Source organism: Ctenocephalides felis, unplaced genomic scaffold (genome assembly GCF_003426905.1).
Source record: "Ctenocephalides felis isolate EL2017-DRISC unplaced genomic scaffold, ASM342690v1 CF-g0.4_SCAFFOLD_03572, whole genome shotgun sequence".
NCBI classification, from domain to species: domain Eukaryota; kingdom Metazoa; phylum Arthropoda; class Insecta; order Siphonaptera; family Pulicidae; genus Ctenocephalides; species Ctenocephalides felis.
The window spans coordinates 1,536,128-1,658,045 of record NW_020539726.1 but is presented as its reverse complement, the minus strand read 5'-3'; the positions used below and the strand labels follow the sequence as shown (position 1 = coordinate 1,658,045).

At 30.0% G+C, this 121,918-nt stretch overlaps 2 protein-coding genes across 3 annotated transcripts; one reads left to right on the top strand and one right to left on the bottom strand.

Moving 5' to 3' along the window:
* Positions 1–24,760: 24,760 nt before the first annotated feature.
* LOC113387829 (3-phosphoinositide-dependent protein kinase 1-like) lies at positions 24,761–106,878 on the top strand. Of its 2 annotated transcripts, XM_026625206.1 has the most exons (6): positions 24,761–25,007; positions 44,901–45,349; positions 104,061–104,301; positions 104,592–105,521; positions 105,755–106,029; positions 106,617–106,878. In XM_026625206.1, exons 2-6 carry the CDS (start codon positions 45,167–45,169, stop codon positions 106,722–106,724), a joined length of 1,737 nt encoding a protein of 578 aa, XP_026480991.1. In that variant the 5' UTR covers positions 24,761–25,007; positions 44,901–45,166; the 3' UTR covers positions 106,725–106,878. The 2 variants fall into 2 exon arrangements, with proteins under 2 accessions (XP_026480991.1, XP_026480992.1); XM_026625207.1 differs by lacking the exons at positions 24,761–25,007; positions 44,901–45,349 and adding an exon at positions 101,594–102,239 and having other exon boundaries at positions 106,617–106,750.
* Positions 106,879–108,396: 1,518 nt separating this feature from the next.
* Positions 108,397–110,453, bottom strand: LOC113387888 (protein ARV1-like). The gene is made up of 5 exons (XM_026625278.1): positions 110,289–110,453; positions 110,089–110,208; positions 108,911–109,043; positions 108,591–108,839; positions 108,397–108,524 (listed from the first exon to the last, which is right to left on the bottom strand). Exons 1-5 carry the CDS (start codon positions 110,376–110,378, stop codon positions 108,397–108,399), a joined length of 720 nt encoding a protein of 239 aa, XP_026481063.1. The 5' UTR covers positions 110,379–110,453.
* Between the last annotated feature and the right edge of the window lie 11,465 nt (positions 110,454–121,918).

Sequence of the window (121,918 nt, the reverse complement as noted above, 5' to 3'; positions counted from 1 at the left end):
CCTCTGACGCACACTTCCACGGCTGGGCGGGAGCATTGTTTGCTGTTTTAGGCGAAAATTCACGGCGCGTTACCTAAATATCAATGGAAGTAATTCAAGAATATTTATGCATTTACATTTGTGTGGTATGCAAAGATAAAAATCGTACTTGATTGTTATCCGTAAAATGGTAGAATATTATTAGATCTTTTAACCAATTTTAGTAGGTGCCACCAAATGAACGAAAATGTCTATCTCTTAGCACCAGACACTAAGTCGTCCCTTAGTGCCGGACAGTAAACATATTGATTTTCCTTGTGAGAATTTAGGTAATTTATTCCAATTATTTAATTTTGTTCTGTATGAGTGGTAACGGTCACTACATACCCCCATTTTTCGTATTTCCTAGTCAAAGAATGAAAAGCTTATGGTTAATGCACCAGCTGAGAGCATCGGTGTCCAGCCAAAAGGGTGGATAATTAGTTAAGTTTTTTTTGCAATATTCATCAAAGACACATATGCAGACATTCGAGAGTGTGGAGATGGCTACATATATGATCAATGCAGGTTATTTTGAAATGTTCGGCACTAGGTGCCACTGTTTAAAATAATATTTTTTGATATCAAAGTTCAAATAATATTATGAAAACAGGGTGGAATTTATAATTAAGAAAGCCACATTGTTATTTGTAATAATTTTTAATATGTATATATATATATATATATTGATTGTTTCTTTTCCGAACAGTAAATCCAATAATAACTAGCTGTAAGTGGAATTCTGTCTTAAGGCAATTAGGGCATCGTGCCTTAAGGCAAATTGCTGGAACTTCCCGTACCAAAAATTATTATTTTTTTAAAAACGATTAATATTTAAAAAAAAAATTACTTTGAAAAAATAAGATTTTTGAGAAACTATAAATTGGACAAAAAATTAGTTTTTTTTGAAAAAATTTTTTTTAAAAAATTAAAAAAAAAAAAAATTATTTCTTTATTTTGACATATTGTGGAAGATCTGAACTTTTTTTTCAAAGCAATCGTACTGCTTTAACTGCATAAGGACAAAATATAAAGCGCGTAAGCGCCGCGTCGCTGTCTAACGCATAAGCATTGGTACGAAACCCATAGGAATGTTAACAAAATGTATACTTATTGTTAAAATCTCTATAAAATATCTGATAATATGATGTGCATATGTCTAATGATCATTTTTGACCGCCAAATGGCTCATTTTTTTACTTTTTCCTCTATATCTCCAAAACCGCTAGACCTACCTTCATGAAAATTGTTTTGATTCTTCATCTTCAATCGTCAATACAAATAAAATGTTTTTTGAATTATTCAAATCGGACGCTCCGTTCTCTTAAAAACGGAGGTACCGTTTTTGGCACTTTTTGCCCCGTATCTTCGGAACGGCTAGACCTGCCTTCGCCAAAAACTAATCAGCACGTCTCCTTATCAATACAAATCGAATTTTTTTTGAATTATTGAAATCGGTTGATCCGTGTTCCCGAAATCGTCGACGAAAATTTGTATCCGCACATACATACACACACGCACATACATACATACATACACACACACACACACACACACATACATCCATTTTTTCTAAGGTACGCCAAAATGTTCAGAAACCTTTGAAACGTAAAGATATATAAAAATTTTCATTTTCGATTTTTTTGCGATTACTATAACTTGCCCTACGGGAAGTTAAAAAACAATTTGTTTTTTGAAGATGTTTAATACGACGTTTCGGAACTAGGTACGTTCCATCATCAGGTTTATTCTGTCAAATACAATGTTTTTTAAAAATATTGATTAACATTAATTAATGATGGTCAATACAGATTAATTAGAAAAAAATTTTTTATAAAGGAATGGATTATGTACCGGGGTAAAGAGTAATAAGAATTAACTAAAAAAGGTTTTATATAAAATTGAGAAGCAAAAATTATTTACCTGTAATAATTTATATATCCATATCACTAATATTTTTTTGTTAAAAACACTCGATTTTTTTGGAAGATATTTGTAGATGTTACGACTACACAAGACTTAAACACACTTATATGGAGTTCTGTCTGCCAGATGTAAAAGACAACGTACGGAATTCCTGGCAAAAATGATTTTTTATGGCTCTTGTATTGGTAATTTACGAAAAAAGAGGAAATATTGCTTTAGTAAATGTTGAGAAATATTATGTATATATATACATGCACATGCATATGCACACCTACATACTCATACATACATATGCACATATCTATATATTAATGTATCCACAATTATATACATGAACATATATGCAAGTGCATGTATATAGTGTACACACAAAAACATACATATAAGCACATATATGGATGTACATTAATTATAACATATATACATGTATATACGTATATACATATTCAAAAATTATTATGATTAATTGTTTTTAATCAGGTTTAAAAAATTTAGATATTTGTTATGAATGATATTGTGATCTGATCTTTTATTAACACTATTTGACGAATTCAAAAAGATTAAACTGCTTTCAGAAAAAAGTCTTTTAAAAGTACAATCCTCTCTATATAAAATATTGGGTTCAAAGGTGAAATTGTGTGAGTTTTCGATGGAATGCTGGACAAGAGTACTTTGGAAATTTCGGCTTTTATGATGAGTGACGCTTAATTTCGGCTTTATGATGAGTGACTCATTCTCTTATGAATGTATTGTGATGTTTGACCAATGTATTGTTTTTGACAATTTTTGCAAGGGATGGAATAAACTATGTTAGTATTAAATTTAGGAGGGGTGATGGATTTAATTTTTGAAAACACATCTTTAAAAGAATATAGAGCTGTTCCTGAAATGAAAATATTTTCTTCTTTGAGTAATTTGGCAAAATAATCAAATAAGCCTTCAATGTAAGGCATGCTGTGAAAAGTTGGTTTAATATTGCTGTCTTGGAATAACTTGGAGATGGATTGATAATTGTTACTTTTATGATAGGAATGTCTTTTATTGGTAATGGAGTTGATGAGGGTGATGGGATATCCGTTTTCTAATAAAGTTTTAGTTACTAATGTTGTGTTTTGGGTATGAAAAGAAGAGTGAGACAACATGATTGCGTGGTCTATCAAAGAAATGATTGTATTGACATTATAATTTTTGGGACAATATGACGCGTAATGAAGTTATCTTCCTGACCATGTAGTTTTTCTGTGCCAATTTGTGCAAATAATGTTGTCAATTTTGTGTACAGTCACGTCTAAAAAGTTTAATTTGTTGTCGATTTGTGTTTCATGTGTGAACTGAATGCTCTTATTGTAATTGTTAAAGGTATCGAGTATCATATATGATTGTTCTTTGTCTATTATAAAAAAAGTGTCATCTACATATCTAACATAAAAATATATTTGGAAATTTAATGTGGAGAAAACGGAAATTTCAAGGGTTTGTAAAACTAGGTCTATAATGCCAGGGGATAATGGGCAACCCATAGCAGTACCTTTGATTTGTAGATAAAAATTATTGAAACAATTAAAATAAGAGCAATTCAGGACAGTGTTAATGATGTGTTTGAAAGTAGTTATGGGAAAGTCGGTGTAGTTACAAATAGTGGGCCAGCGTTTTTAAATTGAATCAAGTATTAAATCATGGGGACACTATTTGTAACTACACCGACTTTCCCATAACTACTTCCCTGAATTGCTCTTATTTTAAGCCATAAAAAATCATTTTTGCCAGGAATTCCGTACGTTGTCCTTTACATCTGGCAGACAGAACTCCATATCAGCGTGTTTAAGTCTTGTGTAGTCGTAACATCTACAAATATCTTCCAAAAAAATCGAGTGTTTTTAACAAAAAAATATTAGTGATATGGATATATAAATTATTACTGGTAAATAATTTTTGCTTCTCAATTTTATATAAAACCTTTTTTAGTTAAGTCTTATTACTATCTATCCGGTACATAATCCATTCCTTTATAAAAAATTTTTTCTAATTAATCTGTATTGACCATCATTAATTAATGTTAATCAATATTTTTAAAAAACATTGTATTTGACAGAATAAACCTGATGATGGAACGTACCTAGTTCCGAAACGTCGTATTAAACATCTTCAAAAAACAAATTGTTTTTTATTATTGGATTTACTGTTCGGAAAAGAAACAATCAATATATTGAAAAAATCCAGGACTTATCTATTGAATATATATATATATATATATATATATATATATATATACACCTAAGTCTGTTTTTACACGGTCTTTTTGTACACGGTTTGAAAATTGAATATTTTTAATTTTTTTTACACGATTTTATTCCATTTAGCACGATTTGAAATTTTATGTACTTAATTTTTTTTGTCAAATTTAATTTTTGCGATGTATGTTCATATCACAAAAAAGTATTCATGAAAGAAAAAAGTCTGAAACCATCGATAGTATCGATAGTTTGCGAACACTAGCATAAAGATTTAAGTGAATTCCCCTTCCCCGTACAAACAATTTTTACTGGTCAAAGCAAATGTGAATAGCACTAATTTAGGGGAATTATTATTAAAATAAACATGAATTCTTGTTCTTGAAAATTCTTGTTTTTCACTAATTTTAATAGGTTTTAGAGAGTAGGACAAATCACCCATTTTTGTATAAGATCAATGTCTTTTTTTACACGTTTTTTTTTACACGGCTTCTTCTGGAACCAATCTCCGTGTAAAAACAGACTTAGGTATATATATATATATATATATATATATATATATAAATAAAATATAATATATAGTGGCGAGCATAGCTCTTTGGTAGCGTGTTCGATTCACACGACAGGGATCTTCGGATCAAATTTTGTCAATGACTTAGAATTTATGAAAAAAATATATGTAGTTAATTTGAAATCAAATAAAAATTGTATTTGTTAAATAGAATTTGAATAAAAAAAAATAAGAAAAATAGGAATAACAGAATTCTAATAGTTGAGTTGAATTAGGAGTAAGAAGAGGAATATTGGAACTTGAAAGAAGAATGAAGAAAAAAATGGAATGAAGCTGAAAGTTAAATAGAATTAGAAATTTGAAAAAATGCAAGAATTGAAGAAAATAAGAAGAAGAAAAATTAAGAAGAATATAGAATAGCATACATTAATAGATTGAAAATGATCTAAAAATTAGAATGTAAATAAATAAAAATGTTGTAGGTGGCTAAATGCTTAGGGTAAGGCGAGGCCAAATAAAAAATTAAGAAAAAAAGAAAATATAATATATAATATTTTATAATATATTACATATATACATAGCTGGGCATTAACTCGTTAATCCGTTAATCGTTAATTAACGAAGTTAACATTTTGATTAACGGATTAACTTTTAAGTTAACTTTTGAAAATGTTAACGGACACGTTAACTTCCGTTAAAATGCCAGAAGTCCGTTAATCGTTAATCCAATGCCCAGGACCGTGCCTGGCCAGCGTGCAGTGCGTGCACCGCGCGCAGGCGGCCGCCTTTTGAGACGGCCGAGGGGCGGCCGAGGGGCGGCCAAATAAAAAAAAGGACAAATTCAAAGCCGGCCATAACAAAAAATGGTCGAAATAAATAGCTGTTGCATTAAAAGTCTACTGAATTAAAAGGCGGCCAAATTAAAAGACTGTTGGATTAAGAGGCGGTCAAGCTCAAAGTCCGCTGAACTCATTCGCTGCCGTAAAGTCCGCTGTATATATCTAAAAGACCAAAATTACCGTAGTAAAAATCAGCCAAAGGCGGCCCTATTGAATGCGACTCTGTTTCTAAATAATTTATAAGTTATAAACTTGGTGTAAGTGGCAACTTTGCCTAAATCAAGTTGCGTGAAGTATCCAACATGTGTTAATAATCGACTTAACAATGAAAATATATTAATTCATGAGTACATTGCAATGTGAAAAACTATCGCAGATTATTCAATTTTGTACAAATTTTCTAAAAATATTAGTTATGTTTTATAAATAGTTTAAAAATTACATATTACGTAAAAAAGCGCCGCTCATTTTTGCAATCTTTGATAGTACAGATTTTAAAAATTAAAATGACTTAATGTGGGTCGAAATATGTAGTTATCTTAGAGACCATGATCACTATCGCCAAAAAAGTTTTATAAATATCATCGTAAAGCAATATTCACCAATTAAACACGAAGAAACGAACCGACCGATCTCTTACAAGTAATCAGCACGATTCCTAAATGATATCTTTCAAACAGTTCCTGAATTTTTGGCTAAAACGTGTACAATAAATTTCATATTTTTCTGTTGATTAGAAACAGCTTGGCCGATCGTCGCATAAAACTGACAGGCGCTAGTCATTATCTAGTTACATCAAATGACTTTTAAACTTTTGAATTGGATTTAACCGTTTTTAAGAAAACGTTGCCGAAAATTCAAAAATCGGCTTTCAAACGATTCAGAATGACTTAAAATGTCGAGAAAACTTGAAAATTACAAGACGATTTTTTTCGTGAGAACATATTGGATATTTTCCTACTATGCTATTTTTAAGGGCGGCCATTTATATGCTCGCACGCAGGCGGCCACATACCCAGGCACGGCCCTGCCAATTATTACTATTCACCGCACGGCACAGCTTTAGCCAATGCCTTATTAAATGACATAGAGAAAAGATTTGGACCACTCGTGAATGATGAACAGTGCCAACATGTTCAAAAGACTTGTTCAACGATGCTGCATTCCTCGGGGAACAGATATTCATAAATCAATTTATTAAATACAATACTGCTATACCCTCAAGCGCTGCAGTTGAACGTTTGTTTTCCACGGGTAAAGACATTTTGACACCAAAACGAGCCTCGCTTTCAGACGAGAACTTCAACATGTTAATGTTCATGAAGGGGAATATGCACCTTATGCCCGACGCTTAACCCGTCGCGCGTTTCCTATTTTTCGCAAAAAAACTCTTTCCCTTTATTTAGAAAAAAATTCTTGTAAAAACAATATACAATCATAAAAACAGAAAGTTGACCAATAGCGTTATTATCACGGTGTGTGCATAAAGCGCGTCGCGCCATTAAGGGGTTGAATTACACATTTGAATTATACAAGTATTTTGTTTTATTCATAACCTGTTAACTTCCAGAACCTAAACCAATAAGTTTTTTAAGTTCACTAACGCAACAATATAAAAATGTAATTTTATACATATTAACGGATTAACGATTAACGTTAACTTGCGTTAATTATTCCGAAATGTAACGCTTTAACGTTTAACGAAGCTAACTTTTTTTGTAGCGGATTAACGATTAACGAAGTTAACTTTTTGATTAACGGTGCCCAGCTATGCATATATATATATATATATATATATATATATATATATACAGAATTATCACTTTTTTACTATGATTTCCAATATTTTATTCTCCAAGCTTTCAAGGTTCTATCTAGTAAGACTTTGATAAAGTTAGCTTCGTACATGTCATTTTCGTATATGTTTTTATTTATTATCATATAACAATATTCTTATATCGTATCATGTGGAAGTAGATTGTCTATTATATTTATATCCTGTCGAACGCAACATGCATTACAGTAGTTTAGTCATATAAATATGAATTATTCAGTATTCAAGTGGAACATCTTCGTGCAGCGATATCTTTGTTGTGAATATATGCGCTCGAATATTTCAATAATGCCAAACTTCACACAAAAGTTCAACCAACATATTTTGCGAATCTATTGAAAAGACTTTATAAAAATGTTGATCTCACAGAAAAACGAGATAATTTTTTTATTATAAATGTAAAGAATATGCCGAATATTATTATTTTTATTTGTTCAATATTTATGTTTGATTTCAGATATTAAATATATATTTTTTTATACTTTATTATCAATTGTAGTAAAATCTAGTAACGTTTTCCAGTCTTTTTTCATATAAGTACGTAAAATCTTCTTAGACAAAAGTTCAACTAGAATGAATAAAGAAACTGAAGTTTTCTGAACTGAGTTCTATAAATGAGCAAAAAATTGTACCTAGTGAATGTACATTTTAAACAATAATTACCTACTAGTTTGAAAATATTTTAAAAATTATCTAAATACAAAAGACCTAACTTTAATTGCTCGTCTTGATCTGAAGAGTGTTAAGTACTGAAAGTAAGTTATAAGATAACAGGAATAATTGTAAAATCTTTTTTTCTATATTAATTTATTTAAAGATTACCAAGATGAATTCCAACTTTCATTCAAATCAACTTTGTATTCTGAGCAACGGATGTGACATCGCTTAAATGGGTACATTTAATTATATAGAACAATTTTTACAAATAAAATGTATTATTAATATGTAGATGATGAACAAGCAAATATGAAACTATAGCATGTCATTGCAATAATTTTCAAAAATAGTAATAGTTTTATTAAAATTTTATTAAAATTATAAAAATAATTTCATTAAAATAATTGTAATCTATAACATTCTAATAAATGTAGAAATTATTCACTAATATGCAAAACTAACTATGACAAAAGATTATACATGCTTGAGAGTCCATGTACGCCTGTGAATTGCATTAAGAATTTTTTTCTTTCGATAAATGAGAAATCTCAATTTCTGATTTTGAGGATATGAAATTAAGAACTAAAACAAATATTTTAAGCCTTTACTAAATAAAACCTAAGCGGGCCAATATTTAATAGCGTTTCACTCTACTGGAAATAAAAATATTTCAGAAAACTATTTAGCACATCTCCCTATCAATATGAATCGAATGTTTTTTGAACCATTCAAATTGTTTGATCCGTGCGCCCAAAAACGTGAACGAAAAAATGCGGACACAAAAACACACACACACATACATTTTTTCTGAGGTATGCCAAAATGTTCAGAAACCTTCAAAACGTAGAGAAATGCAAAAGTTTTCATTTACGATTTTTGGCCCATTACTATACCCTACGGGAAGTTAATTATTATATATAAAAATAACTATATATTTATAGTTATCAAATCCACAGATTTGAAAACCTTTTCGACCAGCATATTTTGATTATCAAAATAAACTACCTCCAATTCGCTTATTTGCATATTAAATTGTATAATTTAAATTTTAGCTCCGATTGTTTATTTAATTTAATTCCAAAATGTAATGAGAGTTATTCATCAATTCATAAAGTATCATTTGAATTTTTAATAATGCTGATGGATTTTTTATATGCACCAACTATGTGTTTTAAACAAGTAAAGCTTTAATTATGCAAAAGTGTTTCACAATGGCAGTAAATTCATTACAATATTGATTTACGTGATCGTTATACAACTAATTTAACTGTATTAACACATGTATTTTCATCGATCATATTAATAATAATATTAGTTTAATTTTTCTGATTTGTTTATCAAACTAACTCATTAATTTTCTAATCCTTATTTATAAGGGAGGTAATACAATATGTGAACCTTTATCTTTTTAATGAAGATATTAATTACTAAATATGTATTAATAATATAACTAACAAATAATAAATATATATCAAATATATATCAAATATATATCAATAATATAATAAATTTATATTCATAATATGATAATTGAATATTCAGGGTGTCCCAGAACTCAATGTCAAGCTGAAACGGGAAATTATGCCATTGCAGTTTGGAAATTGAAAGCTTTTAAGTATAAACTAGAGATTTGGTTAAACTATGACAATTTTTCGATTACAGTGGTAAATTTTTTTCATTTTTGTTGGTTTAAACTTCGTAAATGTAAGTAACATTTCAAGTAATGTCACTTCAGGTTTATTTAAAACTAATGACTATAGCAGTACTTTAAAGAAAACGTAGCAAAGTGCCTTGACAAGTTCCATATAAGTTTGCGCATTTAATCAAAATTGCAAAATAGTACAATATCTGTGAGTTTCATACTAAAAAAACGAGTAAAAAAATAAAAACTAAAAAATAATCTCGTGTTTGCTACCGCGTAAACTCAAATGGTTTATTTGGAAGTTGTTCTAACTTGGTTAACATAAGATAGGGCGGGGCACCAGGCTTCAGTTTGACTTTAAGCAATTAAATGTGAAAACGAAACCAATTATTTCACAACAAATAACACATATCAAACAAACAACTATTTGACTATGTTCAGTAAAACTTCCAGCTATTTCATCATTGTATAAATGTGTTTTTTCGCTGCTTTTCAAAATTTGTCATATGGTCCTTTTTACCTCATAGGCGGGGTAAAATGGGACGGCCAAGTCGCAAACAGGTCCAATGCCTTATTTTTCATTTTAAAGAGATTTTACGAAGTAATAACTACATTATTCTGCCAATGCAAAATATACATTTTATGGGTACCTTTTTTTACAGAGACTGTATATAACCTTGATCTAGTATTTTGTCAAAAATATTCATCAGCAGAGTTAGGATAAATATTTATTCAATTTATCTCTTGTCAGATTCATTGTTCGGACGTTGAAGCGAACGCATCGTCAGCAGTAGAATTAAATTGTAAGTGTTACATAATCTCATAATATTATCTTGATAAAACGGAGTGCATTCAAATTATACGTGTATTGTTGACATTCTAAATGTGCGCATTCCCCTTGCGGGATATGCTCGGATAATAAACAAACTACGTCTATCAAAAGTGTTAAATTCATTTTATATATATATATATATATATATATATATATATTAAATATAATAATATTAATATAGTGCGAAATATTAATCAGTGTTTTAGTGTATGTGTTCTTTATCAAATATGAATACGAACGACCCTTCGGAGTGTCCATCAACATCATCGTTGCCAATAATGGAAGTCAACAAGGTTTTGCAAGACAATACCCGTAATAATACCGAATTAGTTATTCAGCAAATTTTTTTTTTTTTTTTTATTCATTTATTATTTTACAGCAATCAGAACAGTACTTATATTCTATGAGCTGCATTGCTTATATATATATAAACTAAAAAGAATAAACTAAATAAGAATAAATAAAAATAATAACATAAAAATAGTAACTAATAATAATAGTAATATATAATAATAGTAAATAATAAAATAATATAATAATACTACAAAAAAAAAATTAAATTAACTTAACTAACATATTTTGATGATTACTCTAAAAAATATAGAAATTGTTCCATTAAACAATTTGCTAGATTAGGATATTATCCATTGGTGATTTACGCTTGAGCCTCCTGGAATGTGGCATCTCAAGCAGTTGTGCAACTATTTTATTTGGATGGGCTTCTAGTTTTTGAAAGTGGTGGACACTGAAGTTTCTTATTACTTCCTCGATATATAAAATATTCAGATCGTCATGTATGGTCTTGTTGCTGACGAACCACGGGGCATCAACTATCTGTCTGAGTATTTTTGATTGGGCACGCTGCATTAATGCTATATGAGACTTGCTGGCACATCCCCATAATTCAATACCGTAAGTCCATATAGGTTTTATCACTGTTTTATAAATTAATAATTTATTTTCAAGGGATAATTTTGACTTGCGTCCTAATAGCCAATATATTTCTGCAGTTCTAATTTTTATCGCTTTTACTTTTGAGCAAATGTGATCTCTCCAGGTCAGTCAACGATCAAGATGCATACCCAAGTATTTGACACAATTATTACTTGGTATTTTTCGTCCATAAAAGTAAACACTTGGGCATGTTGACTTGTTGAGAGTAAACGAAATATGACTCGATTTACTTTCGTTAATTTTTATTCGCCATTTCCTTGTCCATTCCTCAATAATATTAAGATGGCTTTGCAGATTGCTTGATGCAACAGATGCATCGATGTGTGTTGAAAGTACTGCAATATCATCAGCGAAAGTTGCTGTTATGGTCGATTGTAATGTTGGAAAGTCACTTGTAAATAGAATATACAGTAAAGGGCCCAAAACACTTCCCTGTGGAACACCTGCTTCGATTTGATGAGATGCTGAAGTATTTGAGTTAACGCGGACTCTAAATTTCCTACCATCAAGGTAGGATTCTAGAATATTGTAATACCTACTTGGAAGTAGAGAGCCAATCTTGAATAAAAGGCCTTTATGCCACACCTTGTCGAAAGCTTGGCTCACATCTAGAAAAATCGCGGAGCAGAATTTCTTAGCCTCAAAGGTATTATTGATAACGCTTACAATTCTATGGCACTGTTGAACTGTAGAATGTTGGTTCCGAAAGCCGAATTGATGGTCTGGAAAAATATTTGTATTAGCTAAGATGTTTTGGAGTAGCAGTTTTTCAAGCACTTTCGAGACAATAGGCAAAAGGCTGATCGGTCTATATGAAGAAACCATGTTTGGATCTTTCCCACTTTTATGTATCATTTTTACTATGGATGTTTTATAGAAGGTTGGCCAGTAGTTTAATCTTATTATCGAATTGTATATATATAAGTTAATAGGATAAATCCCTTCTTTGGCATTTCTTTAAGCATTCTTGAAGTCACCAAGTCAAATCCAGGAGATTTCCTATTCTTCAGTTTAGCAATTTCTTTAACTATCATTTTTAAAGAGAAGAAGTTTATACTGTTTTCAGAGTTCACTAAGGTAAATGAAGTCAAACTGGTGTCCGCTGTATTTGAGAGATCTGGATTAGGTTGAAAAACTGAACTCAGATATTCAGCAAATAGATCAGCTTTTTCTGCGTCACTTCTTGCCCAGTGTAGGTGATTGCGCTCATCCCATCGAATAGGTGGATTTCTAATTTGAGGTTTTTGTTTGTGTTTAATAGGATTCCAGATTGAATTATCAAATCTATTAAGATTTGATACATACTTGTTAAAGTTCTGGTTGGAAATCTCTCTGAGCCTCAATTTAAGCCTGTTGCTTAAATTATTAAAAATATTTCTATCCGAAGGTAAATGACTTGATTGCCATTTGCGTCTTGCTCTCCTTTTATCTGCTAATAAATTTTTAATTTCCAAGGACAGCGATTGCTCCTGCTTGACGGTTGTTTTTGGAGTAGCTATTACAGCTGCTGCATGAAGAATTTCGTTAAACTTGTCAACAGCGTGGTCAATCTCTGCTGGATTTTTTAGACTAATTTTGAGATTTATCTTCTCTTCTATTTTACAACGGTATAGCTCCCAGTTAGTTTTTGTTGAATGAAGTCTAACAGGATTACAGACGTTCATAATAGAAGAAGAAATAGTGGCAATAATCGGGGAGTGATCTGATGAAAGATCATAGCTTGGATTAACATCAGTATACTTGGAATTTAAACCTTTTATTATAAAAAAATCCAGTAAATCCGGCTTCTTTCTTATGTCAGTAGGCCAGTAGGTTGGAGTTCCTGTGGAAAGAGTAGAATAGCATTGTTGATCAAGAACTTCATAAAGTGTTCTTCCCTTTGGATTGATCAGTCTTGATCCCCAAAACGTGTGCTTGCTATTAAAGTCTCCGCCGACAATAAATTTACTTCCAAGCGACCCAAAAAAATCAGAGAATTGTGAAGCGCTAATCTTATGCCGGGGAGGGCAATATACTGCAGAAATAGTTAATGGAAAAGAAGAAAGTTGAACTTGGATTGTTGTTGCTTGAAGGAATTCTTTGTCATACTTTTGGAGTTCATAATGAGAAATGTTGGACTTGATCAATACGGCTGAGCCACCGTGTGCTGTACCATCTGGATGACATGTATGATAAATATAGTACTGAGGAATAAATAAGTTGGAGTATTTAGTGAAGTGGGTTTCACTTACTAGTAATATATCAATTTTATTTTCATTAAGGAACACTATCAATTCATTTTTATGCTGTAAAAGCCCATTTGCATTCCATAATCCTAATCTTAGAAATTTGAACATTATTTAGGTTTATTTATAAGCGTGGATAACATGTTTATCATCATTGTGTTTTGCTGCATGAGCTGATTGAACATACTTTTGAACTCATTCAAAAAATGGAAGAGACTTGAATTAATACTTTCTGAAATTTCTGATTTACTAGATTTGATTGCTTGAGCATATGACATATGTTCTGAATTAAAAAGATTTTCATTACGATGATTAAAAGTAGAATGCTTTGCATAATTTGGATGATTATTCGAATAATTTTGATTAGTCGCACTATTGCTATTGGTGTTTATTTTAGGTTTACTGTTCAAGAGGTTTTTATAAGTTAGGCAACCCCTATAATTTGCAGTATGGGACTCTTCACAATTAGTGCAAAATGCAGGTAATTCTTTTGATTTTGTACATTTTTTACTCTCATGTTGATCACCACATTTTACACACCTAAATGGCCGGTTGCAGTAAGATTTTGTATGACCATACATTTGGCATCTACTGCACTGTGCTATTTCTGATGATCTCATTGGAGGTTCAAAATGCACAATTTGATTTAGGATTTTATTTAATTTGAAGATATCGGAGTTATTGCTGCTTGGCTCTAAATCAACATAAAACATGTTGAGTGGTAATTTACTTCTAAAGTGAATAACATTTGTTATATTCCTAACTTTATGCCCAAAAGTTTCAATTGCTGTTTTTAGTTCTGTAATATCGGTTGAGTAATGCATATATTTCATGACCACTCTGTATGCTCTTTCGCTGCTAATCTGATAGGTATGAAAAACTGCTTTACGACCTTGGAGATATTTAACGAGGTTTTTATAATCATCAACAGAAGAAACATCAAATTTGATTATATCATTAGGAAATGTTTTAGTGGTAAAATTTTTGATATTTAGAATAGTTTTGATTTCATCAACCATACCTCGGAAATCAACCACACCGTAAATAAAAACTGGTGGTGGCAAATTTTTTTTTTGATATTTCTGAAACAGCAATAGGCTCTTTGTTTGTTAACACGTTGAATCTATTTGTTAGTTGAATTGGTTGATCTACTTGTCGGTTTGGACGTTTCCTTTTAGGACTATCAACAACTTGCCAAGGAATGGAATTATAATAAGTTGAGGGCTCGTTGCAGGATTCCATTTGTTCTTCATTCATGTTGTTATTGCTTATTGTAGGATTTACGAAATTACTTGCTGGCTGTGACTCATGTAAAAGATGTTCACTTTCGGGACTGCAGTTAAGCACTTTATCAACTTCAACTAACGGAATTGGTGGATTATATGGTTCATTTTGCATAATTATTAATTATGCCTTAATTAACAGTTTTTTAAATTATATATTCAATGAACAAAAATAAATGTACCCTTACGGGTACATTTATTTGATTATTATATAACACTTCACTATTAAATTCAATTTATATTTCACTTTGGATGATAACAATGTTTGTTTACACTAACGTGAGGCACAATATACCTGGCCGAAGGTTCAAAGCGAACTGAGGTCAACTGATAAGAAATAAATATTGAATATTTATTGATCCGATGCTACCTGTACGGCAGTTGGTTTCGAACTGATTCAGCAAATGAGAGAATTTCATGAATATTTGGAACGAACCAAAAAAGTAAACAACGACAGCAATGCAATTGTAAATACATCTGAAATGGACACAAGCGATATCATTCAACAAGACACCAGTGCCGATCAAGTCGGGGATGTACAACTTGCGTCATCCAATCAAGAACAGGGCTGGACAACAGTTATGCATAAAAAAAGGCATCAATTTGATAATATCAATGATACCAATATAGCTAAATTAGCTAAAAAATCAACTAGGAATGCAAAATTGAATGAAAACGATACAAATAATTCCACAAGTTCCGTCTATTGGCTCAACCCAACCCCTACTAAAAATTCTTTTGAGATTTTAAGTAGGGAAGAAACTGCGAACATACAAAATACTACTAATGTAATAAGACCACCACCAATTTTTATCCATGAAGTTTGCGATATCAAGCCCCTTACGCAACTGCTTGATACTGAAGCCAAAAATTTACATAAAATTAAAATAATAAATGCGACACAAGTGAAATTAACTTTAGAAAATGCAGAAACTTATAGCAAGATCTTAAAACTACTAAAAATCAGAAATACCCAAATGCATTCTTTCCAAAACCGAACTAAAAGGCCACTGAAAGTCGTTGTTAAAAACTTGCACCATAGCACAGATACGGAAATGTTAAAAACTGAAATTGAGAAACTAGGACATACGGTAATAAATATCTCAAATATAAAAAGTAGGTACACAAAATACCCGCTTAATATGTTTTCAATAGATTTAGAGCAGAAGCCAAACAATACAGACTTTTACAAAATTAATTTCCTCTACAATACCAGTGTTGAGATTGAGCCAAGACACTTTGCCCGTGAAATACTACAGTGTTCAAACTGTCAACGTCTAGGACATTCCAAAAACTATTGTTTTAGATTGCCTAGATGTGTAAAGTGTGCAGGAAATCATCTAACCAAAGATTGTTCCTGGGAAGATAAAATTAATAAAAATGTTAAATATGTTTTATGCACAGACGGAAATCATCCAGCCAATTACAAAGGATGCAGAGTCTACCAAGAGCAACTTGAAAGGAAATTTCCAATTCTTCGTCACAAAATTTCACAAAGGCAAGAAAATAATTTAGTGCAACCAGGAAAGAGCTTCGCTTACGCAACTCGCCAAGATACGAATACAAATCAAACTTCAACGGATAACGCCAATGTAACGAACAACAATACCAACAACAACAACAATAACAACGACATTTCAGAACTAAAACAAATGATCAAAACATTAACAGAACAAATAAGTATAATCCTCAATCTATTAACAACCATCCTTTCAAAAAATAAGTAATGGCTACATCACTGAAAATTTGTTTATGGAACGCCAATGGCTTGTATCAACACATACAAGAACTTAAATATTTTCTGTCACACAATTCAATCGATATGCTACTAATATCAGAAACTCATTTAAAAGAAAAATGTCATTTAAGAATACCTAACTTTACTATCTATAGCTCTGAACACCCAGATGGAACAGCACACGGTGGATCGGCAATAATAATAAGATCTAATATTCGTCATTATGAGCTAGAACCAATCTGTGAAAATTATTTGCAAGCAACATGTGTTAGTATTGACTTATCATTGTGCGCGGTCACTGTTTCAGCTCTCTACTGTCCTCCGAAGCATATTATTTCAAAAAATCAATTTTCAGACTTTTTCAGTAAATTGGGTAATAAATTTATAGCAAGAGGTGATTACAATGCCAAACACACTTCTTGGGGCTCGAGGTTAATTACGCCACGTGGTCGTGAACTTCTTAAATCAATCGACTCAAATAACTATAATTCTATTTCAACTGGGGAACCGACATATTGGCCAAGTGACTTGAGTAAACTACCAGACCTTCTAGACATTTTTGTAGTTAAACATATTAATGAAGATTTACTGAGAATTGAATCATGTCTGGATTTAACTTCTGATCACTCCCCAGTAATATTGAATTATTCAACAGTTTTAAAGTCTGGCTTAAGTGATCACCATCTAACAAATTATTTGACAAACTGGATTGCTTTTAGAAATATAATTGAAAGCAAAGTGAACTGTAACATTCCCCTCAAACATGAACATGATATCAACAATGCAATAAACAATTTAACAAATATATTTCAAGATGCGGCTAAAAATTCCACTCCCAAGTTCGCAGGCAATCAAAAATCATTGTGTCCTATAAATATTAAACAAAACATTGCAATTAAAAGAAAATTGCGTAAAGTTTGGCAATTAACCCGCTCACCGAAAGATAAAAAAAGGTATAATAAAGCTTGCAAAGACCTAAAGGCACTAATTTTTCAGCACAAAAATGAATCATTCCATAATTACTTGAACAATCTTACTCCAAATCAGGATACCAACTACTCATTATGGAAAGCTACTAGAAAAATCAAAAATCCAATAAGACAAATTCCACCTATAAGGAAATCAGATCAATCCTGGGCTAGAAACCCAATAGAGAAATCACAAATCTTTGCGGATCATCTATTTAATTCTTTTCATCCAGCTCCTCAAAATTGTACAGACGATGCTGAATATTTTATCCACAAGTATCTACAGAATGAACCTCGATACGAAGATTCAATTATAAAAATTTCATTATCAGAAGTAAAACATCAAATCAACAAAGCGAAAACTGGTAAATCTCCTGGCCATGACAAAGTATCAATGAAAATGCTAAAAGAATCGCCCGCCATTGTATTCAGATTCATTACCATCATCTTTAATGCAATACTGAGGATTCGCAAGTTTCCTACAGCATGGAAAATTGCAAAAATCGTACTAATACCGAAGCCTGGAAAAGACCAACACCTAGCACCATCATATCGACCTATCAGTTTATTGCCGATTATATCAAAAATTTTCGAAAAATTGCTTCTGAGTCGAATAAATGATCATATAATTTCCAATGATATAATTCCAAATTATCAATTTGGTTTTCGGGCAAAGCATTCGACCTTACAGCAAGTCCATCGAGTTGTTAACATCATCAACGCTGCCTTACACTGTAAGGAGTACTGTTCTGCAGTATTTCTTGACGTGTCTGAGACGTTTGACAAAGTCTGGCACAAAGGTCTCTTGTATAAAATTAAAATAAATCTACCTTATTCAACTTACTCACTACTACAATCATATCTTTGCGAACGAAAGTTTTATGTTGATATAAGTGGTACGCAGTCAGAATTAAGAGAAGTGAACGCGGGAGTCCCACAAGGAAGTGTCTTAGGCCCTATGCTGTTTTTACTATACACTGCTGATTTTCCTCAATTTACCAATACTAATCTGGCTTTATTCGCGGACGACACATGCATTATAACCCGAAATCAAAATCCTGTTACGGTTTCAACACAGCTGCAGTCACACCTTTATATAATTGAAAAATGGTTTACTTTATGGAGATTCACAATTAATAATTCAAAATCTGTTCACATTACGTTTACTCTTAGGAAAGATACATGCCCACCTGTCGCAATTTATAATGAACAAATTCCAAGCCAAGATCACGTAAGGTATTTGGGTATGTATCTGGACAAGAAATTGAACTGGAAAATCCACATTCAAAAAAAGCGTGAACATCTAGAACACCTTCGACGGTCGATGTATTGGCTCCTCAGTAGTAGATCAAAACTGTCGATGTACAATAAAATTTTATTATGCAAAGTTATTCTGAAACCAGGTTGGGTGTATGGCATCCATCTATGGGGTGCTGCTAAAGTCAGTAACTTACAAATAATGCAGCGTTTTCAAAACAAAATACTCAGACAAGCAATATCCGCGCCAAGGTATGTACCGACGTGGCTAATTCACCAAGACACGGATACACTGACAATTAGTGAAGAAATTAGAAAGAGTGCCCATAATTTCAAGACCAAAGTTGACCACCATCCAAACGAACTGATTGCAAGTCTCTACAATACCACACACAATATAAGATTAAAAAGAACACAATTAATAAATCTAACATATTAATCAGTAATAAGTTGTTCTACAATATTATTTAAAATAGGTGTGTGTTTTGTTTTGTTTTTTACTTTGTTTATAATTGTATGTTTATTTGAGTTTCTTTTTTTTTCTTTATTATACCAAAATTATAATATAATTTAGTACACTAATAAAAGGTGAACCACTGGGTTTTCCTTTTATAATTTAATGTTATTTGTCAAAATAATTACTCAATGTCTTTTTATTTAGACAGATTGTAATTTATAAGAAAATAAAAAAAAAATAAATAAAAAAAAAAATTTATCTCTTGTAAAATTGCCTTTTTAACTTGCTTTAATTTTTTATTTACTGCTTATTTTTAACTTCCCGTAGGGTAAGTTATAGTAATCGCAAAAAAATCGAAAATGAAAATTTTTATATATCTTTACGTTTCAGAGGTTTCTGAACATTTTGGCATACCTTAGAAAAAATGGATGTATGTGTGTGTGTGTGTGTATGTGTGTGTGTATGTGTGTGTGTATGTGTGTGTGTATGTGTGTGTGTATGTATGTACGTGTGTGTATGTATGTACGTGTGTGTATGTATGTGCGGATACAAATTTTCGTCGACGATTTCGGGAACACGGATAAACCGATTTGAATAATTCAAAAAACATTCGATTCGTATTGATAAGGAGACGTGCTGATTAGTTTTTGGCGAAGGCAGGTCTAGCCGTTCCAAAGATACGGGGCAAAAAGTGCCGAAAACGGTAACTCAGTTTTTAAGAGAACGGAGCGTCCGATTTGAATAATTCAAAAAACATTTTACTTGTATTGACAAGATGAAGAATTGATTAAATTTTCATGAAGGCAGGTCTAACGGTTTCGGAGATCAAATGAAAAAAGTAAAAAAAAATGCCATTTGGCGGCCAAAAATGATCATTAGACATATGCACATCAAATTATCAGATATTTTATAGAGATTTTAACAATAAGTATGAATTTGGTTTACAGTCCTATGGGTTCCGTACCAGTGTTTACGCGTTAGGCGGCGACGTGGCGCTTTACGCTCTTTGATAATTCGTCTTTATGCAGTTAAAGCAGTACGATTGCTTTGAAAAAAAGTTTAGATCTTTCAAAATATGTCACAATAAGGAAAATATTTTTTTTTTCAAAAAAAAAAAAAATAAAAAAAAATTTTTTTTCGAAAAAAAAATTTTTTTTCAAAAAAAAAGTAATTTTTTGTCCAATTTATAGTTTTTCAAAAATCTTATTTTTTCGAAGTAAAATTTTTTCAAAATTGTTAATCGTTTTTTAAAAAAAAAATAATTTTTGGTACGGGAAGTTCCAGCAATTTGCCTTAAGGCACGATGCCTTAATTGCCTTAAGACAGAATTCCACTTACAGCTAGTTTATTGTTTACACCTTTGTCAGGGTAAAGTTTTAGTTGATCTTTTTTACTACACGTACGTATAAGATATTATAGAGGTTATATGAAAATAAGTGTTGAAACTAACTTAAAAACAACAATACATCTTATAAAACAATTGAACATAATGTAACTAAACAACAGTGCCCACAAGCAAAAAATAACGAAAGAAAATTGTTTTGTTATAGGTTTTCTATTAAATACATGATAAAATTGAGATTGTAGTGCCGAAAAGGTAATGGAAATATAGTTTAGGAGCTTTGAAACGTAGAATATAAAAATAAGTCGGGTTTTCCTTCCTGACGATATGACTCCAGAACGCACGAACCGATTTCGACAATTTTGCGAAAGTCTCGGGCTCCGGAAGGTTTATAGCTAAGAAACTTAGTGGTACATAGCATCGTGCCTTAATGCAAATTTCTGGAACTTCACGCACCTTAAATAAAAATTCGAGTAATAAAAATAATCAACAATTGTTTTAAATAATTTCAAATAGGTTATCTACATATATATAAAAATAAGTCGGGTTTTCTTTCCTGACGATATAACTCCAGAACGCACAAACCGATTTCGACAATTTTGCATTCGTTCTAAAGGTCTCGGACTCCAAAGGTTTATAGCTAAGAAAATTAGTGGTACATAGCATCGTGCCTTAATGCAAATTGCTGGAATTTCACGTACCGTAATTACAAATTCGTGTAATGACATTAGTGAGAATTATCAGAATTAGGCTTGGTTAAGTCAACGAGCAATTCTTGGCGCAAAGAATAATGATGTACACGCACTGAATCAAAAATTGCTGGCGATTTGGTGACATACCAATGATTCCGACTGGTCTTCCGTTTGTCTTCAAACAATTGCAATTTCCAGTTCGCCTTGCGTTCGCAATAACAAGTCGCAAGGCCAATCGCTTAGTGTTTGCGGGATAAATTTCAAATAGATTATTCAGAAAATCATTGTTTTTCACATGGGCAGTTTTACGTTGCCTGTTCACGAATTGGAAAACCATCCGCTTTGTTTGTGTTAACGTCAGACCAAAAAACAAAAAATGTGGTTTACCAAAGAACACTTCAATGAAACGGATAATTTGCGGATTCACTTTCATTTACTTATTTTTAGGGAAGTTTAACTAAAAAACACTTCATTCTTGTAATCGAAATAAATTCATTACTGTTGTGTAATAAAATAAATTTTTCCTTTTCAAATATAAAACAAACAAAAAATTTCTTCATCTTTCTTACGAAACCACCTGGTGGCGAAACGAAATTCGTCGGGTTTGCTGGTAAAATAATAAAAATATTTATACCGATTGCGACAAATGAAGAACGAAATCTATTTCCATCGCATGCAATTTATATTGTAAACAAAAATCGATCATATCGCATAGGCCTATTTATACTAGTTAGGCTGCAGTATCTGAGATCGTCGCGGCGCACTCGCTGCATCCGTCACGGAGCGGTGCCTCGCGGCTTCGTTCGCATTCCGTGAATGTTTTGAAGCCTCTGGTCTCTGCGCAGTACAGGAACGTCTGTACCGTACGCGTCTCGCTGTTGAATCTATTCTGTTTTCTTCAGATACTACAAGTAGTGATGGGAAATTTAAACCGATCATAATAAATTCGACTTAAAATACTGCCTTTGAATAGATGAAAATTGTTTGGTGTAAAATTTTAGCACTTTAGCACTTGGCTTGCTTTGTCAAATTTACTTTGAGGTATTCAAAGGATTGAAAATTTTTGGAAACTTAGATATTTAATTTTGAATTAATGATTTCGCAGTATTTATAAATCTAAAGTTTGAAATATTTTTCAAATTTTTATTAGATTTAAATCTTTTTAAAATATTTAGATATACGATAATGTTTTTCGGCAAATATATTTTTATATATAATTATTTATTCGTATAACAAATTTTTAATGCATTACGCATGATAAAAAAATCTACTTATGCATTTTGTGTATATTAGTGTGAAGCAGTAACAGTTGGAAACAAATTGAATTTTTTGAAATTCTGAAAAATATTTCATAGCATTTCATATAAATCCAGAGAAAATCGTAAAAGTAAATTTTTGAGGTCCTTGTATGCTGTTGCAAAATTTAGAAAATAGAATGTAAAAAGATATACGTTTTGGTATGAAATCACACCACGTAATTTATAGCAAGAACTAAAACATAAAGTAAAAATAAACGCATATGAATGATATGCCTATATAACTTATTTATGAATTACCCGCCGAAACTTATTAATGACCATACTTCCATATCGGTACATGGATTGGTAAACCCAAATTAGTAAAATCTCTATAAAAAATCTAGATGTTTCGATATGCATTTACTAATTTAACACTTTGAAATGGCTGTTTATCCCTCATAGGCCTGCGAAGCAGTTTCTATTAAAATGCACTGGTCTGCGCATTAAAAATACTAATTGAATATTTCGAACTTTCCAAATTGGTACAGCCTATTTATTAACACATTCATCGCCAGGATATATTAAATATGAATTTTTTATGCTATAATTTCTAGAATGACACATTTTTTATGTCATACATATATGACTGACATTGCCATGTACAGAAATTTTTGTTTATAATAGGCCAAAATTTCAAAACATGGTGCAAATGTATCGTTTGCTAGCAAATTTTGAAAATTCAATCATTTTTATAATTGAACCAGTTTCCGTAGTACTTTAATGGTTTAGTTATGTTCATTAAGACCAAGAACTCTATCGTTATACCAAGTAAATTGTCTAATTTTAATTTTAACAAACGTCAAAAAAAATTACTCATTTTGTAAAACCTTGATAAATTTTCAAAATTAAACTACTTGTCGTAAGGCCGTAATATTTCAGTAAGTTCTATAAGACCATGATATACATGTATATCGCAAAAAAAAGTTCCATAAAAATTGGCTTAAATTTTTTTTCAACAGTTAATTATAAGAAAACGGCACCTAAAACTAATCAGTATCATTTTCAACTAATATCTTTCGAACAGCTTTTGATTTTTCAAAATCGATTCGGTAGTATGAGCTTAAATGTGGACGAAACGTTTACCACTTTTTTCCAAATGACAAAGAAACGGCTTGGCAGATCGTCGCACAAAACTGACAAACGATAGTTCTCATCGAGATACATCAAATGGCTTTTAAATTTCTGAAATCGGTTCAGGCGTTTCTGACAAAACGTCGATGAAAGTTCTAATTTTGACAAATGCCAAAAAAGCGATACCAATTTTTGCAAATTTTAAACGAGTTGTCGTAGGGCCATAATATTTTAGTACGATCTAGAAGACTATGGTATCTATCGTCAAAAAAATAATAATAAAAATCGTCGAAAAATAATCCACCAAGAACTCATCAGCACGATTCCCAACCAATATCTTTCGAACTTACCTTAGTCTAAGGTAACATTAGGAAATAATTTAAAAATGATTAGAACACCTTTCTGAGTGATGGTCCAGTTTGAATACGCAACGAGCTAAGTCCTGCAATTTCTTAAACTTTTGAATCGAATCTGTGAAACAAGTGGCTTCGTAATTTCATATACAATATTTTGCATCAGAACAAGTATCATCGACTTCATAGTTTTGACATCACTAAAGCCGCCCGTACTAGAGACCATCGGGCCTAGTACGAAACGAAGCCCTTTTCCCGCGCATAGTGGTACATCATCAAATACTACCGACGCACACAGGTATTCAAACATGCATCTGCGTATGTATACAAAATATTATATAAAGCACACATCAAAAAATAGTATGTATGTCGGGGGCCGACGCTCCCATAAAATGAGTATGCCCGCACTACTTGCGTCTCGCCCAGAAGGCAAACCAATGTTATCCATCCATCTCTTTCGCAGACATCGTTCTGTCTCGGTCTGAGCCCGACGACTCGTCGGGTATCGTGCCGTTTCTTCGCACTCGCTGCGCTTGCGCTTCTACCTACTCTGCTCATACAAAGCTGCGGTCTCATACCATTGCATTTCCCGCGGTTTGTTTGGCTTCGGTTCACTCAGTATACGCGTAAACTTTGTGCAGAGAGCTTGTTGCACATGTTTTTCTTTGCTCATTTTTATGTAAAAAACATATTTTTCATTAAACAGTGCACGTCGATGATTGAATGTCTGATTTTATAAACTTATGAATACAATCATTTAAGTGTCATTTGTTGCTGTGAGATAAAAGACTGTGTTTTGTATAAACTAAAGTGCATCTGAGTGTATTTGTGAACTGTTATGTTTATACGAGGCGTTTATACCATTGTTTGAGTTAAATTGTAAGTACAAACATACATCATGTTTATTAAGGTTTTACTTTTTGCTGTACCGAAATTTGATTCATGTGCTATTTATTAAATATGTTTCAAACACAATCATGTAAATCACAGTAACAATTTTATATTACTCGTACAACAAGCGACGACCAATAAAGTAATTTCATTATCTAGAACATTTTTACTACCCATTGTATTTTACAATCGTAGTACTCTCGGTTTGTTTACGTTCGTATGCGGGAGTACTACGAAAAGCAATCGATTGCGACCCTCTCTCATGAATGAGGAAACGTGCGAAGGTTTTGATAGTATAGAAGTTAAATTAAAATAAGAACAATCATTAATCGAGATATGAATGAACACAATATCATTTTATAGTCGTATATTTTATTATACTTTAATTCTGTAATTTTCCTGAATTTAAACTGGTATAGTTGAAAGTGGCATTTTGCCATAAACTTTCCGATGGATGTAATAATTGACTTAATGAACTGAAATTGAGATTTAGATATTTAGATAAAATTTTCAACTGTTTATTTCAAAAATAAATTTCGCCTACACTTAAATAAAAATATTGCGATTTCCAATTGATCTACAATGATATATATATATTAATTTAGTGCACAGTATGACTTAAAATTTTAGCTTGTTATTGCAAATTTTAATTAATTTATAAAACTCAGCCGATTTTCGTAGGACTGTTTATCGCCATGTTAAATTCCATTTTGACACTTTTGATTGTCATTTTTTTCAATTTTTTTTTTAAGATTTATCGCCAAAAAAGTTTCATAACTAGAGGGGTGGATGGAATCGTGCCTTAAGGCAAATTGCTGGAACTTCCCGTACCGTAACGAAATGTTCGAGGAATATTAAATGCTTTCGAATAGATTATTATAAATAAATACTGTAACATAGTTTAACATTTATAAGAATTATATAAACTGAATTGCAAAGTTGAAATTATTTGTTCAAAGTATATTAGAACTTTAGTCAGAATTAAAAATAAAATCTAAATTATTTTCGATATACAAAAAATTTAAAAAAAAATTTGAATTTTTTTTTTTTTCAAAATCAATTATTTTGTTAAAACAAGCAGAAAGTTATTTGAATCATCTGAATCGGACGCTTAGTTCTCTCAAAAACTGTCATTTTTGCACATTTTGCTCTGTATCTCCTAAACCGCTGGACCTGCCTTTGCCAAAAACTAATCACCCCTTCTGCCCGTCAATACGAATTGAATGTTTTTTGGATCATTCAAATCGGATGCTCCGATTTCTCAAAAACTCAATTTCTATTTTCTGCACTCTTTGCTCCATATCTCCGAAACTGGTGGACCTGCATTTGCCAAAAACTAATCAGCACATCTCCCTATCAATAGGAATCGAATGTTTTTTGAACCATTCAAATCGGTTGATCCGTGCGCCCGAAAACGTGGACGAAAAATTGTATCCATACATACATACACACTCACACACACACATCCATTTTTTCTGAGGTATGCCAAAATGTCCAGAAACCTTCAGAACGTCGAGAAATGTAAAAATTTTCAATTCCGATTTTCGGCCCATTACAATAACTTACCCTACGGGAAGTTAAAAATTGACAATTTTTTTTTAACATTTAATTACTAAGAAACAGATTGGCCGATCTTTACCAAATATTAATCAGTATCATTTCCAACCATGTTTTGAACGATTTTTGAAGTTTTTAAAATCAATTCTGAAACGCGGGCTAAAACGTGGACAAAAAATTTACACTTTTCTGATATTTACAAAGAAACGGCTTGCAAGATCGTCGTGCAAAACTACGAAACGATGTCCTTATTGGAGCAGCCCTTCCATTGACGAAATCTGTAACAAATCGACTCACATACACACACATACTTTTTTCAAATTTGGCCTCGTTCGATTCAGAATGACTTGAAACATCTAGAAAACATAAAATTAACAAATCGATTTTTTTAGAGAAAACAAATCTCTCCTTCGAGAAGTTAAAAAAGAACAATCATTAATCGAGCTTGCTTGATATGAATGAACAGAATAAATTCCAATTTATTTTTAGTATTATTAGATCACTGCAAATGTTATTTTTAAATGTTTGTTTACTATTTCTAAAAATAGACTTATATTTTTCCTGAACATAAATTAGTAAAAATCTTCTCGACGTGTTATTATTGTAAATAAATAACAGCATAAATATGATCTGGTAATTCCGATGGCCTTAACAAAAATTGGAAAACGTTTGGGACTTTTTTCATAACCATAAAAAAATAATAATTTATTGTGTGCAACATAGTTATGCATTGTTTTTTGAAATGTATTATGTAAACACATTTAAATATTTGTTTACTTCCACTGTCAATACTAATAGATAGTGAATGATAAGATAATTACCACACATTTTATAAACAATGATATTACAGTATGTGCGTGTATTTATCAATGATAGAAAAACCAAACACAATTTATGCTTATTATTATTTATTGTTATTTGTGTCATTCATGCATTAGAGAACTTTGTACCAGTCAAGGAAACAGTACTACGCCTTCCTATCTGTGAACCACTTGTGATAAGGGCATCCATATAAGGTTTATTCATATTCACATAAAAACAAATTGATATTATCTTTATCTATTACTGCGTAACACGCACAATATTGCGTGACAAAAGTAATTCGGAGTTTTATGTTGCGGGTTAATAGAAGCATTTTATATGTCGGTTGTTTATAATCATATAACAAAAATTAGTTCAAATTATACAAGGGCCGTCTTGAGTATTTTATAGGCATTTAAGAAAAATTAATTCAATTTATGCAAGGGTCGTCTTGAGTATCCACGATGGGCGTTTCAGTTCAGACTAAAAGTTTTTCTACTTGTTAGCACACATATATTTTGTACAATTTGAGAAATCACTTCACCTAGTTCACTTCAGTTTTAACTAGTGGTTCATGATATTGTGTCAATGTGGCATTCGAGGAATGAAAATAATGGAAAATCAACAGAAATTGATCATTGTTATAGTTATAGTAATGGGTCGAAAATCGAAAATATTTTTTTTTGAATTTCTCGACGTTTTGAAGGTTTCTGAACATTTTGGCATACCTCAGCAAAAATGGATGTGTGTGTGTGTTTTGTGTGTCCGCATTTTTTCATAAAATGCACGTTTTTGGCCGCACGAATCAACCGATTTGAATGGTTCAAAAAACATTCGATTCCTATCGATAGGGAGAAGAGCTGATTAATTTTTGGCAAAGGCAGGTCCAGCCGTTTCGGGGATACGGAGCAAAGAGTGCAGAAAATAGAAATCGAGTTTTTGAGAGAACGGAGCATCCGATTTGAATGATCTAAAAAACATTCAATTAGTAATGATGGGGAGAAGTGTTTATTAGTTTTTGGCAAAGGCAGGCCCAGCTATTTCGAAGATACAGAGCTAAATATACAAAAAATGGCAGTTTTTGAGAGAAATAAGCATCCGATTTGAATAAAAAAACTTTGTGCTTGTGTTAACAGAACAAAATATTTGGCTTTTGGAAAAAAATATTATTTAATTTTTTTTTGTATATCGAACATAATTCAGATTTCAATTTAAATTCTGGCTAAAGCTTTAAAACTCACTCATATACTTTAAATAAATATTTTTGACTTCGTGATTCAGTTTATATAATTCTTATAAATAATAGACAATATTACAGTATTTATTTATAATAATCTATTTGAAAACATTTAATATTCCTCGAACATTTTGTTACGGTACGGGAAGTTTCAGCCTTAAGGCACGATGCTATACACTACTAGTTTTTAAATAGATTAATATAAATACTGTAAATTTTGTAAATCAAAATTACATGTAATTTTGCTACAATTTACAACCTATATATATCATAAAATATAACACCAACAAATAAAATAAGAACTAAAGAAAAAAGATGTTAGTTGTCTTTATTTGTGCAGAAATGATTATTTTTTATGTCACAATAAATAACCGTGTTACATGACATGATAAAATGGAATATACTTTTAACTCATGGCTAAACATATGTTTTTGCTTTTCATCTAATAATGCATGAATTAACTAGATTCGAAGAAGTACTAGTTAATTTTTTTTTAAGATTAATTATTTTAATCGTTTACAGCGCTAATTGCTCTAGATTATTCTTAAATGTATTAAGATATTTTTAGTCGTTGAAGTATATTTTTCATTTTTGAATCAAAATTTCAGTGCCTACCGCATATGAGTAGTAACTCCCGGACTGACGACGATTTGTGTTTTGTACTATACTCGTGTGTTGTTTCTCATTATATTTGTTTTGACCTCTTAATACTCATGTGTATACCGCATGCAATTCATAGATATTATGCGCAGTACGCAATGTACATGAACATTTCAAGGTACTGACACAGATTTCCTATTTTAGATCAGAATTTACTCAAAAAAATATGTCATATTGTCTTATCAGGCTAAGCGAGTTTTTATAACCATCTTAATTTTGCAGCTCCAAACTGTTTTTGACGCTCACTTTTCTATCGTTCTGTCTTTCCTCAACCTTCCTTTTTCCTATAAACTAAGAGGTGATTATTTTTGAAACCTTGACTTGTATAACATAAGCCAAAGATACTATATTTAAAGGTCTGCCAAAGACTGAGCTAGATCAGAGCTTTTCTAAAATTTAAGGAAACTTGATTTCCAAAAATCAGTGCCTTGAGTTACTTATTCAAGTACACCTTTTCTAACTATATTATATCTATATTTTTAAAATTTACTACTTAAAACTGTTCCAATTTAACATGACCTATGACTTTGTGTGCTTTCAAAATCCATATAATTATTTTTGCATAAACTTCTGTTTTTAAAAACGATAAATTTGTTTTATAATTTTCGCATAATTTTTTTTTTTCTTCATGAAAACATGTACAAACTATCTTGAAGATATAAATACATAAACTCACAATGAATTTTTAATTGGTAAAAATAAAATAAATAATTAATGTAATAGTATTTCAATAGTAATAGTATATAACAAACAAACGTCTATCTTCTACATATATCAAAATAAGTCGGATTTTCCTTACTGACGATATAACTCCAGAACGCACGAACCGATATCGACAATTTTGCATTCGTTGGAAAGGTCTCGGGCTCCGCAAGGTTTATAGCTAAGAAAGTTGTGCATGGCATCGTGCCTTAATGCAAGCTGCTGGAACTTCACGCAACGTAATTAAAAATTCGAGTAATTACATTAGTGAGAATTATCAGAATTATCTTTGTTTGTGTTAACGTCAGACCAAAAAACAAAAAATGTGGTTTACCAAAGAGCACTTCAATGAAACGGATAATTTGTGGATTCACTTTCATTTACTTAGAGAAGTTCAACTAAAAAATACTTCATTTTTGTAATCGAAATAAATTCATTACTCTTGTATAATAAAATCAAATTTTTCCTTTTCAAATATAAAACAAACAAAAAATTTCTTCATCTTTCTCACGAAACCATCTGGTGGCGAAACGGAGTTCGTCGGTTTTGCTAGTTTTTATATAAATTATCATTTCCCATGAATGCATTTTTAGCAGAAATTGATTTAACACTTTAGCGAAGAAGCTATATGTATATGTATATGTAAGTGTATATTCAATGGATTTCGGGAATCCCGATTTGGAAAGATTATGTCCCTTGTGGAAAAACACAAAGATAACAAACCATTACGCATTGTTATTCACTTCGATGTCATCACATCCAGGAATGGTCTATTAGAGCTATTAGAATTATTAGAACGATTTATCTTTTAACCATAGATAAAAAATGTATAAGATTTTTTTTGCCAATCAAAACTTAATTAAAGTATATAAGAATATGAATAGTAAAATTCGAAAATATGCTAGTCATATCTTTTTGCTATTAATTTGTAATTTAAATGACACAACTTCAAAATTTAAATTCAGGCTAATGATAGGCTATTTGAATATTAAACAAGTTCTGAGTAACTGGATCCTCAAAATTCAATTCCTACCTTTATTTTAGTTAAGCTAAGTTCAATTTAAACAAGTGCCAACATACATAACAATGCATATATAATTAACACTAAAGGATTTTTACAAAAGTACAAACAATTGATTTTTTTCTATTGCTATTAATATTCTGAATTTATTTAGCCGATTCAGGGTTAAATGCTATATAATAAAATGTTTCTCTAATTTGTACTATTATTTATTATTGATACAGAATTTACTTCTTTATGCACTATTATTTTTGAACTTGATATTATAAGTTTCAACCTAAAATTTCTAACGAATATTCCACTTGCGCAATTCTAAAATCTCTTATATGTCCGTTCTTGAAATAAAAAAATCGTCTCTATTGATGCGTTTTTTTCTTGAATATGTCAATGTTTTCTCAATTTATGTTTTGCTCTAACGAGCACCTGGTCATTAACAATTAAAGCATTATGTGCTACGCACATATACTAGTCTTCTGCCTACGATCTGATCAAATGAATAATCATGGATTGCACATGCTCCTAATTTTATCTTTGCACCTAAATAATTCATAAGGTATTTATAATTTGTTGTTTTAACTTGTTTTTATATAGTCACACTCACAACAGTTTATAAAAGTCTTTTTAAATAATCAATTACTCTTTATTAACATAAATTGTATTTAATTTCGAAATTATATTAGTGACATTATTATCGGAACATAGAACTGAATTTAATTAGTACAAACCGAAGTCTATAATAATAAGGCGACCATACGTCCCGGTTTGGCCGGGACAGTCCCGGATATGCACCTTGTGTCCCGGGTTTTTCTATAAGAATTATTTGTCACGGATTGTCCCGGGTTTTCGAAAAGTACAGTCTTAAATTAAATCTTCACTCTTGTTTGATAATAAAATTATAACTACCTATCAAATATCTGAAAATGGCGGGTTAAAATAGCTTCTTAATTTAATAATTTCGACAAAAATTATAAAAACTTTTTAACTGTTTTCTGCTATAAGTGCTATTTTATTGCATTCTCAATAGAACTTGTTAAAAGTTTTATGGTCACCTTAATATTAAGTACTTTTTGAATGTTTAACTTCCCTTAAAGAAGTTTATGTTTTCATCAAAAAATCCGATTCGCTAATTTTATGTTTTTTCGACGTTTTAAGCCATTCTGAATCGAATGAGACAAATTTGGAAAAAGTATGTGTGTGTGTGTGTGCGTGTGCACCAACAGATTTTTTGGTGGTTTCCAACAAACGGCTGGACCGATTTCAAAAATTTAAAAGCCATTCGATGTATCTCGATGAGGACTATTGTTTGTCAGTTTTGTGCGACTATCGGCCAAGCCGTTTCTTTGTAAATAGCAGAGAAGTGAAAAGTTTTTCGTCCACGTTTTAGCCCGCAATTCTGAATCGATTTTGAAAATTCAAAAATCGTTCGAAAGATATTGGTTGGGAATCGACCTGATTAGTTTTTGGTAGAGAGATCGGCCGGGTAAGGTACTGATTAGTTTTAGGTGAAAATCTACCGAGCCGTTTGCTTGTAATTATCTATTGAAAAAAAATTTAAGCCGATTTTTATGGATTTTTTTTAGTGATATATACCATGGTCTTATAGAACTTACTGAAATATTACGGCCTTACGACAAATAGTTTGATTTTAAAAATTTATCAAAATTTGAGAAAATGAGTAGTTCTTTTGACATTTGTTGAAATTAAAATTAGACTATTTACTTGGTATAATGATAGAGTACTTGGTCTTGAACATAATAAACCATTAAAGTCCTGGAAACTGGTTCAATTATAAAAATTATTGATTTTTGAAAATTTGCTTTTTGAAAATACTCCGAGTCGGAATACTTTTAATCACTCATAACTTAATTTATTTTTTATTGATTAAGTCGATTATTTAAACATATCGAGAAGTTCATGTAACTTGCCTTAAGGCTAAATACCAAACCAACTAGTTATTAATATCATTAAAATTTTGTTGCTTTTGTAAAAAATTCTCAATCCGTCTTTTTTGACCATTACAATGTAATCGTGGTAAGTTTAATACACTCTTGTGGTACGTTTTCAGTTTAAAGCCAACATGAATCCATTGGTCAAAGTTTGACGGAAATATGCGCTGTATAAACGTGAAGTAACAACCGATCATTGTATTCTAATGCACTACCAGTATTTGCGTCAGAATAGTATTGTATATCAACGTCAGTATTCGACAGTGCCATTGCAATCCATCTTTTGTCAATATTCGCACATTAAAAAAACCAACCATCGTTGTAGCGACCGATTCTATTGTCTGCATGTATTGCATATTTCAAATTCCATATGTCATTTATGACGCGCGCGAATACTACAAGTACGGGTTCAAACGGGATACTTCTATGAATACTAAATTACAAACATAGGGTTTAACGTTAATATAGGATTATGGTTTCATATATAGATAAATTTTATGCAAATAAGTAAAATTAAAAAAATCTTAATGAAGATACATAGTTTGGTGTATCAACAAATTTATATTAAAAACTTATCGTAAATTTTTTTATTTAAATAAATTTCAGGCATGGCATCGTACCTTAAGGCAAATTGCCGGAAATTCCGATACCGTATTTTTTTTTTGAAAATTTTGAAAAACTATTTTTTGGAGAAATTCTTGCAAAAAAAACTTCAATGAAAATTTTGAATTTTTGAACATTACAAGATTTTTTTTAAATATTTGAAACACATTCGGTTGATCTTACTATCGAAAATGTCTTGGACATTTGTTTGTACTATATCAATGAATTTTAAACATTTTAAATTTTTGGTACCAAACTCATAGAATTGGAAACAAATATTGTACTTTATTATTATTTATATATCTATAAAATATAAAACAATTTGATGAGCATATGACTAATGATTATTTTTAACAGCCAAATGGATTTGTGCAATGAAAATTGATTTCGTGACATAATTGCTTCGTTCGTCGACGAAAAAGTGTATTCACACATACATACATACATGCACACACGCACAAACATCCATTTTTTCTAAACTATGAAAAAATGTTTGCCAAATCTAAAAAAAAACTTTGATACGCAAAGAAACATAAAAAATATAACTTACCCTACGGGAAGGTAAAAATAGTAATGAATACAAATTTAATATTTTATTTGTTTTATTTAAATTGAAAATAAATGTAGCGTTCTCTCAAATCATGTATAGGGTAGGACGGTGCTCAAAGATCAAATTTTAATTTGAGCAATTATATTGCGAAAACCAAACCAGTTATATCACAAAAATAACATATATCAAACGAAAAACTATCTGGCTATATGTTCTCAAAACTCCCAGCTACGTCATCATTGTAGAAATGTGTTTTCCGCTGTTTTTCCAAAACTTGTAAGCTGGTCATTTTTATCCCATAGTCTGCGTAAATTGGGACGGCCAAGGGGGGCAAAAGGTGTCTTGTCTTATTTTCATTTTAAAGGGATTTTATAAAATAATATGTACATTATTAAATCAATGCAAAATTATGGATGCATTTTACTGAGATAACACTGTAAATAACCCTGATCTGATATTTTGTCTGAAATATTCATCAGCAGAATTGGAATAACTATTTATTTAATTTATCTCTTATAAAATTGCCGTATTTAACTGAATTTATTTTTATTTGCTATATTTATATTTTTTACACCTTTGCCAGGGTAAAGGCTAAGTTGGTCCTTTTTTGTCCCACCGAGGTGTAAGTTTTTATATAAGTTATTTTAAAAAAAAACTGTAGAAATCTAACTTAAAATTAACGATCTTATAAAACAATTAAATAACGTATAATTGAATATTATATTGAATATTAATATATATCGTAAACTAAGCAACAGTGCTCAGAACCAAAAAACTAACAACGAAAGAAAATACTTTTGTTATAGATTTTCAAACATGGCCATTTATTTTCTAATAGCGATGTCGTAAGAATCAAGGTTTTAAATATTGTTCTTTAAAAGTTCTTAACTTTACTGATTATAGGTGTTGATATTTTAAAAAAATTTGATGATTTTAACGTAGTTTGTATTTCCTTTTGTTATCGAGAGGTATTGAACTTCAACTTGTAAGCTAACGCTTTAAGAGATTCTGCAAGCTTTAGTAATCAATTCAATTAGTAAACCTTTTGCACATCCCATAAGACAATATTTTTGTCAACAAATCTATAAAACCAGTTTATAAATTCTTCATCGAAAATTGGAATTTGGAATTTTTATAGTTAAATTTCTAACATTTTTATATTTGTTTCTGTTACTAGTTGAATTGTCTGCATGATGCATAAGTTTAATAATAAGATTTTGATAAATATGATCAACCTTATCATTTTCAGATTTCTTTCTTCACTGTTTCCAATTATTAGTTATTTTCTGAAACTTCTTAACTTTTAGCCCACTATACCCCATATTATTTTATGGGCTATATTCATATTTTAATTTTATTAACATTTGATTAATACAGATCACATGATTATCACTGATTTTATAATAAGTCGTAAATCCTATGTTACTCTTTCCAGAATTAAACAACATAATCGTGGTCACATAAAACCATTTGCAATTAAGTACATATGTTGTTTTCATCAATCATTTAGTTTCGAAATATCGCCCATATAAGACCTTTTGAAACCACGCTAATTCCAATTCCTAATTAACCATTCACCGGAAGGTGCAATGTAATTGATCCGCGATGACTTTTACCGCGAAAGAGAACGCCGTTGACAGCTAGCGAAGGCGATGGCAGGAAATACCTAGGCGGTTTCCGGTTCGTGTTCTTTTCGATTTGCGAGAACAACGGACCCACGCAAAGAAACATCTCTGACGGCTTGGAGCGAGGGCCCACGGTTCGAACCTACGCCGCGCCGCGCTGCGCCGTTACACCATCGTATGAGGCTTGTTATTTTGCTTCTACATACCGTTGCGTTATTCGTACGATTGATTGTTACTAATTTGTTTCCATTATAACATTTGCAATAAAGTATGCCAGATATACATTTAATTAACTGCGTTTTAAGTAGGTAAATAAACACATTACTAATATTTTGGGATTGTTTTGATAAAAAAAATATCAATAAAACTATACTTATTGTTATATCATTAAAACTATATTGTATTTCTAACGTGTAGTGAAAATACTATTATTAACTTCCCGTAGGGTAAGTTATTGTAATGGGCCGAAAATCGAAATTGAAAATTTTTACATTTCTCGACGTTTTGAAGGTTTCTCAACATTTTGGCATACTCAGAAAAAATGGATGTGTGTGTGTGTATGTATGTGTGGATACAAATTTCCAGTCACGTTTCCGGGCGCACGGATCAACCGATTTGAATGGTTAAAAAAACATTCGATTCCTATTGATAGGGATAAGAGCTGATTAGTTTTTGGCAGGTCCAGCCGTTTCGGAGATACGGAGCAAAGAGTGCAGAAAACAGAAATCGAGTTTTTGAGAGAACGGAGCATCCGATTTGAATGATCTAAAAAACATTCAATTAGTAATGATTGGGAGAAGGGGTGATTAGTTTTTGGCAAGGGCAGGTCTAGCGGTTTCGGAGATACAGAGCTAAAAATGTGCAAAAAATGGCAGTTTTTGAGTGAACTAAGCGTCCGATTTGAATGATTCCAAAAACTTTCTGCTTGTTTTAACAAAATAATTGATTTTGGAAAAAAAAATTTTTGCTTCAAATTTTTTTTTTTTAATTTTTTTTTTCAATTTTTTTTTTGTATGGGGCCGTTCAAGTATTACGTAAGCAGATTTTTACAATTATTTACCCCCCCCCACCCCCCTTGTCATCAAAAGTAAGCAAAGCTCTTACCCCCTCCCCCCATGCTTACGTAAACATTTTGCAATTAATGTATACAAATTTTCGTCGATGATTTCGGGAACACGGATGAAGCGATTTGAATAATTCAAAGAACATTCGATTCGTATTGATAAGGAGATGTGCTGATTAGATTTTGGTGAAGGCAGGTCTAGCCGTTCCGAAGATATGGGGCAAAAAGTGCCAAAAATGGTAACTCAGTTTTTAAGAGAACGGAGGGTCCGATTTTAATAATTCAAAAAACATTTTACTTGAATTGACAACATGAAGAACTGATTATATTTTTGAGAAGGCAGGTCTAGCAGATATGGATTCTCAATAAACATAAGTTAAAAAAGTGTCATTTGGCGATCAAAAATGTTTATTAGACATATTTACATCAAATTATCAGATATTTTATAGAGATTTTAATATTGTGTACACATTTTGTAAAATTTTTTTTGGGTTCCGTACCAAGATTTTTAATTTTGAAGTTTTTTATATGGTTTAGACAAATGTTCTCGATATTTTCGACAGTATGGTTTCGACAGTTATTCGGTTTGTACTCGATAGCGAGGCGTTTTTGCAAAAGGCAATTTTGCTGTTTCGGAGTGTAAAAACGGTTACACAGTTTTTTTTTAAAAAAAAAAAAACCATGACGTAATCATCATCTAGACCCCCCTGCCCCCATGTCACCCAAAATAAGCAAATCAATAACCCCCCCGCCCCCCTAAAGTGCTTACGTAATACTTGAACGGCCCCTATATCGAAAATAATTCAGATTTTTAATTTAATTCTGTTCTAATATACTTTAAACAAATAATTTCAACTGTCCAATTTAGTTTATATAATTCTTATAAATATTCGACAATGTTACAATATTTATCCCCTTAATCTGAATATATGCGGTTGTGCGTAATGATAAATAACTTTTAAGCAATAATATTGAACGGTTTTGTTTGATAAGCGCTGTATATAATTAAAAATAAGACTGCAGTAATCAGTAAAAATGAATGCGCACATTCTATATTTTTGAAATAGTTGTTATTATATACCATGATTACATTACATTCAGACATGTGAAACAACAATAACGACAAGACAACGACGTCATGTCGATAACATTCTGAATTGTAAATAAAATTGTAAAGTTGATTCATGGTATATGGGTGATGCAGTCGCGACAAAAAGTCAACATTTACTTTTAGTGCAAATAACACAGAAATACATTATCGTCGAATTCATAGAACGCTGGTGTTAGGTAAGGAATGTCGAAATTCAAGTAAAGATTAGGTTTAGCAATAAAATCATTTGTTCATTGCCAAGAATCAAACTTCTACTAGTAAAACAAGGATTTGCCGACGCACTATGCGTCTAATAGCAATAACAACATGCTGACATTGCTGACGCATTCTTTGGGTGCATTATAAAAGGGTATTGGATCGATAAATAAGCAATTAACGGGACGATTCATTGTAGTCCGGTGAGCGATGGCAGTCAATTTAAAATTCTAATGCATTCCTGCATAATACTGCCACAACGAATATCCGTCCTGAGCCATTTTGAAATGGAAATTGTCAATATTGAACTGGGTTGTGCAAATATTTTCTTAGCATTTAGAGTTAAATGCAAATGATTAGACGCTTGGAAAAATGATTATTCAAATAGCTGCTGACACATTTCACTGATTATTAGAGCTTTTACTGTTTTCATGTTATAAATAAGACAGCTGTTCAAAGAGTAATGATTATATAAGCTATATTTATTCATTAAAATCTTCGAAATTCTCAAATTTTTATGTATATATTTTTTGTTATAATTTTTATTTATTTTGCTAAATATCACAGTAGTTATTAAATAAATGATCAGCTAAAGTTTCTTTTAAATTAAATTATTTTCTTACGACTATTTTCACTATACTTCATATGAACCATTTCAATTACTATCTCTACATAAGCACTTTATTCAAAGTGTATAAGCAAAGGGTTCTAACAGCAAATAAACAAACGCAAATATTAGGTATGTACGGCGTTTGTTTCAGAATTGTTGTGAAGCAGAAAACATTGACCTAAATTATTGAACTTGCTCTTTAATTTTAATATTTATTAAATATATATTGGTGTTTTAGCTATTCAACTGAGATAATTATTTAACCCCCCTAGTCGTATTTTTCTTGGCAGAATCTTTTTTACCTGTTTATATCATCGCGTGCGAGAAAAGTAAAAAAGTAAGAAGTGCGTCTTTGTTCGTGTTGCGCTATATTCCTTAAAGCAACAAAATCCTACGTAGGAACAACAATAAAATAAATAACAATAGGAAACAGCTGCACAACGAAATGTCTATAAAAAAAAGTTACGGGATCTGACGTACCATTTGCGCGTATACTAATAAAGACAGATATTTATATCTATTTTCTCGTAATTTTTCGAAATTTTAGTTTGAATGTATTGTAGACATTGATTGCACTATTACCAAATATCGAAGCTCATATAATTTACATAAACAAAAACCATATATAAGGAATAATATATAAATTAACATTATTTTTGTATTTCCAATGGAATTGAAGAGTTTACCATTTGCCTCTGAATTGAATATTATTTACCATAATTTCATATCATGAAATGGCACACTAATAAAATTCTTTATAATAAAATGAGTCAATGTGCATAAGCTGATATTGTTTTCGCAGTAGAACTTCTTTGATTATTAGACAGGAAACTCAAACGAATGCAACTGCATTGGTCTTTCGATTGCGTACTTCCTTCTCTCGTTGAAAAGGACAATGCACAACTATTCAGAACGTTCTGGATTATGTTTTAACAAGTAAAATTAAGTTATACATAATTATAAGCTTTAATTTTAATTATTTGTACCCCTTATATTTAAATTATATTTCATTATAATAATACAACTTCACATATTTTGTTTTTTGTGACTCATAAATCAGACTTTAATATATTTCTATTTAAGTCGAGATAGTTATGACTAATAGTTTCAACAAATTTATAAAGATAATATATTGAAATTTCAAATATCTCAATTCATTAAATATGTTTTTTGTTATTCAAGTTTTCTATGTACAGCAAGAATACTATACAAATTGATATATTCATCGAATTCTCAACTTGTGATGGCCTGAAAATTACCAATTATACACTAAATTAATATGAAATTAGTTTTAATAAGTACAAACTTTAACATTAATGTGACAGGAGTCTATATGCCAAGCTCGGCCATACTAATATATGCAGACAATGCAAAGCTGCATTTGACGGGTACTTTTCACTCGAAGTAGAAATTAACGTTTTAATCCAATGCAAATCTGATTGCAATGTTCAGCCATGTTAGTGCATGTGACATTGTATCCATACGGGTTGCGATATTAGAATGTTGATGGTTATTGTTCATGTAACATATTTAATACTGCGTTTATTATAAGTGTCTGTCTTTATTATCTGTTTTATTCTTCTTACTAAATCAGAATTGATCACTTAGTAATTTCGAGGATAACATGTAAATTAAATGTCGAAATATTTCTTAGGTGCAAATCTTTTCTCTAATGACAATTTAAAATAAATTGTGTAGTTGTATGAAATTAAACTAAAATAATAAATTATAAATAAAATAAGTTAGGTTGTGTGAAGTAATGCTGTCAATTATCATTGTGTAGGCGCTTTTTTTTAGGTGTTTATTTTCATGAATTTTCAATTTTCTGGTCACAGGGTCGGTATGGTTTTCTACGCAAGTTTGTATTTTAGGCTGAATATATTTCAAACTATTAAATTTGATTAGTTTCCATTTATTTCATACAAAATGTTGAAAATGTGATCATTTATATTAAAATCAGATAGTTTGCGATTCAGTTCCGGGAATTGTACAACTCGCTTCGGGTGCAAAATTGCTCAGAAACCGGTATGATACCCAGTGACAGCAACAATAGTAAAAGTGAAATTTATATGTGTCGCTTCACAATATTCCTTGATGCGTAACATGTCATTAGTCGGGCGAAATCAAAATATATTTTAAACACGAATTAGTATAACTGTATTAGTATTAGAATAATCTCATAGAGTAATTAAACTTACATTATTATCAAACGTGTAATGTGTCCTTAATTGAGTGTAATTTCGTCCCTAATTTTGAAAGTCAATCAATATAAATATAAATTTATATTAATGGTAGTAATCATTTAGTAAACACCTGTTGTTTTCAATAATGAATTCAAACATATTTTTAGATTTCAGATACGTTTAATAATAAAAGAATAATGTTTCATTAATGTAATAATGTTTCGAATTGCTTGAAATCATTAACTTTCTCAGTTTTCGCAATCACCATAAATTTCTTTACAATACGCTTCAGAAAAAGACAACTCCTAATATCTAGCAGGATTGTATTTTACAATGTTGTACCAGGAAATGTTTAAAGAAAAATCTACTTAGCCTGGGTGGGTCGACAACCCACGCAATGCAATGCAAATAGAGAAATGTGCGCTCATAAAGCTCTCTATAAATAAGGTTTCAGGTTTGTGTATTATTACATATATTTAAGATTTAACGGTAAGTTTAACGATGAACTCGATTATTTAAATAAATTACTTTCAAATTATTAATTTTGTTTTTCATCTCTCTAAATTTTATTAGAATTTTTTTTCAAGATTCTACATTTTTTCGAAGAGAATCGAAACATTTGCAGTCACGTGAAACGTTCGAAGCTGGACTAGTTTGAAAATTATGAATTTCCTGGAATTTATATCATTGGTTATGAAAAGAGTTTTGAATTGGGCGCATTATTTTTGGTAATTCATCTGCATTCTAGAAAGTTTTAATTTTCTTAAAAATATATATTTGAATTTGTCGAAATTAGTGTACCACACATTAAATTGGCCAGTTCCAGTATTGGCCAGCATCTCGTGTTTATTATATATCAGAACATCAAAATTTGTTTAATTGATTCGGGGCCAATTTTCCATTAAAATAGGTCCTTTCAAATTGGTAACACAAACTAACAAAATGCTATGTATTTGCGATGTCATAATAACACATAGGTGAAGTTAGTTTATATAGCATTTTGACAGTTTTCACTTTTTTTTTAATTCATATGAAGAAAGGAGAATTGGCCCCTTATATCCAATGTTAAGATAGATATATTATTTATAATATTATCACTGTATTATTAAATTTTATGTAACTTAAAAATTGTCCATTAATCACGTGAGTTTTTAGAAATTTTTGGATCCCCCCTCCCCTTTGGTGATACATGGTGATATTCAAAATTACCCCCCCTCCCTCACCAAACATCACGTGTGTTTTTAGTTACGAGAAAAATTTGTATAATTTTTAATTTTTTTAAATGTTTGAACTTTTTTTTAAAAAAATAGTTAAAAAATAAATACACGTGATATCTTACTATACCCTCCCACCCCTACGTGATATTTTGTGATTTTTGTCAAACCCCTCTCCCTCTGAAAACTTCAAGTGATTAATGGTCGCCCCCTTTGGATTTGTGTGTGTTTTGTGAACCTTTTACTGCTTACGTTCTACGAGATAAGTTCAAATATACGTGAGTAAGTGCGGAATTGTACGGAAGAAATAGCAGTAAACACTTGACGTTCATAGGTATAGTAAGTGTACCTTAAACAAAGTAAATACATGATGTTCTTTATTTCTGATATTCCGATTACTTGATTGATGTACGATGAGTCACAGGTAGAATCATTTTTATGGGTTTTTAGAACGAAAGCAGATGTTGCATTTCGTACGTAAACAACAAATCATTATATAGTCTGTGCACAGTAAGTTTAGTCATGCTCTTGCTACGAAACGGTGTTTGGGTAAAATACAAATAACGGGGTTTCACTCGCGCTTTACCTGTTTGTTTGGCTTTGTCTACGTCTACATGTGTTTCATTTTGTAAATATAAAAAGTGAAATATATGAACATTAGGCATCATTTATAGTCATTTGAACGATAGGTCGCGAGCAATGTCGATTGTTACTTGTAGAGTTTTCAAATGTTATGGCTATTTCTTAAGAAGCGTACAAAATCTCCGATTTATTTTTACTTTAATGAAAAGCTATAATACACTGATATTCGTTAAATTTATCATTTTAAATCTATATGGGTCTTAGGTTTAACCCTCCGTCGGGCGCAGCCGATCTGGCAGATACAGGGATAACATTTTAGTTTGTTTTTTCATGATGTGATGAAGTCATAGAGATCATTTTTACATATTTTGTTTTTATTTACACATAAAAAAAATATTCAGCATTGTAAAAACTCTAATTAAATAGAAGTATATAAAACTATGAGCCTCCTGTGAATAATCTTAAAATCTGTATATGTTAGATACACTGCGCCCGATTCTGTACATATTCGGACTGCGCCCGACGGAGGGTTAAATTATATTACCTTAATCAAAGATTAATATAATATAATTTAGCAATATTTTATCATCAATGAAATTTTTTCTATATTTATTCAAATCGATTATTCTGACCTATCACAGCTCAAATAAATTTATCACAAATAAAAACTTAAACTAAAGTTGATATATATTTATATTAATATTATCAGATCTTTGTCTTTACTTACACTTTGCTTTTTGATCGAGTTCTCATTAAGTACCAAAAATCTTCATCTTAAAATGCTTTGGTTTGCCTTTGTTCACCTTTTCTTCCTAAAACGCAATCAATGATTTATGGTAAACCACATTTTATTTATAACGCTATTCAATGCAGATTGCGTCAAATAATACCATAAATAATTAATTTTTCGCACTTTATACCTACTGAAATTGTAACAATTTTCCGTTTGAAATTCAATAGCTCAAAATTTGTTTATATTTATACCTAGCATATTTTTTAAATATCTAATTAAACATACGCTTAATTTGGGTAATCACTTTGGGTTAATTTGGATATTTAATCATTTCAAGCGCTCGCTTTACATAATTAGTTAGTTAGTTAGTTAGCTGTGGCTGCCAAAGCTACATTTATGTTTGTATACCATATCATATTCTTTTCAGCTGTGATTAAATACAAAACATGTGGGTTATTTGTGACCACTCATATAAATTTAAATGATTTTCAGTCAATTTAATTTTGATAACTGTTTACAGTCTATTAATAGAATCACACCAAAATATTGTACATTGTAAACAGACCGAGATCCAATACATTCGTTTAATAAGAACTTTTCTTTTCCGTCCATGGCAAAGGTGCACGAACGAATGTTTTTCTAGAAACACATTAAATAGAGATCAGTTGAAATTGGACTTAAAGATAATTTTGATACTGAATCATAAAAAAGTATTATCTTGTTTCAATAAATCGATTTAAAATCATTAATTTTTTATTTTAATGATTAAAAGTATTACTCATTACAAATGTAAGTGCCTTATTGTCTTCAAAAATGTGTAAAATGTACATTCCACCAATTTATCTAATTTGATATATGTTTTGGTATTTGGCAAGTTTCGGATAAATATTGCCGTCATAGAATTGGTTAGGTATATAGAAAATGTTTTTAAATTTAATTGAAATTTTACATAAATTCTATAACATTGTTTCTAGTAAAATTATTTCATCAATTTTAAAACGAATTGGCATATAAAGACACATAAACAATTTACTAATAATTTCACTAACTCGCACTCTCATTATTGCTCTAAATAACTATTTTTTCATTCTAAATAATTATTTTATGCCGCTCTTTTAATACATTGTATCTGTTCCTAAATTAGAATCTTCTTAACAAAATGATGAACTATACAATTTTTTTCATACGATTCTATTTTATTTTATCATTAATATATTACTGCACATATTTTCAACCTATTTTTTCTCTATTATTACTGTCACTATTCAATAACTTATATAATATATAATTGCATTCACAAAAGTTGGCAAAGCAAGATACAATACTCAACTAATACTGTCAACACAAAAAATAATAAATGATAAGTCATATCACAGGAGTGGATGTTATTTCATTACATACAATTATATCCCCTCTCGTTTATTGAACATTATCTATGTATAAGTGTGTGAATATATATAGTAACGCATTCGTTTACAATACTTTCAGTTGATCAACAAACGGTAAGCCACGCCGTGCGCGCGGATTTCAATTAAACCCAAGGTGCAGTGTCCCCAAGAAGTTAAGTCATCGCGAGCGCCAAGAAGTGGTTCGATTTGGGCAGTATCGAAAAGTGATGGAGCTAAACAAGCAGTCAGTTAATTTATGCCGGTCTGTTAATTGACGAACAATTACAGGACAGAGTTTTGGGTCGTTGTTATTGTGTATAGTTGATAGTTTTGCCACTGTGATCTTGTGACTTCGGATATACTGAGATGAGCGCTATCGTTGCGAATCCAGTCCAGACACAAACGGGCGGCACTTCGACGGTTGTGGAACGCAAGCGGAGGAGGTCGCGCGCCGCTGTCACTCTGCTGGCTACGGCAAATGCCATTCTCAGAGTTTTGGGGGTGAATAACAGCAAATCCACGGCTAACGCAGTGTTAAAACTTCACCAGGTTTGCATTTTTTTACATTTTCTCTACTTTTATATTCTATATATGCTATTTTAAAATTACATTATTATTTGACCATTTTATTCACAAATTGATTAGCAATATTTTTATGGCGTCCCTTGACATGTAGCCAAAAGTGACCATAGTAAACAGGATCATCTTTTGTTATATTTTGTCATTAAAAATATTGTTCTGATCATAAAAAGTTTAATGTTCATATTTTCTCATCGGATTAAATATTGATCAAAATCAAATCGTCTTTTTAATTATTTATATAGTAGATATATAGTTCCAACAAACTATATTTTAAATTAAAATGACGTACTGTCTTTAATATATTAACTTATAATTAGAAATACTAAATACTTATCCATTTGGAATATTTTAGATTAGCCACTTACTTGTAAAAGTAATCAAATCTATAGATTTTTATGTTATTTGTTAAATAACGGCAATAAAAGTTCATAGTTAGCCCCTTAACCTACAATGATGAGCATAGTACGTGTAATATTTGATATGCAATTGTTTACAATTTTGGCCCAATATCTTCGAATCTAAATCGTTGGTTAAGGGGTTAATTTATAGAAAACCTATTTAAATAAGCGACAGAAATATTTACGCATTATTCAAATAAAATACAATACATCAAAGATGCTAATTACATTTGAATCTCCTTTTCAACAAATACAAGTTTTTCGGCATAAATATCTATTGCAAACATAAATCATTTTATATATTTATTGATTCGGTTTGCTATATTTGAATAATTTGCTTGGCCAAATGCTTGATTATAATACTACTTTGTATGGCATTGTTTTGTAAATATATAAATTTATTCAATACTGAATTCGGAATTGTTGCTTTCGTAAGTTAAATAGTATAAAGTTTATTTTGCAAGCAATGAATTATACATAAACATTCTAATGATACCCTAGGAATGACAGAGCTGTTGTAAACGATTGAGATTTCTTAGTTGAATTATTGATTGTGAATACGAAATCACTAATGTTATATGTAGATATATATATATATATATATATATATATATATATATATATATTATTTATTCTTGAATGTTATATTTGCAGTCAATCGTCGATATAAAAGAACAATAAATAAAGATCTATTTATTTATACGTTTCGACACAGTATATGTGTCATCATTCAGTAATTTTTTTGATATTCATACAGCATCTACAAGAATTTTTACAATGTTAAAAAAATGATTAAATTTGAAATATATTATAGATTAAAATAAAATAAACAAGTAAAAAATTGATACATACCACACCAGGAAAAGCAATAACAAACATTTAAAATGACATAATTGAAATAAAACATAATAAATAAAGTAAAAAAATGTTTTAAGGTTAAATTAAAGATTTATGTAGTGTATACGTTGCGAACAAAGAACCGACCGCACCCGATGAAGACCTAGGGTTTACGAAAGATAATGCAGGAGTGGGTTTTCAAGGATAGTTAGTAACTATCTTTGAAAACCCACCCTTCCAAACCATGGAAGATGATGCAGGAATGGGTTTTCAAGGATATATATATACATATATATATATATATATATATATATATATATATATACATATATTTATACTAGCATACCCGGCCACGCGTTGCTGCGGCTTTTGTTAAAATTCATCTGATTTGAATCCGTTTAATAACCAACATTTCAATCCTTTTGTTATAAAAAATTATAAAAATCTAAAAATAAATAAAATTCGGATTGAAATTTGAAACCGATGATTCAATACTATTGATTAAAATGTTTTTTAAAACTTGTATTAATGAAAAAAAATTTAAAGTTTTTAATAAAAGAGCACATTACAATACAATATTTCATTTTTATATTCTATACTATTTTTATTTATACATATTCTGTACTTGCTTATTTACAACTAAATTCTTCATTCTTCTTTTTTCCTTCTAAATCTTAAATGCAAATAAAAATAAAAACTAATAATTTCTTTACATCATCAGCACAAGCAAATCTTTTTTGTAATCATTTTAATCGAATGATCCGTTCCCTCAATAACTGCTCTTATTGCACTTTTTGCTCACGATCAGTATCTACGAAACGGCTGAATTTGCCTTACCAAAACCAAATCAGCACATCTCCCCGTCTATACGAATCGAATACTTTTTGACTCATTTTAATCTTAAAGAATATATCTAAACATTCATAATTTTTTTAAGGTTCTATTTCTAATTTTTATTCTAATTTAAATTAAATGATAATTCTCGAGTCCAGCCGAGTGGGTATCCCTGGCGTGTGAGTCGGTTATGCTACTGACTGACCTATTCCCGCTACGATAAGATATTTCTTTCAAATAAAAATCATTATTTTTAGTCTTATACTTCGTAAATAATATTATGCATAAGTTTAATATTTTGAATGATATAAAATTTCATATATTTTTCGTGTTGATTTTCCGTTCCATGTTTACAGTTTTGGAATTTGCAAATTCTCTATTTTTTGTGAAGCAGTAGAGATTTTTAAGATGGTACCAACAAATATGTTGTTAATGTGAATGTGCGGCGGCAAGCCGACTGGCGATCTCTCACGTAAAACAGCTCTAGAGAAGTAGCCTTTCACGACGCACTCGGGAAGTCCACTTGCTTGTCGCTCGTTGTTTTATAACAGTTTACTTTGTTTTGCTCTCACTGACGCAGACGCTCCGCGTCTGGAGAAATTCTTGGATGGAAACCTATACTAGGGCTGTGATGAGAAGTTTTTAATTTATTTATTTATTTATTTATTCATAAGCAAGCCGTAATCAATAATAATAGATATTATTTCAGGCTCTTGTCAAGCTTATTCATAGTTAATATTAAAAGGATAGTAATTTTATAATAATCATAGTAGCTGCACGAATTTCGCTTCTGAAAAAAAAGAGCTGAAAAAAGCATTAGAACATTAAATACAATGTTCATCATCAAGTTCATTATATTAAAGTCTATTTGACCACCAGTCAAGCTCAACATTCTTGCACAAGGTTGAAAGTTATACTCATTTAAAACCGTAAAAATGTTAAATTAATAAAATAGCAATAAAAAAAATTAAAAACTAGCTGTAAGTGGAATTCTGTCTTAAGGCAATTAGGGCATCGCGCCTTAAGGCAAATTGCTGGAACTTCCCGTACCAAAAATTATTATTTTTAAACGATTAACATTTTTGAAAAAATTTTACTTCAAAAAAATAGATTTTTGAGAAACTATAAATTTGACAAAAAATTACTTTTTTTTGAAAAAAAAATTATTTTCTTCATTTTGACATAGTTTGGAAATTCTGAACTTTTTTCCAAAGCAGTCGCACTGGTTGAACTGCATAGAGACGAAATGTCGAAGCTCGCAAGTGCCGCGTCGCCGTCTAACGCATAAGCATTGGTACGGAACCCATAGAAATGTAAAAAAAATTATACTTATTGTTAAAATCTCTATAAAATATCTGATAATTTGATGTGCATATGTCTAATGATCATTTTTAACCGCCGAATGGCATTTTTTTTTACTTTTTTCATTAGATCTCCGAAACCGCTAGACCTGCCTTCATAAAAATTTGATCAATTCTACATCTTGTCAATACAAGTAAAATGTTTTTTGAATTATTCAAATCGGACGCTCCGTTCTCTTAAAAACAAAGGTACCGTTTTTGGCACTTTTTGCCCCGTATCTTCGGAACGGCTAGACCTGCCTTCGCCAAAAACTAATCAGCACGCCTCCTTATCAATACGAATCGAATGCTTTTTGAATTATTCAAATCTGTTGATCCGTGTTCCCGAAATCGTCGACGAAAATTTGTATCCGCACATACATACACACACATACATACATACATACATACACACACACATACACACACACACACGCACACACATACATCCATTTTTTCTAAGGTATGCCAAAATGTTCAGAAACCTCTGAAACGTAAAGATATATAAAAATTTTCATTTTCGATTTTTTTGCGATTACTATAACTTACCCTACGGGAAGTTAAAAAAATATGGTTGTACAGGGGATCAAATGGTCAGACTACATAGATAAAGGATAAGGATTATGCAAGAAAATAGTTATTGAAATCAAATTGAGAAAATTCAGTAATGTCATATAAAGCTAATTCTTTAAAAAGTTTAACTAGGGAAGCATGAAATTTTTTGCTGTCTAAGTTTCGGATGTTGAGTGGAAGTTTATTCATAAGCTGAATACTTAGACCGTCGATCGTATTGAAAGAGCTGCTAATTTATATGTGCGCGCCTTAATATAAAGAACTATAATACACGATGTTTCATTTTTTTTTTTTTTTTTTTTTTTTTTTTTTAATTACAATCTGTCACACATTAGGACATTGAGTAATTATATTGACTTATTCTCATTATATGAATCTTGAATGAACGGCAACCTAGTAGTTGTCCAGTCCAGTTATGACTAATTATTATACTCGAAGTATGTACTGACATATTATATGTGCAATTATACCCACGGGAGGCGATTTTCACTTGAGGTTATATTTGAAATCTATGACCTCAAGTGGAAATTTGACATCAAAGTTGCCTGATGTCAGGCTTGGCGGTAGCGGGAATCGATCCGGCGAACCTGGAACTAGTTGTTGCTAGACCACGCTCTAACCGATATCGCCACCGCCGGCCCTAAGTGAACAAAATAATAAAAAAAAAGCTGCTGCAAGGTTTGCTGATACCAAACACCGCTTTGTGAGTACTTAATATAAAAAAGGGCCAGGTTGGCCATTATAATTCTAATATGATACATCTTTTAAACACAGAACTTTGTGCATATATGCTTATGCTCAGCCCTTAACATATTCATATGAAGAGAACTGTAAGCCTAACATTGCGCAATGTTCAAAGAGTATCGCGGTTCTTTGTGCACGGCGCTTATATAAAGTTTTCCGTTTTATTGCCAAACTCATAAAAGGTCTACTATATAGTCTCAGTAATGCAATGGTGATAATAACAACACAAAAGCCTTAGCGCTTTGTTGTTTTCTTCCCACACAAATGGTTTTGATATCGTGACATTTTCAAAATAAGTGAAACAGATTTGACTACGTTTGTTTACACCTTCATACGTTAATATATTATTAATACAATAAGTACTATAACCTCACTTTAATATTACCAATTTATTCATAAGTTAATGAAATATTTTTCAGAATAGCAATCTCTAATTTAAGCAAAAACGTACTATCAGTATTAGAAAAATATACACGTATTTCATTATTATGCAAGACAACGTAAAACATTGTCAAATATGCACACATGAACATCAATATTATTTCCGTTCCAAACTATAAGCAGAATGTTTTTATCGCAATTATTTCAAAATTGTATTTACGCATTCTTATGTGGTTGATAATGCACGTTTTGTGTACAATTTTACTTTATATGTGTGCGTTATACATTATATTTTACATTGTATATATATATATATATATATATATATATATATATGTATATATATATGGATGTGGTCGCGCGATGTCTAGTTGCAATTGAAAACATAGATCAAATATGTTTCCAATTGAAAATTAGCCCATTTCCAAACAAGCTGTGTAGATTTCGTGTAGATGACAATATCTCAGAGTTATAAATGTGCGAGAAAATAAATGATTTCATGAAAAGTATTCTGTTAAATTCAATATGATAATAATAAACTTGTTTGATATTCAATATAACATATAACGAAATTGGTTGATGAAGAAAAAAGCTAATCGAGCCCCAACATTTATTTGGTGGCAGCAGTGGGATCGATTTTTTTTGCGAAAAAAATTAGTATCGCCACCAACATATTAATTTGGTTGAAACTGGTTAAAACACTATTTTTATTTCCTTGAGCCTGTCGATTTTTGGTTTTCAAAAAATGCATCCCCTAAATGATCGGCTAAACTTTTTCCAATGCATAATTGAAATTTGTAGTTAAAATAAAACCTCCATATTGTTATAATATGTCACTATTTCAATGATGACAATAATTATCCAAATTTTCTTACATATAGCTTCACATAATTCTAATTGAAATTTGAATTCATATTATAAATTAAGCATTATGCAATTTTTTTAGCTGTTACCAAACAACATAAAGTGAAATAAACTTGAAAGTCGAAAAAGCACATAAAATGAATAATTGTTAAAATTGTAATAGCACATAGTTATTTATTCAGGCTCTATAAACTCTGGAATTCAAGTAACAAGTCGAACGAGAAGAAAAACAATTACCGAGCGCAAAATCGAACCAATTTATACGTTCGGCGTGAGCAAATGCGTGAGAATGTGATCATTCCTATGTGATGATACATGCACTCATGTCTTCAACACAATGCCATCATCAGCCAGTGCCTAGCAACTTTATGCTTTATAGCATTATAGAATGTACTGAGGGAGCAGCGAGTGATAAACTTGTCTTTTTAGTAATCCGAATTACGTGTTCTATAAGTTGTTTTCGTTGTATATTCCTAAAGTTTTCGATAAAGCAACCCAGTGGTTAATCTTTTTTCTCCTTCGGGATAACATTATATATATACTTTTAAATTATAACATAATGAATGTAAGTTTAAAGCAGGCCAAAATGATAGCGTCATGTATCATAATACGTCTGGTCGTGCACAATATTGAAACAAAATTTCTATACCTAAATCATAACTGCAATAGGAATTTGCTTGTAAGAAAGTTAAAATTGTTTGATTTGAAGTCTAATTCTTTAGATATTTTCCTTATTAGAATTATGTAAATGTAAATAGCTAAGTTTGTAAATCAAGGAGGCCAATAAAACAAAGTCTAATTCACCGATGATGGGCCTTCGCGGTGTTGATATTTAACAGCGCTTGCTTGCACCGTGCGAACAAACTTCTACCTGTGCAAGAGCCATCACAGCATGATGGAGTGCCCATTTGGTAAAATGACAATAACAACAACAACAACAAGAATTAACGAGAAGATCGCTGCGCTGCTGATTTTGGAAGGGAGAGAGTCATGAGAGAGATCACTGTACTTACTCTACGTGTGCGATGTTTCCCGTGCTCCACTTTTTTCTCTTCTAACGGCATTTCAAACTGATTAACCAAAAGCAGCGAAGGCAAGATTTAAAATTTGTTTAACACATTCCTGATTCAAAAATTCTTAACACAGTATATAACTTAAAAATTGTAATTAAACTCAAAATTATATTTGCTTTATTGTAATGACTTCAATGGACATATTGTTCATGCTTATGCCGAACCTCGTATTAGTACCAGACTACAACAATAAATTTAAAATTTTACTAAACAATTGATTTTATGTAAAATTACGTTTCCATCGAAACTAATTATCATTATAACTTATATCCTAATGCTGAAACAAGTATAATATGTGTAATTATATAGTGATGTTTATTGACCGAATATTAGCCATCACTGCTACTTTTTGCACATGAATCGGCAATGAGTGTGTATATTTTCTGTGAGAAATTCCACGTCCCGGATATCCTCGTGCGAAGAACGCAACACACTAACGTGCGATTCTCTCCTATGAATCTAATTCTCCTATACAAAACAGAATCATAAGAACACAACCTCTGTTTTAAAGCAAGTATATTATTCACACGATATTGTTGTTTGCACACGAGCTGAATAATTTTACAGCAGAAAACTTGCATACGGTTTGAATTTCACAAAAATGACAAGGAAAAAATATTTCTCATAATGCTAGTTATGCAATTAATAATGTCTTCAATTATTTTCCCCAATGCGGTCTTTGTGATGAATTATGTATTTGAAAATTTTCTTATTTGATGATTTGATCATTTGTGTTTGAAAGATGTCGGATACTTCTCTAGTTATTAGTTATCTAGTTAACATTATGCCGTCCAGCGACACCACAGTGGTGTCGTGCGCGAACTAGCGCTCAACAGCCGGCGACACCACAGTAGTGGTGTCATGAGCACAGTATATTTCTTTGGCAAGTGGCAGAAATCTTTTCATCCTTGTTGGTGTTTTATTTAGGTAACAAAAAGTTAGACCCGTCAACATTAGTAAGACCTAAAAATTTATAATTTTTCGATAATATTCAGAACGGGCGCGCACAAGCAACGTGATAACGAATTAGTACTATAGGCGCCAAGCGAAGAAATTTTTACGAGACGTGCGGACGGCAAAGTGTAAAGTAACTTTTTTTTAAATTGGGTTTAAAAATTGTAAATATATATAGATTACTTGCATGACTAGTGTTATATTCCATATTTAGATAGATGTTGTATTGCTAAATATTATTATTTCTCAATTTTACATTTGACTGATTATTGGTAATTTAAATTGTTCTGTGGAATTCGATTGCGAAGAATTCTATTGTTAATTTTGCAGTACAAAAAGCAAAGCTACACGCTTCAAACGTCGCGGTTTGTTTTGTGACCCAATATCCCACATTGCAGTAGCGCAAGCTTACTGCGAAAGGTGTTCTGATAAATTCTTTATTGTTATTACATCGGTGACGGCTTTAGTGAAAACGAAACATTGCATACACATTCTTTAGAACATTGAAAAAGGACACATGATATTATTATGCGGTCTGTTGGCGATTTGGAAATAATTTTTTCTTGAGGTTAACAGAAAGTGACCTAGATAATTACGTAATTTGTTTTTGTCTTACCTTCCGCCAATACTGTTATTATTAAATCATTTGAACGTGGTACTCATTGTTTGTGAGATAATGTATTTTTATAATTTGTGCGCATTACTAAAGAATATTCTGTCTAACTTTTGTGGTTAAATGCCATTCAATAGGTAAAAAATAATTTCAATTTATTTGCGTTTTCAATAACTTACTCTACAGGAAGTAATAAATATGCTTCATTTAATTCTTCACTTACAAAAAGTTCATTAATAAGTTCAAAGCGATAGCATAGGATCGATAATTGGTTATCCCTATCGGAAAATTTTCACAATAATCTTCTTTTCGAAAGTTCGAAACGATATTTTTTTATAAGTGTGACGCTATACCAAAACATTTTTGAGCTTTCAATCATGGGTACCTATTACATAAGGTTTAGGTAGATTCATACATGTTCAGTAATGCCTTTGTGGATTAGATCTAGGAGCAAGAGAATTCGAAGGATCAGATATTGGTTCCATGTGCTTTTTGTGCATGGTGCAAGTAGATGTAGGGCAGTGTACCAGGTCACTACTTTGGTTATTTAACTAACTTAAATGTTTATCTGATGCTAGGTATATCGAAAATTAAAAACTAAATTTTTTCGCATTCTTGCATTTACTTCTGATTGACTGAGAGACCGTATGCTATTTCGTTTCTGTTTTTACTCTGCATTTATAATTTATTATTCTTATTTAAACTTTGGATCAATATTTATGAGTAATAGGGGTATCCACGTATTTTGGTTTCAATTTATTTTGGTTTCGCAATAAAGCTAAGCTTAGGCATGCTTTATTTTACCCAAGTTACCATATTAATCAGATTATTATAGTAAATTGTATTTATTATCGTAACGTCCTTAATATTATCTCGAACAGCTGTAATTCATAAGCAAATTGATTGCCGACAAAAGCCTGCTGCGACGAAGTAACTGCGTATGGAGTTCGTAACTAGGCCATTTAGTTCGTGCTTGGTTATTCGTTTTGAATTTGATTGTTCGTTTGTTCATAATAATTTGAGTGTTAATATTTTTTATTGAATTGAACTTTTTTTTGTTTCCACAAATAAATGATTTGAATATAAAACGTTAAAGAAAACAAACAGTTAATAATAATGCAGTGCACGAGCGCAGTATAACAATTATCAACTGCCACGTAAGTTTTGCATATACACCTAAGCGTTTCTTTACCTTGACCATATTTACCACATTCGTATATACTTGCTGTTGCACACTACACAGCTGCTACGCGGTGAAAACAAAAAATACTATCCGTGCAATTAGAAATCCGTCCTTGGGATTTCGCTCGTTTGAGGCTTGTGCAAATATTTAGTTCGGATTATTTGTATTTTGCCATCATCAAATGACTCTACACAAACATTTCTGGCTTTCAAAAGTCATGAACTCGTCATACTATTATCGTGGTCTATACGTCACTTTTACTTAACCTCATTTGATGTTTTTTCTCATTTCTTTACTTCTATTGAATAGAATTTTATATCTTCTTGCTACTTTGAAGGTTTATTATGTAGAGAATTATATAAAGCCAACAAGCAAATTAATCTGTTTAATAGTATTTATTTTTGAACAACTTTCTCTTCTACACTTCAACTGTTTTGCTTATTCAATTGAATAAACAAAATTGTCCAGTGAAGTACAGGTTGGGCTTATTGTGGGTATCAATTTCAAATTGATATTTGTACTTTTTGTTTGAATTTTTTATCTGTACTATCATATTTCGTTGCTCATATAATTATTTATATTAGTAGAATAAGAAATCATAGAATTTTGTTTTAGAGTCAAATTTATATTTTTTCCCAAATTTTCAGAGTAAGAAACAATAATCAAATTATAAAAAGCTCTATGTAGTTTTGCACATAGAATATATTTTTTAATTCATCTTTATATCGCGAACTAAATGCTTCATAAATGTTGTATTTTTTTTGGTATCTCGGCCATAGAAATTATCAACAGAAAATATCCTAACTTAATTGAAAATTAAATTTTGCATGATAATATATTACTTCTAGGCACCTTAACCCTAATACTTATTAACTAATATGGCGCCTTAAATTATAGTCGTTTGATATCTTTCCATTTCTTTGAATTCGCAAATTGGAAAATGTTTATTGTTCTCGATATTGATTTTAGCAGTTTCTATTTGAAGAATTTTTACTAAGAAATATATGTTGATCTAGTCAGTTTTACTATCAGTTAAAGAATAAACTGTTTATTGCAACTATACAGCTTGTCTGGAGAAGACTAAACAGTTTATTTTATCGATTTTATAGATATTTATTTATCAATGAAGAAAACTATGATATTTAAAACTGATATATTAATACCATGTTGCTGTTCATATACATTTTCCTATGTCATATGTGAAACTTAATTTAAAAAGCTCTATCCTTCAACAAATTGGCAGACTCATTTTTTTATACCGATGCAGATATTAGTAATATTTTCTACTCCTTAATATTTAATTGCGTTCTAAGTTTAAATTAAAATATTTTTGTAATGTATCTTATATTATAGCTAAATATTATAATTAAAACTGTGTATAATTGAAAATATAGCTTGTTTAATTAATCAATAAAAATATTCAGGGTGTCCATTTATTATTTACATTCTGGGACTCAAATGAAATATGATAGGTGGACCTCGAATGAAAAACTGAAATAGTTTAAGTGAAACATAAATTAAATCAAAAATATATAATTGAACTTGGGACAAATAAAAATTTAATGGATTTTTTAAAAAAATGTGAACTTATTTTGAAGACCAGCATGTTCTAAACTTCGAAAGTTTAGTACTTTATGGTCAAGATCGACAACTATGGATTGAAATGAGAAATTATTTTGGAATGAGCAGCTTGCAATAATTTTCCGTTCCTTATTCCAACAATTTGTTGCATAATAGTTTATATTTATTCTTTATGAAATATACATATTATAAATATATATCGAGCAGTTCAGATGCAACTTAGTAAGATATATCTGACTCTGAAATATCATGCCTGTCATGTCGAAATCGATATTATCGGATTTGCATATGAGACGTATATTGGACGCCTGATAGTTTGTTGCAAAGAATTGCAATTGTCGGTTGTTGTGGTACCGTTATTACGTACACCGATCTCTGGCTGATTGCGTTACGTTAGCAAAGGCCTAGAGAGAAAGTAAGTGTATTGCGCGCGAGTTGTAATGAGCTCGGCGGCGCAATATTCACAGTTGATGTAGAATATATACACATAGACGACCTCCAATGGCCTCGACTGTCCTAGATAGAAACACTGTTGTGTTGTGCTGTGTGCACGTCTCGGTTGGCTACTTACCTGGAGCGTATGCTCTTGCAGAAAATTGCAATTCGCCAGGCATAGCAGCCAAGGCATTCCGGGTTTTATTAGTTTTTATCATAAAAGAACATATCCTTTCTTTATAATAAAAATGTGTGTTGTAAATATTATGTGCATATATATAAATCACATTTCAATATTTTAATAATTTTGTATAGATTAATTTCTGTTCTTTTATATAATTATATTCTGTTCACTATTCCACACCAACACAAATTAGTCCCGGGCTCGATGGTTTGATTCGAACTACGAATCAGGCAGCATGATGTCAATTTTCTATTAGAATATAATCTCAAGTGAAAATCGTGGACAAAGCTGCAAGGGATCATTCAAGTAGTACGTAAGCAGATTTATTACAATTATTTATCCCCCCTCCCTCCCCTTTGTCAGCAAAAGTAAGCAAAAGTTCTTACACAAAATAAGCAAATAAGCAAATCAATAACCCCCCGCCCCCCTATAGTGCTTACGAAATACTTGAACGGGCACCAACATAAATAAGCTCATAACGATGATAGCTATAAAATGGTTAACCTCTGGGTTGCCTTCCATAGAAATACTAGGTTAAGAAATGTTCAACAGAAGATTTATAGAATTCGTAGTTCTGAAATCGTATGATTTTCCTTTTCTATGAAACTGAAGTTATTCTTAGAGAAAATACATTTTTACTGAAGCTTTACGTTTTGATTGAAATACATTAATCTTCATATTTTACTTGATAAAAATTATGTAGAACGAGGATGGCGCAATTGCAGTATAGAATGCATTCGTGTATTGCACATGACTGTCTGAGAACTAGCGATTCATCGAAGCGGATCTAGTTAGGTTATGCCATGCGTGTTGTATATACTTCCTTTGTTCAATTCGCGTTTTGCCCCATAGTGGCGACCGGGATAGTTCCACAAGCGCAATAGAATTTTCGCTATCCGGTACAAGGACGCTATCTGTCTGTTTGCTTTAGATTGGTATATTGCACTACACTTATATTTATCGAACATTTTGTTACGAAATAAATCAATTAGAAAATCTTTGCTAAGATATATTTCTTTTTTACTTTTAATCGGTAAGGAGATAAACGTGATAAAACATGAACGCTAGTGATTGTGGGAGACCTAATCTGTATATATATATATATATATATATATATATATATATATATATATATATAAAAACACTCTAATTTGGTATATGTTGTTTCAGAAGATAGTTGATGTAGTTGATGCATAAATAGTTTTTATATTTTCATTTCACTATGTGATTTGCAATTGTTCTTAGTGGACATCTATCAAATATATATAATATATAAACATATGATGATTGAACGACAATAAGTAGAAGTTACCAGTGTTACTTTCACTTCAAATTAAAAATCGAGTACAAGAGGAAAATAGGTATCAAGTTAAGTTTCGTCTACGTATCAGAGTTCTAGTGTGCGTTTTTTTCAGACATAAAACCATGATCTAATATAGGTATCAGAGACTTAGTGTGTCTTTACAAAAATAATAGTTGAAAGCTTTTAATCTTTATAAATATTTTTGGCCTAAGCCAGATCAATAGTGCACGATTTTTAAAATTTAATTATAGAACATCATTTGTGGTAAATGATGTTGGCTTACTTAGGTACAGTCTAAACTTAACATGACGACATCAAACTACTTTCTTGCTAGGCTATTAAGATGTTTAATCTGAATAACCTGGCAAGAACTAGTCGGATCAAATGCATATCAGAAATATTTAAAAAAAGTCTAATAGCGTATTTTAAGTGAAAGAAACTGCATCACTAGACGTGGTTTTTAGATAGTTTCTATACTTTATGAACAATTGATTTATGGACCGATTCTGCTCACAACAGACCAATGTTAGGTTATACTCAATATTGATAAAAGCCATGTGGTTGCTTCGCAGTCAGGCGTATTTCTCAGGTTGTCAGATAGATAACCTAACCTAGAAATCGCACAAATGTGAATAAACTATTTTAGATAATAGGCTCTTTCTGACCCAAATTCATAACATAGAAGTGACGTTGCAATTCATGTGTATAACGTCTGAATGCGCAGCAAATGCATGACTTTTTCACAGTATTCACTATGATTTAGTAGCATAATATATAGAAGTTGGAGCGTAATATGCCTTGCCATAACATTGATATGTTCTGCGGCAGAATCGGCTCATTATTGTCTTATGCAGATAGACTTTAGTAAGGATGGAAGAAGTAGCAAAATGCTATGTTATAAGATAGAAATGAACGTTTTTGTTAAAGTTGGACTTAATCTATACTGTTAAGGCGCGAAACTTAAATTTTACTTCGACGTCTAACAGGGTGTTGTCGATTTAATTATCTAAACACTTCACCTTTAAATTTGTTCTATTGTATAATAGAACTCTTGGTGTGATCTGTGATTATTTAAATAAAATGCGACGTTTGATAATTAATATATATTATAAGAAAATATGGTGAATATAACGGCAACAGATAGTTGATGTTTCTACACTGCGCTCTAAACTTATACTAAATAAAAATTATTAAAAATTAGGATTAACAATATTAGCCCCGCCCGTAAGAGGCGGGTTACACTAATTTCTGCATATACGGGGGATGATTTCTCGGACTTACTCTATCTGAGAAGGATGATTCCTGGAAATTATCTGAAGGAATTTTGCAGACTCTTAAATAAAATTCTCGACGCGGATATAGACAGCCGAGACAAATAAATTACATCAAAAATCAAAATATCTTATATTACTAATGCATTTGTACTTGAAAGTGTGAAAGACATGCAGACGACGGTCCGCCTGGCCTGGCGACTGTCCATCGTATCGGAATACGAGACGATGCGACCCTTACAAAAAAAAAAACAGTTCAGGTTACCTCCATTGGGAATCCTTAACATATACCTTATAACATAATTACAATCACCAGCAATCAAAATCTTAAAATTTAGATAGAATAAAATTAAGGGAGAATCACATATTTTGTATTATCAAAAATTACTATATGAGTAAGTAATGTAAGAAATAGAGGTATTATTCGGATTGAAACGGTTGCCAATAGCATACTTACAGAGAAATGAATATTTAAGTGTTGATCGACATTAATACTATTCACCGAAAATAGCGAAAATACTGTTGATTTGGCAGGATCCACTCTAAACCTGACCAATCCAAAACGAATTTTTTGCATGTTCGGTTCTTCATGTTTCGATTTTTAAGTTGTACCTCTTGCATGATTCGCATCATTTGAAATACGAGTTTTAATACAAATTCATTTGAATCTGGTTAGTATGGGCTTGATTCATATTCTTCGAATCACTACTTGGTAATAATTAGTACTTAAGTCGTATTTTATTCTAAAGGGCCGCTATAATATAATAATATTTGCCACGGTTAATTTACAAAATCGCTCTTGAATGATTCATATCCGGAACGCAGATTCTCTGTATCTGAATCGTCACGCCTATATGACGCGTTCTGTTCATATATTTCGGTTTCAGGTTCATATCATCCTAGCATCGGATAGGCGAGCTTTGCCAACAGCAGTCAATGTAGCCGTGCCGACGCGTCGCGTGTTTATTTACGATGGACACATTTCGCAAGGGCCGACGCCAGAGCAATCATTCCGCACTGATAGTGAGATCACTACACTTAGTGGACTATCTTTTGCATCAAATGCTATTATTTTTAAAAAATATGCTAGGACATAAAATATTGATAGGTCTCGCAAAGTAAATCTTTTCTATATTTTAATAACATGCCCGGTGTTAATGCCTTTTGGTCATAACTTAAATTTCCATATAGAATAGTTACTTGCAGTCATAATTAATTCTATCGATTACCTACATTGAGCTTTATTAATCAAAACAACGCAAATATGAAAAGAAAGTCTGTAGTTTCTTTCACACTGTTAAAAATAACAATCGAAAATATTTGCGAAAGTCTCTACTTATTTATTCTTCTTTCTATGAATGCTTATTCATTTATTGGATCTTCATTATTCTTTTATTCATATTGTTATTTTTACATAGACACAATGAATACCGATAAAAATAATGATGAATTTCAACTGCCATCCCTTTGATCTTGTTGATGTCATCAATCATGCAGAACACACCTCAATCTATCTGATATAAGTTTTTTCAAATGGCAAGCAAATTTAAAACGTCATCCAAATTGTCCGTGCCGCATCTCACTGGACTGGACTACCAGACGACCGCTAGACTAATTGATTCGCATCCAATTTTACGCCTGTACTTTGTCTCTGTTACTGTTATGGGACACACGGAACACTTATTTGCGCATATCGTCTTTCTATTGCGTAACTCAAATACATTAGTTGTCGACCGAGCATACGAAAGATTTTCGAATATTTTGAGGCTGTCTGGACGTTTCTGGGTCAATGGGTTAAAAGTTAATTTTGCTGTTGCGTCATGGCGAAAATGATACCGCTACATCAAACGATGTACTTTTAAACGGAACAGCTTTTCTTCGGCTTGTTTGTGCACAAAGATCGCAAGTTGATTATTCCATGACGGCACTTATTATTGTTTGATCATGTTCCATGTCTGCAAACTTGCCTTTTGCCGATCGCTTTCGTTTCTCCGTACGTTTTTTACGACTTTAATCTTTTGCAAGAAGTATTTTATGGTTTGTTTGAGGTATGGATGTTAATACCTTTTATCGGTTCATATACTCCAAATATTTTCATTTGTATTGATTCATAATCATTATTATTCGCACGAATTTTAAAATTGGTACTCACATTCCAAGACATGTTTTCTGAATCTTTTTATGCTCTCAGAATACTTGAAAGTAAAGTTTGAAAGTTTAATCTTTATATTCTACTCGTTTTATTATATTGTCTATTATGTAAAATCACATAAATATAATATATATTTGTGCAATCATAATTTGGCAATAGATCGTGGAGATTGCAAACTGATCTTAAACGTCTTACGTGATAGAGAAAGTAGCGCTTTAATTGAACCAAACCGTATGTCACCGATCTTGTTCAATCAATATAGAGAGTGGCTGGTCAAACAGGCACTAGCAAAATTAATTAAATTTGGAGATCTTAAAAAAATTCTAGTTCGCATATATTCTTGAATAGTTCAGCTTTGATAATATGACAAAAATAACGATTTTTTTAAATTCTGCACTAGAATACCCTCTAAATTCGTTTTACAATCGCGATGAACTCTCAAATTTGAGAATTGTTACTTTACTCTCTTTCGATATTGATTTGATTTCTTTAGTTTTTTTATTCCACGTGTCGTAATGAGTGCATCTTAACAAACTATATCCGTAGTCATTTAATTAGCACATCCTTCCGAAGCATGCGCCGGTACACACGGTCAGGTGCTCGAGAGTGCTAGATGAACGACGACACCGCGCTGATGAATCATCAGCAATTCGCAAACAATGCGAAAAGACATGCGTTTGTCGATGGTCAAATGCGTCACGTGCACAACTAGCTAGCACATGGCCATTTGCAGCTTACTAACTGTTATCACTAATTATCGGTTTTCAGCTTGGATAATCAATGACATAACGTACATGCGAATTTCACATCCGTGACTTGTAAACCTTTGTATTATGATAATATACAGTTTTGTAGAGACTGTCTATTTTCTATTATTTTGATATGTTTTGTTTTTTTAAGATAATAATGTCTTACACGATATATCTGTATCTATTTTATGTTTTGTGCTACTATATTTATCTATCAATACATTTGTAGTTTATTTATAATATTATTGTTATAATTTTTTATGCAAATGAATTTTGTTATTGCAACATACTATTTTGTATTAGAGTTCTACGTGGACTCACTTTAGTTATTGGAATTGTAAAAAGTGTTATGAATAGTAAAGCTCAAATGAGTAAAACTAATATTGGAAACTAATAGTTTATAATTGTTTATTTACCCGTATACTTATTACGTTGGCGCCATCAATATATATAAACAAAGAAACATAGTTTTAAAGAACGTGTTACATTATACATCTTTCATGACTAAAATAGGATTTTATTTAAATTAGATATTTAATACAAAAAATTATAAGGGTGCAAAATATATTATTCTTCTTTTTATAATTACGTTTTGGAATATCCAGATTGAAAATTTTCAGTTATGAGTTAATTACTCAGGATCTATAGAAACTCGTCTGATCAAATATTTTACTGCACCTCTAACAATAGGTTTAACTGTTTAGCGATGATAGGAATGCAATAAGTTGTCTATTTTAGGAGAATTAAGTCTCTCTAGTATGTGTAGTGTACATACTGGAAAAGACTGATCTTTTTATAGACAAAATTTTAATTTTATCTGACTTTTTTAATTTCCTTAATTAGCAAAATATAGTTAAATATCAATAATAGTATATAAAATATAATACACTATTGATTATTAATTATTTAACTTAACACACACATATATATTGATTAAGATCTGAACTCGAAGATGCAAGAAATAAAGCCTTACTATTTTTTTACATAATCTAATTGAACAAAATAAAAGTTGCTCCTTAGTTCTTGAATACTCAAATGGGTAGAAGATATTATTGCTAATTCCAATGATAAGCAGTATCTCTTGGTAACAGTACTTCATTAGGCTCTTTTGCAATATATGTATGCGGGTGTCAATCGTCATATAGTTGTTATTATTATTATTATATGCGAACCGCAGCCATAGCCAGCTGTGTACTAGGCGCCCCGCACTTTCACCATTCGCTCACCTCTCACACACAAGGCGCCTGATAATTTTGATATTGGGCATATATAATAATGAGCTATTTGTTTATCAATTGTATTAAATTTAATCTACATTCTGCTTCAATATTTGATTACATCAATCTACTTAGTAGTTTGACCATAGGCAGAATAGAGAACATTTTTTGCTAAAATGTAACTTTGCACATAGTGTTGCATATAGTTAACTTTTGTTAGTATTATTTTACACTGTGTAAAGAAGTAATCTAACTAATGAATTGGATTTATAAAACGTACAGAAATTGTGTTTTATTATTAAGGGGGTTGTTCTTTTTTTGTTACAAAACATGCAAGGTATTTGTTTTTGTTTTTCTCGAAATGTATTCATCATAAAGACATGCGGTTTTTTTTAAACAAAAATTACAAAACCATAGAATATTAAGACATTTTTTATTTTTTTTGTTTCGCCGTCATTTTTTAACCAGGGGGCGCCAAAGTGGGCATTGCAAAATCGATCTCTTTTGCGGTGCCACAGATAAATCCGTTGCGCATCGCCTGAAACAAAAAAAACAAAACTACGTTGAAGAAGAAGTTTGAATCCAGAATACCAGAATGAAAGCAAAAAAGCAAGAAGGAAAAAAATGGCAGCCATTTAAAAAAAAGTGTCCAAAAAGGCCTTTGTTTTGGGACGAGAAGGTTCGCAAAATTTTTTTGCGTAATGTTATCAAGTTGTTTGAGGTAGGGGGACTAGGTATTGCAGTGGTGAACAAATTAAAAAAAAATGCAAGTCGATCCGACTTGTAGTTTTTTTTAAATTTGTGGCACCGCATTGAAAAAAGTCAATTTGAGAAAAACGTATTTAAAGTTTTTAATATAATGTACTAAATACACCATTTAATTTAATGTACGAAATACACCATGGTGTTCAAAGATGCTGACACATTAAAAAGGTCATGTGCATGAGGTACTATAATGAAAAAGAGGCAGCTGACATACAATAGCTCGCGGAACGATAAAAAAACGCTTTAAGAGGATCATACGTAGAGAGATATATATATCTATAACTTCCTCAAAAAATAGATATTGAGATGATTTTTTTTTTAAATAATTCTAAGGTTTTTAGCTTTCATAATATCAAAAAATCTCAAAACCGAAACAAAAAAATATAAAAAAAGAACAACCCCCTTAATGTAGGCAACATTCTTTTATGACCTGTGTACAGACGACATTCAGTATGTCAGACAACCCTCTCCACAAGATTTATTATTGTTAATGTTGAATTATTGGGATTACCAACTTGAAATTCTAGTTTTTAGCTCTTTGGGAGTAGAAATTTCAATGCTTAATTTTTATTAAGCATTTTTATTGGTAAATGTAAAAGTTTAATGATTAGAAAATCTTAAAATATGATCCTATGTCTAGTCCGTTCAGAACTATTAAAGGTAGGCTTTCTGGTTCGTACAACAGTGTTTCTCTTGCGGGAAATATTGACGTTGCAAAGTGTTGAAGAACACAAAAATTGATTTATCGGACTAGAAGTGTTGAAACACTAATCCAATTCCTATAAAATTCTTCGTAAAAAATCATTTGTAGCAATTTTAAATTAGTTTATCAAACCAAATTGACTATTAACACATGCAATGCTAAATTGATTCATATTGCTTACTACTAAGCATTCGTTAGTTTGCTATAAATATATTAATTTTATCATGCTTTGTTGTTGGACAGTGTATATTTTTATAGTTTACTTAAATAAATATTAATTTATTATAACAATATTAAATAAAATATTATGGAAACGTAATTGCATAAAATCGAAATAATTTAGTGTAAATTAACTTTGTAACAATTTAATCAGAAGAAAATTGCTGAAATTTAAAGTTTAATCGCTAATTTTCACTATAGATTAAATATTCATTTCTCGCTCTGATTTTTACATAAGACATATATACGTCATAGAAATTTAGAAAGAATATACCACGTTCTGATTATGTGAAAATCATTCTATTTACCTTCAATGAGCCCCCATATTCCATATATCACCCTCGATCGATTCGTCATGCTTTGTATATATGATTGTTATTATTGTGTAATGTAATCGGGACGTATGAGTCATTTTAGCAAATGAATAAATGGTTTGAGCTTATTCCCGAAGTTTATTGCCTCTTTATTGACTCTCATTCCTTTTTTCACCTAGGGGTATATTTTATAGCTTCGATATTATGTGAGTCTATTTATGATTTTGTTTTGGATGAATGTTGTTCTTATATAACCGATATTATATGTTACCATATTTATATTGATCATTTCAATAAACCACATTTATTTACATTTTCTTACATATCCCGGTGGCAATTCTGATCTAAGTAAAACTGCAACTCGGAGTTGCCAACTCCATCACTCACGGAGTTGAGTGAGACTTGTTCTATTTAATATACTGCCTTGTGGAAATTCATTAACTTACTATTAGTTATATAGCAGAGATCAATATAATAATACACAAAATATTTATGAAAATATTATTTTAGTATGAAATGATAAACTAATGTTTGTCACATCATAATGTATGAAATTACTTTTTTTAAGTAAGTTTGCTCATTGATCAAGATCAAGGCAAAAGATATTGATGCAATTTGTATTATTACAATATTTAATTTTTGATTTAAATTTCTGGAGTTATTTGTTTTTAATAATATAGCTTATTCCAATGCTATGGATACGAGCAATGATTGATAACTTCTCATGATCTTTCTTTATAATAATCACACAGTTTATTAAGCTGTCGAATAGATCTGGACGTGATAGATAGATAAAATATTACACATATTCTTAATACGTGTGACTTTGCAAATTGCAAATTCCATTCATGCAAAAACACTATAATTACATTAGCACAAAGACTTTGAAGGTAACGCATTCTTCCGATAATCAGTTAATAATATTAATGATAAATATCGATGTGTTTGCGAGCCATCATTTTAATATTATTGGTATCCATTCTATGAGATTTTAATGCTAATCAACTTACTGCTAGAGATAAGATTACCTGGCGGTATTTCCAAGGAATTTTGCATCTCGCAATTGATATTTCCATTCACTTTTGGACGGTTTTTATCACTTTCATATACTTCATCGCAAACCGTATACCGCTTTGCGAAAGAGTAATTTATTAATATTATGTGATACTATCCTTGCACATTTATTGCATATAATAACATACTATGTTACTAAGAATAATCTGCCCTTTGAGTCGAATGTTTTCATTTAATAGATTATTTTCTTTGAAAATTAATACGATGCACTTTGATGAGTCGCTTCGAATTAATATAATATAAGATCTAGATTTTATTCTGTCTATTTTATTTACTTTATACTTTGACAAATAATTTACAATATGAAATTTTCGGTATTGGCAAACTTTAAAAGAAGAAATTATGAAACTAACTTTTTAACTCAACCGTGTGGTTATAGTTATTGGAAAATTACATATTCTTAAATATTAGTTGTTCTATGGTGAACTCGTTTCGTTTTGTATTATTTATTAAATAATTTATCTCGGATATTTACCTTAAAACTTACATTTAATATAACGGTAAAACAATGGCGTATGCATAATATAAATATAATTAACTCCACTATTGTATATTCTCCTATATTATTATTCAAGAAACTGACCTATGCGGCAAAGCTGTAGCTGTATGTGAAATAGCTAGTCATATTGAGTTTTGAATTAGCGAGGATAATATATACACTACATACTGGATAATTCCAAATGTCAAAGTCTTATTGGGTATTTGAATGTATGCATCTAATTCGATTAGTTCGTATTGTATAACAAATGCTTCAGCGTCGACTTCCATAATGATACTTTTAGCATTTACGTTATTTACGCATACCGACTTCACACAAAGAAAGCCATAAGCAAAATACAATAGCGTTTTATTTATAACACTTGCTCTAATTTTGAAACATTTGCCCGTCATTATTCAATCCATCATGTCAACAACAGGCAAAAGCTTCCTTGTTACTCCTATGATTTACATGAATGTTACGTATGGTTTCTGTGGACTTTTTTCCTTAACATGTTTATTCGTTATCATTAACTTGACATTTGTATGAAAGAAGCCTAGTGCTTCAAAGAACGCGCAAAAAGAATGCGTCGAAAGAGTTATTTATAAAGTGCAAATTGTATTTTTCCTGTGACTTGTTCTTGTAATTCTGGCTGTCTGACTAAAGACCACGTCACTGATTACATCATTGTCGTATTATGTAAGGTAAAAAGTAAATATGTATGGCGAAGTAGCGACTAGAGTAGATTACACATTACCTACATAAGTAAGTCTATTATAATCAGTGAGTCAATTGAAAATATAACATATAACAGTGCTTCTATCTTTTTCGATTTTATTTTGTCATTTTGTTGATGCATAAAGTTCACATTTTCAAGTCAATGAACGTGAAATGCGCATAACGTAAAACTTTATCTATTATAATGATTTCTCAAGGTAAACGACAGATGGCGGCACGCCACTAAACTTTAATTCAAGCGCCTATCGAACTCTAAGTTTAACCTATTGAAATTTGTAGTTATTTTACTATTCATTGAAAAAATAATCTACATAATTTATAATCTAATATTAGTAAAATCAACAACTTTAGTATTTGGTTACCCAATTCATTTTATCACCTTCAATATGCTGTGTGTATTTATTAGTCCATGAAGAAATATGCATGCAACCACAAAATTTTCGAGATCTGATATTAAGCAGTAGTGGTAATCATTTTCACTTGTAAATACATGTAGATCCAAATATCGAGGAAAAATGCTCATTTGGGCGTTACTGAGATAGTTAAAATATCATCTCAATTAAAAAAGAGAAAATCTTGAGTTGTCTTCTGATAAAAAAAAATATATCAATACTAAAATAGGACATTCATTGAATTACCTACTAATAGCTGTTAGTAAAAATTATCACCACAATCGCTTCTACTATAAGAACATTTTGATTGCTGTTTCAAGTCGAAAAAAATAAGCTTTTTTTAAATATACCGAGTAAATTGTTACTTATGCCAACTTAAAGTAATGATAAATTAATGAAACTATGATTTTTCCAAATTCAACTATTATATTTTTCAGTTTTCTGATCAATTAGGTGCCGTGAACTTATGAGATACTTGATATATTTTAATTTATGTTTTTATTAATATTGAACTACATTTCAATTTCTTTCTGTTTATGAATTACATATTAGATTTTTTCAATAAGACAGGATTTAGCCACCGTCAAGTGTTTATAAATTAATACCTTTTTTATCTGTATGTCTACATCATACTATCCTATTCTTCCTTTTTTATTTTTTGATTTCTTTCTCACTTCCTAAACTTGAATATTTTTCGTCTTACTTCTAATTTTAATTCAATTACAAATTTACAATTCTTATTTTACTTAAGTTTTAACTTATTTCAAATTCTGTTAATGGCTGGGAGTAAAGTCTACGCAATCTTATTGCTGTCTAAATATTTAAATTTATTCCTTATATGTATGTAATATATCAGTTTTATACTATAAAAGTTTACTCTGTATCTGCATTATACTATTTTACTGACGGTGGTAAGCATTAAATTCTTCATTAAAGGCTGCGTATACTGTATAAATCAGAATACACTGTGATTTTTTTGCCGGTCTATGTACAAAGTTTTTAAGCAAATTGAAATTAACGTAATATCGATACCTCGAGTATTCATTGACAGTGGAGATGTTCCGTTATTATAATCAGAATAACGGTTAAATGAGTGGTATGCGTATATCCCGACGCATTCGTAAAATGTATTCACATTTCCTGTTACATACCCTCATGATAGGCGCTTGCATTCTTGGTTTTGTTATTATGCAGATTCGGTTAGTTGGTATGAATCCTAAATTGTATATCTACAATGCATGTGGAGGACTTAATTTATATTACTTACAAAAAATATTTTAATGTCAATTTATCTAATATTGCCACTACAACCAGCTCATTGCTTTTCTAATCAATTCTTCATCACTAAGAAGACTGAAAAGATGCTGGCCAAGTGACCTTAAATGAAACACTAGGCTTCTCTCATTGGAGTGAACTCTAGTTGATATCTCTTTTTTTCCTTTTTTTATTTTTCTTTATTGTTATTATTAACTTCCCGAAGGAGAAGTTTATGTTTTCATCAAAAAATCCGATTCGCTAATTTTGTGTTTTCTCATCGTTTCAAACCTTTATGAATCGAATGAGACCAAATTTGGAAAAAGTATGTGTGTGTGTATGTGTATGTATGTGTGTGTATGTGAACAGATTTTTTGCCGTAAATCGACGTTTTCTCAAAAACAGTTGGAGGATCAGCTAAGCCGTTTCTTTGCAAATCGCAGAAAAGTAAAAAATATTTCGTCAACGTTTTAGCTCGCAATTCTGAATCTATGTTGAAAATTCAAAAACTGTTGGAAAGATATTGCTTGGGAAATCGTACTGGTTAGTTTTTGGTAAAGATTGGCCGGGCCGTTTTCTTGTAACAAAGTAATATTTTTGACGGTAAATCAAACGACGGCCCTACGGCAAGTCGTTTAATTTTAAAAATTCTTCAAAGTTTGCAAATTAGTATCTTTCATGGCATTTGTCAAAATTAGACCTTTCATCGACATTTGCTCAAAACTGCCTGAACCGATTTCAGAAATTTAAAAGTCATTTGATGTATCATAATGAGGACTTTCGTTTGTCAGTTTTGTGCGACGATCTGCAAAGCCGTTTCTTTGTAGTTTGGAAAAAAGTGTTAAACTATTCACAGATATTAGTTGGGAATGATACTGATTAGTTTTAGGTGAAAATCTACCGAGCCGTTTTCTTGTAATTAACTGTTGAAAAAAATAAGGTATTGGTAGTTTGCTCTTAAGGCCAGTTACATGAACTTTCCGATATGTTTAAATAATCGACTTAAAATCATTAAAAAATAAATTAATTTACGAGTGATTAAAAGTATTCCGAGTGGATTTATTACACATAATTGAAAACGAACGAACACGTTAACAACAATTTTTGAAAATGAACAATTTTTATAATTGAACCAGTTTCTATAGGACTTTAATGGTTTAGTATGTTCTCTATTAAGACTCTATCGTTATACCAAGTAAATCGTCTCATTTTAATTTTAGCAAACGTCAAAAAAACTATGTACTCATTTTCTCAAACTTTGATGAATTTTTAAAATTAAACTACTTGTCGTAAGGTTGTAATATTTCACTAAGTTCTAAAAGACCATGATATATACCGCCATAATATGATTGATAATTATGTTATTACATTTTAATCAAATTTTACTCAGAATGAAAATTTTTATTTCTGTCGAAAGTTTTGCCCAACCGCATATCAGTCAGTCAACATACTCAACCAGGCGCCACATTGTATGTAGTTCCAGGAATTATTAGGTTCGTAGGACATTAATACTTGTTCACATTGCCTAATGTTATCACTTGCTGTCAATATTCGTTTTCAAATCAGTTCCTAGAATTATTGATTGTATCAATGTGCTGGGGATTCACTTTTATCAATAGATTAGAATTATCATTTGTAATAACATAATTTTACTTCAAACTTTCTTCTTGTAATACAGAAGGTTTAAATAGCTTATTATATGGTAAATTTTCAAAACTTTAAAATGTCTCATATTTAATTAATAAATCATAGCTACTGCGTCTAGTACACCTATATTTGCCATAGAATGATCTGCTTATAATTAGAACTTTAATATGGAAGTCACAGACCTATGTCGATATATATATATATATATATATATATATATATATATATATATATATGAGGGCGATACATCAAACAAAGAAAAGCCAAAGATTTATAAAATAATTTTTATTTCCAAACGTTTCGACATTCAATTTAATGTCATCATCAGTGGATCTAAAAACAGTATGAAAATTAGCATATCTAGGTAATTATAATATATGTGGATTGGTAAAGTAACTATACAATAAGAGAAAAATTAACAAATAGCAACACTTAACAACAAATCAAATATAAAAGATAGGAAAGGTAGTAGAGACTAGAATTAAATAAATAATTAAAAAGTATAGGCAAAAATATTTGAGTACACTCATATAAACTTACGCATATATACATATATGTATGTACACATATACACACATATACATATATATATATATATATATATATATATATATATACATGCATATATCCATATACACACACATACAAACATATAATACATTATATGTTACATATTACATTACATATAATACATTATATGTTTGTATGTGTGTGTATATGGATATATGCATGTATATATATATATATATATATATATATATGTATATGTGTGTATATGTGTACGTACATATATGTATATATGCGTAAGTTTATATGAGTGTACTTAAATATTTTTGCCTATACTTTTTAATTATTTATTTAATTCTAGTCTCTACTACCTTTCCTATCTTTTATATTTGATTTGTTGTTAAGTGTTGCTATTTGTTAATTTTTCTCTTATTGTATAGTTACTTTACCAATCCACATATATTATAATTACCTAGATATGCTAATTTTCATACTGTTTTTAGATCCACTGATGATGACATTAAATTGAATGTCGAAACGTTTGGAAATAAAAATTATTTTATAAATCTTTGGCTTTTCTTTGTTTGATGTATCGCCCTCAAGAACTCACTCATATATTTCAACATCAAAATTAACTACTAAATTATATATATATATATATATATATATATATATATATATATATATATATGTATATCGTCTTATTTCATCAAAAAATATTTATTAACAATTATATTATCAGATTGTGAGTGTCGAGAAAAACTTTGCACAATCATTCACACTCATGTTTTTTTATAACATTCTTAGATTCCGCAACAATATTGTTCGATTAATTTTTAAAGCTCACTTCACTTTTTCAACTTCTTCCTTTCCATTTCATTTAATTCATGCATTTTACCCAACTTTGGGTTTTATACTAAATTGCAAAAATTGTAACTTACACATTTTATTTATTTTGTATTTTGCAAAGAAAATATTAATATTTTCTTTATCTAAGCTTTTATTTTAGTACCTGCTGATCATTAAATTCTTTTATTTTTGAAAGTTTGATAAATCAATTTTTATTTTTTTTAAATCTTTAAGAAATATAAATTATAAACAATATATTTTTTAATAATAATATAATTTTTTATAAAAAATACATTAAGGAATGAAAAGGTTTTTCAAACCTTTCAAATTCAAGATTTTGTTTTTTATAATTTTTGAAAGTATGCAAACTTATGGGCATGGAGTTTTATGATGATTTACATTTACTTATCCAATAATTTTTCATTCATGTGTTAGAATTCAGGAAGTTTCAGCAATTAGTCCGTAAGTTTGGTTACTTGCTTTGAGTGCATCTGATCTATGCGAATTTGCTTATGTTTGTATATATATATATATATATATTTTGTAGAGTTTCGAACAAGAATCCAAAAATAATACAAAATAAAAAAACAAGAAAAGTTTTTAAAAAAACAATTTCTTTATTTAATTATTTGTTTATTGTCGACGTTTCGGAACTAGGTACGTTCCATCTTCAGGACATCTGTCAAGAAACATGATCTTGATGAGATTTTAGCAAACAATATGTTTAGGAAAAGAAAATAGATTTTTCTTAAATAATGAATTAAATTGTAAAAAATATAATAATGTACAGAAATATGATAATATGTTCAAAATAAAAATGATAAAAATAAATGAGTGGATTATCAGAACAGGATATTAAACATAATAGAAAATTTTTTGAAAGTTATGGAAATTTTTTTAAAGAAAAGGTTAATGACAAAGTTGAATTAATTACCTGTATGTTTGAATATTTGTTAGCACTTTTTCACTAAACAAGCTTTTTTAACAAAAATGATTTTGTGAGTTAATTTTCCGCCGAATAATTAGATTTTGTAAATCAAAATTACTAAAAAATTTGTCTTTTTTAAAATTATTATTTGAAAACACAAATAATATTATTCTCTGGATGTTGTTCGATTGGCTTTCGAAAATTAACTAAATGAAACTGGTGTGCCCTTTGTAACACGTGTAAACACTTGAACGAGAGATGTGAGATTGTATGTGTGTGTTTTTATATGTCAGGGTGTGAATACTTAAATTGTTGATCTTAAAAGGAAGTCGATATTAATTGTTTGTCAAAAAGTGTAAAAAATTTAAATATGAATCATGTAATAGGTTGTGATCTGATCTAATGTTGACACTGTTAGAAACATTTATGAGGATGAGACAACTCTCCGCGAATAACCTTCTAAAGATGCAACTTTCGTGATATAAAATCTTTGGAGTGAAATTAAATGAATGGGCGTTTTCTATAGAGTGTTGTACTAGGGTACTTTTGAAATTTTTTTGTTTATGGTGGACCACACTTAGTTCATGTTGTCTCATTCTCTTGTGTACATATTGGGAGGTTTGTCCAATATATTGAAAAGCACAGTCATTACAAGAAACAGAATATACTACATTAGTATTGAGATTGGATGGGGTGGGGGATTTAATGTTCGTAAAGAATTGGTTGAAGGAGTGTAAGGATGAGCCTGATACTAAAATGTTTTCTTCTAACAAAATTTTGGCAAAATAATAATATAAATCTTCAACGTATGGTATGCTGCAGTAAATAAGATTGGTGTTTTTGATGTTAGTACTGGTATTGGGAGAATTAATTTGTGTTTTTAAGAAAGTTCGTCTTTTTTGAATAACTGAATGAATGAGATTTTTTGGGTAACCATTTTCAATTAGAGTTATTTTTACTAGGGATAAATTTTGTGGATGGAAAGTTTGGTGAGACAACAAAATAGCATGGTCTGTAAGGGAAATAATAGTGTTTATCTTATAGTTTCTGGGACAGTATGAGGAATAGTGTAAGTATCTACCCGACCATGTCGTTTTTCTATACCAATTTGTTCGAATAAAGTTATTAGTGTTGTAAACAGATACATCCAAGAAAAAAATTAAATTTTAAAAACTTTTCTTGTTTTTTATTTTGTATTATTTTTGGATTCTTGTTCGAAACTCTACAAAATATACACAAATCCAAGACTCTACCATTCAATATATATATATATATATATATATATATATATATGTATGTATGTATGTATTATGTATTATATATATATATATATATATATATATGCATTATTGTTATTAAAGATATTCTATATTCCAATCGATCGGTTCTGAAGCAACGACATTGTCACATGACATGCAAATAATTCTTGTGTTTGCTCAGGGTAAACAAGTAAACGGAAATGCCTAAGTCTATTTATATATCGCGAATCTCGGAATGAGCACTCTGTCATGCGAATATGAAAATAAATAGAAGGCAAAGATCAACAACTTTAAGTAGTTCTAGTTAGTCGAGTATACAAGTAATGTTTAGTTGCATACTGAGCTTTAAACGTAGACTGTGTCAACTATAGCCAACGAGCAAATCGGAAAGCTACTTTGCTTAATACATTGTATGCTATAAATTGTACGTACTTGCATTCCCAGTCAACGGAATGACTAATTTCAATGCACTTTATTTTATTTAGTATAAGTATTAATTTATAACACAAATATAGTTTACCACAATACATTATGAACATCACCATCTGTAAGTTGAAAGTAATGAGAATGTTAAAATGAGAAGGCCAGAAATCAGATAAACCATTTTACCACAGACGGCACCTTAACAAAATTATTTCGTAAAAAGAGATTTTTCATAAAAATATACTACTAAAAATCAAACTGTGATTTGCTTCGAAATAAACTGATAGTATGGCACATTTAAGAGAATATATTTTCAGACGACTATCTTGCAGTAGGTCATTTTGTACACTTTTTACTACAGATTGATGCCATTCATTTTTTATTATAGTTATCACATAGCAAATAAATTAGAATATAATTTATAATCAATTTATAATACTGTAATCCCACATAACGTAAATAATACAAAAAAAAAATTAATCACTCCAGTGAATCACTAAAAGAAAACTACACAAATAGTTTTATTTAACAATATTTTTTAAGACTTTTGTTTCAAAGAGGTTTTAACAATGTATTTTTTATGGTATAATTGGTAATAAACATTTTTCAATAAAATGAAATATATAAAAAAGATAGGCCAGTCGTTGGGTTGCTTTCTAAAAGGCCACGTTAAGAAGGCTTGTCAGAAAAGCTTTTGGAACTGTCAAATTATTATTGCTGTTCAAAAGAAATAAAATGAGTTCTTGTTTATTGGCTATCACACAATATTGACGATGTGAGTTCATGGGTTTTCTGGTTGATATTTGAAATTCATTCATTTCGCGGAATGTTCTTACAAACTTTGAACAGTGTTATTGCCATGCGCCGTTTACCAATTGTTCTTCATGGAATAACAACTGAGAAATCATTTTATTTTTAGATATGAATATCTACTACTTGGTACTTTATTATCAATTTAGAATTTATTTATATTTTTAAATAAACGTCGTCGACTTGAATGATATACAAATATATATTAAAATTGTTTTTGAATGATTATTTCTTATTCATGATCATTATTTTTAAGACACATCAAAATGTGCTGGTGATTACATTGAATTAATGAATACGATTTTTATTTGTTAATAATCGAATAATAATTGAAATAGTCAGTGTAAGTGTTATGCATATGCAGATACCTTGAAATGCATAATAATTTTCATTTGCTATTCATGGAATAGTTATTGATTTATCAAAAAAGTGTATTGATGTTGTATTTGTATCTTTATGCAGATATATAAGGTAATTATTTCAGATGTTAATCTTTATTGTTTCATACGTTTCGGTAGGTATGTACTTAATTTTGTTCTCCTTAGTGGGTAGAACTAAATTGGAGAATAAGCGTTATTATGTACATATTAATTAATGCAGTACATAATTGGCATTAGCATTTCACACTAAACTGTCCTAATTGAAGATTGCGTTAACTGTATGTATAATGATTATGTTATATTATAATAATAAAATGCGTTTATATCAACTGATGACAAATTTATATATATATATATATATATATATATATATATAATTAATCGTTATAAGGTAATTCGGAAAGCAAAATAATTATGAATGCATTTGTTTCATAGTTTGATTTTTTCGCACATATAACTTGCGTATTTGTTATTTGATATACGAACAAATTGCGTCATTGCTCATTAATATAAATATACATTGATTTGTAATGACATTCATTTGCAGTTAAACAACATCATAATACTTTGCACGAAAACGTCATTTCAAGAATTGTTTTCGATTATTTCAACAAATATGTATATGTACTTTTTAAATTATTTTATATACAATTTAGGTTTGTAGTTTAACGTATGTAATCTATCCTTTTGCTTATTTTTATTGAATTTTCGATACGTACTGAGAACTTGTCCTAGCAACCACAGGTTTCGCTATCCACTTCGGGCAACTTGATATCGAGCAATAGTGACATCATTTTCACTTTAACTTATAGATCTAAAACATGGTTTCATTTAAAATAAAAATAGCCTTTTGTGCTGAAAATAGCTGCAATACATATATATCGCATTTCTAAAGTTCTAATAATTATCTCATCGGAATACTTATGGTCAATCATTGTGTATCTTTCTAATGACATCAGATCAACGAATTATATCACCAATTTATTTGGTAAATATCTGCAGCATTACTAGATTCGGCAAACAGATGATTTTGTCTCGGCTGAATCTATTGAATTTCTTATTTTATTCGTTATGACTAGTAATTTTAAAGTGTTTACAGTTAGTTTACGTATAATAATATATTCGTATGATGACTGTTTTTTTTCTTTGTTTCAGGTGAGTTCATCAATGCACTTTGGATTGATATACATTTACATTCATCGTTCAATATGGTGAGATTATAAAAAACTTTTTTTTTTAATTTCTATAATTTTTAAAAAATGTGCGCAATTTATGACAAAATATGACGTAACTTTCGCTCGAAGTGCATCTGAACGTTATCTCTATTTTTGTTATCTAATGCTGTTACAACAAACATCCGTTTTTCGAGGAAATTGATTTTTTTGTGTATACTTGCTTGATAAAATCATTAACAAATTTATTATAAATTGTCTTATTAGGATGAATGGATTTTAAAAAAAGACAATTTGCAAGTACACTTTCTTGCTTCAGTATCCCATTAATTTTTTTCAATTTTTTTTTATTTATATATTATTTTCATATCTCAGTCAGATTATGAAACAATTTTCTTATTTTATATATACATATCATTTGTCTATTTCATTATACTACAATATAATATTTATTATAATTGAAATATCTATTCAATCTTCAATTTTCTGATAATATTTCTTTATTTTTCTTTCTCTTCTGCATTCTCCATTTCAATTTATAAAAAAAATTATGGCGACCGTTACTTTTTATTCTTTTTTATAATATTAGGGAATTGTACTTGCGTATATTAGTTGTAGGTTTATAGGTTTGACAGAGGTTAAATTTTTTTCAAAATTCTGATAATATTCAGAAATATTTGTATTTCATAGTTGATTTTAGGAGCGATCATTACTATTTGTTCTTTTATTCATTATTTATTTAGTTTTTTTTGTTTTTCATAGTTACTTGTGCTTTTTATTTATTTATATAATTAATACTTATTTTTATTTTTCTCATAATCTCCTTCTTAAATTATTTTTCTTATATTTAATTTAACCCTATAACTTATAGAGTTCAGTCAGTAACCCTTATTGCCTCAAATTGAAGGAATCTTATATATATATATATATATATATATATATATATATATATTCAGAAATCCCAAATATCAGCTATTGATTAGAATATTCTTGAATATTTTGATTTTATGTTTTTTTAACTTACTTTGTTTATTGCTTGTTTGAAAATGATATTTTTAATTACGACTTAAAACTGATTCGAAATATTATTTTTTACTTCTAATTTTATTACGAAATAATTTGCATTTGAATTTTCAAAGTTTTTGTATTGAGAATATAAATAATGTAAACTGACAATGTAAGCATCTATAGACCATCGTAATTTTGTTCGACTTTCCGTAGGTAAGTTATAGTAATAGCAAAAAAACGAAATTGAAAATTTGTGCGTATATTTTCGTTTTAAAATTTTTTGAAGATTTTCGAAGATATAAGACTTGTATAGTAAAATATATAGTAGTTATAAATATATCTTTGAAAATAGTTAAAACATTAAATTTTTTCCTCGAATATTCAATTCTGGTACGGGAAGTTCTAGCAATTTGCTTCAAGGCACGATACCATACACCACTAGTTAAGTTATATTTTATAGAATCAATTGTAATAAAAGGTTTTATCATGTGTCTACTTTTGTTTTACTCTATCAGTCTGTAAGGCACTGATAACATTCGGTATCCAATGATGAATGTGCTTAGCGGGAACTTAGGTTGCGGATCTTCCGCAGCCTGAAATCGTGAGGGAATGTCGACTGCTTCATTCACACTGCACTGCGGCGATCGACTAATTGTTGCTGGAATTCTTGGCCGTGTGAAATATGTCGCCTTACTATAACTAACCAAAGATGTACGATGTTGCCGTTCATGCACGTTTCTTCGCCATTGTCTGATTATTTTCTTTACGCCGTGATTGTAATTTTGTACAATATTTTCCTGCTGTATTCTGCTTTCGTCAGTGTTAAATGAGTTATTATCTCTAGGGAATTATTACTATTACATAATTTGTTTCGTGAACAATTATAACAAATACGTATTTATGAGTATATATATATATATATATATATATATATATATATATATATATATATATGCAATCATAATTATGCGTTCTATGGGCTGCTGTAATCTAATTCCTAGAGTTATTTATAAGATAACCCACAATATTGGCCACTCTCTAATCAGGTGAGATTATCATTACATTTTATCTAATAGTAAAGCACAATAATGCCCTGGAAGGATTTCAATTATCAATAATATGATTTAGGTTGAATAATTTAGGAGCAAGTTATGTCGGTGGATGGATATACTCGTAGCTCTACTCTCGGATTGATAGCCGATCAGAGTTATATAACTGTTTCAGATGTGTTGAACTCCTCTTGTTAACTTCCCGTAGGGCAAGTTATAGTAATCGCAAAAAAATCGAAAATTAAAATTTTTATATATCTTTACGTTTCAGAGGTTTCTGAACATTTTGGCATACCTTAGAAAAATTGGATGTATGTGTGTGTGTGTGTGTGTGTGTGTATGTGTGTGTGTGTGTGTGTGTATGTATGTATGTGTGTGTATGTATGTGCGGATACAAATTTTCGTCGACGATTTCGGGAACACGGGTCAACCGATTTGAATAATTCAAAAAACATTCGATTCGTATTGATAAGGAGACGTGCTGATTAGTTTTTGGCGAAGGCAGGTCTAGCCGTTCCAAAGATACGGGGCAAAAAGTGCCGAAAACGGTAGCTCAGTTTTTGAGAGAACGGAGCGTCCGATTTGAATAATTCAAAAAACATTTCACTTGTATTGACAAGATGAAGAATCGATAAAATTTTCATGAAGGTAGGTCTAGCGGATTCGGAGATATGGAGGAAAAAGTAAAAAAATGAGCCATTTGGCGGTCAAAAATGATCATTAGACATATGCTCATAAAATTATCAGATATTTTATAGAGATTTTAACAATAAGTATACAATTTGTTAACATTCCTATGGGTTCCGTACCAATGCTTATGCTTTAGACAGCGACGCGGCGCTTACGCGATTTATATTTTGTCCCTATGCAGTTAAAGCAGTACGATTGATTGCTTTGAAAAGAAAGTTCAGATCTTCTACAATATGTCAAAATAAAAAAAAAAAAAATTTCAAAAAAAAAAAAAAAAAAAAAATTTAAAAAAATAATAATTTTTGGTACGGGAAGTTCCAGCAATTTGCCTTAAGGCACGATGCCTTAATTGCCTCAAGACAGAATTCCACTTACAGCTAGTTATATCTTGGATCATTTCACGTACAAATGTTTCACTTTGTCTTCGAACTTCCACTGATGTTGCGATTTGAAATAAGCTCTCATTATCTACTTCCCTCTGTCCATGCTTGAGTTAGTATAGATCGTAGTTTTCAAATAATTAAAGGGTTCAATATGGAAGTTGAATTATGCTTTATTTTATAATTCATGATATATCTTTACGTTTCAAAGGTTTCTGAATATTTTGGCATACCTTAGAAAAAATGGATGTATGTGTGTGTGTATGTGTGTGTGTGCGTGTTTGTATGTGTGTGCGGATACAAATTTTTGTCGACGATTTCAGGAACACCGATCAACCGACTTGAATAATTCAAAAAACTTTCGATTTGCATTGATAAGGAGACGTCCTGATTAGTTTTTGGCAAAGGCAGGTCTAGCCGTTCCGAACATACGGGGCAAAAAGTGCCAAAAATCGTAACTCAGTTTTTAAGAGAACGTAGCGTCCGATTTTAATAATTCAAAAAACATTTTACTTGTATTACCAAGATGAAGAATTAATCAAATTTTCATGAAGGCAGGTTTAGCGGTTTCAGAGATCTAATGAAAAAAGTAAAAAAAATGCTATTTGGCGGTCAAAAATGATCATTAGACATATGAACATCAAATTATCAGTAATTTTATAGAGATTTTAACGATAAATATAAATTTTGTTCACATTTCTATGGGTTCCATACCAATGTTCATCCGTTAGACGGGGGACACGGCGCTTACGCTCTTTGACGTTTCGTCTCTATGCAGTCAAAGCAGTACGATTGCTTTGAAAAAAAGTTCAAAATTTCCAAAATATGTCAAAATAAAGAAAACATTTTTTTTTAATTTTTTTTTTTTTAAAAAAGTAATTTTTTGTCGAATTTATATTTTCTCAGAAATTTAATTTTTTCGATGTAAATTTTTTTCAAAAATGTTGATCGTTTTAAAAAAAAAATAATTTTTGGTCCAGCAATTTGCCTTAAGGCGCACGATGCCATGCGACCCACTAGTTTAGTTTACATTTAGTATTGCAAATAATATAATTCTCGTAGGAAATTTATATCTTGTGCGATTACATTACAGCAATCTACAATCTTTGTTCGAAAAACGTTGATGTTATTGTTTATGAAAAAGCATAACAACACTAGTCGCGTGCTGTACACGTGCACAGGTCGTCTTCATGAGGAGCATTGACCTTCCTCCTTACTGGCAGTTCTTTTCTGCTTAGCACTTCGCTCTCCGCTCGCACGTTCGTACCTCGACTCTCGCGACCACTCGAATCGGCATTCTCATACTCATTCCTGTACTAATCTCTTTACTGGGCAGACGATGACGCATGTGAGTTTTGCACCACTAGTCTGGGGGCTTTTGTTATAATAATGAGTGAAACTTTATGACTGTTTAAACTGTTGTTCGAACATTTGATTAGATCTATTCTGGTAGGATATTGTGTTGAATGAGCATGATCAATCCGTCACCTGTCTAGTTGTCTGTGGACCACTCGCCTATGAAAATAGTTTTTTCCAAATCTGCAACTGATAAAGTTTTGCAGTAAGTTGTTTTTATGTTCTTTGTGTTAATAGAGTCATAAAAATCTGAAGAATTATATTCTCGATAATATATGTTTTTTGTAAAATAAATGAACAAGCAATTGAAGAAAATCTTGGCTTATTATATATAGTGACCTAAAAAATAAAAATTAATTACAAAATCATGCAAACTGTTGCTCATAAACATTTTGGGATAGTAAAATTAATTTAAATCAGATAATTCTAATATTATATACACAACGAAATGTAAAAAATTCGATTTTCAACTGAAAATGTAATAATAAACAAAATGTAAAAAATTCGATCTCAACTGAAAAAGTTAAATTGAAACTATATAAAAGGAAATATTTATTTGTGACGTTTATATTAACCTGCTGAAGCGCTTATAAAATTCTAATCCTTCAATTAAAACAATAATTTGATCATAAAGTTATAAAAAATTTTATGTTTACTTATAAACAACAATTAGAATGTAATGTAGCATATCATATGATTTGCAGGAACAACGAAATGAATTGTCATGTGAAATTCACGCATTAATTAGTTCTTAGTTTTAAGTTTCATATAGTAATTCTTATTCAAGTGATGTATATTTAATCATTCCTTTGCAGATATTTTTGTGAAGATTGTTGATTTGTGGTTTGTAACATATCCATGAAATGTTTTCAAAGGCCATTTAATCAAGCTTGTAGGTACAAACATCATAGTAAAGATCGTCTTTCAAAATGTTCATCAACTATCTACTATGTTGTGTAGCTCTTTGTGACGACACACTTGGTTGGCCAACCGCACCAGTCGCGCGCTCTGGGAAAATCGTTCCAAAATCAAACCGCAGACTGTTTGCGCTAGATGTATCGTACTACTCTTCAACATTTTCCTTTTATTCTATTTTGATATGAATATACGAATATGTTAAAACACATTCTCATATATTCGACTAAGTCATTTATTACAATATCTAATATCATCACGTTTATAATATTATTCATTTCAAAGCGGTTGTCTATATTCTTTTTAATACGTACATAATTGTGTTTTACTGTCTAACCACAATTATCTTTAGATATAATCTTTATTCTTTCACTACTAAGAATTTTTTTTTTCTATTCATTTATTATTATATAGCAATCAGAACAGTAATTACACAGAATAAGTATTAGTTGATAATTGTGGTAATGTATAGTATTTCATCACAGGACATCATATTGCATCTTGGTTTGAGTAATTCTCTTAAACTTAGATTTCAACAAGTGAAATAATTCAATAAAAATTAGTCCTAAATGGACCTGTAACACCAAAATACGATTTTTGAACTTTTTGATTCAAGTGCTAATGAAATGATATAAACATTTTTTTAAAAATAGATTTAATCCATCATAAATCTATGAAGTAATTAATTCAAACCGCACCATGTTTTTAAATATACAATTACGTTTTGTATAAATGTCCTTCATACGTTTATAAAAAAAACTTACCATTTTTATCATAACAATTATGCTCAGTGGAAAGCGTTGCTTTGAAATTTACAATTTTCCGCAATTGTTCTCAAATATGTTTCACTCTCAGAGATATATAGTACATAAGAAAAACTATTTGGCAAGTTATTTTGGCCTTTTGAGAGTTAATAGAGAAGTAGGCGGTGTGGATGTTTTTATTCATTGAAAGAATTAATTGCGGAACGTATGGGAAGGAAACATCTTATTAATAATATTACAAAAGAAGCTGCAGTTAAAGTTCTTTTATTTAATTTACACATATATATATATATATATATATATATATATATATATATATATATATATCGAAATAATGAAGAACAATGCAAAGAATTGAATTGAATTCATTTCGATTGCAAATCTAAGGTAACCGCGACAGACATGATCTAGTTATGTAATGGATATTGAAGGCATCGTAATATACTGTAATCGGCATGCAAGGACGTTCCGCCACCTTTATTTTGAGGAGGTTTTGGCTCACTTTGGCCTAAAGCCATCTGCACAATTGCCAGTATAATACATCTTACAGTTGCATATTAGCGATTGGACAATGGAGATTCAAATTTATTTTTATCACATCACATTTGAAAACCGATAATAGTTTGTCTGCAATGTTTTTAATATAAATTATTGCAATTGAAAAGGTGGTAATAGTTTAAATAATTAACATAGTTTTAAAATTTTAAAATTAACGAATGATGATATTGTTTTGTGATTTAAAGCAATGAATAAGTATTATTCATTGTTTGCCTTATATTCGTTTAAAAGTCGTTTGAATTTCAAAAGTTTGCAATTTTATTAAAACTGCTTTCAAAATTTTGAATTAGAAATAATTATACTTTAAATAGGGCAGACTAGGTACGTTTATGCCACTTTTTTATCTGCAATAATTTTGTTAATTTACAAATTATCTAGTAGAACAGTAATTTTAATGGTACATGAACATTTGTCTACGTGGAAATACTGAAATACTATCCTTAAATACGATGGATTATTATAAAATCAAATAATACAAGAAAAGGGCGAGTGCTACCACCGTCCTGGTGGTTTAAAAGGTGTTTTAGCTGTTATGACGACTATTACTACCGTACCCTGGTGCAACCCTACCCAGACTCTCTTAATATAAATTTTTAAACTACTAAAAATAAAATAATATTTGCTTTATTTAATTCAATAGTGATTGTTTTCATTCAAATGCACTGCAGGCGCATAGCACACTATGATTGTGTATCTTTTTAGTCTTAGTTGCAGGAATTCACTTCAATTTATTCGGTTAGTATATCTACAGCTGCTTATATAGCTACAGCATGCCATTCAAGTGAATAGATAGCATAGACAGCGCAACCGTAAGACCTCTTGAATTCTTTTCTAGTTTACGGGATGCGCGACATAAATATTCGCATACTATTTATTTGTTTTTATTGTTCGACTCTTGCTATCTCGTACCTAGGCTTTAATCTATTGTGCAATGCGCCACGGCGCCACACACACGTATGTCGAACCGACATACCTGTATCGAGGCTTCAACGACGGTAATGGATCAATCACGATTTTAATCTGCGTGGCGATCTCGTCGCTACAGATAAATAACTATTACTTCTCTATACATGGTTTCTTTCAGGGCTTATCATACTCTTTGACGGAATCAATAAACATGCTATATGTTTTAAAATATCTTTCTTATCATATAATTTCATATTCAACTCGTTTAGAATTATAATGCAAATTACTGGAGCATACCAATTTCTAAATAAAAATGATATAAAAAATTAAAGCAATTAAAATTCTTAATTTGTAGTTATTAATCCATTTTTTGAACATTACAAAAAATCGGATAAATAAAACTTTCGAAAGTCCTGCTATTTGTATGTGAATTGTTTTATTACTATAAATAATTATATATGCAACTAAATGTGAATATTACGTCTTCAATACATTCAATACACACACAAAACATCTTCTTTTATTAAAGTCGTTGCAAAATAGGAAGATTATTTCAATTCTGTATTTAACCTTGATCTGGTATATTGTTAGAAATATCATCAGCGTATTAAGTATAACTATTATTATTTTAATTTATTACCTGTAGAATTGTTTTTTACCTGAATTTACATTTTTACTTACAATGTATTATTGTTTACATATTTACCAGAGTAAAGGTTCAGTTGGACCTTTTTACCCCACTCTTGTAAAGATATTATAGAGGTTATATAAAAACATCTCTGAAATCTAACTTATTAAATAACACTACACTACACTACTACGATACACTTTATAAAATAATTTCTTAGTATATTTGAAACTTATATTAAGTTCTCATAAATTAAACAATGGTGTGTTCAGACAAAAAAACTACCAACGAAAGAAAATACTTTTTTTTATAGATTTTCAAACATTGTTGTTTATTTTCTGCGGGGTTGCTTGATTTGAGGCGATGGCTGGTCACAAATATTTTCTCTCTACTTTCAAATATTGCTGTTAAATTTTTTTTTAACTTGTTTTTGAGGTATTGGTGGTAAACATTTTTACCCGCAGATAATTAAACCCTGCTCTATCCTATCCATTTACTCTACATAATTTCTTATTTTATAAAATGCATGTCAATCATTTTGAGAATGGTGGTAAATTGATTTAAGCACATCCTATTCTCATATTTTTAATTATTACCAGCATAATTTTTTTTTTTCAAATCATAGAACTTAAAATATTCAATCTATTAAAAATAATATTTTATACACATATTTAAATTACCATATATCATATCTCGGGTTCTGATTTTGAGCTTTTTAATTTTGACGGTCTTCTCTGAAACTGGCAGTGTAAATTACAGATCACAAGAATCTACCACAGCACTTAGTGCGTATTCCATGTTTTGCAGTCTTAATTAGATAGGTGATAGTTAATATGCCGTAGGTACGTGTAAACGGAAGTTTATTGCTATAGGAACAGAACGCGGCAGAATGCAGGAAGTAATATGCACCTAAGCGAGGATTAGCTGATGCAGATATTCTATTATCATGAACAAGTAATATGCGAAATGCATATTACTCAAATATACATGCTCAAAAAAATTAGTTCACTTTCTAATTATTTATTGAAACTTGTAATTTTTTTTAACCAAGCTAAAAGAATTAAAAATAATAAAGGTATTATCATACTAAATAGCGAATGTGAATTGCTAATTCATTTTGACTATTACAAGCACAGTTTTATAGCATTGTGCATTTGTATATGAACGATTTTACGATCTCTATATATTAGCATAATTTTACGATCAATTAAAAATATACTTTTTATATTTAGGTATAAGTCCTCCATTAATTTTAACTTGTAGATCATTATCAAAATTAACGTTCGGATCATGGAGGTATAACTTCTTCCGTTTGATATAAATACGCGATGTGCTGATAAAGATTATGAGATTTTCATATAGGTAGTTAGGTACTCAGCAATTTGTGGGGTTATGGAACCATAAGTTTAAAATTGAGAAAATTTCATTTTTACTTGTTTTTTTAATTTTTTTTATTCATTCTCCATATCTATTAATGTATATCTTTTTTATAACACGCAGAGCAAGTTATTGTAATTCCAAAATTCCTAAATGAAAATGTTTGCATATCTTTACATTTCAGAGGTTTCTGAACATTTTGGCATACTTTAGGAAAAATTGCGTATGTATGGTCCACGTTTTCGGGAGCACGGATCAACCGATTTGAAATATTCAAAAAGCAATCGATTTCTATTAATAAGGAGACGTGTGGATTAGCTTTTGGCAAAAATATTAAAATTTTATCATTACTATAATTCCTTATAGTGCATTTTGTAAATAATAGTGATTCTAAAATGATTATTCTAAATGTCTATTTTTGACAAATAATCTATGTGAAATATTTTATCAATACATTAACGATTATTATTTAAATACTGAATAAATACATCATTTACGAGATGAAAAAGATATTTATAAATAAAAAACATTCCTTTTATATGTTATTGTTATTTATTTATCTACAAACGCATTTATCTTATCCGTTCAATCAGGGAATTTGTGTTTACGGTCATTTCAATTTCATTGCCGTCATTGCGGTACGCAAATATATTAGCATAGGTTTAGTTGATAAATTAAATTAGACACATTCAATATTTTGCTTATAAGGGGTTGATACTATAAACAAATTAATAAAAAAGAAAAAAATGAGATCAAGTAAAGTATAGTCATATTTTAGTTCAAATGGAAAGTTGTTACGTGGTTGAATTAAATATCGAGCCTCTATTATTATGTTTAAAATTTTGTCTCGGCAGGTTATTCCTTTGATTAAAGCATAAGTTTTTTTAATGTGTCGAAAATAGGATCAGTTTTAGTAACTTATAGTAATTTTTTTAATATTTTATTTTAATTTTTTATGGTAAATTTTTAGTAATTTAAAATCATTAGTGATTATGTGCTTTACATATGTGATTCCATATGCTTCATAAAAATTTGGTTAGTGTTCCCAAGTCTGTGAAAATTACTGAAAAAAAAATTCTTATATTTTGCACTATAACGAAAGCTAAGTCTTAGCGCCCACCCACAAGCTTCATCAGACAGCAGACATATTTCAGGCTCCATTTGTTTCATTAAACATTTTAGCGTCTTTTCTCTGCCTAATAAAGGGCAATTCATAACGGATATGTGCTTTATATTCCACTACCTATTTTCACTATTCGCATTATATTAGCAAATCTTTATATGCCTTGTATACAACAGTCGTGTCCGCCAATCTACGCATCTGCTGCCAATTTGTTTTTATACTAGCTGTAAGTGGAATTCTGTCTTAAGGCAATTAAGGCATCGTGCCTTAAGGCAAATTGCTGGAACTTCCCGTACCAAAAATTATTATTTTTTTAAAAACGATTGACATTTTTAAAAAAAATTTACTTCGAAAAAATACGATTTTTAAGAAACTATAAATTGGACAAAAAATTACTTTTTTTTGAAAAAAAATTTTTTAAAAAAAAATTTTTTTTAATTTTTTTTTGTTTTTTTTTTTTTGAAAAAAATTTTTTTTTTATTTTGACATATTGTGGAAGATCTGAACTTTCTTTTCAAAGCAATCGTACTGCTTTAACTGCATAGGGGCAAAATATAAAGCGCGTAAGCGCCGCGTCGCTGTCTAACGCATAAGCATTGGTACGGAACCCATAGGAATGTTAACAAAATGTATACTTATTGTTAAAATCTCTATAAAATATCTGATAATTTGATGAGCATATGTCTAATGATCATTTTTGACCGCCAAATGGCTTATTTTTTTACTTTTTCCTCCATATCTCCGAAACCGCTAGAGCTACATTCATGAAAATTTTATCGATTCTTAACCTTGTCAATACAAGTGAAATGTTTTTTGAATTATTCAAATCGGACGCTCCGTTCTCTCAAAACCTGAGTTACCGTTTTCGGCACTCTTTGCCCCGTATCTTCGGAACGGCTAGACCTGCCTTCGCCAAAAACTAATCAGCACGTCTCCTTATCAATACGAATCGAATGTTTTTTGAATTATTCAAATCGGTTGACCCGTGTTCCCGAAATCGTCGACGAAAATTTGTATCCGCACATACATACACACACATACATACATACATACATACACACACACACCCACACACACATACATCCATTTTTTCTAAGGTATGCCAAAATGTTCAGAAACCTCTGAAACGTAAAGATATATAAAAATTTTTATTTTCGATTTTTTTGCGATTACTATAACTTACCCTACGGGAAGTTAAAAATTCTAATCAATAATGTAATATTGAGGCTAATTCCATCTATAAAAGTACATTAAGAAAAGAGAGTGAGCGCTATTCATAAAATTTTCTTGCATTTTGTCGCGAGGATTTTTCCATGTTGTTGTCATCCTTCATCGATTGCTCACTGATCTTTTTTAACTTGTTATTTCGGATTCAAAAATAAATGTGAATTTATATGGGCTAAATTCACAGCATATGAGAGGTTGGGCGTAACTTTATTTCAAAGCTATGTCCAATAACTATTGCGTATCAATATTTTGTTGCCAAACTTTTGATAAAAACGTTTATATTTTAGTTTATGTCTTTTATTGCCGACTTCAGACGTGTTTCCAATTTAATTTTAAGTCTTCGAACTATTTTTTTATCACTGATATTTACAATTCGCTGGGTTTCATTTACCATATACCTAGTATGGATTATCTAATCCAAAATAATATTTCAGCTTTCACCTTGAATAATATTCAGTGCTTATAGGCGCAATACCTAAAGATTACATTTCGCATATTAATTAATAATCAATACATACATACCACATAAAAGAGCAGAAGTCTATAGGGTGGTTATTAAATTATACATCACGTACGCGCCACTAAAGAAGTGGAAACAGAATTATTAATTTTAAGGTTATGAATTTAGTCAGAATATACACAAATAAACGGACAATCATATGATCAGCCGAAAATTATAGATCAACTTAAGTGAATTTAAACTTTGTTGGGTGATATTACTATGATATTATTATAATAAATATGATTCATAAATTGGCACAAGGAAATGCAAATGACAGTTGAAATATATTTAATTACATACCATATAATGAAGATTCTTCAAAACAAAGTAAAAGTGACAAATTCTATGACGATATTATGATAAAATTCTCTTTTGCTGTAGCAGCTTGTTTTCTATGCGGATCTTGTATGACCGGTTCAATCAATACGATACGAATATATATCTGTCCCAGTATAAAGTTATTGGTCGTTCGGAATGTTCTAAATACCAAAGACTACTCGAGATCATTCGTACGTGATTGAAGCTTTCTATATATGTTTTAAAAGCTTTATCTTGCATCGATGAAAGCCTTTCTACAAAATATGATTAATCGTTTTTATCAAGTTATTGTTTTATCCGACAAAACTTTTCTAATGATATGTAATAACTCTGTTCATTTCTCACAAGTTTGCGATATAAAAATTCATATAACCGAATTTGCACTTTTATCAAAATTTATTACCGTTTTTTCACCGTCGCTCTCAATTGGTTAACTGGAGTAGAAGGCAAGCCTGAACTCTTCGCGGAATTCATTGATGTCATCGTACGCACTTCATATTGCCACCTACGTCATACGTCTGCATGATGGAGCAATTTCACTGCGATATGACTTCCCAAATATTCCACGTGAATACAATAGAACTACACAAATAAGAACTTTTAAATATAATTTACACCAGTTTATCTTTTCTATTAATTCAATGAGTTCATAAAATGATTTGCATTAAATCATATATACTTATTGTTTTTATGATTTGCGTCTTAATTTTTTTACGCCATTTATAGCTAGTTAGATTTTTTTGAAATATATGCGCTGTTTTACCTCTTAATTCTTAATTTTTAAAAAGTTTTTTTATTTAGGGTTTATTAGGTTTAGGAGTGACCCATATAACGTCAGTTGGGCCAACCCCGCCCCCGTGCTTTTTACAAGAGTGGCATGTTTTACTCGGTAAATATTGACGCATGTTTAGCAAATATATACTTGTGGGTATACGCATACGTTCATGAAAACGTAAGAGATATAAAACATACGAAATAGAAGTCCGCGAATTGCCTTGACAGCGGTCACCTAAGCGCTGGCGGGTTCGTTACCCCGGAAAGGACGATGGACCGTGAGTTTTACTTGCCGATGCTTCATGACTTACTGCGCAATGCCGCGAATTCAAGAGACGCCGAAGAGAGTTTTAGACATTGTATTAGGGGAACTTTCATTATAGTGATCTGTTAAAAATGAATTTGAAGCTTCTAACTCGCGCTAATTGCGCGCCCTTTTATTGCACGCAGAGGATAAATTTAATGTAATTTTTAACATTTGGAAAAATAATTTAGCATAAGGAAAAAAGCTATTTTCATCTAAAAGTTTGACATAAGTATGTTTTTGCTTGTCAATTTAATTTTAGTTTTTTTTTAGAATTTATTTCAGAAAATAAAAATGTATTATAAGAAGTTTCAAAAACGGTTGAGGGCTTGAAAAACATTTTTTTTATATTGGGTTCTTATATCTATAATTAATCTGTCAAAAAGCTTGCTTGAGACCTGCTTAGAGCTTAGACCGCAAAAATGACTAGTCAAAGATCAAGTGATAGTTTTATCTGGACTTCACTTACGTTAACTTCTTGATTTAAATTTAAACCAAAAATATAAAAATGTTACTGTATACCCTGACGCGCCTTTGCACTAACTTGTGTAACTGAAAAGTAGATGTTATCAGTCATCTGTGATCTATATTTAAGTGACGATTTATCTTCCTTCGTTCATATAAAGTACACGCATAATTATTTTATAACAAATAAACATATTAAGCACTTTATCACAGAAAATTTTTCATCATCCAAGCATTGTGGATTTCAAATCAGTACTTTACACTTGAAGGGTGTTACATACTGTTTTTACCCTCAGCAAAATGAATACAGTTCCAATTACAACTATGGGTATGTATGGCGTGTTTGCCATACCAAACTTTTTTTTCGTGAATAGGCCAAGTGCCCGGATGGTGATATTGTCGTGATCCCTACATCAGAGGTAAAAATTCTCAGTGAGCTTTTGCATGGTGTTGGTACGTTAGTGGGTCTCTCGATTTGTCTAAAACTACTCTCAGTGCATTGTTCTGTATTGTCTGTAGTCTCCGTAAGTTCATCTCTGTTGTCGCTTTACACACAGGAGATAAGTGCAGAAGATCGAAAAAAACATTGTGGAAATATCTTCGCTAACATTTATTTAACTACATTCTATAATTTACTGTGGCGGAATGAAAATATTTGATAGTTAAAAAATAACTGGACATTTGTATGTAAAAACCAAGGAAATTCTGTTCCATTTGAAAGTTGAAAAGATTATTAGATTTAGTTGCAGTTAAAATAATCCTATATTGATTCATAAATGTGCAATCTAGATTTTCGTACTTTTCTTAAATAATTTCATATAACGGGTTTAATTTATTTCCGTTCACCATATTTCTGAGTTTTTTGAGTCTTCGAGTTGGTGACATTGCAGCGTACTTCTTAGATATTAACATAATGAACTCGTATGAACCTTTGCTTCATGTTCATTACTTAATGTAAATTGCTAAACATTTGATTGATGTGCGCTATGAACCAAGTGTAAATGCGTATTGAACATTCGTTTAACGCAGCGTATATGATTAAGGACTTCCTGAACTATTTCATATATGACGTTCATAATTAATAAGAGGTTGCTTAATTGAATGCACTGTTTAAACGTGTTCTAAATTAAATAACAAAGACATGAACGAGTGTTTAATTATGCGTAAAATAATCGCATGTTCTTGCATCATTCGGATAATGTTCGAACGCTCCTGATAATTTTATTTAAATTAAAATATCATAAGTCAGTGTAATACCTCTATCTATATTTTATTTGGAAATCGTTTTAATTTTCTATATTTATTAAAAATATTACTAGTAATACAAACTAAACTTATTGCATACTTATTGTTTCTTTTTTGCATTTAATAATGTTTCATTGACAGTAAAGTAAAATAGGTCAACGCCTTTTAAAAAAAAAAAAAAGTTATTTTTGAGATCATTGTATATAAGCAAATTGAGAATTGTTAGATTTTTCCTTTGCATTCATTTTATTATTGATGTTAAATAATTAATTTCGTTTTCTTAGTTGGTCAAACTAAATTAATTTTACTATAAATTTTTGGCATTATTCAATTCTAATAAAGTTTGTTTCATGACCTATATTCTTGTAATATTTTATATTATTGTTAGTTTATGGAACTAACGAATTATAAGTCGAAGTGATAACTTCAAAACCGGAATAATAAAATGTCGAAGGTCTGACAGGTGACGTCTTAAGCAAATTACTATAAATGAACAAAATTATAACATAACTTCAGTTGGTATATGTTATAGCAAAATATATTAAATTGATTAATATAGTTATTTTGAAAACATAAGTACAGAAAATTGAGCATTGGGGCAATTTCTAGCTTTTGATATTTTTTAAAAGCATAAAAATATTGACTGCTTGATAATACATACTTAAACATAAATATAGGAAATATAAGATATAATACTTGTTGTTAAGTCTATTAAAATATATATTGTGCTTTCTTCAATTTCTTATTGCTTCGTAAATAAATTCATTTAGTATTATACTATACACTAAATGAATTTAGTGAATGAATGCACTGTGTATATATAACTTAAATTAGAAAATTCTAAAACTTGTATAGATTTACCATGAGATTGTTGTTCACCCGAAATGTGCTTATAATCGACATTTTTTTAATTTATTTTCATATAATTACAATCTGCTTGGTAAGATATTTAGTTGGTACATCTAAGTAGTCATTTTGATGGGCAATTCTAGTATGCAAATTTAAAAATTATTTTTTTACTAATTAAAAATATGTGTACAAGAGGATTTTTGAAATTCAAATCATTTTCGTAGATACAGCTATTTGACCATGATAATCTTCTTCTGTTTTCTTTTTTTGTGTAACCTTAAACGCGTTTTTCTCAAAACTGTATTTTTCAAGACGATACCCACGATACCTCAAGTTCTAATGGACCGATTTACTTGAAATTTTCATATAATCTTCTTTATAGACTTCTCTCGAGCATTCCAAATTTAAATTTTTGCTATTTTTAAAAGCCTAGAAATTCAAAAAAAGTGGTAAGAAAATCGATTCTTTTTTTAAACGGTCGATATTTTATCATTTTTTTTACTTAATCCTAGTATATATCAATGCGACATCATTCTAGATTATTATTCTTTTTTTCACTTCGAATTACTAGGGGGGTTGCAATCTTGGGCTTGCTCACCTGTTAATTTTTTGAGACCCCCCCCACTTCAACAACTAATTTTTAAAATTATCAACTTCTTTTTACTTTTTTGTACCCTTGTAACATTGATAAATAAGTTACAAAACAAATTATAGTAAAAAAAGTTGCTTGCCTTTTTTTAATATATATTGCCTAAAATTCATGCCTTCACGATAGGTAAATACAGAAATAGATGAGGTAAATACAGAATAATACAGAAAAGTAAAAATAAGTCTACATTTCATATTAATTTACTAAATCTAAAGGATAATGTAACACCTGAATTACGAACTTAGCAAAATGCATACATTGTAATTCAACAATTCGGCTGTTAATTGCAACAAGCTTCAAGTCATGGTTTATTCATATCTGAAATTGTCATAAAACTGCAATAAAGCGCACAGTAACCCGTGCCCAGCGGTATATGTAGCATTTATTGCTACGCTAAGCTATGTAGAGTATGTATATAGTAATAATAATAATGGTTTGCGTAAAGTAATCGCGTTTTCAAGGCCGCGCGTGTCAAGAGCTTGCACGTGCTTTCACGCAAATATAGATTATGTTATATATATATATATATATATATATATATATATATATATTTGTAACCTTAATATTTCTTTCTTATGCTTTCTACAATTTCAAAGGTTATCTACCTCGCGGGCTAAATTGAAGTCACATTCAAATTTTATTCTGATACATCGCTGGCATGAATCGTTCGTCTAAGAAAGATTGAGTTGTAATCTTCGGCATATATGTGCAATCTGAAGCTAACTGCAACGATCGCAAACCATTTTATCATTTTTATACTTACGAATTTGCATTTTTATATATCGTCCATTAAATTTATTTTGAATTATTTATCTTTTATATGCCAATGCGATGGAAAATCGAATCAATATTATGCATTTGCTTGCTCGCTAAGGAATTTCTTAGCAAGACGAAATTCACCTTGGCCTCCGATTAGTGTTCGACGACTGCGCTATTGCCGTTAGCTATTACATAACACAGCAGAGCAAATGCAATTTTTTGGTCAATAGCTATTGGACATATATTATATATTGTACGTATATACTATACATATGTTAGTTAATATGTATCAAATAAAAAATAAAACGCGTCCCTATGAATAAGTGTGTCATTATGAAAAAATAAAAGTTCCTTATGAATGCATTATTTGTGTCAGCGGTTGAAGAATTACAAACTTCCAGAAGAAGTTTGTGTCCGCAAAAACATCCGATTTATTAATTTTATGTTTTCTAGATCAAATTTGGAAAAAGTATGTGTGTGTATATGAGCGATTTTTGACCTTTTGTCGACGTTTTGTCAATAACGGCTGATTTTGAAAATCTAAGAGCCATTATATGTAACTCTGTAAGATGTAAGTCTTCTCTAAAAATCTTGAGTGATTCTAATCAGAATCTATGCCGAAACATATGTACGTTTTTTGGAGTTTACTGTTTTGTAAGTAGCTTCTGATTGCAGGTGACGTCCACGCGTAAATAAAATACATTTTTAGAACAAGTAAGGGGCCGTTCAAGTATTACGTAAGCACTATAGGGGGGCGGGGGGATTATGGATTTGCTTATTTTGGATTGACATGGGGGGGCAGGGGAGTCTGGATGATGATTACATCACAGGTAGTATTTTCATTTTTTTTACCGAATGGCAACCTTACATTGTCTTTGCCAGTACCAAAAATTTAAAATAAGTTTGTTATGTTCGTAAGATTATAATAACTTTGTTACTCTATGTTGAATACCATATCAGTAAAATCTCTACATCCTAAACCAATTTTCTTATTTTTAAAATTATAATTATAACCTAATAATTACAATATTTAAAAAAAAAATAATACATTAATTGCAAAATGTTTACGTAAGCATGGGGGTAGGGGGTAAGAGCTTTCCTTACTTTTGCTGACAAGGAGGTTGGGGGGGTAAATAATTGCAATAAATCTGCTTACGTAATACTTGAACGATCCCTGATGGATGAAATTAATTGAGTTAATAAAATTAAATTAATTTATACAATTACAGATATTATAAGTATGTTTGAAAGACATCAAATTGCATGAATTATTTTTTAGTGTAAGCGAAAACTTTATTTTCGAAATTACATTTGAATATTTTATCTAAATAGCTTATTCTCAATTGTTATTGATTAATTTATATGTGCGTATTGAGAAGTTCACGCAAATTGCTTTAAGGCAAAATGCTACTTTCTTAATAATTACTATTTTTTTTTATTTCCAGAATATTCCTTTCTGTTTAGATATTTACGATCGATATAACATCAATTGTTGAATTATGTAACATATATATTATGCAACATTCATATTAATTTTGTGGTGGCTCAAATTAAATTGAATGAAAAATACTTTAGAATATTTTTGATATTTTGCTGTCAAATTTTATACAAAATATTTCATTATATTATAATAAATGATATTGAAATAATTAGGGCACCTACAACAGCAAAACAAAGAACAGACATTATGTCATTGTTGTATAAATAACATCGTATGGCATCACGCAGATAAGTCATATGGTTAGTAGGTACATTACGCGCATAGATTCAATATGGCGATACAATATATAAATATGTACGTTGTATATTCTGTCATGTGACTTCGTCCTAGAAGCATACATTTGCAATAGAATCGATATATGTATGTACAGCACACAGTAAAGCGAGAGATATGACGCAACATAACTGGGTGCAGTGATGACGCATTCGTTGTGACGTCAAATGGTGATTTCTGGAAATACTGGAATTTGTGCACAAGCGCAGTTGTATCAAACGCAATTGCCACTATGTACAATAGTAGCATTTTATGTATGAGTTTTTGTTAAAGATTTTCATTGCGCACATCTTACTAAATTAAGTTGTCACGTGAGATGAACCTTGCATTACGATTATTTTTACTAGCATGTACGTGAAATAAACTTTTCATTACGTATTTTTAAGTGAGCTAAAACCAGTTTGCTTATACCTTTGGTTAAAATAGCGTGCAAAATTTTATGAATGTTGTATTATGCATACCATTAGTTGATTAAAACATGACATAGAGCCTATTTATAAATTATGGTTTATTGCTTGCTCGCATGAATTTTGGGCAAACCAATTTGTTGATTAGAAAACATGAGTTATTTTATGTCACTTAAGATAAAAAGAGTTACCATACTCTTTTGAACCGATTAGTTCGTAACCCTAGAACGTTATTTGCTCGCCTCCGAGGTTTACAATCAGACAAGAATTAATGCCATATTTTTTATTGAAGATCAAATTTATATGGTATTTCTGAGGTGTTACTAAACTATTTGTTACTAAACCAGAGTTTCATATTTTCTGAAATAACCTTCGATAATACCACAAATTATAGAATGGAAAAATATCCCTTGTTAAGTTGTAAAATGCATTAATTAGGGCGCAGACAAAGGATGCGTATAGATACCTTTACAGCTATCCGAGATGCTGCCGAACTCTGTTAAAATATGTAGTACACTTTTGCGGATTGTGCGTCAAAGGACAAGATATAATTATTGGCTACATCAGACCATTAAAAGATGATATAGTTTAAAATGTTGTTCATTAAGATAAAATGATACGATGTTAAAGATTGTTAGATTTTTAGTTTTTTGATATGATACTTGTTTGTTAGTGTTATAATGATTGCTTATTAGTTACTTGTTTAAATGTTGAGTTATTACTGATATTACCCACATGAATGTTGAGTTATTACCGCTGTAATTTGTCTTAATACTAATTTTAAAATTTTAATAATTTTATATTAATTTTCTCATTGGTTCATTTTTGGGTGCGAGCGACTGCCCATTACAATCAATATTCAATCAGGTGTTGATCTGTGATTTAGTTGGGTCGAGTTCAAGGAATCTGAATTTCTTATGAATGCGTTATAGTATGAGGGATTATTTTATATTGCGAAAGATAAAGTAATATGAAGAGATTAGGTTTTATATTGTTATCCTCTAAAATATATCTATATATGGGTAGTAAGCTAGTTTTTTCGATGCTTTCTGAAATAATGATAGATTCATCATGATTCATTAATTATCTCTCTTAGTGAACGAATCCATTTGCAAATGCTCATCATATTTATCATTTATCATATTTCTGTGATGACACTGCTAGTTTGAGTAAATACCCTTCAAATAAGCATTGAGAGCACGTTTTCGGTTTCCGATTATACATTGGACAAGTGCGGAAGTGCGTAGTTGATCAAACAGCACTTAATCTTGTGTACACGCATCGTATACAACGTCTTGCATCTCGTATCTACTCGTCCTCAAATGCTTATTCTGATAGCGTTGCGTTAGATTGATTAGGCAATTACAATACGCATAGGCTTGCCATCTTATAAGCTCTGACAGCGGGTATATTCTTGACCAAATGCACCTGCTACGCGCTCGTTGAATTCCAATTAATAGTCTTTGATTTATTTAGTACATAAGTTTGCTTTTGGTCCTAGTAATTTGATTGTGACCTAGTTTCATTTTCAACAATGTCTTGTAGGTATTGGAGCAATTTAGAACTATTTCATAGAGCAATTTATTTTAAAGAAGCCAGTTTTGCTGCACACAAATGCTATAAACATGTGCGTATATTATATATGTATGTACAAATTGCTTTTGTGCATATTTCTATGGTGAATTAAACTTAATGCTCCACTAATATTTCAATTCAATATTAAATCAAAATAAAAGGTATATTCACTATTAAAACCTATCCATTATCATATGAAATATTAGTCACCGTGATAAAGCTGCATTAGAACATAGGATATTACATTTCGAGGAGTGATGAGACACAGGACTAGACAAATGGATAGGTTTATGTGCATGACATTGATAATGAAATGCATTTTTGCAGTTACAATGACCTCTCTAGCCGCAACTTAAATTACATCTATATTCCTTGTTATATTAAGCCGAATGAATTTAATAATGGTGTTAGATTGAAGGTCTTGTTGAGGTATTCAACATTATCAAAATACTAGCTCGCATAAAAAAACGTGGGAGTGAAATAAAAACTTGCATCTTCGGCAAATTTCTTGCATGCTTAACAGTTTTATTACTCGATCTAATCAATATAATTTATTATTAACACCAGATTAGAATATTTTTAAAAACTTTTTACTCTTTATGTTTAATTAAGGTACGGAAAGTTCAGCAATGTCTTTTAATAATATTTAAGGTAATTAATAAAATATTATAATAACTAGTGGGGCGCATGGCATCGTGCCTTAAGGCAAATTGCTGGAACTTCTTGTACCGAAAATTATTTTTTTAAAAACGATTAACATTTTTGAAAAAAAAAAACTTCGAAAAAATTAGATTTTTGAGAAACTATAAATTTGACAAAAAATTACTTTTTTTTGAAAAAAAATTTTTTTTTGAAAAACAAAATGTTTTTGAAAAAAATTGTTTTTTTCATTTTGACATAATTTTGGAAAATTTTGGAAATTCTGAACTTTTTTTCAAAGCAATCGTACTGCTTGAACTTGAACGGATAAGCATTGGTACGGAACCCATAGAAATGTAAAAAAAAATTATACTTATTGTTACAATCTCTATAAAATATCTGATAATTTGATGTGCATATGTCTAATGATCATTTTTGACCACCAAATGGCATTTTTTTTACTTTTTTCATTATATCGCCGAAACCGCTAGACCTGCCTTCATGAAAATTTGATCAATTCTTCCCCTTGTCAATACAAGTTAAATGTTTTTTGAATTATTGAAATCGGATGCTCCGTTCTCTTAAAAACTGAGTTACCATTTTTGGCACTTTTTGCCCCGTATCTTCGTAACGGCTAGGCCTGTCTTCGCCAAAAACTAATCAGCACGTCTCCTTATCAATACGAATCGAATGCTTTTTGAACTATTCAAATCGGTTGATCGGTATTCCCGAAATCGTCGACGAAAATTTGTATCCGCACACACATACACACACGCACACACACATACACACACATACATCCATTTTTCTAAGGTATGCCAAAATCTTCAGAAACCTTTTAAACGTAAAGATATAAAAAATTTCATTTTCGATTTTTTTGCGATTACTATAACTTGCCCCACGGGAAGTTAATCATTCATAAACAACAATTCGTAACATTCACATTTAATAATACCTCCAGCCTGCTTAATTATCGCAGAACAAGTGACAGCACGTGACCTGCGGAGGTACCAAACAAATATAAAGAAACGGAAGAAGTTAAACCAAATAACTTTCGCGTTCGCATTCTTTTTTCCAATGACGTAGTTATTTTACACGCACACTGTATTCTCCCACGCCGGTTCCACCGTACGAAGCATCTATCCTTGCTGGTGGTCATGATGCTCAAGCAAAATCGACACCACACATAAAGATTCATGGGTACATTGAGGGGAATCAGTATGCATATGTTCTTAAAACACCAACACGATCGCAAAGGTCGAAATGGGTAGAATACACTATACAGATACTCCAAAAGCAGTATAGACGACACGACATGCGGACGCAAGCGCATTACCTTCCCGCTCTGCGCGCTCCTGTTCGGCCCGTACCCCGCATGGTCCGTTCCCGCATGATCGTATTCCACTTCGAACGCGCTCGAATGTCGAGAGACACTGTGTACGACTATTCAGCCAGTTGTGTTAAATCCGTTATTGTGAGAGGTTCTGTTGCGTGTTATAAGTTTAATTCGAATGTTAGTGGTTTTCTACGCAATATGTGAATGCCCGTAATAATATATGAATAAAATCCATGTTTTGAAACAAAATTCGAAGTACACGTGTGTGTATGTGCTTGCAAAATGTGACACGCGAATATTCGACGCCCGAACTCGTGCGCTCGGTAAATCGATATCTAGAGGCGCGAAGCATTTTGTAGGACACCACAGATAGAACGGGAAAGTTTCAGTGGAATGTAGTTATAATTTGATATGCTTAACGTATTTGCACGCAGTTTTAGACATTGACATAAATTGTGACACGTGTGTAAAAAGTGTTTCGTGAGTGCTATCGAAAAACATAATAATATATGCTTGTTAAATTCGTGAACAATTGATTACGACTCGTTTCCGATATTGGAAACAATTGTTGATTTAAAACATTTGTGTGTGAACGAATTTACATTTGGAATAAAAATACAAAAGGGATTACTTCACATAAACTGACGGTTGTTTTGCTGTACTTTGAACTTTAGGCACTGAAGTAAGTTGATTTCACTAGAACAGCTGATGGCCTTGAAATATGCTTATTTGTAGTTATATGATTAACATAAATTCTACGATTTATCGTCCATGTTCATTTAAGAGGTCTCTAGATATTTTCCGCGTGTTTTGTGCGCCGGCGTACGATCCGATTGGAATATTTACGCACCTATTGTCAAAATGTGAAGGATAGATAAGCGTGTATATATAACAAATATAAATATTTATCTACGTTTCCAATTCTAGATGTTATTTACGTGTACAACGTATTGACAGATAATTTAAAAGATTTTATATATATATATATATATATATATATATATATATATACAGTGGCGTCGGAAGCAAATTTTTGATTTTTGGGCTATCAAAATATTTTCGACTGCTACTTTTTATAAGGGTCCGCTCATTAATCACGTGATCAATTCTTAAGGATTTTTTGGCCAAATTATCACGTGTGTTTTGAGTTTCTAGAAAAAATCGTAAAAATTTGGAGATTTTTTAAAGAAAGTTTGGATATTTTGTTTCAAATTCAGGTAAAAATTAAATATACTTGATATCTTACTATTTCGTAACTTTTGGTCAAACACCACCTCTTCTTTTAAGCCTGTACTTAATGAATGGACTGCCCCTAATAATAAGTATGGTGCTTATGAATTTATAATTTGTAGTGTTTTAAAGATTTTCAGAATGTATTCCTTACAATTACCACGAAATTTATATTAAAACGTCAACTTTCAGCAATATAGTAGTACTAGTACTACATTCTTTACAATCAATATGCTCATGATCTTATAAATATTGTCTGATCTTTGACATTGAATTTCAAAATATCATAATTTATCGCAATGCAACTTTTCAAAATAAAGGGCGATGTATATATTTGTTGTTTCTGAACTAAATTTGATATAACTAACAATTTGATAACGAGTTTAAGTAGAGATAACACTTTTATAAATGTTCATCACAAAATAATTTATATGACGATGTTTGCTTTTTACGATATAATTTTACCTCTTATTGTTCAGTTTTTAACCATAAGTAACGTAAGTAATGAATTTAATATTAAAAAAGCGCTATACTGTAAAAATATTTCAAATATAAATTTGTACAATCTTTTATTGTTCGTCATAATTAGACATTTTAATTTAATCATTTGTTTCAATGTAATTAACAGATTTTGTAACGTTTAACTGTGTATTATGTTTTCATTTTTTAGCGAATCAAATCTTGTAAGTTATACTTTTATAAATTATATTTCATATTTGTAAGAATAATTTTAATCATTTCATAATCTATATATTTAAGATTGAAATTCTATATGCATTTAAATTATTTTTCGAATATATGACATAACATAGTATATTTTATTTTTTTTCAATTAGAATAAAACATTAAATATTAAATAAAAATGATTAATTATTTTGTTGCAATTAATTACTATTTATTGATTGCAAAATTATTTCGACATATTCTTCACTTGAAAATGCTTCAAGTGAAATGTTATGAAATCGCGGAAGTTAATAAAATTAACTTCCACGTGACATGAGACTATTATCTATTTTTATTACATTATTTTTTTCTAGTTTACAATTAAACGCTTATTATTTTTTTAAATTTGATTCTCAGATATCGACTTTGTCATATATAATGCGACCATTGTGGTAATGAATTTTTAGAGCGATTTTAGAGCAATTTTAGCTTTATAGAAAAGTATGAATGTATATCTTAAGTGTCCTGTTCACGCCATGATTAATTATGAATCCATAATATTTTTTTTTATTACTCAGTGATGAAGAGTTGATCTCAAATCTAATTTCAGATTAACGGCCAGCAGCCTGCAGCAGCCGCCGTGATGCCGGCAGCGCCGCCTTCGCCGCCGCCAGCACACAGCGTGGAGGGTTCGCCTCCAAGGAATGGCGTCACCGCCCAAAGGCACCAGGACGCACCTATGCCAACTAGGCGAAGCCCTAAAGACTTCATTTTCGGTCGATCTATTGGTGAAGGAAGTTTTAGTAATGTTTATTTAGCCAAGGATATACACTCCCGTAAAGAATACGCAAGTGAGAATAATATTTATTATTTTTTACGATTTCAATTTTTTAAAACCGATTAGGTATCAAAAATAATATAGTTCATACAAAAAAATCATTAATATAAATTAATCTTCGAATTTAATTAAAAAACCAAGATAAGTTTATAAAAGAATAAGTTTCTAAATTATGAAATTTTTAATTTGCATGTTTATTTACTTATTTTATCTGGCTCTTTTTTTAAAATTAACCATTATCAAGAATTGTTTTATCTATTAAATTATTCCTATATATTCATTTTTGTTATTTATTAATTTCAGTAAAAGTATGTGACAAAAGACATATAATTCGCGAGAGGAAAGCTGAATACATCAAACGAGAGAAAGAGGTGTTGCACATGCTTTCAAATTGCGAAAATGGATTTGTTCATCTTTATTGTACATTTCAAGATGCTGATAATTTATACTTTGTCTTATCCTATGCTAAAAATGGTGAATTGTTACCATATATAAATAAAGTTGGTTCATTTGATTTGACATGTACAAGGTTCTATGCGGCTGAAATTTTGGTAGCTTTAGAAAAATTACACTGTAGAGGAATTATACATCGAGATTTGAAGCCTGAAAATATACTTTTGGATGAACATATGCATATTTTGATAACTGACTTTGGTTCTGCTAAAATATTAAATGAAGATAACTCAAATTTAAATTCGTCTGAAGGGGAGATGTGTGAAAGGCGAAATAGCTTTGTAGGCACAGCTCAATATGTTAGTCCCGAATTATTAAAGGATAAAAGGGCATCTAAAGTATCTGATTTATGGGCATTTGGTTGTATAATATATCAAATGGTGTCTGGTTTACCTCCTTTCAGAGATGGATCTGAATATTTAATTTTTCAAAAAATTCTTAAACTCAATTATGAGTTTCCAGAAGGCTTTGATGAGACTGCCAAAGACTTAGTAGAAAAGCTATTAGTATTGGATCCTAACAAGAGATTAGGTATAAACGATGATGGGCCAACTTACAAAAGTGTGAGAGAACATCCTTTCTTTAATGGAATAGAATGGGATACTTTGTATCAGCAAACACCACCAGATATTTATCCCTACTTGCCTGGTAGAAGTGCAGATGAAGAACTTCGAAGTCAATACAGAGTCCCTGACCATCTAGAACCAGGTTTAGATGATAAACAACTAACTAGACTGTTTGGATTAGAATTAGGAATAGCTGAACCACGCCAACCTAAAGGTGATTGATGATGGTGTTATCTTAGATAAAAAATTTTGCATGTTATAGTTCAATTGAAATTGTGGATGTTGCTCAATAGATTATTTGTAATTTATTTGAAAGGCAGAAACAAAACATATTATATTAAATTAAACTTTATTATGTTGTTAATGTGCCATCTAAAGCAAGATTATTTTATTATTGTTAATAAATGCATTTTATAAAATTAACTTGAGCTTTTATTTTTGTTATAGGCATATGTGATATTTCACCAGAAGAAATTGAAAGGCGCTTAGAAAAGCAAAAATTAGATAAATGGCATCCATTTGTAGAAAATAATTTAATTTTGAAGCAAGGCTTTGTTAACAAACGCAAAGGTTTATTTGCTAGGAAGAGAATGCTTCTTTTAACAATGGGTCCAAGATTATTCTATGTAGACCCATATAACATGGTGCTCAAAGGTGAAATACCCTGGAGCCCTGAATTAAGAGTAGAACCCAAGAATTTTAAGATCTTCTTTGTACATACTGTAAGTAATTATCAAAGATTCTTATTTCTTTTTATTTTCAAGATTACGAATTTATGACAAAGTACTTGATATTATTACAAATATGTGCGCACTTGACAGGCAGATGATAGACATGAATTTTAACATATTTAATAGGCTAAAGTGTTTTCAGTTCGACCAGTCTTAAATGGAATAATTTGATAAATTCAATTTCTTAGTAATTTCATATGCTGTTGTTTGTCAGTTTGTGAAAAATGTGACAATTCATTTGTCAACCAATAATTTGTCAAATCATTTCTTAGTATTTTGTGAAAAAAATCATTGATTAATATGAAAATTGCTAGATCTAAATTTGACTTACCTTTTCTGCCACTAGCTTAGTGACAGTATTTACTTCTTAAACATAATTTCAATTGACAGGAAAAGCTTTTTTATTTGTCTAGTAATTAAAAGCCAAATAATGACTGTAAGGGCTCTTCCTTTTATTAATATTTAAATTAGACTTGATCAGTTACTGAAAAAATTCAATTAAAATATGTACGAACTTTTTATACAATATTATATTGCAGAACGTGAAGTGAGATTTTTAAACTTTTTTTCTCTTGCAGCCAAATAGGACATATTATTTAGAAGATCCCGAAGGTTATGCACTTCAATGGTGCAAAGACATAGAAGATGTTCGCTTACATGTTTATGGAAAGCAACAACCAAAATAACATAGATATGTTATGCTTTAGATAGATAAATTTGTAGAACATTCAGCAATGATATTTTTTATAGATTGAGCTGGAGCATGTGTTATTTTCTAAGTTAATTTATTTGTTTATTTGATTACGGAATATTATTTATTTTTAAAAGTAGTATATTTGTTAGGACATTTTGTATGTTTGCTGAAGCATATTTATATTTTATTTATAAATAATTAAATTATGTCTATTATTCTGCATTTGGCATTTAAATTTTGAACATTGTGCCAATCTAGGAAAGTTTAAAAAAAAAATGTTATGCTTAAAGTAGTAAAAAGTTTATAATTTTGAACATTAAACTATTATATTTCATATAGCACAGCTGAAATGAAATGTGTGATTTGATAACTTGCCAAGAGGTCTTATTTCAATGTTTACTGATTCAATAAAACATATACATGTAAATCCTGTAAATTCAAATGGCATAGAACACTGCCATTTTCATTTTTATATTGTTAACACATAATATTTGTCAAGAATGTATGCATTGTATTTTAGTCTTAATTATTTAATAATTCTTGACTAACATGTATTGAGTTTTTCAAACATGTTTATGTAAAAAAGTAATTTAATTTTATGTTATTATGTTATCAAAAGTTTTTGTAATACAATACAATAATATTAAGCTCATCAGTATTAGAATATTTAAAACAGATCAGCAATCAGTTATATATAAAAACATTAAGCCAAAGTACTAAAAATAGTCATTTTATTTGGTATGCCAGTTGTTAATCGGAATTAAGTGTGCGTGGTGTGTGTCTAATGTTAAGTAATGCCTTTGTGATTAACTTATAAAAAGTGAATTGCACATATGTTTGTGTGAGTATAACTGCATACACAAATATAATGACGTAATATGATCATGTAATTCAATTATTCAATTAATGTAAACTTTATGTATGAAATTGAAGTTTTATAAAAACTTTATTTCAATTGATTGAAGTTGCTTAGGTAGAAAATGAAAAAATGAAGTGTATAAAATGCACGGGCATAATATCGATATAGTCTTTTCTGATTTTATAATAGAATTTTTTTTAAAATGAGTAAGATAGATTCATTATTTATATGTACATAATTTTATATTATAATATTTATAATATAGAAATATTATTTTAAATAATTTTTTACAATACTAGATTTTCTCTCAAAGATGGTGTTCATAATAATGCAATTTAATGCATGTGTTCAATTTTCGAATAAGGTATGATTGTAAAAAATTGTTTCTGAGCTAATGTGAATAAATTGATACATGCAAATTATAGGCGAATATTGTTGCTACTGTTATATTTGTTTTAAGCTATTTGGAATAAAATTTATTTAATTTATTTGGTGTGAATCATGAACTTCTTCAAATTGTATATATAATATTGAGAATAAATAAACTAGAATTTAATAATTTATCATAATTAAGTAAACATATAGCATAATTGAAAGCATATAATACAAGCCGAGGATTATTAATAATTTTTTCGCAAAAATAGCAAAGTTTTGTTTAATTTAGGTTTAGTATAGTGTAAATATTTATTTAAGTTTGTATTAGTGCAAATATTATTTATAATAAAAAACATAGTTTAATAAAATGTTTCATTAAATTATATGACAAGATACACTTAATTGCAGTATGAAGATGTTATACTTGCTGCTATAAAGCAAGAAATGAAAATATATCTTCCGTTACATGTTGCTTTAGTATTGACATTGCATATAACTTTCCTATTAATGCCAGAAATATGACTAACATTGATTTTGACCTCGACTGCCCTGAAATAACTTAAAATAAAAATAAAACTTTAGACAATATTTGATCAAATTAATTATTTAAATTGATAATGATACCTGAATAAACTAGTAATTGTGATATTGTAGTATATCCAAATACAAGAAGCCAATGTATTTTTGTAACACTATTGTCACCCCAAATTAAAGACGGAAGCATTAGAAATTTTCCAAAACTTGATAGAGTTAACGATTTCCACATCCATGAAATGCCTACTCTATAAGAAACTTTTTGAACAATATTTTTGGGTTGCACAATATTTACCATATTATGAACAAAATATGCTATTATCATGAACAAGATAGTACCTAGAAAAATACTATTTTTTAAAAAACAATTCAATAAATTCAATTTAAAATATATATTGTATATATCAAACCTATTATAACATGAATGCAATTTATGTAAAAATCACTATCCTCTATAAAGTTTTCTTTTTGGCTTGTGTTAGACATCGCCCACTCTGTATAAGCTTCCATTATGACGACCAAAAGTGCAATTTTCCAGTAATTCTAAACATTACAGGTAAATATAAATATTGATAATGATTAATTAGATGAAGAATGATAATGGTCAATTTGATAAAATCAGACTCCACCACAATAGAATGCTGATTAAAAAAGAAAGAATAAAACCAATTAAATATGAGTCAAATATTTATTAAAATAAGTGCATTTATAACTCATTGAAACATTTCTTATGAAAGAAATGGTAATGAGTTCAGTATTTGTTGTTATTTTAGAGAATTCAAGTGAAAAATTATGAATTGTAATGGGAGTTTCCCTTATTCCATCTTGAATTAGTAAATTTTTCTTCTCCGAATAGCTACTATAATATGCTATATAAGCAAAGTCATGAATATTAGTATTTGCTTCAGCTTTATTAAAACTTAAACTTAAATAAATTATAACTCGCGTTTACAACAAAACTAACATCTAAATTAGAAATAAGACTGCATGTATTGAAAATACCAAGAAAAGAAACTCATTGCTCCCTAATATGAAATTTGTTTTGAAAGTAATATTTTAAATATTTTATATGTTTATCATTACAAATTGCAAAACTTGCTTGGTATATAAGGACCTAAATTAGCTTTTCTTGATTATTGATATAGTTATTTAATTTATTTTGAATGCATATTACTAAGGCGACCATATGCTACTAACTTAATTACATTTTATAATAAATACTATTTGATACAGGTTATTATGTAATAGCCAATTCCTAGCAAAACTTCAGAACAATCCAGGACAAAAATTGCTTCTAGAAAGATCCAGATAGAATCCGTGATGGAACTGTCCGGCTATACCAAAACATATGGTCACCTTTTATTTAAGATCATCGTCAAAAATTAAACTTGAACATTGTTGTCATGTTATTATGGTATAATGGATGAATATCATCTTGAGCATTGTCTTGTAACTGAATTATTTAAAATTTAAGTGAAAAATATATGAAATATATCATATCTTCGCAATGATATAAAACAATCAACCATATAATTTTTATCGAAATGATGTTGCTAATGAATCCTAGTACAGAGATTTTGTAATATACCTGAAATGTAGTGTTGTACAATATGTGCCTGTAAGCAGGCTTGCTCAATAAAATTAAATCTATCAAAATAATCACAGTGTCATATTCAATGTATTTGTCAGCAATTTGTGAACATTCGGGCTAAAATTAAAATAAAATGTTTACATTTTGTAGTTTTGATTCAAATATGCAAATAAATTATAGATCTGAAGGAACCTTACACAAGTGCAAATTTTCAAAACGGATTGGCTGTATTTTTTGGACAATTCTTTCACACCGTGACCACAGTTTATGCAAATATAAGAAATCATTTTTTTAGTAAATTTATCACATGCTTTGTGTATATTCTTTGACTTTATTCAATCGTCTAAACTAATACATGTTAAATTGTGTATCTTATTGAATATAATATTACTTATCAATCTGTTTTTGTGAGGTTATAGCTTGGCTCATCTGTAATCATATCATTACCTTGTGTTTGTTTTGGTTGTCAAATGTATATATAATTTAAAGATGGCGATAGTAATATCGACAATTGTTATAAAAGTGTTAATGGAAAATCATTTTTCAGGCAGTTTAATTTAATTTTAAATATTGTGATATAAATTAGGTATTTATTATATAATAACAGTGACAGGAAAATATTTTCTTCTTGATATCTACGATTCTATATGAAACCGGATCATTAAGAAATAATCGGGATTGAAATTGTCAGTTTCAGCGTTTCAGCAAACCAAGAGTAAAAATGAAACTAAGGTAGGTGCTCAAAAGTAAATAAAAGTAAAATATTATTGAAATATTGCAATTTAATACTGTATATTATATAATTCATATATCATGACTATGTAACTGCAAAAAAAAGAACTGCTAAAAAAAGGATGACACGCGATTGAAGTAAAACTTATTTTGTAGCAATTTTAAGTTAAGTAAAAATAAAGACATCATATAATAATTTTGAATAATGTTTATTAGTAATATGGTAACACTCGTGATGCACCCATTTAATAGTGTCAACCTGTCAATCATTATACACATTTATATAATGATAAATAAAAATATGTATAATATTTAGAAACAATAATATAATTAAAGCCATACTTCAAATATGACATGATTGGTTTGTCATTGTAATTAGCATTTAAAAACGAACCTTCATTAGAGAAATGAAGTAATTGCTGATTAATAAATTCTATAACATTCGTTCACACAGTGGATTATGTTAAACAACGCCTAAACAAATATTATTTTCGTGACTCCACTCATAATGTAATAATTATGTTTGAAAAACTTCATGTAATTAAAATTAACATACATTCATTGATTGCTTTTATTTTTTTTACCTTTTTTACTTTTTCTGGCGATATAATCTCGTTCATTGAACAGCTGTAATATCTGTCTTGCCTAAAAAATATTTTTCATTTTAATAACTTCAAAGATTTATAGAAACTACGAATAATATAGAAACTAGTGGGGTGAATGGCATCGTGCCTTAAGGCAAATTGCTGGAGCATCTGGAAATTTTGGTACGGAACCCAAAGAAATTTACACAAAATGTGTACACATTATTAAAATCGCTATAAAATATTTGATAATTTGATGTACATATGTCCAATAAACATTTTTGACCAAATGACATTTTTTAAACTTATTTTTAATGAGAGTCCATAACCGCTAGACCTGCCTTCTCAAAAAAATTTGTATCCGCACACACATACGCACACACACAAATTCATTTTATCTAAGGTATGACAAAATATTCAGAAACCTCTGAAACGTAAAGATATATAAAAAATTTCATTTTCGATTTTTTAGCGATTACTATAACCGGCCCTACGGGAAGTTAAAAAAAATACCACTTTCTTAAATTTAATTATTTTATAGCCTTTCATTAACAATTTTTTTTTTACTGTAATTAATTTTATTGATTAAGTAGAGACGTTCGAACTTTAAAAAAATTATGATTTAAACAATACCCCTGATTGAAAACTGTATTGAAAAGTATTCATTTTCTCGGAAATCAATACTTTTTCGACGATTTTTTTAACGAAGATGAAAACATTTGTCATCTAGCTTCTTCTTGAAAAAACAATAGTTAACCCTGCACCTATTCAAAATCAAATAAAAATAAAATGTTAACTTTAATAAGCTATTTAGTAAATAAAATTAAAATAATAATAATAAATTTCTTTTTCCGAAGAATTTTCTATTCCGCCTCTGAAAGTTGATCAGCAAATGGTTCAGAATCTGAACAAAAGTTTTTTTTATGATACTGAGCTATTAAATAATGATTTTAAAATTTGTTTATTCTGAATTCATATCATATGTAATTTTTTTTTTATCTAAACAAATTATAGAGCTTTTATTTAATAGATCTTTTATTTAATATATATGAATTCATCAGAAGAAGCGCGATTTAATTTGTTTAATAATAATGTCCAATACTCGATAAAATATATTCACTTTTAACAAACTTCCAGTGTCTTGAATATGAACACCCAAAGCTTATCAAAATAGCGTATTACCTTCCTGTGTTGAGTTTTAAAAAATTCATGATTGATAAATCATTTTTCTACTGCACTAGTGGCGTCTAATTTTAAATTTCCAAATTCATGTCATTTTTTAAAATCGATTCGATAGAATGAGCTTAAATGTGGACGAAAAGTTTAACACTTTTTTCAAATTACAAAGAAACGGCTCGGCCGATCGTCGCACAAAACTGAGAAACGATAATCATCATCGAGATACATCAAATGGTTTTTAAATTTCTGAGATCGGTTCAGGCGTTTTTGAGAAAACGTCGATGAAAGGTCTAATTTTGACAAATGCCAAAAAGACCATACTAATTTTTGCAAACTTTGACGAATTTTTAAAGCTAAACGAGTTGTCGTAGGGCCGTAATATTTTAGTATGATCTAGAAGACTATGGTATCTACCGCCAAAAAAATAATCATAAAAATCGTCATTTTTTTTTTTTTTTAACTTTATTACAAGAAAATGGCTTGGCCGATCTCTACCAAAAACTAATCAACACGATTCTTAATATTTTCAAAATCGATTCAGAATTGCGGGATAAAATATAGACGAAATTTTTTTCACTTTTCTGCGATTTATAAAGAAACGGCTTGGCCGATCGTCGCACAAGACAGACAAATAATAGTTCTCATCGAGATACATCGAATGGCTTTTAAATTTTTAAAATCGATCCAGCCGTTTTTGAGAAAACGTCGATTTACGGCAAAAAATCTGTTCACATACACGCACACACACATACATACTTTTTCCAAATTTGGTCTCATTCGATTCAGAATGGCTTGAAACGAAACGAATGAATTTCGAAGAATGGCTCGAGAAAACATAAACTTCTCTTTCGGGAAGTTAATAATTGTAGTTTGCAAACTTCTTTTTATGTTATTTAGTTTCATTTTGAATTTCAACAAAACAGAGTTTTAAAGCATGAATGGTATGAGAATGTCGTGCACATCTAATAGGCTTCAATACTTTTAATGTTATTTAGTTGATAAAATATTCCATCCTTTTATATCATGGCCAAAATAATTAAAAATTCATAAACTGTTTAAAGAAAACGCGAAAAAATATGAAGAAACCAGTGGATGTGTTCTAAAACAAATTAAAATCCTTTTGTTTAGAGTGTGTTGAAATTAGGCTAGCAACAAATAGTATAATCAGCAATATACCGATTATAATAAATAAAATTAAGAGAGAGACTTGTCGGAGTCCACATGTCAGAAGTATAATCTGCTTCTGAAGGTAAACTTTTAATTTTCAAAACCAAAAATAATGTTTGTATTTTCTGCGATAAAAAACCTAAGGTAGCTCTTTATTTAGTAAATGCTTAAATTGAATATAATGAATGACTTTATTGCATTAACATACAACTCATGCACGTAGCCGTTAAATGATTAATTAATATTAATAATTAATCATTAATTAATTTATTAATTAATTGATTAATATTAAATGACATTTAACTATAACAATAATGTATTCTTTGAACATTGAGCAGGAGCGTAGCTACAGCCATACCAGCTCTAAAATCTAAAGCAAAACATTGATTTATAAAAAATTAAATAACTTGGACGTAGTTATCGAGCGGTATTGAACTTCAACTTGCAAGCTTATGCTTTAAGAGAATTTATTTCTGCTGCAAAATATTTGAAAACTTTGTATGCACTTCACGAATGCAATGATATTCAAAATTAAAACTAAAAAAACATACGTAAAAACTTTAGGGCAGAAATGTTCACCAGACCTGTCACTATTGTTCCTAGGAGCAGAAACTTTAGAAAATCCAAAGATCACTTAATAATTCAGTTTTTCGAAAAAAGAAAAGGTGAGAATATTTTTATCTGAAATCATTCATAAAAAATGCAGAAAATTATAGAAAATTAGATAGAAGTTTCAAGCTTCAAATATACAAAAATATTTTAAGCTATTTATTATTATTTTTAAGTTCACTATTTTTACTAATACAAAGTAATCCTCTTTTCGTACTGTTTAGCTAAATTGGCGTCGCTGTTAATATGTATACCTATATGTATACATATTAACTTGGAGTACAGTAAATGAACAACTCATAATTATTAACAAATATTTAGATCCTTTTCAAATAATTTATCAATTAAAACATTCAAAAGTTTTTAAAATAATAAAATAATTCTTAGTTTAATTTGATGATTATAAATGTTTAATTTAATATAAAACATAATTCTGTCAACCACTCTACATACATTTGGTATATATTCTAAACTATAAGTTTTTTTCAATACAAAGTAAATCTTATAAGATATCGAATATCTTATAAGATGTCGAGCATGAAGCCATTACTGACGCTATCGCCTATATCTTGCAAGTAATTATAATATTTTTATTATATTGATAGAAGGCAATTTATAGATAAAATAAATACCTAAAATTTTCTTCAAATAAATTTTAGTTTCTTTTGTCTTTATTACGTTAACTACAATAAACTGATTTAAAATTTTCCAAATAATGTTATTGAAGTTGATTTTCAGTAGCAAAACCTTGCATTAGACCAATGGTTCCCAACCTTTTCAATGTTACTACCCTTGTGAACAAGTATGGGAATTGAGTTTACCTCTAGCTAATTTAAAATAATTAAAACCACACAAATTTAAACGATAATATGTTTATTATCCAACTCCATTTATAGAACAAATGTTTGGTCTTTAATTTGGCAAAATATTCTTTTTCTTTTTGTGTTCTCTGATTTTCGAGAAACAATCCAATTTCTTCTCGTAATTCGTAAACCCTACTTACAACTTTGCCTCTTGATAACCAACGTACGTCGGTACGCACGCCTTAGGGGGCGCCAAAACGAATTTTGAAAATTAAATTTATAATATATTATAATATTTTTTATTATTTATATAAAATCTAGAATACTTAATAAATTATAATGAACAATCTAACTTAACTAGGGATACGAAGACACAAAAAGCGTATTTATTTTGCAATGTGGTATCAGTAGAAACAAACAACCGATTAATAACTCTGCAAATTAGTAAATAACAACTCTGTTTATTGTTTAATCTGCTTATTCAATTTTTTCTTTGTTTGAAGTTACCGTGAAATCGAAAAGGATATTTACTTTTTTTATACCTAGTGGCGTCTATACTCTAAATTTAAAAATAATTAACTATGCAGAAGTAATACATATCACAAATAATAAGTTTTTTTTCAAAATAATTAAAGAAATGTGTAATTTCTTTGCATTTTTCACTGATTTTTGGACAATACTTCTAAAATGCGTTAAAAATGTAACTTTAAAACCTGATATTCTAAATATCACGGTAAAGCAAGGATAAATACAATTAAATTAAAATTTAAAAAATCCAACATGAAATACGAGTATTATGATTGAAAATGAAAAGCTAGTTTTTTTAGCTCTGTTGGCATAAGTTGTTCAATAGAATAAATTGCATAATGAATAAGTAAAATGTTTCAAAGCCCAAATATTAATATTGTACATACGTTAAAAATAATTGAAAATTTAAAAATATTTGATTATAATCAAATAATTAAAATCTAAAATTAAATTCCTCGATTTACTAAATAAATTTAAAATCAATGTATGTTATACGCTTTTAGATTATATCTAATTTTTTGTATACTAAATCCAGAATAATTAAAAATTAATTGTTAAAAAATATGTAAATATTTATATAATTTTAATGACAAACTGTTAAAAAAAAGTTGCATGCGGGCGCTAAGGACCCTAGGACCGGCCCCGTCTGTATGGTACAAAAGAGCATTAAATGTAGCTTCAATTACATCGCATAAAACTTTGAATAATCTTGAGTTAGTAGCGCTTCCTCAAATATGAATAACAATTTTTACAAAGTGTTTAGCAAATCTGGTGTTTGCTTTGAAGCGTTTTCACAGCCAAAGCGAAATGGTGTATCAGGCCATTTTCCTCAATAAACTCTTTTAGCGTTTGAAATACGTCTTCGCCGCGGGTAGTAGTGGGCAAAAACTCGCAGAACAAATATTCCTCCTTTATATCGTCATCTTTAAAGTATCGTGTAAACATCAATAATTGTGAACACGAAACAACATGGGATGCGCAAAACATAGGAATTTTCTTTATTTGGTTTACCCTACTATTATTTTGTTTATTGATATTTTGATACTATTTTGTGCCATCCCTTGTTACCCCTCTAGAATTTCCGTTTTACCCCTGCGGGGGTAATTACACCAGGTTGGGAACCACTGCATTAGACAAAGTTTGTTGTGCGATATATCGGTAATGACTAATGAATAGGTAAAGTGCCTGTGCTATTATTGGTACACGTGTATATACATAATCATAATAACAAGTTAATAAATCATTATCATTAAGGATATAGAAATGTTAATTAGTTTGTATCCTTCATATTTCACTATAATTGGAAAAATCAAAATTTATTTATTATGAGCTATTTTTTCTTTGATATTTTACGTAGATCGATAGCAGAATTTTGTTTTTGAAAAATAAAATATTCCTTGAATTTATTGGAGCGTATGTGAAAGGTATCTATATAAAGAAAGTTACATTTTGTCTTAAGCAAGTTAAATAAACCTTTCAAAACATACAACATGAAAATTATTTTTTAGAAAAATAGTACAATATCATATAATGCACACAACGTTCGATGTTATAATAATATGTAGAAAAAATTGGTCAAATTATTTGTCAAATTGTTTTTTATTTTAAAAAAATCCATCAAAATATGTTGCATTTGTTATCTTCTATATATATAAAAATAAGTCGGGTTTACCTTCCTGACGAAATAACGCCAGAACGCACGAACCGATTTCGACAATTTTGCATTCGTTGGAAAGGTCTCGGGCTCCGCAAGGTTTATAGCTAAGAAAATTAGTGTTGCATGGCATCGTGCCCTAATGCAAATTGCTGGAACTTCATGCACCGTAATTAAATATTCGAGTAATGACATTAGTGAGAATTATCAGAATTATGCTTGGTTAAGTCAACGAGCAATTCTTGTCGCAAAGAATAATGATGTCAACGCACTGAATTGCGCCATTCAATCAAAAATTGCTGGCGATTTAGTGACATACCGATGATTCCGACTGGTCTTCCGTTTGACTTCAAACGATTGCAATTTCTAGTTCGCCTTGCGTTCGCAATAATAAGTCGCAAGGCCAATCGCTTAGTGTTTTGAAATCCTAAATTTCAAATAGATTATTTAGAAAATCATTGTTTTTCACATGGGCAGATATACGTTGACTGTTTACGAGTTGGAAAACCATTCGCTTTGTTTGTGTTAACGTCAGACCAAAAAACAAAAAATGTGGTTTACCAAAGAGCACTTCAATGAAACGGATAATTTGCGGATTCACTTTCATTTACTTAGAGAAGTTCAACTAAAAATCACTTCATTTTTGTAATCGAAATAAATTCATTACTGTTGTATAATAAAATCAATTTTTTCCTTTTCAAATATAAAACAAACAAAAAATTTCTTCATGTTTCTCACGAAACCATCTGGTGGCGAAACGGAGTTCGTCGGGTTTGCTAGTTCACTATAAAATGGTTTGATTTGTGCAAGTCAAATGTCTGAGACTAAAAATATTAAACTTTTGTGCATTTACTTCATTATGAGACTAATAATACATCTCAGTTGCATTTTGCCTTAAGAACAATTAACCTACCGATAAGAACTAAATGCCCTTTAATAAGAACTGAGATTTAGTTATTTTGGAACAACTGTTTATTTCGAAAATGAAATTTTCGCTTTCACAAAAAACTAATTAATGCAAATTTTAATCGTTTTTTTTAACAAAATCCAAACAGTTTATACTATTTTGTACTTTGGATATAAATTTTATTTAAATGTAAATGACAACAGTCGTCTGTACAACATGTGAGGACTTTAAACATTGTATATACTCTGTCTAGAAATGAGTTACGAAGAAACACCCGGTTCATTTTTAACAAAAACTAATGAAAATGATTTCCACTGAAATATTTCGAAATGTTTAAGTTTATGAAATAGGTAGATGATTTTTTCTATGATTTCTGTACTTTTCTGCTTATTCTGGAGTTATAAGTCTCGGTTGATGTTGTCAAAAAACTAATCAATGGGAGAAGTATCGAATTTTATCAAATGTATTTAAACTTTTAGAAATCATCGACGAAAGGTCAAATTTAGGCTTACATACAAATTTTCGGAATGGAGTTAATAAGAAACAGAAACTTCTCAGAATAAAAAAAAGAAAGAATAAACGTATATTTTTTGAAATTAAAGAACTAACTGTTTATTAATTTAAATGAAAATATTACAAATCATTTAAACTTATCAAATCATTATTAGTGTAGTAAAACGGAGAGGGAAAAGGGTATAATCTCTGATTTTTTTTACTGTGCTCCGAATTGAATAAAATTTTGGAATTAGGTTCATCTTATCCTCAAGTTCAAAAATGAAAACAATTTGGGTTGCGCCATCACCCCCCGGGAGGACGACACCCCTTCTCAATTGTGTAATTACATTTTTTCAAAATAACGTCGGAAATCGATAGAAGAACTAATTATAAGAAAAAATGTCTTTTATAGTTTTTCAAAAAAACTAATGCTTTTCAAGTTACTGGCCACTAGGAGATGAATCTAATTCCAAAATTTCATTCAATTCGGAGCACAGTAAAAAAAATCAGACCTAAAACGCTCCGTTTACTGCACTATATATTTAGCTTATCTCAAAAATTAGTCGAAATAAAATGTAGATATGGTCTAAGAATTAAAAATTTTCCGTTCATGTAAATATTTATTAGAGCAATATAAATGGCGTTAGAAAGGGCGACAAACATATATAAAATTCATGATGTGAAAATACAGCTAGGTATTTGCCACGAAAATGAGCACAATTACATTGAATCTCATTGAATACTCTGTATATATTGTTTCTCTGAAATGTTTTCATAATTTTATAGTTTTTCTTTTTGATTTTTAAAAATAATAATTGATTGCCAATGATTCTAAATTATGCCGCAATTATAAAAAATGCAGAAAATATATATTTTTCTAATTTTATTTATGACAAATCATATTGTTTTAGCTCTATTTAAACATAATGCGTTTTGTACTTCTACTGTGAGTTTGTTTTGGAATATTATGGAACCAATTTTTAAGGTAATTAGTGCTTATGCTATTGAATTGTTACTATTTTTATTTTAGCACTAATAATTATATATTTTTTAATAGAAGCAGTATGTTATTACCTTGCTCACAGTTAATGATAGTTCAAAGGATTTTAGCGATAAACTAATAGCTTGCATATCTCAACAGGCTGTTGTACCAATAATATATTATAAAAGTGATTTGTAAGTTTGTATAATAATACGTTCAAATCTAATTTTTTACTTCCCATAGGATTAGTTAAGGTAATTTTATTTTGTACTGTGATTGAATAAAAATTAACATTTTATATCATACCGTTTTATATATAATTTGGCATAGCAAATTCTATTTTTACACATTCGGAATAAAATAGTGGTTCATGGCATCAAGCCTTAAGGCAAATTGCACTAATTTCACAGCAAATAAACATTTGCAAAATAAAAATAATCAACAATCAATAAAAATTTGCCAATGAGTTAACTAATGGTTAGTTAAAGTTAACTAAGGTGACCATATTTTTTTAAGTCAAATAACCGGCAATTTTTAGTTATGCTAATCCGGGACGGGGTTGGGGGGTATGCTAAATAATATATACTATTGAAGGAAACAATAAAACAGTTTTTTTTGTATAGCGAAGGAAATGCTTTTATGCATCCCAGACTCATTTGTCTTTTGTCTGGGTATGTCGGACTCAATACTGGGTAGAGATGGGTAACTCATTCCGGAGTTATCACTCCGATACAACTCCTCCCTCGGAGTGAATTCGAATGGAGTTGTCTCACAGGATTTGTCAAATCCAACTTCCCCAACCTGGTACTAAATTTGTTAACATGTGCAAATATTTGCTTAAGATTTTTTACTAATAGGTCAAAAGAAGTGTTTTTTTCGGACTTTCCAGATATATAATGTCTTAAAATAATGCTATTTTGTATTATATTCTGTATACGACAATGAGCTTTTTCAATGGTATACAACTAGCTAAAAAATATTTAGTATTATAATATAATTTTTACACAATTATGATTTTATAATTGTGTAAAAGTAATAGTATTCTAATCAAACTACCTGATGTATAATTAATTCTCGAAACGGAAATAATAAAAGAATGTGAGGTATTATTATTTTCTGAAAAATATTATACACAGAGATTAGTTCTTAATCCATATATAAGGTTCACTGCAATATTTTCATATAAAAATAAACATATTCAAAGAATTCTATATCTTCTCTTCAAAAATAATTACAAAATTGATTTTGTTTCCCAAGTTTTTTGTTAATTTGAGATGTGTATGCATATTGAAATGCATAAAATAGTAGTTATTATAATAAAATGAACAAAAATTTTTGAACTATTTGGAAACTATTTCCAAAGTCTTAATAAATCCTTAGATATGTTGATAACACATATGGGGGGAGGATCTAGAATTGGAAAAAGTTTGTATGCGTGTATGTTAACATTTTCATCCACGTTTTAGCCCGTATTTCTAAATCTATTTTAAAAATTCAAGGACTGTTTGAAAGATATTGGTTGGGACCTGATTAGTTTTTGGTAAAGATTCGCTGGCACAAGTACTTGTAATTTTATTGATTTTCTATTGACTGTTGATTGACGACTATACTAAAATATTACGGCCCTACGACAGGTCGTTTAATTTAAAAACATCGTCAAAGTTTGCAAAAATTAGTGACGTTTGTTAAAGTTAGATCTTTCATCGAAGTTTTACGAAAACGCCGGACCCATTTCAAAAATTTAAAAGACATTCCATGTATCTCGATGAGGACTATCGTTTCTCAAAATTCAAAAACTCATCAAAAATATTATATGGGAATTGTGCTGATTAGTTTTGGACAAAGATCGACCAAACTGTTTTCTCGTAATTAACTGTTGAACTAAAAATATTACGGTTTTACGACAAGTCCTTTTATTTTAAAAATCCATCAAAGTTTGAAAAAATATGATAGTAAAAATTTGTGTCAAATGTCCCTTTTGTGATTTCACAAATTTAAAATCCATTTTTTTGGAATTAGCGGCAAAATAAGTCTACAAAACTCATGTAGTTGTATAAAAACGTTGCCATTAATATAACTTATTAAGTAATATCCAAGTTTCTACGTACATGATATATGTAATTGTGCACTTGAAAATTTTATATAAATATCTAAATCTCAATTTTTGTTGATTAAGTCAATTATTAC

Bases quoted from the DNA above. Each gene is read 5' to 3' on its own strand.
- LOC113387888 (XM_026625278.1), bottom strand. From the start codon at position 110,378: ATGATTTCTTATATTTGCATAAACTGTGGTCACGGTGTGAAAGAATTG. The intron at 109,044-110,088 runs GTATATTACAAA...TGTAATGTTTAG, and splicing joins TGTACAACACTACATTTCAG to AATTACTGGAAAATTGCACT. The intron at 108,840-108,910 runs GTTTGATATATA...GTATTTTTCTAG, and splicing joins TTGCATTCATGTTATAATAG to GTACTATCTTGTTCATGATA.
- LOC113387829 (XM_026625206.1), top strand. From the start codon at position 45,167: ATGAGCGCTATCGTTGCGAATCCAGTCCAGACACAAACGGGCGGCACT. The intron at 104,302-104,591 runs GTGAGAATAATA...TATTAATTTCAG, and splicing joins CTCCCGTAAAGAATACGCAA to TAAAAGTATGTGACAAAAGA. The intron at 105,522-105,754 runs GTGATTGATGAT...TTTTTGTTATAG, and splicing joins TGAACCACGCCAACCTAAAG to GCATATGTGATATTTCACCA.